The sequence below is a fragment of the Micromys minutus genome (genome assembly GCF_963924665.1).
Source record: "Micromys minutus genome assembly, chromosome: 28".
Lineage (NCBI taxonomy): Eukaryota > Metazoa > Chordata > Mammalia > Rodentia > Muridae > Micromys > Micromys minutus.
In genome coordinates this window covers 15,654,563-15,776,158 of record NC_137963.1, presented here as the reverse complement: position 1 = coordinate 15,776,158, position 121,596 = coordinate 15,654,563, and the positions used below count along the sequence as shown (strand labels likewise).

The 121,596-nt window shown below is 50.7% G+C and overlaps 1 protein-coding gene across 5 annotated transcripts; it reads right to left on the bottom strand.

The window, feature by feature from the left end:
• Window positions 1-16,474: 16,474 nt before the first annotated feature.
• Window positions 16,475-99,715, bottom strand: WHRN (whirlin). 5 transcript variants are annotated; one of them, XM_080940254.1, is made up of 13 exons: window positions 98,687-99,715; window positions 73,590-73,802; window positions 63,260-63,385; window positions 35,765-35,967; window positions 34,543-34,579; window positions 33,134-33,346; window positions 32,360-32,569; window positions 29,634-29,684; window positions 20,738-20,809; window positions 19,425-19,962; window positions 17,882-18,063; window positions 17,429-17,551; window positions 16,475-17,141 (listed from the first exon to the last, which is right to left on the bottom strand). In XM_080940254.1, exons 1-13 carry the CDS (start codon window positions 99,296-99,298, stop codon window positions 16,959-16,961), a joined length of 2,763 nt encoding a protein of 920 aa, XP_080796380.1. In that variant the 5' UTR covers window positions 99,299-99,715; the 3' UTR covers window positions 16,475-16,958. The 5 variants fall into 5 exon arrangements, with proteins under 5 accessions (XP_080796380.1, XP_080796382.1, XP_080796383.1 ...); XM_080940256.1 differs by having other exon boundaries at window positions 29,652-29,684; XM_080940257.1 differs by lacking the exon at window positions 29,634-29,684 and having other exon boundaries at window positions 35,753-35,967.
• Window positions 99,716-121,596: the final 21,881 nt, after the last annotated feature.

Here is a 121,596-nt window from a genome sequence, read left to right as displayed (position 1 = left end):
AATGCCAGATCCTGTCACTGCATGCCTAGCTGTCTGTAGGCACTGGTCACGGGCCCTGTCCCACCCCTGACTGCCCAAGGGGGGGCATGCACAGATTAGCTGGCAGCCACCATCCAGGTGAAAAGGGAAAAGCATTTCCTTGGTGGCAGAGTTACCCCAAGCCCAGGAAGTCAGGGAAGGCACCACATGGTTTCCTCCGGGCACGGGACACGACTTCAGATTGAAATCAGGGAATGGTGAGCCACTTCCAATGCCTAAACTAATTGAAAGCAGGTCTCGTAAACAAACACAGCTCCACGCATGTCCCACCCAGTCATCCATCCATCTGCATGGAGAAGCGATTTGCAGTCTCTACACACAACAGAAAGGAATGGGATGGATTACAGCCAAAGAAGGAATGAAATCCTGGCATGTGTGATGTTGTGGATAAACCACTGAAGTGCTAGGCTAATGGTGAAAAAAACAGACACAAGAATCCTGTGAGTCTGAGAGTCCAAGGGTTGCAGTGTGCAGAGGGTGAGTCCAGGGAGGGATGGGGGGGGGGCAGTGATGGCTACCACAGTGATACAGGGGTGGGGAGAAGGTCCCTGGCTGCTCAATAGGCAGAGGATATTTTTAAGGGGTGGGGAAAATGTTCTGAAAGTGGAAGAGACATGATGTAACCATGTGATTATGCTAAGTGCTGCTGAGTGCCTTAGTTTCATGTTATATGAATTTTTGCCTCAAAAAAAAAAAAAAAAAAAAAGGAGAAATTACAACACAGTAGTCCAGGGGTCCTGAGAGTACAGAAGATGGGTGAGTGACAGCAGGAAGTGCTGGGGGTTGGGGAGGCCAAACCCAGCGAGCTTCTCATGACATCCTGGGCAGCTGTTTGTGAATCTCAGGCAGAGAGCCCAGCCAAGGGGCAATGGGGAGAGCCCTCCATATTGCTCATCGGACACTGAGCCAGAGAGCCCGGCCACGGGGGACTGTGGTGGGAGCCCCACCCCCACGCAGCAGGGGAGGTGGCCCGAGGAGGGCTCCCTCAACCCTCCTCGCCCCTCATTCCTTGTTCTCCCTTCAACTCTGCTTCTGGCACTTCGCTGGTATCTCCTGTGCCAATCACTGCAGTAAGCCCAGTAAGTCCAGCCTTGGGATAAAGGCACAGGACCTAGGAGCTGCCAGCCACTCCTTGTCAAAGAACTGTGGCTGTCCGCACTTAGTTTCCACAAAGGTCAGACAATGGAGGCCCAGAGGGAGTCTTCCCAGAGTAGCACAGGAAATGAAGACCAGACTGGGTAGAAGCCAGGTTCTTGGTACCAGTGTAAGCTCTCCTATCAAGGCTGATATGGGGCCCGAACCTCTAAGGTTGAGCAGCTGGAGTTGTCCTTGAGCCTCCGGGGCTCTTGGTCCCTGCTCTCAAAATGTAGTTGGCAAAAGTCATACGTCATTTTCTATTTCTAGACTCTGCTCCTCAGAGACAGGGACTGCTCAGGAAGGCCTGGCTTCACAAAGACTAGGCAGCAACATGGGCTAACTATCCTTTAGCTGTGACTCTGGCCCTGGAGAAAGGGGCTCCAGGGCTTCCCTCCTGCCCCCAGCCAGTCCTCTGGCCCCAGTCTCTGTAGAACCCCACACTGCCCCCACTCTGGTAGGCTAGCAGAAAGCTTGACAGATATCTGCCTTCCCATCACAGTAGCAAGACCAAGGCTCAGAGAGAACAGTGACTAGCTAGGCCAGGATCCCTTGACCAGTAAGTACTATGGCTAGAGGTCAGCCCTGGCCCATTTGTTTAGTAATCAAGCATCCCCAACAGTAAAAATCTGCATACCTATACCTCTATGCATACTTCTAACTGCATAGCCACAAATTCAAAGGCTACATATACTGGAAAGAGAATCTTAAAATGAAGCAAAAGAGTGCTGGTGAGATGGTTCAGCAGCTAAAGGCACTTGCTGCCAAGCCTGAGGATCTGAGTTCGATCCCTCGGACCCACATGATAGGAAAGAACCGACTCTCTCAAACGTGCCATGACCTCTACCTATGTACGTGCCGTAACCCGTACACAAACACATTCCAATAATTACATGCAATTTTTTTTTAAAGGATGAATGGAAAAGTTCATGAGTTGGGGCTGGAGAGATGGCTCAGCAGGTAAAATGCTGGCCTCACAACCCTAATGACCCGAGTTCGAGTCTCCATAACGCACATAAAAACTGAATTCGAGCATGTGTAATTCCAGCATGCCCCGTACCAGGAGACGGGAACGGACAGTATTATCAGCTAACCTGGCGCATGTAAGCCGTGACTGCCTAAAACAAGTTGGAAAGTGAGACTCACATCCCAGGTTACCTTCTGACCGCTGATGTGTACAGTGGCACACATCCGGCCCCGAACCCCACAAAGTATCGTAAATCTAAGTTCAGGACCTACACCCCTACTTCAAATCCCAGTGATAGGGGATCCTGGCCTTGAATGTGCGTGAGAATTCTCTAAGCACCCGGGTCTATGTCCGCGGCCCTGGGACAAGGCTTCAGAATCTTTTTCAAGCAAGGACCTCAGCAGGGCCTCTCCCAGCTTCTGGCTCCCAGTGTGGAGGCGTGGGCAGGTAGAGGGGTGCAACCATGCCTCCTGACATCTCTGCTGAGGAAGGGCTGTGGCATGTGGCTTTCTGACTTTTGAAATGTTACTTTTTTTCCCCTAGCCCACCGCAGAGCAGCCTGCCCCATCACGGAGGCCTCAATGTGCAAAAAAGAGGAACGGCCGGTTTTCTGCAATGACTCAGCCGCCAAAATCTCACTGTTCTCAGGAGAGCCCACACACGACAGGCAGCAACAGTCAGTGACAACAGTTCTGCACCCATTTCTCAAGTGCCTCAGCTTGTGAGCTTCTCCTGAGAAAGAACTTACTCTTCTGTGCAAGCCACAGCCCCCAGTGCCACGGGTGTAAGGAAAAGTCACAGGGCACCAAGGTTGTTAAAAGATGACGTCCCGGGTTTCAGCACCAATGTTAGGAAAAGGATGAAGAGAATGTGTGTGTGCGGGGGGGGGGGGGGGGGGACATGGCCCATGGAGGTGTGGCGAGGCCTGGGGGCAAGGGAGATGCCTCTGGGAGGCCCATGTTGGGCATCCCTTCCCCCTGAGGGACCAGCCACACGATAGTATAGTACAGAATAGAGTTTATTCAAGTCATGGGAGAGTTAAGAGGGTAGTAGAGGCAGAGAGAGAGAGAGAGAGAAGAGGAATAGAGGAGTAGAGGCCGGCCATCAGCGCGTGGCGGGAGAGGGGGGGAAGGGAAGGGGAGGGGTAAGGGGGAGAGAGTGAGAGGCAAGAGAGAGGAGGGGGCAAGCAGCCCCTTTTATAGTGTCAGGTCCCTGGGGCAGAGCATACCTGGTTACTGCCAGGTAACTGAGGGGTGGGGTTTACAGAATCCCAACAACAGGGTCTGGAACTGCCTAGACAGGGCGCTCAACAAACACACGGCAGTGCCAAATATGTACCAACCTCAGGCAGAGATGAAGTCGCAATAGAGGAGCAGGCTGAGCACCAGGCAAACAGATCCCAGATAATCAGCCACCCGAGGCATGTGGCTGACTGACCGAAAGAGGACTGGTGGCCACCTAGGCCTGCTACGGCTGCACCCATTACTCTATCTGGTGAGCACCCTAGCCTGAGATGTGCCAATGAACTTGGAGGTTCTCAGGCCCCTAGGATACAGAAACAACTGAGCTCGCTACAATCCCACCCTCTGTGGAGGACGTGATCCAGAAAAGCTGGTGAAGAAGGAAGTTTGGTGGCAGCTGTCATAGAGCAAGCAAATCTAGGGGAGAAAGAGGAAGAAGGGCTTTCGGGACAGAGGAACAGCACAGACAGGGGCGCAGAGGTCTGAAAATACAAGCTGAACTTTAAGGAGGGCTAAGGGCCTGGCTTCCTGAGTGCCACAAACAGGCAGGGAGGTCCGGACAGCTGTCAAGAGTATCAGTAGAAAGCTGGGGACAGAAACTGTCATGTCCTGAGCCAGGAGGTCCGGCCCCTCTACAACTAAGTGCTGCTAATGGTCGGGCCACTGGGCTAAGGGTTCCCACCTGCCCAGAGAAACTGCACTCCACCCCCAGTGTGTGTGTGTGTGTGTGTGTGTGTATGTGTGGGTGTGTGTATGTGTGGGTGAGTGTATGTGTGTGTGAGTGTATGTGTGTGTGTGTGAGTGTATGTGTGTGTGAGTGTATGTGTGTATGTGTAATGGTCCTGCCCTGGCCATTACAAAGCCTATGGGCACTCCCCTTTATACCACTCAACACACTAGGCTCCAGGAATGCTCCTAACCCACTGAAGCTACATAACATTCCACTGCCTTGGCATCCGAAAGCTTCACACTATCCAGCCAAGGATAGCCGGGGCATCCCCACCTTAACATCATTTCCAGTGAGAAGACAGAGGCAGGACCCTAATGAGAACAACCAGGAAGTTTAAAAGAACACTGTGGCTATTAAGCCAAGGCCATGAGATGTGTCGGAGGCAGGGGGATGGCAGGGGAAGACCGATATCTATCGATAGGAGGAATGGCCTTTGGCCTGCAGCAAGGGGAGATACCCAGACTATCCCTGACTCACCCAAGCAGCCCAGGAGGAACTAAAAAGGGGCCAGGCTATAGCTGACTGTCACCTTGCCCTACTTTAGGTCTAGGCTGACCTCCTGGCCCCTAGAACATTGACTTTGTCCCTGCCCTTAAGTGTAGGTAGGAGAATGCCATCTCCTGGGCTGCTCCCCACTTCTGTACATCTCTTGAGACCCTCAGCAACCCAAGCACTAACTGACTTCGAGATGAGCCCAGCCTGGGCACCAACACCGGTCCAAGTTCACCGGTGGAAGCAAATCAGAGCTGGAACTGGAAACTGGCATCTTGGAGTCCACTCTGGCCTGGAGGCCGGACTCTCAGAACTGGGCAGGAGTGGCGACAGCTGCGTAGCTGTGATTTCCTGTGCTGGGCTGACGGCCAAGGTTGTCCAGAGAGTCTGTGACTGGTCCATCCTGAGGGAAGGCGGCCTTCCCTCTGGCCCTCCTCCTGGCTCCTCAGCTCCTTACCTCACTTGGACTACACCGCCATCCTGCCGGCCTGGGCTCAGGGGAGCTGCCCACAAGGTCTTTGTTTCAAACCTGGGGAGCCCCTTGCTCCCTGGACCGCCTCCAGACCGCTCTGCCAGCCAGAACCGCCCCAGCTCACAGACAAGCATCGCTCCCCACTTCTCCCCGCCCCTGCAGCTGAGGCCTTGCCTCCTCCTCCTCCTGCTGCTCGCAGGAAGCGCCCAGCCTGATTTCCTACAAGTGTTTGTGAAAAGGAGGGGGTTTGCCTACAGAGCTGGCGCCAAGTGCTTAACCCTTTGCTGGGCAAAGTGTGGGGCTATGTTGATGGGAAGAGTTCACAGGAACTTCTGAGGCCTTGAGTTTGGGACTACCCCAGGATGCCCAGAGAAGGCCAGACACTTGGCTAAGGTCGCATTGCATGCTGGACCCAGTAAGAGGAGCCTGCCGCTCCTCCACGACCCCCCCCCACCCTGCACCTCCTCAAAATGGGTTTCTTCTGCTTATGTCCTTCCTGCTTTGACTCTGTGTCATCATCTCAGGGAGGATTTGGGGATTTCTGCCCTTCCATGCCAGGAGCTAGATGGAATTCTCTAGACAACAAGAACTAGAGATCAGACGCATGTCTCCTCTTGTAGTTTCCTCCTCAGAGGCCCGGGAGACGAAGGAACAGAATTATCTAGATGGCTAACCTGTGGCTCCTCAGGTCCTTTCACATCCGTGAGAGGTTCAGTCAGTGCTAGAAGCATGGCAGGGCACGGACCACCACACATGGATCTTCCCTCTAGAGTGACGTGTGTAAGATTTTAGGTGTGCCTGAAGCACAGTATGACCAATGTCCCCCCCGCCCCCCGCTGCTTCCGGTATTTCTGAGGCCTGAGGGTTTACAGACCCCAGGGGAGCACTTTCTAAGCACCAGTGGTTTCAGGTCCCAGATGCTGGACGCGCCCTGGCTGAAGACACCCGGCCTGAGAGTAACAAGCCGGGGAAGGTGAGGCAGAACCACCCGGAAGGTCTGGGCGGGGCGGCCGCAGTCACACAAGCGACCGGAAGGACAGAGGCAGAAGCAAGCCACAGGCATGCCTGGTGAGGCTTTGCAGAGAGGCAGTTGCAAAGACCTCAGAGCAGCAGGAGGGGCCCTGGAAACAACAGGATGTGCTGTGCAAGACTCAGGTGCCAGGGGAGTGGGTACAGAATTTGACCTTCAGGGTACCGGGCTGAAGTAGAGCAGCCTCCAGGACGCCGGAGCCAGGTATAAGGTAGCTACTGCAGGAGCCCCAAGTACGCTCCTGGATCCCTACTCTGCCCCCGCTGACCCAGAGAGTCAGGAAACTGAAGAGACGGTGATGAGATCAACCCTCTGACATCCAGGGGGACCTCAAGGGACCTCAAGGGAGCAACCAGGCTAGGGACCAGCCAAGTGTGATGGAGAACATTCCAGAAGCCAGGGAGTTCAATGTCAGCCTCACCTCCTGCTGGCTCTGTGTCCTCAAGGCCTCCACCACCTAGAGACACGGTTTCCCTTTGTGTGGAGAGAGTGGCCACTGCTCGGTACCAGTAGAGGACCCTAGGACCGATTTCCATCACCATAGTTTCTACCCCCTGGTCTCCTCTGGTGGGAGTGTCTGGTCTCCTCCAAGGGCTGGTAGCTGATGGATGAATGGATGCAATGAATGGATGCTCTTAAGGGCCAGTTGCCAGTATCTGGCTAAGTCTGAGCTAGCACCAAGCCCTTTCAAATGAGTAACCAGCCTCCCAACTCCTGCGTCCCTGTCTCTGCCTTGTATCCACATCTGGAGGCTGGGGCTCCCCCTGCCATCCCCCTGGGGGACTATGGAACAGAGCCAGATCTTACCAGGACCCTGCCGACTGCTCTGGCGACCATGTGGCCCATTATGTGGGAGGCAGGCTCCCCTGACACCCTGTCACTCACCCGCCCACCATCCCTGATCATTAACCCATCAACACCAGGTGGCTGCCGCAGCTGGCACACCCTCCGCCTTGCTGAAAGACAGCAGCCAGTGTTTACTGTCCTTCACTGTCACTGGGCCTTTTCCTCCCCCAACCCCCACCCTTACCCACACTATTCCCTTCTGGAACGCCATCCCTCAAGTTTACTCCACCAAAGCTACAGACAAACTGAGCTTGGACACAGCTTTCTCCCAGCTCCTGTCCCCACCTGGGCCCATCCTTAATTTGGATTCACAAGCCAGACTGGGTGGTCCACCCGGCCACTCCTTCATGTAATTCCTCTACTGTTGAGTCCTGTTTGATGAATTTCCGGAACCTCACCGAACTCTGGCCCTGTCTGCCCCCAGGAATCTTTCAGAACCTTTCTGTTCTGGAGAGACACTCCACAACAGCCTCACGGGAATCTTCTCAGACACAAGCTTTCAAAACCCAGCCGTAAGTACGTACGTAGGTTTGCCACTTGGGATGTTCTCCGCCCAGTGCTGGGACAAACAGAGGTGGCCGCCTGGCCCTGCTCCAGCCTCCCTCACTTTCTCTATGCTTGCCTGCTTCGGTCCCCAGCTCCCCACTAACCACCTATACTCCCTGTTGACTCTGAGCTGCAGGTAGACTTGGCTCTTGAACAACCTCCTTGGGGCCTGCCATTTGTTCTGACACCCACCTGTGGCCAGTGTTGTCCCTTGTCCCCAGCATGGGCTGACATGACAGAAACACCACAAATGCATTTGGGATCATCCGCTGCACTTAGCCCCAGGTAGGTAATTGCCTGTAGCCCCCAATAGTTATCAAGACTTGTGCCCATTTCACAGATGAGTACACAAGGTCCCCAGAGCCCACACAACTTGCCCAAGTCCACAAAGCTAGTGAACATGGTAGAGGACCTGACCAAGACTAGTGTTCACCCCACCCAAGCTGTGGGGATCCTAAGGCCTGTGCACAGGGGAGCCCTGAGTGGAGCCTAAGGCCTAGGCTACAGCTCCTCCTATGCAAAGGGGAGCCCTGCTTTCCCTTGAGGGCCTCCCATTGCTTCCTCATCCTTTGCCTCAGATTTGTCAGAAGTGTGTGTTTTCCCACAGCTCAAGGGGGTAAACTGAGGCACAGAAGGGAGATATTAGTTCTCAGCCACCCAGACAAGAAAACAAAAATAAGGCCCAGCACCCTGGCCACCAGCCACTGGAGCGCAGCAAGTCTACTGCTAATTGTCCCCCCATCTTGGGTCCAGAAATGCCCCTGGGCCTGCCTCTCCCTCGATTCTTCTGGAGGCCTGGAGCCAGGGGCCAGGAGCAGCCCAGTCATCTTAGGTGATCAGACTGAGACACCATAGGAGTGAGGCTGTCATTTCATCGTGACTCTCTTTTCCTGGGAAGGGTCACTCTCTCTTCCTGCCCAGAAGGCTGACCTTCCAGGTCTAAGTACATAGTGCATCCGGGCAGGGGCAGATGTCACAGGGGGACTAAGAAGAGTAATGAAGCCTGGTCTGACACCCAGGTCACCTGGGACACGGGTGTTCCTCTCTCTGAGCTTTGAACATGTGGCATCAAGAGATGGCCACCAAAAGGCTGGACAGACAGCTCAGTAGTCAAGAGCACTTGCTGCTGTCCTGTTCCAGGGGATCCAATGCCATCGTCTATCCTACGTAAGCACCAGATACACACAGAACACATACAGGCATGCAGACAAAGTACTTTCAAAATAAAAAATCTGGACAGGGAGAGGGGAAGAGGGAGGAGAGGGGGAGAGGGAGGGGGAAGAAGGAGAGAGACAGAGACACTATATCTGAGGTACCCAGAGGTCCACTGAGCCTCGTGGATTCTATTCCATCTGCCCACCCAGGCCCTGGGGTTTCATCTCTGCCACCACAGAAACACAAGTATACAAACACACACACACACACACACACACACAGAGAGAGAGAGACAGAGAGAGACAGAGAGAGACAGACAGACACAGATATATAGAAACACAGAGACAGACAGACACACAGATATACAGAAATGCACACAGAGAGAGACAGACAGACAGACAGACAAATAAACAGGCACACAAATATACAAAAACACATACAGAGAGACAGACAAATAGACACAGATATACAGAAACACAGAGATAGAGATAGAGACACACACACAGGCACACAGATAGAGATATATAGACATACACAGATAAACAGACACAGACAAAAAGCAAGATAGATGCACAAAGAGAAACACACACATACACACACACACACACACACACACACACACACACACACACACACACACACACCTGCATAGCAACACTCAGACAAGCCCGGCTTCAGTTTTCCCTTCTCAGAGTTAATGGAGTGGCTAACCCTGAGTATGTGCAGCTCTGACCCTCTTTGATGCAACAGTTCCCACACCTCCTCTTTTTGCTTACCTGATGCCTTGAGCTGTTTCTTGCTCCTCTGGCTACTGCACAACATTTGAAAACAACACAATGAAGAGGAGGCTCCTGGCTCCCAGCCTTGGCAACTCAGCCTGACTTGACAGAAGCAAACCAGCATTTACCAGACAAGGAAAGACTCAGAGAGGTCACACACCTTGCCCAAGACCACACAGCATATTAAAGACATTCATGAATAGAGTGCTTCCTCACCAGATGAGGCCCTTACTTGGGGGGCTTACATCACCTTCCCTCAAGTTTTTGGTCCTTGGCTGTAGTCCTAGGACCCCAAGTTGGGCATGCTAGCTGTCTTTGATCTCAGCTCCTTTCTGGAATAGGCTCTGGGGTGCAGGGTGGCTGGGTGCTGGGGCAGGGGCTAGGGATGGGTGGGGGAGGTCCTGGCAGGAGGGTCTGGCTTAGCAGTCCAGCTGGTTTGGCTGACATTTGGCAGTAAGGACCAGAGCCAAGATGGAACTGCAGGCTGCATGAATAAGAGACTAATGAGGCTGGAGGGCGGGAAACCTTGGCTGTTCTGTTCTGGAACCTCTCTGCCACCCTCCCCCACTGCCAGGGACCCTGGGTAGGCTGCAGAGTGCCACCCCAGACGGTATTCTGGACACACCAACTGTGTTCTATCCAGGCTTCCCCGGACACCGCCTCCCCAAGAGCCCATGTCATCCCCAAGAGCCCACGTCACCCTCCAATACTCCAAAGCTCTGCACAGGCTGCTGGGTGAATCTAAGGGCCCAGCCCCCCACACACACACCACCCCCGCAGACAGACAGCAGTAGGGACAGGAGCTTCACATGAATGGCTTAATCTCTCTGTACCCTACACTGCACCACAGGGACATTAGCGTCCACCTAGTGGCAATGCAAGGAAATGAAGTGACCAAATCTAGCAGGGCTCTGTACTGGGCAGGGGGATGACAGCCCCAGCCCACCACGGGTACCTTTATCTACAGCAAGAGTGGCTACAGTGGCCTGAACTCGGTGCACTAGCCACTGTCACCAGTGTCCATTGCTGTTGCTCTGTCCTTCCTCTGACATCAACTCCTCTCCAAACTTAGTCGGGGATTTTCAACAAAAGCGTCCTAAAGATGCCACCCACCTGGACTTGAGGATGGTACCGGAGGGAATAACACCCTGCCCATTTTCTAGAGGGGTAAACTGAGGTGCCCTCTAGGTCTGCCCAGGGAGGAGGTGAGCTGAGGCTCTGACTCACACAGTGTCTGTGGATTCTCTGAAATATGGCTCTGCCCACAGGGGTCGGCTGACTAACACAATACAGTGCAGTTTCCCAATGCAGCGGGTTGTGACTGTAGAGCCCCAGGCCTCTGGAAAGCCCGGCTCTAGCAGCTGATGAAATCCCCTCTCAAGAGAACCACGATCACATGGTTCCAATGCAAACCAGCTGGCCTCTGGGAGGAAATACCCGCGTGGGTACTTGTCCCTCCTGCGGAACACGGGGACAGCCAAGGGACAAAGCCTACTGCCTGCAACACCCGCAGACTGCTCCGCACATCAGCAGGTCAAACACACTCTGGACCCATTTAACACAATACAACTCTCCTGTTTCCTCAACAAAACAGCCCCAGCGTCAACCCCTACAGCTCCAGAAGAGGAACCTGGGGGATTCTTCGGGCAGCCTGTGTGTATCTAGCTTTGACCTTCATGCTTCAGATTCAGGCTATTTCTTCTCTTTTTAGAGGACAGAAACAATGCCTCTTTTCACTATAGCCGGCTCGGCTTCTTTTCTCTAAAACAGCTCGCGTTTGTTTTCAGGAACTTTCCTTTCCAACTTTCTCAAACGCAGAAGTGCTTTTGATTCTCTTCGTCCTGTCCTTTCAACTAAAGCCCGGGGAAGGAGCATCAGAAGTCTCGTCCAAGATCTCACAGCAAGCGGACGCTGACTGCCTCCCAGCACAGGGCAGAGATTGGCTTCGCGCCTCCCTGCTGTGCGCCTCTGGCTTAGCCGCGCCACCTCTCTGTGCCTCAGTCGCCTGTTGTGTACCAAGGGACTGGCCCTATTTTGACAGCTCCTCCTGGGCCCCTCCCACTGTGGAGTAGCCCACCCACCCCCAACCACCCCCGCTAGACAAAATAAAAAAAGGAGGAAAAAACTTGCGTTAGGCATCCGGGGACAGCGAGACTCTGAAGCTGCCTGGTCGCGAGTTGTTGCTGGGTGACCCAGCCTCACACAAATCCTAGAACAGCAGCGCCCCACCTCCCGGGTCACCAAGCAACAGGGCCACGCCTGCTACCCAAACACCGCCCGCAGCCCCGCCAATGACCACCCCCAGTCCCCCGGGACCCTTGCCTGGTAGGCGATGTACTGGGGCTGGAGAACAGAAGCCCACGCCCCCACTGCACGGAGGTGGAGACTGAGGCCGGAGAGGCGGGCCTAGGGCGCCCAAGGGTTCCGACGTCCCAGGGTGCGGCTGGGTCTGTGGTCTCTCGCTCCAGACTCCCAGAGCCACGATCCGTCCCCGCGCGCGGGTGTGGCGCTCTCACGTGGAGATATCTGAAGCCTCGTGGGTCCTATAGGGCCCAGTCCCGCAGCGCTGTCCGCTCTCGTCCCCACCCTCCCGAAGGGGAAACTGAGTCCCCAAAGGCTGAGTTGCACGCCCGCCTCGAGCCGGATGGGAGTCTGAGTCTCACCTGCTGCTGGCACCCGCGCGCCCTGGTTTCCTGGAATTGAGCGGCAGACAAAGGCCTCCAATCCGCGCGCGAGGCGGGGCGTGCCTGCTTTGCATAATGACCGCAGCCCGTCAAATACGGCAGAGGGGCGGGTCCCTGGAGGCGGAGCTTCTGTGAAATCCACCAATCATTGAGAGATTGGAGGCTCCGTCTGTCTCCAAGACTTTGGCGATCGCCAAAAGGTTGAAACAGGTTCCGAGGCTAAATGGGCTGAAATCTCAAATCTATTGGGCTGCATCTCCCTGTGCGAGCCTTACCTAACTTAGAAAGGGAAACTGAGGGCCGGAAGGGAAGATATCTATGTGAGATCCACCGTGAGGAAGGAATCACCAAGTTTGAGGACAGAGATCCGCTGCTTAATAACTGTAGCAATAAACTGTGCGATCACTTTGTGGTTCTAAGCTCCTGAGGAATAGTTAGGGTTACCACCGTTCTTCTGGCTACCGGGTGCTAGAAATGGACCCGGAAATGCAATCAGAGAGGGACGAGGTAGGAATCGTCAGGCTGGCCTGGACCCCTGCTCCAGTTAGTTACGCTTGTGATTTACCAATGCAGAACGGCAAAGATTCCAATTCAACGGCTGCGACTTTTGAGGGGTGCAGAGGGGATGTAGACAAATGGCTCCAGCTCTTCCAGGACACGTATCTATTTAACAACAGTCCTACTGCCAGATGTGTATTCCCGTGCAGATGGCTCCCTATTGCCGAACTACCAGATGCTCCCCACACAGCCAGCAGCAGCTAGCACAGCACTGGTTGGCCTCAGTCACCAAAGAACTACTTGGGTGTAATGGGCCTCCAAATTGTGTCAGCAATGTGCTCTGCATGTAAAGATGGCAAACGGTTCAGAGAGGTTACGTGGACTGCCCAAGGCTACGCAGCTGAGGAGCAAGAGAGTAGAATTTGAGGAAATACAGATTCCTAATCGACCCTTGAGCTCCTTACACCCAGCTACCTCACTGCACACCCTGCTTTCTTCCACTGAGAGCTGCAAGTAGTTTACAGGTGAACTTGGCGCTCCTTTAGGCAGGTCCACATTGCAAGAACCCCAAATTCTCCCTCTGCTAGAATTCTTCATGCTGTGGCAGAGAAGGGTAGGAAAGGCCTGTGTGCACATCCCCATGGAAGTGAGCTGTTCTGGTCAGTTTTTATTGTCAATTTGACACAACCTTGGGCTGCCTGAGAAGGAGTCTTTCTTGGAGAATTGTCTCCAAGATTGGCTTATGGACATTCTATAAAGATTGTCTTGAGAGGGCCAGCCCACTGTGGGTGGCACCATTCCTAGGCAAGTGAACCTGGTTGTACTTGACCAAGCTGGCATGAATGGCTCTTGCATCAGGATTTCTGCATTGAGTTTCTGCTTTGGCCTTCCTTAATAACAGGCTGTAACTTGTGAGGTTAAATAAATCCTTTCCCCGATAAGTTGGTTTTGGTCAAGGTATTTAACAGAGAAATACAAATTACAATGTGAGCTACTCTCCTGGTGGGGAGCAACATTCCCCTCTGAAAGGTTCTGGGACAGAGGGAACAATGACAGATACTTGGTGTCATCATCAGAGTTCCTGAGCAGGGATGAGGAGACTCCAGCCATCCACTCATCATCTGTGATAACACACACACACACACACATACACAAAGATACACACACACATACATACACAAAGATGCACACACACATACATACACAAAGATACACCCACATAAACACAGATACACACATAAATACACACACATACATACACACAGATACACATACACACATACACACAGATACACATACACACATACATATACACATACACACAATACATACATACATACACACAGATACACACATACATACACATACACACATGCATACACACAGATACACACATACATACACACATACATACACACACATACATACACACAGATACACATACACACACATACACATATACACACAATACACACATACACACACACACACGGTCAGGGAACACACATACATAACCAAGGTGGACACCTGACTCCACCCCCACCATATTGACACTCTCCCAAAGCAGTGGTATAGATGTCTATCCTGGGGCTCAGGCTGCTGAGGTTCTCAACTTGTTTTTCCAAGGAGTTTGGAGGTTTAAATTACACTGGAAACTGGACCCGGCTGCAGGTACAGCAGGATTACAAATCCAAGGCCAGCCTGGGCTACAGCGTTCTCAAAATAAAAATTCTAAAGGCCTGGGGATAGAACTCAGCTCTAGTGTTACCTAGCCCTGGGCTCGGTCTCGGGTACTTAAAAACTGGGTGAATGCAATCCCCTTGGAATTTAGGAGTAAAAACCCATTACGAATACACCAGTGAACCCCTTCATCAGAGCCAGGCTCAGGAATCCTGGAATCATTCTTGTCCTACCCTTTCACAGAGCAGTCCTGGGGGCTTGGGAGCTCTATCCCCAAGGGGTTGGACCAAGTAGGAAGCTGGTAAATTAGGGCCAGTAAAGCACATCTATCCTGTAGGTCAGACAGCAGCCCAGTGGATAGACCATGAGCTCTTGGCCAGCCAGTGACAGCTTGGACACTGTGTGTTTAGGACAAACTACAAGTCCCTGAACTGGAGAAGGCAAGGTATTCCTCTGTTATGTCATACAGAATCCCATGGTCAGGGCATCCCTGGGCCTGTGGCTGTCACTCCATGGCCTGTCCTTGTCACTTACTGTGCAATTCTGGATTCCAGGTGTGTGACTCTGATCACCTTGGGGTGGGGGTTGTTGGGCAGAGACCCTAAGCACAGGATGAGTCACCCGCCACGCTTCCTCAGACATCACACTGATGATGTCAGGAGCCCTGAACCCACCAAAGCCCTCTATAGTTGGATAGGGGCTATTCTCTCATAGAAGTGGCAGACCTTACAGGGCAGGGAAGGAGCAGCCATGACCCTAAGAGGGGCTGAAGCCTTGGACAGATGAAGGTGGCTACCAGCTGTCTTGGGAGAACCAAGGCTTTGGCTTCCTGGTGGTCTGCCTGGGATTGAAAGAAGGACAGTCACTAAGGCTTGAACTGAAACCATTGCTGGAGACTTAGAAGGCAGAACCCTGCCATATAAATGCTTTACCACTGAATTTCAATCCCAGCCCCAGAGCAGGAGCTTGTGCAAGTCAATGGAACTGACGACCCCTGCCTACCTTGAAGCCCTGGGCCTTCTGGTAAAGGGATGGGCACACCTTTTCCACCAGACATCCTGTCAGGAGGAAAGTGGCCCTGAGGCTGCCCTCGGGCAACAGGCCAACTCAAGTTTTGCCACCTTTTGTACCTGACCCCCCTCCCTCACGTCTACTTCCAACCCCCACTGACCTTGGATACTGCGGATGGGTCCTGTTGGGAGGGAGAGCAGGAAGAGCCCAGGACCTCACCACCTTGGCTGTGGGCCTTGCCCACATAGACAGGCAGGTATGTCCAAATCTAGCCCTGAGAGGAAACCTCTCTCCAAGCAACTCTCCCAGGACCCTGTGGGACAAGGCTGTAGGTGCAGTCTAGGAAGCATCCTGTGTGGTGGGCCCTCTCTCCTTCCCGAATGAGTCACTTGCCTATAAATCAGGGTTTCAGAGCTGGCTTTCTGCATTGTGCACAAGAAGGCCAGTCTGGCATGTGTGTGTGTGTGTACAGGTGTGTGCTTGTGCCCACGTGTGCACACTCACATGGAAGTCAGAGATCAAACACAAAAGTCATTCCTAAGGAGCTATTCCTTGTCTAGACAAAGTCTCTCACATCGGGATTGCTGATGGGGCAGTGCTGACTGCTCAGTGAACCCCAGGGGTCACCCTGGTTGTACCTCCCCAGACTCTGAATTACAAATGTACGCATGCCTCTGTGTCTGTCGTTTTATACTGGCTTTGGGGACTGAACTCAGGACCTCATGATTTTATGCCAGTTACTTTACTGACAAAGTCATTTCTCCAGCCCCAGTGTGTGTTTTTGAACATGATGCCCACAGTATACTCTATCTGGAAGCATGCCTGTGTGCCTTAAGTTGAAAATGTTAACTTCACTTTTTTTTTTAAGTAAATTTAACCCTCACAGCTTTAGTGAGGTCCTCCAATGGGCAGGTGAGGCAAACTCCCTGTCTCCTCTGCCTCTGTGTATCTCCAACACCAACAGCTGGTGTTCAGGATTCAGTTGGTCATGTAAGGATGCTCTGGGTACCCCACCTGTCAACCCCATCACATCTCCCCACGCAGGGCAATCTAAACCCCAGCCCACAGGCAACTCCATAGAACACTGCCCACCCCAACCTTGTTCAGATTTCTTTATTGAAAAAATTAAAGTCATAAGCTCTGTATATAAATACGCTGACACTGCTGGTAACCTGCAAGGCCTCTGGGATAGGCTGGGGGTGCAAAGGGAAGCTGGGCCTGGGGTCCCCTGAAGCACAGGAAGGGAAATAAATAAATAAATAAATACCATAGGGGCACAGAGCCAGGAGGAAGGGGACCGGTGCGAACAGACGTGCTGGCAGCTCATTTGTGGCACTGAAGGTGCCCCTGGCAGGACGCAGTCTGTGAACTCTCCTGTGTCCTCACAGCCAAAGACTGGGGTAGCATCTGGGGTAGCAGCACCCCTGTGCAGCCTAGAGAAACACGGTCTGCCTTCCTTCCGTTCACCTAGTGTAGTTTTATTGAGCTCCTACTGTTTCTGGCACACAGGTTTTGACCTGACTTTCTGCTTGCCTCATCTGGCTCTCTTTTTCTCCTAGTCTGGGCCAGGGGACCAGGCAGGGTGTGTGTGTCAGGGTGGGGTCGGGGACTCTGCCTGTGACCCTGGCTCATAGCCCTGACCTTGGCCCCACCCCTAGAGCATCACATTGAACTCAGTGACCAGAAAGTCGATGTAGTCTCTCTCCTTGGTCTTGAAGGCCTCAGCGATGATCCGGGCGGCCTCTCTGTGCTCCTTACCCCGAAGTGTCTGCCCGTTCACTTCCAGAATCACGTGGCCCACCTTGAGCTGCCCACAGTTATGGGCAGAACCTCCCCTCTGCATAAGGAGACACAAGCATGGGTCATGTGGTTTACTTGTCTTTCACCGCCTGCTAAAGCGACCGGATGATGCCAGTTTCTAGTCTACAGTCCTGGCAAAGCTCTGGCTGCGAAGAGGAAGAGGAAGCAGGGAAACCATTTGTGTTAGCCTATCCAGGCAGCATGACACATCAAGGAGCTTGCCATTCGTGAGGGTCCCTGTGCCTTTCTCCAGGATCTGCGTCACCTCTGGGAAGGCAAATCTTAAGGATGAGGAGGAAGGGAGACATATGCAAGGGGGCATACCTGAATTGTGACGATCCTGGGCAGAGGCTGGCGTGTGTTAGCACCACCCTCAATGGCGATACCCAGTGTGGCTGCACTTTTCCTCACACGGACCAGGGTGGACGTTGGCTCCAGCAGGCCAGGCTGCGGGTGGGAGAAGGGTGGCTTTGGTGCTTCTCGGTAGAGGGCAGGTGAAGCCTCTAATATGACGCCTGGTGTCCTTGTCTCTTTAATAATGCTCAAGACCCAGATGGCCTGGTGTAGCAGAGACTTGAACCCCAGGTCTGACCTCAGACTGCCTGAGCTACCATGGTACACTAGAGAACAGCTGCTAGTCCCTACCACCCAGGACTCCATGAGTCCTAGCACAGGGACCCTTCTGAATGGGTCCTTCCAGAAATGCATCCATCCCAAGGGTCACATGCCACGTGTCTCCTGATTCCCAGGCCCTTCCGTCCTCCACTCCCGACTCACAGGTTTGTTGGCACCCTCAGTGGTCCTCTCCGTCCGGGGCAGCTCCTTGCCGTTCTTGGTCTTAGTGGCTGCTGTCTGTCTGCCTCGGCCTGAGGTGCTGGCCTCCGTCTCCCCAGTATCCACGCCACTGTCCTCACTTAGAGTTTGCCCGCTGTCTGAGAGCTGAGAGAGAGTGGAGGCTGCTGGGGACACACAAGGGGACAACAGCTGTCGTGGAGGGCAACTTGGCAGAGCTGGGGATAAATAGCTATGAAAACTGACCACGCAAAGATGGAGGGATACAGGGACTGTGGCAGGCAGGGGCTATCCCTGCCACCTTCCCCAGGCCCGAGAGGCACTGCTTCTAGGACTCCAGCCCAGAACACCAGGCACTGGCATAAAAATAAAAATAGAGGTTAACGGGCTGGCTCCGCTCGCAGGAATGGGCTGCTGCTTTTGTTGTTCAAACTCACGTGATGTCACAGTTTAATCAAAGTTGTTTTGAATTAGGAGATTTTTCTTTCAAAGAGGTTATAATTTCCCAAGCAAACCACGAAAGGTGTGCCACCCTTTCCGAGACTGCCTTGGTGTGAGCGGAGTGGTGGACACACGTGTCCCGTCCCCTCATTCAGTAAGTGGCCACTGGACCCTGGGCTGGAGGCTCTGGCTTAAGAACATGAGCCGAGAACCCTGGTGTGTTGGGTAGCGACGCTGTGTGTCTGCGTGAGAGGCCTGTTCTCCCGAGCTGCCTGCCCTAGTTCCAATCCCAGGGAGTGATGTCAGCACCGGGTGTGCAGGGAGGAGCGGTGGGGGGGGGGGGGCGGGCCAAAGGAAGAGTGGCAGAATGCTGGCCTGGGGCTGATGGCGGGACTCCACCAGTTAAGTGTCATTGCTGGTTCCCGGCATCCCCTGCCTGATACATCTACAGAGGTCTGCTTGATCTTCTCACGCATACCAGTTTTTCCTTGGGGTGGGGACACAGTGTTCAGCATCTTTGAGTATGGCCTCAGGTCCCTGCTTGCCCTTTTCTCGGCTTCTTAGACTGCCTAACATCAGGTAATCACATCAGCCACAAGATGGCAGCAGAGCCTAGCTAACTTGCTGGACCACCAGCCCTTCCTCCACAACCTCATTGGGCGTCCCTTGGAAATACAGGGGGCCCCAGCCTGGGGCTTTGTTGAACTCTGAACTCTACACACCATTCAGAGGCCCAGAGACGAGGATCGCCACACCCCTGGAATCCAGCGCATGCTCTCTGCCAGACTGGGTGCTCGGGCAACAATGGCCTCCCCGGGGCACAACCTTCCAGGAGGCTGAGGGGTCCATCCCCACACAAACCCTCACTCAGTGACCGGCCTGGCAGTAACGCCCCCGTCTATTCCACATTATCAGGGAAGGTGTCACTCCTTCCGCCAACAAATGATTAGTCAGAGGCAGTGGTGAGCTTCAAATTCAAGTCTTGACTCCAGGCCATCGTTCCGGCCCTGAGCTAGACATGGGTTAGCAGACCACTCTGCGGCACCGAGCCATTCCCTGTGTCCCAGAGCTGGGTAACCTTACTCACTGCGAGTCTGGGGGAGAGCCCGCACTTCATTCACATCGGGTTCACTATCCGGACGGTGCACCTCCACCAGGACAAAGTGCTGGTTTGCACCCACGGCGGCGTCAGGGTGTTCAGAGGGTGATGGTGGTGGAAGGCAGGCCCCAGCTCCTGGGGTCTCTGCAGGAGGGCTCTTCAGGTGTGGTGGGGACTGGACCCGAGGGAAGGGGCCGATGGGGTGCTGGTTAACCAGGGCCAGGTGGGTGTCCAGCGGCTTTCTGGAGCTGGGGTTGGCATGGGAGATGGAGGCATAAATGGGGGAAGAGGGAGAGTTCTGTGCTGAGGAGGGTCCTGGGGTGGGTGCAGTGCCGGGCGGCGGGCTGCGATTCCGCGGAGCTGAGAAGCCGATGCCTGAGTGAGCAGCGGAAGACAGGGGTGCAGAGCCCTCCCTGCCTGGCTTCCGTGTCTGGCCGAGCAGGCGGTCGTGACCTTGAGCCAGAGGTGGTGGGGGAGGGGGTGGCTTGGCGCCAGGCAGATCCTCTGAGGGAGATTTGACATTGTCCTGCCAAAAGACCCAACAGGAGTAGAAGTCGGAGCCCATGGTGGCTGTGCTGGACCTGGCAAGGACTGGGTCCCCTGCTCCTCAGCTCCTGCCCACACTGCTTTGAATAATGCAAAGCTCAGTGGAAAACTGTTCCCTACATCTCGGCAGCTGAGGAGCGCCAGGATCTCGGCAGGTGTCTCTGGGGACCCACTCCATTCCTTTGGGAACTGAAGTTCTTGGCATCGGCAGGGGTTTATCACAAGTGACAAGACTTAATTAGCCACAGGGTGGGACAGGAGGCACCTGGGGGTCTGCAGGGTGGTAGGACTACCATGAACAGGGTAAAGCGCATCTCTGAGCTTAGTACACCTACGAGAAGTTTAATCGGGGTTGAGGTCAGGTGTCTGAGTCTTGTGAGCAGAAATGGACCAGGGCAGGCCACCACCTCCCGGGAGCTACTTAGGCAGTCTGCACTTGGAAAGCACGGACAGCCTCCTAGGGACTGTCTCAATGCTTTGAGCAAACCATCTGACTTTTTCTGGCCCCCAACTGTGAGCAAGGCACCCTGTTTTCATGTCACGGATGAGAAAACACCGGCACAGAGGGGCTAAGGAGTTTGCTCAAGGCCCCACGGGCAACAGAGAAGTGGGGCCTAGAATAGGCAATCAGCTGGGTTGGTGGGTTCTCGGCAGAGACTCTAACCTCCCCTCCCCCGTGCCCACCCCTCTGCAGCTATCCCAAGATCCCAGAGGTCCGTGAGCAAAGGGGGCAGTGTAACTGGGCAGGGCCTTACCACAGACACATCCGGGAGAGTATTGGCGCTGCCTTCGGTCGTCTCGCCGGTTCCCTCCAGGTCTAAAGTGTTCTGGAAATGGGTGGACAAGAGAGAAGCTGCGTGGACTAGAGCTGAGAGGAGAGCTCGCCTGTTTTCCAGGACCCAGAACCTATGACCTTACGGCACTTTCCAGTGGCTGAGGAAATCCTGGCACGCCCCAGTCTATGGCTAGTCACCTTATTCCTTCAAAGCAATGGCTTTTTCTGTTGGCCACTTTGAGGCAATTTATTATTATTATTATTATTATTATTATTATTATTATCATTATCATTATTATTATTTTGAGGCAGGACCTTATGTAGTTCATGCTGATCTCGCATTAAACTTGCTATGCAACCTAGGACAACCGTGAACTGACTCTGTCTACCTTCCAGAGTGCTGGGATTCGAGGTGTGTGGCAATACATTCAGTGTGTGATGCTGGGAATTGCACACAAGTCTTTACATACAACAACAACAATAACAACAACAGCCTACCAACTGAGCTACATTCCAAGCCAGGAAATCCATGTTTTTCTTTGGGACTTCCTGATCGAGTTCTGTTGCGCTACCTGGAGATGCTGGGGCCATCTTAGGCTTGAGCTTTAAGCAGTGTGCTCAGCAGATGCTGCGCTCTCTAGCCCAGTGGCAGACAGAATGCTGGGTGGGGGTGGGGCATGCAGAACAAATGAGGTGTGTATTAGGCTGCTGTGCCTGATAAGTGGCTTCAACCCCAAAGCGGTTAGCTTAGTGTAAAAGTGGGTCCCATCTTACAAAACTATCCTCGTCTTCCTGCCATTGGTCTGCGTTAGAGGGGGGGGGGCACATAGAGATTATTTAGACCTCGGAGGGCACCCCATGGCTAAGAGCATACAATACGCTGGGGGAGCAGAAGCAAGGAAGGCTTCCAAGACGGGGACAGGGCTGGAACTGGGCGTGACTGTGAGCAAGGAGCCATGTCTCAGACACTGGACTGTGTGTGTGCATAACCAGGGAAGAGCACGAAGAATGCTTGAGGGTTTTCTGTCAGCTCTTGGTCGTGCGTGGACTTGAACCTGAGGGCAGTGGGCTGCCTCGGGAGACGAGTTCAACTTTGCTTTCCACAAAGAAAAGTCATTTGCTCACGTCCCCTCCTGCCAAATGCGAGCGCTGTAGGCACCTTCTCACTAGCCTTTGCTGTGGCTTGACTGTAGACGGATTCTGCTGGCTTCCAGGTTACCTCCTGCATGGGTGGGTCTGTCTTATCTGAGCAGCCCACCCCTCCCCTTGCTCCTCTCTCCTTCCTCATTCCTCACTGTTCCCCATCCAGCACCCAGTCCTTAGAAAAGAAATCAAGTAGTGCTCATCCCCAGCCCACACAAAGCCCAAACTCACTGTTGCCTATGCAATAGCTGGCCCTTTCTTGCTTCCGTGCCTACTGCCCCAGTGCCTTTGCACTGGCTGTCCTAGCACCTACACCATTAGTGACTCACTTTCTCCTTTAGTTCTCGATGCCCGAGGCTTCACAGACCAGCTCTGTCTACATGGGCACCATACATGCCATCGGCTGTCTATCCTGACCCCTGTTCCACTTTTCTGCACTCAGGTCACACAATGTGGCTTTATTGCCTCTTATTCCTACTGGATATAAACTCACACAGGACTTGGACTACTAGGCCTTCTGTGCTCAGAGCCTTGGCTGCTGGGTCAGTATCTACAGGGTAAATGACCGAGTCTCCATGAATGAAAGGATCGCTTGCTTTAGCTGTCTGGGGGCAGGGGCTGAGTGAGCTGGGCCTGGAGGAGGGAGGTGCTGTGTTCTGGAACCAGCAGGAAGCATGGAGTTGCAGGCAGAGGGCCCAGACTCTATTGCCCTGAGGCAGAGCTTCCTGTGTATGGATTCCTTTCTCAGAAGCTTGGGCAACAGAGGACTTAGCGATGAAGCCACATGCAGGTCTCTGGGTCCACGTCTCAGGCCACCCCTGAGTTTCTTGAGCTCACATTCTTGCTACTTCTCCAGCATGATGACACCCTACCTGCCACAGGGCCTTTGCACAAGCTCTTGAGCCCTGTCTCCAATGGCTGTGTGACACTAGGCAAGTCACAGAACCTCTCTGCAAAGTGGGTAGCACATAATGTCATACTGCTGATCTAGTAACCCTGGGTGGCTCTTCCCACAGGTTCGGGAACTGTATTTTAGAAGCCTAGGGAGCCCCTGGGTGATGAGTTTCTGGGACAGAAAAAAAAAAATGGAGTCTTCCCATAATCCCTTGCCAATTGCCATCAGCCCAGTGCTCCCTGGAAATATCCAAAGTGGGTGGGCATCAGAGACTCCATCCTAGCTGAGGTGACTGGCAAGGCCAGTTTGTCCATGCAGGTCCTTTTTAGGGTCCTGTCAAGCTCTGACCTCAGCAGAAAATACAGAATCTCCATGGTGTCTACTGCTGCAGGAGATACTGGGGGGGTAGGGGGAGGCTCAGATGACTGCGATTAGGTGAACCCACCCTGTTCTGGGACACTAGGAAGCTGGAGCACCATTCAGCAAACACTGACCACGGTTTGGCAGAGGTGAGAAGGGTTGGAGAGTCATGGAAGACCAGGTGAGAACTAGGTGCCTGGCTCTTCTCCTTATCTTAGCGTTGGCACTTTCCCATGGGCTAAATCATCATCTGTCACCTCCCCTGTGACTACAGATCTTAGTCATGACAGGTCCAAGGCTGCACGGCCCTTGTTCTGGCTAATTTTATGTCAGCTTGACACAGGCTGGCGTCATCTGAGAGGAGGAAGCCTCAATTGAGAAAATGCCTCCATAAGAAGGGGCTGTAGGCAAGTCTGTAGGGTGTTTTCTTAATAAGGGATTGATGTGGGGAGGGCCCAGCCCGTTGTGGGTGGTGCCGTGGGTTCTATACGAAAGCAGGCTATGAACAAGCCAGGCCCCAACACACACACACACAACCTCTGTAACAGCTCTTGCCTTCATAGTCCTGCCCTGTTTGACTGAGTTCCTGTTCTGACTTCCTTCAGTGATGTGGAAGCGCAAGCCAAGTAAACCCTTTCCTTCCTTTTGGTCACTGGTGTTTCATCACAGTTAACAGTGCCTCAAACCGAGAGAGCCATTCTACAGTCACTTGGGCAACTAAGCCAAGTCTGTGTCATAGCGCCCTGGAGTTGGACAGAGCCCTGGCGTTTCAGATGGGAGAAAGGACAGAAGTGGGGGTGTATAGGAGGCAGCTGGTCAGAGCGCGGTGCAGGCTCCATCTGCCAGATCCAGACACTTGGGAGCCCCAAGTCCCCAAGTCACATTCCCTGTACATCTGAGACAGCGGCAGACAGCCTGGCCAAGAACTAGGTAGTGCCAGCAGAACTCCAAGGCTTTGAGGCCTGAGGCCATAGTGCACACCTGCCTGTCCTGGATACTGCATCCCAGCCCCTGTTGCCTGCAGCTTTCCCCAAGCCCCTCAAGGGCTCACACATAGCTACTCCCTTCAGTTGTACAGCCTAGCCTGAGGCTCAGAGGGGGTAGGTCACTTGTCCAAGGTCACCCTTCAGGGTTGGGTGCTTCCCATTCCAGACAAGAGGACCACTTTCTCATGCGTCTAGCTTGGGGTAATGGACAAGGGGAGGAGGGAAAGGGAAATGAACATTTTTCCGCGCTGACACCCACTCCGGTACTGAGGGCAGGTAATGTCTGGTTTGAAAATTATCAAAGGCCAGGTGTAGCTCAGGTGCCCAGAGCCACCTCAGCAAAGTAAGGCTCCTTTCCCACACAGCTCTGCCCTCCCCCAAGCCGTTCCTGGTTCTGCCTCCTGCTCCTTGCTTACATAAAGGTGCTATTTTCAGCTTTGTTCTCTCAGCTTTGTTAAGTCAGGCCACTCCCTCCCCCTCCCCCATCACAAAATGCGCCCAAGGTTTGAAGCTGGATGGATGGCCCATTTCCCATTCTGACTGTATATGGGGGAAACTGAGGCACTGAGTTTGAAAGCTTCCAGAAGGCCACTTCGAGGTGTGTGTATGTGTGTGTGTGTGTGTGTGTGTGTTGCAATTAGATTTCTGTTTGATAGAAGAAGAAAGGGGAAGAGACAGGGAAGGGAAGGTTCCAAAGAAGAGGCAGAGTTGGGGGAAAGCAGACAGCTCAGCTGAGCAAAGAGAAAAGCAGAGGCACAGAGAGAAAAAAAAAAAAGCAAGACTGTAGCATGAACAGTGGCTTGAGAAGAGCTTGTCACCTCGGGAGAGGAGGCTGGTGGGGTGAGTGGGGAGACAGAAGACCTGCCATTGTTGGGACAGTGCTTCCTTCGATCAAAGCTAGTGACTGGCACCCAGATGAGGAGAGCAAAGGGCTCTCCAGGAAGGAAGGGCACGGTTTTGGTAGAGTCATATTACAACCCAGCAGGGACGTGGCTGACCAGACCAGCCTTCCTTCTGCTGAGCTGACACCTGTCCCCCAGCCTCCCTCCCTTGTCCTGGGGGAAAGGATGTCACTGAGTGGAAAGAAAGCATGACCTACAGTGGCCAGGTCAGGAAGAGCCCTTAGGATAAAGGGAATTGGGGCTCTGGAGAGAGAACTTTGGGGCAGAGAGAGTGGCTTAGAGCCTCCTTCCACCAGGAGTGAGGGCAGCCAAAGCTCTCCGATCAGCCACTGTGACCCACGGAAGTCCCTGATTGATCTTTCCTGTCACACGGGTCCTGATCCAGGGCCCCACTTCCTTAGTAGGAGAAAGCAAACAGCCCAGGTGCCATTTTGCGCCTATGGTTTGAGACTCAGCTGCACGTCACCTTAAAAACGTTTTGTCAGCCTCTATGAGATTCCTAAACAAAGCTGCTCCACCAGCCTCCGAAAGGGCCCGGGGCTCAGACAGTGGAGCACACTGCCCAGTTTCCCCATGCTTCAACCACAAAGCACTTTCTCGGGACCGCAGAGCTCAGCTACATTCAGAGAGGAGCTGAGCTCATGGGCTTGGTTGGCAGTTGCTGCTGGAAACAGCTCCCAGTGCCCCAAGTCCTCACACGGGCAGACAGACCAAGCTAACTTGGCATGGTGAGTCAGCTCACTGGGACCTATACAGAGCCGACCACTTCTCTGGCTCTTCGCACACGCAGGCGTCTCCTGCCCCATAGCCCACCATTCCCAACACACTCTCCCTGTGTCCTTCAGCTGAAGTCAATAAACTGTCGTATCTCATTTAGTGTCTGACTTGGATGCCGAACTCCAGCTTTTAATTTAATCTCTCTGCGATGCCCGGGACATGGAGCCTGGGTCTGTCCTCTCTTAAGCACTGAATCGGTAGATGGTTTGCACGGGGTGCTACAGAGAGAACCCAGCGCCCGGCACAAGCTAGCATTACTGAGCTACAGCCTCAAGCCTTACGTAGGTCTTTTTTTAAGTAAAAATCTTCCTCCATTGGGCTTGTGAGCTCCTGGTTGGGAGAGCTTCCTCAACAAACACTGCACAGCAAGGGCAGGCTGAACAAAGTCGTAAACAAATGAGGGGGTTCCTCCTGAAGGAGTCTTTAAACCCAGCAGGTCATTGCTAAGTCAGAGGGAGCAAGCCCTGTTTCCTTGTCCCCTGGTTCTGACCGAGGAGCAGCTTTGAGTCTCTATCTTTCACAGTGGGAAGGGAGGCTCAGGCCAAGGAAGGAATGGCCACAGCAACGCTGGGAGCCCCTCTTTTGCTTCCCTGTGGGAAGGAAGAGGACAGAGTGACCTTCGAGGTGGGTACCATCCTAACACCCTCGGCAGCCACAGGGCCTCACTCCAGACACAAGAGAGGTGTTTTGATCCAAGCGGAGAAATCTGTGGGAGAGTCAGATTTTGGCCGTTGTTCTGAGACAAAACAGGAGAAGGCTTGACCTCTAATCCCTTTTCTGTCCGACCTTAGAGTAGCAACATGGTCAGCCGGCTTATAGGCTCGACCACACAGGACCACACGGGACCATCCGGTTTCCCTGGGCAACCCAGAAATACCAGGTGTTTCCAATCCAATGCACAGAGGTAGAAACTGAAGACCTGGAAAGCTTGTCCACCCCATCAAGACTGTGAGTCGGGAGAGCCAAACCCATCGGGTAGAATTCATGCCTGGGCAATGGAGCAACGGCCCTGGTCACGCTAAAGCTCAGAAATGTTGGCAGGGATCCCATCCATCGCCCACTCTGCAGGCCAGCGGTTTCTACAGAAGACTTGATGCTGGTCAGAGGCTGGGAAAAAAAAATTTAAAGCTCCAGACTGAGTGGTGGACAAGCTGTATGTGCCTGTGGGTGGGGTGGGGCAGGGCATTTTCTTGATTGATGGCTTCTGCTCGGGCTCGGAAAGGACGGTGATCGCTGTGGGCTGTGTGTAACCTGGGATGGGTCGCTGTGTTATGTGACCCAGGGAGTCTGAGTGTAATGGAATCTGTCTCCGTCTGGGATGTCGAGGCCCCTGGGTCACTGGCAGCCAGACACCAGGACAAGGTGCATTTCCCTCAGACACAGAGGAAAATCTTGGAAGACAATCCCATGGGTGGTTGAAGGTGCTCCTGTAATTCTGCTGGTAGTATATAGTTCTTGTCCCCAACTGAACTCTCTGCTCCTAGGGGAATATGCTCACGAGAGGGGACAGAACAGTAACACTGATGTTTCTGAGGAGGTAGGTGTGTCTCAGCTCGCAAGGAAAAGGAAGGAATTGGTGCATGGGGCTGTTTGTTAATTTGCATGACCGTAGTGGAAACTGCATTCCAGGCTCTGGTGCCTGGCTGAGGTAAATTTTTCTATTCCACCTCTTTCTGCTATAACTCTTATTTAGATGCTGAGCTGGGGGGTGGGGGGGGGACAGGACTGCCACCATCCCATGACATGCCCTCCTGAATACGTTTTAGCACCTGTAGCAGTTTGAGTAAAAGTGGCTCTTGGTCTAATAGGGAGTGGCGCAGTTAGGAGATGTGGCTTTGCTGGAGTCAGCGTGTCACTGGGGGTGGGCTTTGTGGCTTCTAGGTGCTCAAGCCAGGCTCAGCGTCATAATCTGTTCCTGCTGCCTGTGGATTCAGAGGAAACTCTCAGCTCCCTCTCCAGCACCACTGCTTCCTGGGTGTCCTCTTGCCTCCAGCCATGCTGACACCGGAGGGAACCTCTGAACGGTAAGCCACACCCAATTAAATGTTTTCCTTTGTAAGAGTTGCTGTGGACAGGGCGTTTCTTCACAGCAATGGAACCCTAACTATGAACGGTTGTTTAGAATCTGAGGAGCCATGGGGGTCTGTCTTGGTCTTATAGAAGAAGAAACTAAGGCAAGAGCGGGGAAGGGGCTTCCTCAGAGGCACAAGGCACCTGAGGGACAAAGTGATGTCACAATTCCCAGTAAGAGATACTTCTGGGTGGGGCAGTGGGCTGCCTTGCCCCTCAGCCCAGGTGGCCAGGTGTGCAGGGTCTGAGGTTGCTAGGTACATCAAGAGATTGCAGGCCAGGGATGCTCGGGTGCAGGAAGAGCTCACTGCTGTATCTCTTAGCAACTGGCTTCACGGTCCCCACAGAGCCGCTGGTAATTTCTGGGAATGTGTCTGTGTGCTCCTTGTTTCCTCTCAATAATCGGGGATCCAATAATCAGGTAAGCCAGGCTGTACCCTCCATCACCTTGCTCCTAGGAAACTCTTCAGCACTTGGCCTTCTGCTCTCTGTACTTGCCCTGTTCTGGCTCCACTTCCCTCCAGGACAGTGTGGAGACAGAGGAGGAGTTATGCTGGAACCCCAGGGCCTTTGCATATGCTGTTCCTGCTGTCTTCCTCAACTGTGCCTTGCCAATCTTCCCCAGCCCCAGGTGCTCTGCCCCCCACCTCCCTTTGCTATTTTATTTAGCTCCCATCGCTTATTGGGCCTGCCACTCATCTCGGTCCTCCGTTATTCCTGCTGGCCCCTCAGTTCCAGCTGAGGAAAGCATCTTCATTATTCTCCGACGCCCTGTTGCACCTGGGTTGCACACAGCACACGGCATGCACCCATAAAGATTAACAGGAAGGGAGGAAGACGAGGGAGGGGGAAGACAGATGGCATATAGACCAACAGACAGACTGACTGCTAGGTGATGCTCAGCAAACAAGTTCAGGAAGAGCCAGAGTCAAGAGGACAGGCTTCACAACACCACACAGAAGCAAGCAGGCCAGGGCCCTCGTCCTGACTTGTCTCTCGCCAGCAAGCTGTGTGACTTGGAGTGAGCTGTTCTTCCTCTCTGAGCTTCAATGTCCTCTGTAACACAAGGGCCTCAGTGGTCAGGGCCACTGGGAAGGCCACAGAAGACTTGTGTAAGAAATGCTGGGACTGAATCTTAGAGAATCTTAGCTCCATGGTCGCGGCTCTTAGTAACGACAATGGCTGCGGTATCCACATGGGCTGAAGGGTGTGCTAAACTCCTAGGGTCCAGCAGTGGCTGAGAGATAGTCATTTCTGTAAACCACAGGCGACCACGTGTGGGGTCACTGATTATACCCCTCCTGATCATGAAAGTACCATGAGCCAAGAGCCGAAGTCCTTCCTTCAAGAGGGTCAGTGAAGGCTTCCTGTGAGAACTGCCCTCCGAGCCATGGGAAGTGGGAAGGAGAACATTCCAGACGGGCAGAGGCTGTGCATATGCAAAGGCTGACTGTGCTCTCTACTGCACAGCGCAGAAAGGACCACCCTCCTTTTATGGGTCTTACATCTAAACTCAGAGAGGCTGAGATGCTCTTGGGGACACACAGCAACTGACCGGACAAAGCCAGGATCTGAATAGAGAGCCCGTTCTCCAGAGCCGGAGGCCACTTAGAAGGTGGTGACCCGGAGACAGACTGAGCCTCAAGAACACCCAGTCCCAGCCAGAACAAGTGCGGAGGTCAGGGTTGAGAGGAAGGGCTCGGGCCCCCACCTCTGCCCTGCCTAAGGGACTCCCAGCCTCCCCCTGCAGAAGGACGGTACCTCCATCAGGTCTATAAGCCACAGCAGCCGCTCCTGAGGAGGGTGAATGTGCAAGAGGCAAAAAAGAAAGATACAGGAAATGAGTGTCAGGAAGTCACCTCAGCATAGCACCCACAACCCCTGCTGCACACGTATACACCAATTGAGGGGAGCAGCGGGGGTCCTCAGAGGAAGCTGGAAGGCCTTGCTGCTCGGAGGAGCCAACTTTATCCTTGGGGCTTGGGTGGGGGGGTCTCCATAGGTCAGCAACTTGGGGCAGGCTTGGTGCCAGCATTTCCATTCACAGATGGAAGAGCAGGCTGGAAGGGAGGGAGCAGGCTGTCCAAGGTCACACCTGCTGAGGACCCGCAGTGATTTAGGGGGGACTCTGCTTGGAGACTTTAATCCAGCCGGAAAGGCCCTCAGGGACCTTTTGCAGACCTAAGGCTGAGCCTCAAATGGTGCTGGGGGGGGAGTCCCTGGGAAGGGGAGTCCCTGGGAAGGGGCAGAAGGGAGGGAGAACAGTCCCCAGCCCACTGCTTTCCATTGCCTTTGAGTATTTATAGGCTCAGTGATTAAATCTCTAAGGAGATTGCCCAAGCAGGAAGGGCAGCTGTGGAGGGGAGAAGGTCTTCAGCTGCCCCAGGGGTGTGGCCACATTCCACAGGGGCCCTAGAGGGTTTTCTTTTTCTGCTCTCCCTATGCACTGGGGACTTGGCAAAAATAATTCCCCTATAAGGCAGGAAACTGAGCTGAGGCACGGAGAGGGAAGGGGACTTCCCTGTCTGTGAGACTAGGTCAGACTCCTCCCCAGGAGCTCCTCTTTGCCTGGGGAGTGTGTGTTTCCTATGCTGGCATTCCTGGGTACCCTGCTTGGTCACAGATTCTGAATGGGGTGGGGGACTTCAGGGTCCCATCTGCCCTGAAGCTGCTTGACCAGAACCACTCTTGATGTGAGCTCTGCTGTGTAGCCCCTGGGTACACCATGTGCAATGGGTCTTTGCTGGTGCAGTAGCTAACCGGAGGAAAGGCTTCTCAGGGATGGGAAGGTCATTGCTGGGCTGGAGCCAGGATCCCTGCTCTCTGCAAAGATCTCCTCAAGTGCAATAAGCTCTCAGCTCCTCTTGTCCTACACCCGGTTCTGTCCTTTGGGTCCTTAGGCTGCTTCAGCCTGAGCTGGCAGGACCTCGTACAGTTTATGCATGGGGAAGCCGAGTCACAAAGAGACCAGGACTCAGAAGACACTCTTCACTGTGGTCCTGACTTCCCAAGAGCTGCCGCCTGAATCTAACTCTCTGGGTTTTTAGAGCTGTGCTCTGCGATTCTTGAAGCTGAACACAGACATTTTAAGGCCGAGGTCATACGAGTCAGACTCGGAGAGAAGTAGAATGCAGACCAGGGCCCACAGCCTAAAAATCACCTTACTGGGGAGGGGGAGGTGCGTCAAAGCCTGTGGTTGGAGCAAACCCAGCAAAACGGGGGTGGGGCTTCTGCCTTGGCCTGGAAGGGACCTGCCCTTCTGGGGACCAGAAAAAACAGCTGCTGGCACATCCAGAGCCCTGGGGAGGCATGGCAGTCTCTCTGGGGACACCTCTGGGAGAGTAAAAGACCTTTAAAGATGGAGGAGATGGGGTTAAGGTCCTCCAGACCCCAGAGTACTAGTGTTAAAGTCACTTGAGAAGCCAAAATTTGTAGGAATGAGGACAGCTCTCAATGGGCCACCAACACCCAACAGGTAGCTCATTCCTTGGGCAGCCCCAGCCTTGCCACAGCACTTGTTGAGTTCTGGCTCCAGGGCCACAGATATGTCCCCCCCCCATCCAAGGGTGACGACACCACCTGTGGGCCTCCAGCCCACCCACCCGACTCTTCTCACAGGCTACTTGGCTGTCCCCTAAGATAAGAAACAAGGCATTGTTGTCCCATGTGGTGGCACACGCCTTTACTCTCAGCACTCAGGAGGCAGAGGCAGGTGGATCTCTGTAAGTTGGAGGCCAGGCCAGTCTACATAGCAAGTTCCCAGGGCTGCCTGGGTTGCATATGTCTCAAAACAAAAGAAAAGACAATCAAAAACAAAAAAAAAAAAAACAAAACCTTGCCGTTGAGAATCCAGGGAGCAGAATCACACATTCCAGTGTAGATTGGATGCTATTCTGGGAGTTGTTGAGTTGGCAAGAAAGCTCCACAGACAACAGGCGGTAACCCGGTGAAAAACCCAGCCAGAGCCATAGTTCAAACCACCAAGACTGACATTGTGTTAATGCTGACCCCGGGCTGACCACGATGCTTTCCCTGTTTGATCTCCCTGTGAACTGCAATTATGTAGTTCTAACTATCCTTCACATCTTTATTACATTCTTAGCATGTGTGTGTGTGTGTGTGTGTGTGTGTGTGTGTGTGTGTGTGTGTGTGCTCTCTCGAATATGCTGTGCAGGAATCAGAGGACAACAACTTACATTAGGTTTTTTTCCCACCATGTGGGTCCCAGGGACTGAACTGGGTTGGTTGTAACCACCCTGAGACATCTTGTTGGCTCCTAACCATCCCTTAAAAAAAATAGCCCTTAGAAAACCTTCCCCTTGGACCCCCACACTGAGAGCCCCCAGAAGGTCTATCCGGCACACAACAACCAGGCTCTCACGAATGAGGAACCTGAGGCTTATGAGGGAGAGGTAACATCTTAACCGTGCCCTGACCTTCTCACCAAGGATAGGGCAGGGGCGGCTCACCCTGGCCGAGCTGACGGTTGTAGAGGTACCGTGACTGCCTGTGGATGAGCCGGTGTCACTGTAGGATACCACGGAATAGGTGTCTCCGACACCGGGGCCTGGGGGCTGCCGCGCCTTCATGGACTCGATCTCACGCCTCAGCACCAGATGGTCAAAGCGGTCCAGGTCTTGGGGTGAGATGAGGCCTCTCACCTCAGACAGGAGTGAGAACTGCAGGGGAGGGCGTGACAAATCTGACACTCAGACACTCAGCAGAGAACTCTGCCGGCAGGTGGGACTGGTACCTCTACCTCCAACTGATCTGTATGCAAGCCTGCTCTGCAGCCCCAAACCTTCCACGGCTCTGGCCCAGCATCACCTGCCTCCTTCCTCTCTGTAGCTCTTCCTTCTCAGCATGCACAGGTGACAAGGAGTCTGAGCAAACTATCATATTCCACGTCACAAAGCCCTTAGTCATTCCTTCTTCTTAGAGTGGTCCTCCGGATCATGTTTGTTTGCAAACTGTATTTCCTCTTTCCTGCCTGAATTTACCCCAAACTATACTAGATTAAGCTACTTCTTCCTTTCAGCAGTTTCTGACCCACAAGCAGACTGAGCTGGCTCCTCTGACCAGCCCATTTACCCTGGTCCCTGCCTGTGAAGAATATTCTTTGATGATAACCACTGGATTCTGTTCCTGTCCCCAGAAGTCTTGAGTTTGGAGGATGGGGCTGCTTAGGGTTCCGTTGAGCTGAGGACCTTGGTAACGGGGTAGGAACAGAAGGAACAGGTCACCTTGGCGTGTGTGTTGAGCAGCTCAAACAGTGCCATGACCAGGGCCTCCACAGAGATGGCGCCACCGCGGTACTGGTCCAGGTAGTACATCATGGTGGAGCGCTCCTGCTCCGTCAGCAGGTGCCGGGCTTGGTCATCCAGCAGTGCGCGCGACTGATTCCCCAGGCTGCTTAGGGTCACTTGGGAGCCGGCTGGGCCCTTGTAAAATCCTGGCTGAAAGACAGAAGGACACAGGCCAGAGGACTTGAGGCTGTTGGAGAACCAGAGGACCTGGCAGTGCCAACAGCACTGACGGTGTCACACACACAGGGACCGCTCCACCCAACCCTGGGATGATGGTGCTATGTGGTCTTCTCCGTGGCACCTTCCTATCTGACTCTTGTCCTTCTGCCCACCTGTTCACACTCTACGCGATCCTCGGGACTTCCACATCTCTCTTAGGAAGCTGTTGGGATAAGAGCCCCAGCGTTTTCTAGGTCACAATTCCGACCTATACCCCTAACGCGTGCCAGATTATACAGGTGGCCCTCGCCTCTGACCAGCCGACACCACCCAGCCTCCCTTCGGGTTCCCTGGCCCACCCTGTCACCTTGCCAAGAATATGGAACATGATCTTAGAAACGCAGACTTTCTGTTTGCCTACGAGGTGCTCGCTGCCCCCACCTCATCCACGGTCCCAAAGCCTTGTGAGGTCAGCCTGGGCCGTCGCTCTGTTCCTAACCCTGCTCACTCTCCTATTCTTCCACTAGCCCTGGCGCAAGTCACACTCCTCCCTGATGCCACCTTGCCTCCGTGCTTCCTGGTGGGCTTTCTAGTCCGATACTTGTTTGAATGTTTGCACTGTCTTTGTGAGTCTTCTACTGGGTGTGACCCCCCCCCCCCCGAGGGCAGGGACCTGGTAACTTCTCTTCACTGCCCTTATCCCTCCGGCCGGCACAGTGGCTGGAGGCCAGCAAGCATCTGGACAGTTGGGTGGCACGGCTGAAGCTCCCTACAACGTATAGGCCCCTGTGCATACTCTGCCCCAAACAGAGGGGAGAAGAAGATGCTGGTGATGTCCTGCAATGGTTTGTATATGCTTGGCCCATTAGGAGGAGTGGCAGCATCTGGAGGTGTGGCCTTATTGGAGTAGGTGTGTCGCTGTAGGTCTGGGCTTTATTATCCTCGTCCTAGATGTCTGGCAGCCAGTCTTCTGCTAGCTAGCTGCCTTTGGGACAAGAGGTGGAACGCTCAGCTCCTCCAGCCCCATGTCTGCCTGGTCGCTGCCATGTTCTTGTCTTCACGAACTGAACCTCTGAACCTGGAAGCCAGCCCCAATTAAATGCTGCCCTTATACGACTTGCCTTGGTCATGGTATCTGGTCACAGCAGTAAAACCCTAACCAAGACATGTCCCACAAAGAGACCTACCTTGTTTGTCCCTTCTTCTGTGTGGTCCCCTGGAAACCTATGGAGAGATACAAGCCCCCTCAGCACATGCTAGCACATGGAGTGAGGCACACATGGGGAAGGCTCAGTTGGAGCAGGAAAGCTAGGCTCTGTGTCTGGCATGTTGGCACATGCCTGTGGTCTCAGCATTTGGAAGGCTCTGGAGGTCCAGACTAGCCTGGACTGCTCCGTGGCAAGTTTCCAGCTAGCCAGCTTAGGATATATGAACCTTGTCAAAAATTCTCCCCACCCCAAAGCAGAGCAAAAGTGTGAGAAACCACATATCCAAGTACCATGGTCACTGCTTAGGGGCTGCTGAGGGGCATGTGACCCCCCAAGACCTACAGATGGTTTTGAGTCTTCCCCATTAGCAACATATCCAGCACTGCCACACCAAGGGAGGTGGCCTCTTGGGTACTTCCTGTCCAGATGGGACCCAGAGTCCTCTGGTTGGTATGAGAGCAAAACAGAGTGGGGACTCACGGGGTGAGGGGGAGAATAAAGGACCTTTGACAGGTGATCCAGGTCAGCCATCCCCTAGGATGGTGGGGAAACCGGAAACCCTCAGGGGAAACTTGTAAGGACACCTTAGCTCTGGCTCCTATCTTCAATCAGAAAAGGTCGTATTATGCTGTAAGAGTTTGGAATTTTAAGAAACAACCAGAAACCAAGTTTTTTTTCTTAAAGTGGGAAATCCAAATTTTTTCTAAAAAAAAAAATGTGTTGGAAATTAACCTTTTAGAAACATATAACACTGTGCAGGAATAAAGGAGAGAAATGTGATACTGTTGGGGGGTGTCTGACCAGGAGTCACCAGCCACCAGGGGGAGTTGTCTGATGGGGACCACAGGTGACACAGGTTACATTACTCACAGGCATATGGCCACCTGGCCCCTGTGCCTGGTTCTGAGATCCCTTCATCCCAAGTATCTCGTGGGGTCCTCTCTGGTAGTATGGGATAGGGAGAGGAGAGTCCACATTTAGATGCTCCCCGGCTGCACTAAGCACCCAGTCGAGAGATTTGCCTGATGGCAGAGAAGGGGGCTCTAAGTCTTTTACTTCAACTTTCCACGAGGACACAGGGGTAGAGGAGGAGGGGAAGAGCCCATGAGTGGAGTGGATCTCAGGGTGAGGACACCAGACTAGGAGCCCTGATTCTCAGAAGTCGCCCGAGGATCCCGGAACCCCGTGCCCCGGGCCAGACCCTGCTGAGTTGGTGACGTTTTCCCCGATCCGGGAACTGGCGATCCACTTGGTCTGGTCCACGGTGGTCCGTGCGTGGGGCAGCCTTCCGACGTCCTTTACCGTCAAGATGAGGTGCTGGGATGACTTGAGCAGCTTCACTGCCTCGTCATGCAGGATGCTGAGAAAGCTCCGCCCATTCGCCTCCAGAATCTGGTCCCCAACCTGCCAAGACCCAGCACCGTCACATGGGGCTGACCTCATCCCAGCTCTCCTCTCCCCAGACTCAGATGAGGTCAGTGAGGTTCAGGGAGGCTGTGGATGCCTGAGGGCCACATAAGAAAATGACAACTCGCTTCCAATCCCAACCCTGAGTCCAGCTCTTGTTACTTAGAGAGTAGGTCTGCTATGACATTCCCCGAAGTGCCCCCCATCAGAGGCAAGCCAGCTCGGAGATTGGGATCAGATGAGCTAACTGTAGGATGGGGGGAGGGGCATGAAGGGAGAAGCCTGTGATTTCTACATATGATTCCATACTGTTGAGATTTCTCATCTAGCACACACTCTTTTTTTTTTATTATTATTCTATGTGCATATATGAGTGGGCTGCATGCATGTGTGCCTGGTGCCCACGGAGGCCAGAAGATGGGGTGGGATCCCCTAGAACTAGAATTGCAGGTGGGAACTGAACCTGGGTCCTCTGCAAGAGCAGCGAGTCCTGCTATCTACAGAGTGGTCTCTATCTGGAGTTCACATTCTCTGTCTCTCTAGCAAGCCAGTGACACTTTGACTTACTAAAGGAAGTTTAAAAAAAAAAAACCACACTAATGAGACACCCAGCCTCCCACTGAAGGAGTACGCGGTGCTGGAAGTCCTACGACAGCAAGCAGTCTTATTTTGTGATAGAAAACAACAGACAGATGAGACAAAACCAGTTGCCTTCCAATGATAACAAATCCGAAGCAGAGCCAGGAGAAGCGGAGGAAGGTGCTGTGGTACAGAGAGGGTCACTGGACCACCCGAGGGGTGGGGACTCAATGGACTGTCTCTTCCAGAAGGTTCTCAAGCCTGAGGATAGAACAACACCATGCCTGCTGTAACCTAGAGGGTAGCTGCACCCCTCCTCCATTCTGTTCTCAGCTGTGTGTCTCTTGCTCCTGAGCCCACAGTACCAACAACGGAGGACTGACCCTCCCACGGCCTGAGCCAGTGTGTGTGTATGTGTGTGTGTGTGTGTGTGTGTGTGTATGTGTGTGTGTATGTGTGTGTGTATGTGTGTGTGTGTATGTGTGTGTATGTGTATGTGTGTATGTGTGTGTGTATGTGTGTGTGTGTATGTGTGTGTGTTTATGTGTGTGTATGTGTGTGTATGTATGTGTGTGTATGTGTGTGTATGTATGTGTGTATGTGTGTGTGTATGTGTGTGTGTGTTTATGTGTGTGTGTGTGTGTGTGTGTGTGTGCGCGCGCTTTTGGTGATGCTGCTCCCTCAGACCTGGACAGAATCTTTTTGATTTGTCACTAACGTGGGGAGAAGAGACGTTTGTTTAGTCCTCCTCAGGAAAATAGAGTCTCCTAGACAACAAGGATGCCCACCCTCAGTTTGGGATCACAGCACTAGTGAGGGGAAACCTGGCTCAGTGCGGCCCAAGGTCTATCTGCTTTCTCTTCCTGCAGTCAGTTGCTGCTAGGGGACTACACGGCTTTGCTTCAGATCCAGCCTCTCCCAAAGCCTCCTTCCTTAGCCCTGCCTGCAACATCTGGACCTGTATTTCTCCTGTTAGCTCTTCAGCAAACCCCATCCAATCTTCCCCTTCCTCCTGGCTTCCTCTCTCCTGGACCCCGAACTGCTCATCTGGTAGTTCCTGAGTCAACACTTCATCTCTGTGGGTTTACATCCAAACATCCACAGTCATTGTGCAGGCGTCTGCTAACATGTGGTTAAGAGCTTTGGAGACCATCCGACCTAGGTTCGAGTCCCCTCTGCCCCTGCTATTCTTATACCATGGGACATGACCCCACCACCTGCCTCCCTCTAAGCGGCTTCCATGCCTCGCTTTCCCCTGGTGGCTGTGAACTGGGGCCTTAGTCAAAGATTCCCCCTCCAAATGTCTAGCTACCGGTGCCTGGTTGGTACTGCCCACAAGGACAAGTCTCTGTCCCTTTCCACTGGTCTCCCTGTTAACATCTGAGAGCGTAGACATCCCACTGAGCTCCCGAGCATGTCCGGGCAGCGCCTCCAGGTGTCAGGGCGCTGTTGTAAAATTACCACTGCAGAAGCCACAGCCAAGGCCGCGCCTCTCACATTCCCGCCTCTCACATTCCCGTGTTTTGTCCCTCTGCAGCTGCGGCTTGTCATCTTCCTGTCCACGCACTTGATTTCAGCGTGCGGTTTAATTAAAGGCGCCTGCGTCTGGGAGAGCAGCCGTGTCCAGCCAGACACGCTTCTGAGAGCCAGGCGCTGGATCCTTCTGGGGAATGGCCCGCAAAGCCCATCGGCTTGGACTGGAAGCCAGATAAAACATAGGTCAGCTTGTTCAGTGGGAACTTCAGACAGTGGCCCGTGCTCAGAATGATGGATATCCAGGGCCACTGCACAAAGTCCTCTCAGTGGCACGCCTTGCTTATGTGAAACTCCCATAGCCATGGGCTCCCTCCCTGATGCCTACGGCTTAGGCCTAGCATGTCCAAGAGAGGCCGCAAGTCACCTGTGGGGACCAGGCTGATGGGCTACTGTGGTTCTGAATGTCAGTCTTCCTCCTGGCTTGGATCCAGCAGCATCTATCATTTCTACAATGTGTGTGGTCCAGCACAGGGCAGGCTTCAGCAGCACACTGGGTATCTACATGTTGACTGGCTAAGCACCTCTCCCTCTGGCCTGATGAACAAGCCTATCCCGGTAGGAGGAGACAGAGGTGGCAGGGCTTCCCTGCCACCCATCCAACCAGAGAGCTGGAGGTCATGGGAGCGGGACACAGGTCACCTAGATGTCCTGGCATCTGTGAGCTCGATTCCCGTTTTGGCCTCCTTCCTTCAGGGTTGAGCTGAAAACTACCACGTTTGAGAGCTGGGATGAGGCCCTCCATAATGCCCACCCCAGCATCTCTGATCCGGTCCAAGTCACTCCTCTATCTATAGGTTCCTTACTTCCTCCCGCCCTCTCCTTGTAGGATGGTGTAGTAGTTTCATGAGAATGGAGCTACACAGGTTCGTTTTTGAATGCTTGGTTTCCAGTGAGTGGAACTGTTTGGGAAGAAGCAGGGAGTGGGTGTGGCTTTGTTGAAGGAGGTGTGTCACTAGGGGTGGCCTTTTAGGTTTAAAAGCTCACACCAGGCCTGCAACTAATACATCAGATGTGAGCTCTTGGCTACTGCTTCTGTGTGGTGCCTGCCTGCTGCCACACCCCCAGCCATGATGAAAATGGACTAACCCTCTGAAACTATGGGCAAGCCCCCAGTTAAATGCTTCCTTTTCAAAGCTGCCTTGGTCATGGTGTCTCTTCACAGCAGGAGAACCGTGACTGAGACCAAAGGCTTCACACGCCCCAACAGCTGTCAGGACGGATGCTCACCCCCGACTCTTCGGCTGACAAATCACTCTCAAAAAAGGCCAGTGTGTCTCACTCAGTGTGTTCCACGGGGTGGGGAATCGTGTCTCCACACTGTAGCCCTTCTTTAGAGGGCAGACAATTATGACACAGTGAAGCAGTGTGCCCACGCGGCTCCCTCAAGTTATGCCCCAAGTCTCAAGTGTTCTCATCTGTGGGATGGGTATGGTGTTCTGGCCAGTCCCAGGTCACTGTGAGAACCAACAGAAATACCCAGCATCAAGACAGGGGCACAAGGCTCTCCGCGTGCTTCCCTCCAAACAGAAGCGACAAGTTCGAGGACACCAGAGTCACACAGGAAATGAGTGAATGAACAGCACCAAGCCTGTGCTCTTGGGCTGCGCCCTCGGCCTGCGCCGCCTTCATCACCCCAGTGTAGGAAGCAGGGGAGGGTTCAGTGATGGGCAGACGGGCAGATTCATCACCTCTGCATTGCTTCCTCTTGCCCTTGGCTTGTGCCATGAAGCTGGAGTAGATTAAACTCACCCTCTCAACGAAAAGCCAGGAGCTCTGGTCGTGGAGATGTGACTTTTTTCTTCCCAGCCCAGAGTGAGATGTTGTGCGTATAGACGAGGTGAGAAATAAAGGGGCCAAGATACCATGTCCATCGGACCTTTTCTGGGGCCTCCTACACGTGGAGAAACTCAGGCACCATAAGACCATGTGGCGGCAATGGAAAAGCCCGGCCCTGGAGCCAAGGCAAGGGAACGCTCAACCCTGGTTCGCGGGCAGTGTGATGGACCATCTAATAAATATTGCTCTGCTTGCTGTGGTGCTGATGGGAGCATGGGGGGGGGGGGATGAATGAGAGATGGCAGCTTATTTTATTGGTCACCACAGCCACCGTTTTTGGCTGGTGACAGAGGAGGAGAGCTGGACCATGGGGAGGCCCTTCATTTCAAGGCAGAACAAAGCCTGCTCCATCAACCCCAAGCCACCCAGTACCGGGTTCATGTTCTAGCGCTCTGAGAAAGTGAGACACACAGGCATAGGGAGGACACTGCTTTCCTCTGAACTTGGCCACCAGGAGGCAGGATCCGCACCCTATGCTGTGGGGCCCACACACACACAAACACCAAGGAGACAGCCCTCAGAGGCAGACGAGAAATACATTTCCATGGTTCTACACATGGAGCAACACCCTGATGAGTGGGGTCCCCTCTCTGTGATCAACCATCGGGAACCTGGTTCTTTGAAGGGGACCTCAGAGTCTGGACCCAATTTCAGATCCTGCTGCGTACACTCCATGTGTATAGGTCTCCTTGGTTTCCAGATACTTCCTGGGAAAACTCAGAAAATATCAGTTGCTTCCCAAATGGGTTAGCACACCCTCTCTATTGAGTCTCACACACTTCAGACAGTACATATGAGGCGCTCAACGCTTTCAGGATGAACGGAGAGCTCAGGACACTGTCTGCATGCATGTTGCAAGTGCTTAGTATGTGTTGGCTGCCTTCTGAAAACTCCTGCTTACGTGGTGTACCGGCTTGTTCTGTGTCAACTTGACACAAGCTGGAGTTATCACAGAGAAAGGAGCCTCAGTTGAGGAAAAGCCTCCATGAGATCCAGCTGTAAGGCATTTTCTCAACTAGTGATCAAGGGGGGAGGGCCAGCCCATTGTGGGTGGAGCCATCCCTGGCCCAGCCCATTGTGGGTGAAGCCATCCCTGGCCCAGCCCACTGTGGGTGGAGCCATCCCTGGGCTGGTAGACCTGGGTTCTATAAGAAAGCAGGCTGAGCAAGCCAGGGGAAGCAAGCCAGTAAGTAATATCCCTCCATGGCCTCTGCATCAGCTCCTGCTTCCTGACCTGCTTGAGCTCCAGTCCTGACTTCCTTTGGTGATGAACAGCCATGTGGAAGTGTAAGCTGATTAACCCTTTCCTCCCCAGCTTGCTTCTTGGTCATGATGCTTGTGCAGGAAGAGAAACCCCGACTATGACATGGGGACACCCTCCTCACTCAGCAGCTTGATCCTGCCATTCCATCCTCAGAGTCCCTTCCGCCATACCTAACTCTCCCCTGCTTCCAGCGTAGGCTGACCGCCTTCCCGCATGGACCACCCTGAAGCTCCTCCCCCTGTCATCTCAGCTCCTGCAGAGCTGAATCCCGACAAGAATGAGTGTGTGGCCTTGTACCCCAGCCTCCACGGTCCCCCGATGGAGCACTGAAACCTCCTTTGAGAAAAGACACAGTATGAGGGCCTCTCACACAAAAATGTTTCTCTATCTCCACACACACACACACACAAAGCTGCCTTTATGGATTTGCCAGGTTTTAATTAGCTAGAAACTACAATGGGGGTCTATGTGCGGCCAGGTTCCAATAGAGGAAGAACGTCAGCAGCAATAACTTGAATTTCTTTCAGACAGAGCAAAATGTCACTAATGTAAATAATGTTCTCAAAGGTCTTCTAAATGATAATCATCCGATGAAGCTTTTTACTTGAAATTTAAAAGCAAAAAAGGAAAAGGAGAAAGCAGAGAGACGTGTCACACACAATGAGGCACACCTATAATCCCATTGCCTGGGAGCTGAGGCAGGAGCATCAAAACTTTCAGGCTGGGCTGGACTGCCAGCAAAGGCACCCTCACAAGGAAACAAGCAAGCCAGCCTACACTTCCCTAACCTTGCACCCTGGTGTCCCTAGGCTTCACAACATGCACACAGTAGGAACTCTATTCACACCAGTGACAGGGCTTGAAATAAAAGAGAAACAAGAAGAATGGGGCCGGGGGAGTGGCTGTGGCTCTGAGATCCCTCAGCAGAGGGTGTTGGGAAAGAAGTGTGCCAAGAACTCCATCCCTGTGCTGAGCGGAGAGAGATGGGATTGTTCTCTTGGGTGCAGGGAAAGAACCCAAGGGCTTCCTGCTTCTGGCCCCCGAAGCCTTCCCAGGGCTCCACAGAACTAAAAGCTTTCATGGAACCTTCTAGGGCTCTACGGAACCCCAGGGACCCACTGGAGGGGATTCTGGGGTCCCAGGTGAGGCCCTGCTGATTACTATGTTACCTCAGTTCGATCCCCCTTCTACTGAGGGGTTTTATTGCAATTATGAATCTTTAATAGTTTTCCATGTCAGGTATAAAACTTTAATGGCCTCCCCCACCCCTTTCACTACAAGTGAACGATGCAGTTTTAATGAGACGACAAGAGTTTTTCCCAGCAGTTCAGAAGCCGGCAAGCCTTGCCCGTATTTAAAGAAACAACAAGGAGAGATGGAGGTCAGCGAGAAGATCCAGTAGGAGTCAGGGTTCGGTGGAATCTCTACAAACTTGGATCCCTCCCCGGCAGAACCTATCAAAAAGACAGTGGAGGGTATGACACAGTCCCCTTGGGCTCAATTCCAGCAAGTGGCACCTGCCTGTTCCTCGCACACGAGGCACCTGCTCCCTTCTCGGTCCCTTGGCAGAGCTGCGGTCTCCATGGAGGCCTAATCTAAGGCTTCAGATCAACAGTGGGAAACCTGAGGTCAGACAGGGGGAAAGACCCACCCTAGGTCAGACGGAGGTGAAGGTCAAGAGGTAGGATGCCCAGCATGCCAGGGGCAGAGTAGGACGGCCCCAGATGACTTGAAGGAATCTAACCCCAACACACAGAAAGGGAGTACCACAGTGGTATGTAGCAATTGTTACATTTACATTTTTTTACGTTTAAAAAAATGTCCCTTTTATTAAACATACATTATTTTCTCGGACAACATAACCTTATAATCTTATACGATATGAACAGTTTCCTCTCCCTCTACCCATCCCAGTCTATCCCAGCATTGCATTTAAATTAATTAAAATGAAATTAATTAAACAGAGTTTAATGAAAGTCAGTTCCCCAGCACAGAATCTCCGTTTGACCACCTGTTTTTATGGTTACCTCAATACACCAAGTTCCTCTAACCCAAGGCCTTTCCTGGTATCTCCAGGTAAGCCTGCTCCTCCACCAGGTTCCCAAGCCCCTCCTCCCAACTTTCCCCGCAGTATCGGGTCCATCCCACCCCCACCCCCCCACCCCCCGCGCCAGATGCTGGAGCCCTCCAGCCACCACCGGCTGCATGCTCTGACTAGTCACAGTGTCTCCAGAGCAGCCCCCTGTGCTCCATCCTCAGCCACCTCCAATATTGTCCTTAAGTGGCAGGAAGAAACTGAAAATGACTGTGTCACTCCCTGCCCCCCCTTAACCCCGCCCCTTCCAGTGGCTTCTAAGAGTCAGCCTTTCCTGACTCTGAAGGGACCTTAATGGCATGCCGTCCCACAATTCCCTATCACTGTTTTCTTTCAGTGCAGCCCTACTTTGCTATTTCTCCATTCATCAGCACACAGACCTTCCCCTCCTCCAGACCGCACATGCTGGTCCAAAGCGGGAGTCACTGACATCCTTCTAGTGCCCTGTCACTGTCTGATCCCGCTGGTTGCTAGAACCCAAAGCCAGTGTCCTGCACCTCTGGGATGGCACCACCTAGAAAAGGTTCGGTTTTAGTTCCCTGGGGTGAGCAAAAATGCAGTTAAGTGATCTGATAAATGAGCCACTGAGCTAGACGCTGGCCTTGGGCACCTGCACAGGAGTACGGGGCAGGATGTCTCCCTGTTCTGTAAATGCTGGGTTAGGCAAGGCCTGGACTTGTGGAAGGTGCAGCCTTGGAGCCCAGCTCCACGGGGTGAAGCGGTGAAGAACAGCTGAAACATCACAAGTTTCTTTCTGCTGAAAGGAGAGAGTCCTGGGAAAGTGGGTGCGTTATAAATCCCCTGTTTGACAAGAAGGGAAACTGGAGGACTCAGTAGGTGAAAGTGCTTGTGGTCCAAGCCTGTCTGTCAACTTGAGTTCAACCCCCAGGACATGCCTCCCAGGAGATGGCGAGACAGGAATACCTTGGAAGCTCTCAGGCTATAGGTAGCTTTAAAGTACACAGCACAGTGGCAGAGGAAAGAGAGACCCTGACTCAGAGTGAAAAGGCTCCTATAAGTTGTTCTCTGACCTCCAGTTATCCTCTGGACTCCATACACAGAGGCATGTGTATGCTGTATTCATACACATGGATAGAATGAGGGAGGAAGGGAGAGGAAGGGAGGGAGGAAGAGAAGAAGGAAGAACAAAATTTGGAGTAATAAGTGGGAGGCCCTTGAACTTCCAGTCTACTGGGGCAAATGGCCAGATGTGACCTACTGACTCACTTTGGGATTCTTAATGGATCTCTCTCAGTTCTCAAGTTCGAGTCCACAGCCCTCATAAACAAACAGGAATCGGTCAGAAGACACAGTAACAAGGGAAATCCCCTTTGTGATAGAAACAGAGACAAATCCTTAGGAACAGACGAGAAGCGTACAATACCGTAGGAACCAGATTTGAAGTCATTTCATATCACAAGGAATGGATTCGAGGGCAGAGGCAGAGGCAACTCGTAGGCTGGAGGGTTGGACGCTGCCCAGTTGTAGCTCTTTGCTTACTCTTTGCAAAGGCAGCCTAGTAAAAGCTGCAGCCAGGATTTGCCAGGAGTTAGCATAGAAGTTCATGTGGAAAAATAAAATTGGATGTGAATGGCCTTCAATGTTTACTGCAGAGTAACTATTGCTTACAGCAGTCCTTGGTCCATTGAAGAAACAGCACCGGGATGCATTGCCAAGGTCCCCAGCACATTCAAGCAGATGGAAGTGTTATTCCCCAAGGCTGGTCACGGCAGGTGGTAATCCACGTGACACTGTTGTGCTGGACCGTCACAGCGGTGTAGGATGCTGTGTCTCAATAAATAGATCAGAAAAATAATTTGGCAAAGAAAAGGGCCTATCTGGAAAAGGCTCAAAAGTGTTTGTTCCCAACTCTGTGACACTGTAGACAGACAGGAACATGGAGATGGACAAAAATATAGAAATAGTGAGAGGATCAGAGGGGCTTGGGAGCTGGGAAACAGAGGGACTACCGGGTAGGGAGGGTAAGTAGGACCTGGGGATATAAAGGAGAGAAAGCTATGTGGGATGGCACTGAAATATAAGTTACATGGCATTATTCATCTAAGAAAGCCCAGAGAGCTGTGATCATGAATGTAAATTACAGGCTCCAGTGAATATGTAAACATCATTGGCTCATTAACTAAAACACAGCAGGCAGGGAGGTATGGTGCTGAAGCAGCAGCTGACAGCATACATCCTGACCCATTAGCATGAGTTAGAGAAAGATAACTGCAAATGTCATGGGCTTTTGAAACCTCACAGCTTGTTCCCTCCCAGTGATATACTTTCGCAAACAAGGCCCCACCTCCCAATCCTTCCCAAACAGTTCCACCAACTAAGGAACAATTATTTAAACATCTGAGTCTATGGGAACCATTCTCATTCAAATCACCATACAATCTAAGGTACAGTCTGCCTTGGAGGAGAAGGCACGAGGCCAGGCAGCTCCACAGGGGCAGAAGTATGCAGCCAGGACACCTTCCACCTCATAGCAGAACAGAAAGAAAGCAGAGGTGGGACCGGAAGCGGGGCTAAACATGTCACATTCAAACCGTGAAGAAAATCTAGCCTTTCCAAATGAGATCAAGCTAGGAAGGTCATAGGGTAGGGTCCTAATCCAAAAGGGCCCTGCAAGGGAGATAAAAGAGACAATAGAATCTTTTCTCAGTCAAGTGAGGACCTGGGGAGAAGCTATCCATGAAATCAGTCTCACCAGGAACCTGGCATTTACCAGCCTCCAAAACTGGAGGAAATAAATGTCAGTTGTTTAGGCCACTCTGTTTACTGTGTCACCCTGAGTTAGCTCAGAGGCAAGGCAGCAGGAATAGGAGTACCTATTATAGGAGAGGGCCAATTATTTCCAGGGCTAAAGAATGCTTCAACTCTCTCTCTCTCTCTCTCTCTCTCTGTGTGTGTGTGTGTGTGTGTGTGTGTGTGTGTGTGTGTGTACACGTGCGCGTGTGTGTGTGTGTGTGTATACACGTGCGCGTGTGTGTGTGTGTGTACACGTGCGCGTGTGTGTGTGTGTGTGTGTGTGTACACGTGCGCGTGCGTGTCCAAAACTCTAATAGCAAGAGATAAACAACTCAGGAAATGACAAAATGGCCCCTAAGCATCTGAAAATGCATACAGCTTCACTCATAATAAGAAAATTGCACAGGAAAGCCATAACAAGTTCTCACCCGTCAGCCTCGAAAATCATCGAACAAGTGACAGGACTTGTCAGAGCTGGAGAAACAGGCAGACTCTTACACACCCGGCGGGGAATTCAGCGTGGGATATCTTAGAAGCTCTTCTCTAGAAATTTCTCATGACAACATACTCCCAGAAGAAAATGCATAAATACCTGGCCATTCACTGTGGTGGCATTTGCAAAACTAATGAAAATAAGGGAGATATTCATACAGAGAAGAAAGGCCAAATAAACTAGTACAGAAGCAGACAGCTGTGAAATCAATGAAAAAGGACCAAGGTCACTGTGCATGGACACAGATGATGACCCGAGTGCGAGGCTGTGCCTTATGGCACAAGTACCTTGTCCACGAGAAATAGAGAAAAGTAGGTCTGCGAGAAGGCTCAGCAGATGAGATCACTTGCTCTCAAGCCTGAGAACTCTAGTTTAGTCCTTAGGATACATACGATGGAAATAGAGAACTGACTGCCACGTGTTTTATCTTCTGAGTTGTACCTGCAAGCTGCGGTACACGGACATGTGCAGACGGACGGACGGACTGACACACACACACACACACACACACACAGGCAACTAACTATAAAATGAAAATCTTACACTTTTCCTTTCATCCTGGGTTCTGGGGATACACTTAGGTCATTGGTCTTGGCTGCAAATGCCTTTTAACCTGCTAAGCCACCTTGCTGGACCTTGTGGGGCGGGGCAGTGGAGGAGGACACAATCTCTTGTAGCCCAGTCTAGCCGCAAACTCCCCAGGTAACTGAGGATGACTGTGAACTGAGGATGGGAGTTTCACTCCACCACGCCCAATGTAAGTGGTACTGGGAGTCGAATCTAGGGTTTCCTGGATGCTAGACAAACACTATTCCACTGAACTACAACCATGGCCCCTATTTTGTAGACACAGAGGTCAGAAATCTGACACTTATCCCACTACTCTAGAAGCAAGACACCAGAAGGGCCAAGATCCTTTCTGTACAGTTGAGACAACCTTTTTCTGAGCTTGGAGAGGCCACTCACATCCCTGGGCTGCTAGGATGTCATCCACCCACCGAGCAAGCATCATAAGGCCACGCCCTCCTCACTTCGAGGCCTCTTCCTGGTTCCTACTCCACTTCTATGATCCCTGAGTCTGAACCCAGAAGACTAATCTGGGATCATCCCATCTCAAGGGCAGATGGGTGATGGGTGGCAGATGAATTCCACCTGGACCTTAATTCCCTCTGCCACAAACACCTAACCATTCACGGGTTCAGGGCACTAGAGCTTATTTTCAGGGTCCACTGTTGTTTGAGATAGGTCTACTTTAGTTTGAGGACTGATAAAATAAGATCCACTTATATCAAAATTATTAATATTCTAATATTGTTAGCAATGTAAAACAAGCCTAATACCCACCTCAGAGGCAACAAGTTTTAAAAGATCTTTTGATACTTTTATTTTTAATCATGTGTCTAGGTCATGTGGGTAAGTGTATGGGGTCCAGGTGCCCAAGGGATCAGGTTCCCTGAAGCCAGAGTTACAGGTGGTTGTGAGCCAGCCGAAGTAGATGCAGGGAACAGAAGTTGATCATCTAGAGGAACAGGAAGCACTTAACGGATGGGCCAACTCTCCAGTTCCAAGGATCCATTATTTTACGTGCTGTACAAACGATTCAAGAACCATGATTGGCACTTACACTGGAGAACTGGACCTGGGTGTAGAGCTCTCCACCATGGTGAGGGTTAGTGAGGAAGACTGAACAGGCACTTTGCAGATGGGGGTCTCACTTTGGCAACTTGCCCCAGAACATATGACAGAATGTGATAAAACTCGTCACATAGTGTGTTCCAGGAATTCACCCCAAGCAAGCCATCACGGTGCAAAATGCAAACTTGCAAAAGGAAACGCAGTGCCTCCTAAATGCCTACAAACTCCATGATTGGTCAAAGATGGCATCATACTTCTATCTGGTGCTTGCTGCAAACTCACTAAAGACGAGGCTAGAAAGCACTGGCTAATGTATAAGTTGGTTATTTGCTCAAGGCTCTGACAGAACCCCTGGGGGAACCACCAGAAGCGAAGAAAGGTTTGTTTGGGCTCCTTGTTTCAGAGGTGTCAACCTTGTCGCAGCAGACAAGCATGGCCAAGCTGCTCCAGCTGCAATGGTGGGAGCGCAGGGACTACTGACTTCACAGTGGATCTGAAGCAGAAAGCCAGACTGCACCCAAGGGTGGGGCTTCGGGGTTTCAAATGCTCAAGCCTTGCCTAGTCTCTGTCTCTGCTGGCTGTCGGCAGATTCAGAGAATGCTTAGCTACTTCTGAAGGGATTCTGTAAACTCCACCCCACAGTTACCTGGCAATAGCCAGGTATGTTCCACTCAGTTACCTGGCACTATAAAAGGGGCTACTTACCCCTCCTCTCTCTTTTGCTCTCTTGGCCTCTTGCTCTCCCGTCTTGCCCCTCCCCCCCATTCCCTTCCCTCCTCTTTCTCCACATGCTCATGGCCTGCCTCTACTTATCTTCTCTCTCTCTCTTCCTCTTCCTCCCCCCTCTCTTTCTCTCCCTCTCCCTCTCCCTCCCTCCCTTTCTCTCTCTCTCCCTCTCTATCTCTCTTTCTCTGCCTCTACTACCCTCTTAACTCCCCCCATGACCTGAATAAACTCTATTCTCTACTATACAGTCATGTGGCTAGTCCCTCAGGGGGAAGGGATCCCCAACATGGGTCCCCCAGAGGCATCCCCCATGCACCCACACCTCGCCACACCTCCAGGGGCCATACCCCTTCTCCCTTCATCTATTTCCCAACAATGGCGCCAAAACCCGGGACATCATCTTTTCTTTTTTATATACACAACATTGGTGCCCCGTGTGAGGAGATTAGATTTCCTTATGACCGACTGGACATCTCTCTTCTTTCAACTTCTCCAGCACCACATCTGTCTGTGTGCTGCTGATTCCTGCTGTGATGACAATGGACTGAACCTCTGAGCTGTAGGCAAGTCCCAATTAAATGCTCTCCTTTATAATAGTTGCCGAGGTCATGAGTTCTTGTCAAGGCAACAGAACTACTACTAAGACTGGGACCCTTCTCATTCAAACCACATTTTACTTTTGAACTTGGATTTTTATTGCTGTCACTCTTTCCTTATCTAATGTGATCTTCAATTACAGTAAGTAAACTGGGAAGAAGCATACCCACCTAGTCTCACACAGGGCGGGTGGGTGAGTCCTGAGTTGTAAATTCTGGAAGTTCCAAGTTCACTTTCCAAAACTGTATGTCGGGTCCAAAGAAAAAGCCAGCTCCCTAATTTCTGGCAGCTAGACAAAAGCCAGCATTCCTCAGAAACTTGTGAGTCCAGTTCCCTTCTACCAAAGGAGCTGTTTCCTCTTCCATAGGCAGAAGAGACAGATGGTTATCTGTGGAGCCTATTAGCATACCAAAGTACGTGCTGACCTCCAGGCTCGATCAATATTACAAAGACCTCTTGCACATTTCAAAGCCCATATTGGCATCCTGGCCCTCCCCTCCCCCAAACTTCTTCAGCTCCTGGGATTACCCAAAGCACTCATTTCTCCTAATAACCCTGCTATTTTGCCTATGTGCTTTATAAGAGTGACTCCCCTAGGCATATGTATTTGAAAGCTTGGTCACTAGGGAATAGTGCTATTTGAAAAGATTAGGATATGTGGTTCTGTTGGAGGAAATGCATCACTGGGGTAGCCTTTAAGGTGGCAAAAGCCCATGCCAATCCAAGTCAATCTCTTCCTGCTGCCTGTAGATCTGGACGTAGCTAATTCTCCTCCACCATGCCTGCCTGTGTGCAGACATGTTTCCCAACAAGATGACAATGGATTAAATCTCTGAAACTGTAAGCCAGACCCAATGAAATGTCTTCCTTATAGAAGTTGCCATGGCCATGGTAGCTTTTCACAGGAATAGAATACTGACCGAGACAGAGGAGAAGAAATAAAAATCTTAGAAAAAAAAAAAAAGTATAAGATCTGGGGATGCATGGCTTAGCCTAGCCTAGCTGCCGTTTTCTTGTCTTTCTCAAACATTTCCCTCTGCTTTGAGGATCTGGGGAAGAGGTCCTGAGGCAAAACTGCTCTGCCTCCTACCAAGCAAGAAATACTGTCCTCATTCTGACCAGAAAGAGCCTTTTAGCAATTTGGGATAAATCCCTTCTGCTCCCCACTAGGCTCTGTAACCTGTAGGCACAGATAGGATGAGAGGTGGTTTAAGCTTCTCTGCAAAGTTTCTCTCATTTTATTGCTCTTTTGAAAACCCTTATTTCAATTAGAAACAGCCAAATGCTTGATTTCAAGGGACTAGTCAGGTCAATTGTTACAATGTAGCCATGGGATGAAAATGTTATCTTGTAACTCTTACAGAACTTACTTAAAGGTTTTTGATCACAGCACATGGGAGAAACCAGCCCGAACTCAATGCAGTCTACAGAGCTTAATAACCACACACCTAAAAAAAAAAACGTATACACAGAAAGAATAGAAGATGCTACCACATGACAACGACCCAATAGGACACCGGCTAATGAATGAACAGTGTGGTGCCAGCACATGATAGTTAGCTAGGAAAACAGCAACAAAGGAACTCACTCACACAGGCTACATTATGCTAAGTGGAAGGAGGCAGGCAGTCCACAAACCCTAATACCTTGTGATTCCTAGACATGCAGAGCCCTCAGGGGCAAAGATGGAGATAGAAGCTTATCAGAGCTCCCAGGAAGGTAGAAGCCACCGTTCTGTAGGTGCAGGGATTGGGAAGGGGGGGTTGGCAGCACTGTTGAGAATGTTCTGAAATTTGACAGTGGGTGTGGCTACAGATGTTAGATTGTGCTAATGAGAACTCCAGAGCAGGAGGGGCTTATGGCACATGAATGGCTTCAAAAGAGATTCATGATGGGGTGGGGAGATGGCTCAGGGGACAAAGCCCTGGCCACTTGAGGATGGAACTTCAGACCTCTAGTGCCCGGGGAAATGCCAGGCAGGCGTGGAAAACACAGACAGTGCAAACTGGCTAGCTGTGCTAACCAAACTGGTGTGTTTCAAGGAGAGACCCTGCCTCAATAAGATTTGATGTCAATCTCGGCTTCCACGCACGTGCACATACATGTGCGGCTACACATTTCTCATGGCACCCCAAAGTTTGACAGCCTGGTTACCTTCCAGCTCAGCTAACAGCTCCTGGGTTTACGTGTTGTGCAAGCAAGCCCAGGTGAGTCCAGCGGCTGCTAACAGACCTGAAACAGCTGTTAGAGCTGGTGTCTCCTACCCTGTGCTCTTCCCTACCTCTCCTACAGAGTTGAGGGGATATGTTCTACAAAGGTGTGGTGAGGTATGGGGGGGAGGGGGTACCTCTGGCCGGCCCATGTTGGGCATCCCTTCCCCCTGAGGGACTAGCCACAAAGTATAGTCTAGAACAGAGTTTATTCAGGGCATGGGGAAGGGAGTTAAGAGGATAGTAAGGACAGGGGGTGGAGAGAGAGGGAGGAAGGGAAGTAGGGAGGGGGAGAGGGGAGGGGAGGGGAGAGAGGAGAGGAGAGGGGAGCAGAGGAAAAGAGAGGAGAGGGGAGAGGAGGGGAGGAAAGGGGAGAGGAGAGGAGGGGAGGGGAGGGACAAAAGGGTAAGTAAGAGCAGAGTAAGAACAGTAGAGTGAGGAGTGGTCAAGCAGCCCCTTTATAGTGCCAGTTAACTGTGGGGCAGAGTTTGGAGGAATCCTAACACCCCATGTGTATGCGTACACCGTGCCCCCAAAGCTGCTCTGTTAATCTCCTCCTCCATCTCTCTACCTGTGAGTCTCAACTCCACGTCTGACCACTATCCACACCTCCCTGGGCAAAGGCTTGGTCCTGCAGCCCCTGTCTAGGCACTGGGCATGCAGACGGCTGGCTTGTATCTGTTCAGAGCAATGACTCTATAGGGTCCGGTCACACAGACACTTCCTGTGTGTGGCGCAGCGGGCTTTCTTACGGGGCCCTCGAAGGGTTCTCCTGATAATGACAAATCAGACACCCTGCCTGTGTTCAAACCTGGCTTTTCCACTTTTTAGAGGTGGAGAGAGAGGAGTGTCAGAAGTTCAAGGTCATGGTGAGACAGAGTTCAAGGTCATGGTGAGACAGAGGCCTGATTGGCCAGCACAACAGTCCATCTTTAGCTGCTCTCCCAGAGGACCCGGGTTCAATTCCCAGCACCCACTTGGCAGCTCATAACTGACTGTTACTCCAGTTCCAGGGGTTCTGACTCCCTCACGCAGACACACAAGCAGGTAGAAAACCAGTGCGCATAAAATAAAAATAAGCAATTTGAGAGATTGATTTAATAAATTTATATAAAGAAAATAAAATCAAGAACAAAAGCCAAAGCAAAACACTTGAGCCAGGCCCTGTCCTTGGAGGTACGACAGACACCTGACCATGTCTGCCTCAGGTTCCCATTCCGCTCAGGGCTGGCACTGTGCAGAGGCTAAGTGGCAAGTCAGCCTTCTTCCTTGCGGGGGCCACAGGGTACAGGGCAGGACAGTCACACTGACACAAATGTGCTGACAGATGGCCTGCTGCCATTGGGAGTGAGTCTGGATTCAGAGAAACGGGTCAATGCCACGCTCAAGGTAATAAAATGTGACCTGGAGCCTTTCCTGTGGAAGTGGGTTTCCTGTGGGCGGAGCCTCTGGGACCTGCTCCTGCTAGCCCCAGTCACTGGTTTGAAATGAGCTCAGGGCAAGCCGCTAGATCTTGTAAAATGAGGCCAGGGCCATCCTGTCCTCCTGAGAACTGCCTGAGGTCAACTGAGATGACTCAGAGGAGGCACCTGGAGGGGCGTGGCTGGTGAGGGTCACTTTTCTATCTATCACAGCCACGAAGATGCCGGTAGTCTCCCTGGGGAGACTGGAGACTGACACAGGGAAGCCTGAGGCGGAAACACCACAGACACTCCACGCGTTCATGGAGAAACAAACTCAGCCCTCTGCAATAGAAAGTCCTGCCTCCTGTTCTTCCTCTGAGAAGCACTTCAAAAAGGAACCATGGTGCATGCTGTTGGAACAACCTAGAAGGCTTGAAGAGGGAAGCAATGGGAGCCAGATTTTCAGGATTGGGTCGTGTATCCCTTCCAGTCCCAGCTCCTATACCCACTAGCTTTGTGACCTTGTAAGTCAGTGCCTCACGGGGTTAGAGGATTCGCCACAGACGGAGTAGTGCTGAGCCTTGTGTCTGGCACAAAGGAGCTCTCTCCACATGCTGGCCGTTGTTACGCGTCTGAAAAAGACAAGACTGTTCCTTCCTCACGCTGTCCTTCTTTCTGCCTTTTCCACCAGACGTTCACTGCCCGTAGTCTGAACTATTAGAAGTCTCCAGGTCCCAAACCTGAAGGGAGGCAGGCAGGAATCAGGACTAGCTGTAGGTGTGTCGAAGGCGGGGACAGGGCAGAAGGGCACAGCTGAGTGCTGGGGAGGTTTTTACTTATTGTCACCGATATGTAGGGTTCTAGGCTGGCTTGGTGGTTCCCAGCCAGATGAACAGACATCAGGGTACCACTAACACTCTCTTGTGTGACCTTGAGCCAACGCTGATCTCTCTGAGCTTCAGTTTGCTGACCTTTAATGAAGGCTGACGGGCTGGCTGTCTACCACTGAGACTGTTCAGGACTCAGCAGGGTGCCCTGCCCAGATCTGCCTCTCAGAGTATTTGGGCTGCCCTGGCTCTTCTGACCTATGTCGGGTCAGAAGGAGTGGCCAGGTAGGAAAGAAGAAAGATGGAGTCCTCTGCGGCCGTGGCTGGGACATGCTTTCTCTTCTCTACAGCTACCAAGACTATTTCTGCAACTAGAAAGCACAACCGTGTTCTGACAGTTACATCCGGCTCAGAGGGAGGTCTGTGGTCGGTGTATTTATTTCTCCTCCACGTTTCTCTCGTTGCCCACCTCCCTCAACACGCTGGTAGGAATGACCTGAAGAAACACAGCCTGGCATCTGAACTTTTTCATTCCTACTGGTGCTTCTTCCAAGAGCGGTGGTGTCTACAATGTGATGCTCTGCCATAATTTTCCACTGCACATCCCTAGGCTGTCACGGATATGACCAAGGCCCCCATCCCTGCAAGAGGACTAGAGCTGGTGACGCTTTCCTAAATGGAAGGACCCTGGCCAGGTAAACTGAAGGTTGTTATCTGGCAACCATGCCTGAAGGTTTCTGTTTAGTAGACACCCAAGATCTCTCGAGGTGGCTTCTTTTTCCCAGCATCCACTCTTCCTCCTCCAGGAACCCCCCCTTAACCTTCCCCCAACCGTCAAGAACCTCTGGCAAGGGCAGTCTGAGCAGCCTGTTTCAGCCTGGATCGTTGCCCTCGTGACTGTCATATGAATCTGCCTGCTTTTCCACTAGTAGTTAGCTCTTCACTCTGTATTCCCCACTCCCATGGCCGTGGGACTCCCCAATACACCTCTCTTTCTGCCCACAGAAAGGTTTAGATCAGTAGGTTCTCTGTACCACTGCTTATAAATGGTTAAGTGTCCCTTGGCCCTCCTGGATTTGTTTACTTAGTCTTTTCTACAGTCGCATCAGTGCAGGACCAGACCCACGAATACCCACCCCATTCTCCTGTGCACACCGACTACTTCATTTACTTACCTTAAAAAAAAATCCTCCTTTAGCATGCCTTTGCCTTCTGGCAGCTGGACAGGCTAGGGATGTAGTTTCAGATGGTAGAATGCTTATGTAGCAGACACTAAACCCTGGGCTGGATCTTCAGCAATGCCTAATGGGGGTGTGGTACAGGCCTGTGGTCCCTGCACTCAGGATTATGACAGGGCTAAAACTTTAAGGCCATCTTTCCTACATAGTAGTCTGAGGTCAACGTGGGTTACATGAGAATATCCACCTCCACCACCACCATTACTACTACCACCACCATCAACACACCACCACCACCACCATCAACACCTCCACCATCACCACCACCACCACCTCCACCACCACCACCACGATTACTACTACCACCATCATCACCACCACATCACCACCACCAACACCATTACTACTACCATCACCACCACCACCATCAACACCTCCACCATCACCACCACCATCACCTCCACCACCACCACCACCACCATTACTACTACTACCATCATCACCACATCACCACCATCATCACCACCACTATCACTACCACCACCACTATTACCACCATCACCACCTCCATCACCACCACCACCACCACCATTACTACTACCACTACCACCTCCACCACCACTTCCACCTCCATCACCACCTTCACTACCACCACCACTGTCACCACCATTACCACCACTATCACCACAGTCACCACTATAACCATAGTCACCACTACCACCATCACCATCACTACCCACACAAAGAAAAGGTTTCAGCACATAGCCAAGACTGGCTTCAAATTAGTCCTTTCCCTTATTCAGCCTCTAAAGTAACTGGGATAAAAGACATGTGTCCACACACCTGAAATAAAACCATTTAGAGAAAACTACAGACCCATCTTAGACCTTCCCCACAGTTAAGTTTCAAACCACAGAGGTGGGGGGGGGGGACACCTGCTGAGGTGACTATTTAACATATCAAAGCAGACCTGGCCTCCAGGTTTCCCCTCAGCCCCAAACTGTCACAGGGTCAACTCTCTTCTGAACTCTCTGACCCAGGGTCTGAGCTGCTGGTCCCCTAGAGGCTCCTCTTACATGATTTGATTATCCCCCCTTTTGTGCCTCTGGCCTGGTTCCCTCTCTTCCTCACCCCCACCCCCTCACATGGCTCAGGGTCCTGACCACTGTGGACTCTCCCTTTGTATGAGGCATCTCTGCCTCTAGCCCCTCTCTGAGCACAGCTAAGGGCACTGTGCCCTGCACACACATGCTGCGTGTCCTCTATGGGTCCCACTCCTCTGTGTGCACTGGAGCATCACAGGGTCCCCCCACCCCCGCCTCCACTTTTTTATGCTCCTATGACCTCTGTGACCTCCGAGCAGCCTCCTCTGCTGGAAGAGAGAACTGGAGTTATGGATTGAAGCTGCACCGCATTCCCAGGCCCAGGTCCCTGTTCCCGGCCTGCTCTCCTCCCGGCACTGTCTTGGGAGGTTGTGGGAACATTAGGAGGAACAGCCTGGCCGGAGAAAGTGTGTCTTTAGGGTCTTTATCCAGCACTGGCACCGCTCCTTCTTTTCTGGGCCAGGTTTTCCTAGCCTAAGGTTGTTCACACTTTGGCTTATGAAGGCTTCTAGAACAATGGCTCTCAATTTGCCTGATGCTTCGAACCTTCAGTAAGCCACCTCAATCTTGTGGTGACCCCCCCCCCAGACAAAAATTACTTTTGTTGCTATTTCATGACTGTAATTTTGCTCCCGTTATGAATCATACCATAATGTGTGATATACAGGAGGTCTGATGTACGACGCTTGAGAAAGTCTTTCTGCCTCTCCAGAAAGGTCTCGAGCCAGAGGCTGAAAACTACCATCGCTACGTGAGACTCCGCTAGCCTCTGTTCATTTTCTGTTGTTATCCATTTAAAGTTGATGCCCACTGGCTGCACAAAGATCCCTGACAGCTTGAGGGCCACCTATGGAGAGGACGGGAGGACCATCCTCGTGGGATTGGTGCTCAGTGCATTTTGGCAGGGGACGGGGTTATTCTATTTCGCACAGGCTGACTTGAGAACTGTTACCTCATCCAAACTAGCCTCACATTAGAGACCCTTCTGCCTCTGCCTCCACAGTGTTGGGCACGCAGGTCTGGCAGCAGCTAATTTCTGTGGGCTGACCTTGCATCCTTTCTCCCTGCTCAATCTGTCTGTTCCAGGGGCTCTTTTGTAGATTCTTTGGTACCTTCTATGTAGATGATCCTCTGAGAACAGAGCCTCATTTCTTCTTTTCTTTTTCTCAACTTACCGAACTGACTACAACTTCTAGAATGCTGCTGAACTAGGTGTTCTAGGCAGTGGTAGCTTTCTTCAGTCTTGGGTGAAGGCACGTGGGTCTTCAGTGAATGAAACTGCAAAATCCATGTCTGCTGGATGCATTATCTTAAGACGTTAAGTGTGTGTGTGTGTGTGTGTGTGTGTGTGTGTGTGTGTACATACACATATGTGTGGGTATACATGTATTCATGCACATCTGGAGATCAGAGGACACCAATGTGATTTCTCTTATGTGATTTCTCTCCACCTTAAATATTATGGCAGGATCCTTCACCTGAACCTACAGCACACTGATCTGGCTAGTCCAGATTGGCCAGTTTGCTCTGGGGACCTCTGTCTCTGCCTCCTTGATGCTAAGATTATAGGTGGCCACCACATCTGAGGCATTTATGGCATTTATGTATGTGCTGGGAATCCAGCTCCTGTCTTTACACTCATGCAAAAGCCCTTTACCCACCAGCTTGCCTTTCCAGCCTTCAAATAATAGTGAATTTGCTGCTGTTTGTTCTCTTTCCGGTGTTGGTCATGGATGCTGTGCTCTGAGAGGTGTTGGTACCTAGAGTCATGGATGCTGTGCTCTGAGAGGTTTTGGTACCTAGAGTCATGGATGCTGTGCTCTGAGAGGTGTTGGTACCTACAGTCATGGATGCTGTGCTCTGAGAGGTGTTGGTACCTAGAGTCATGGATGCTGTGCTCTGAGAGGTGTTGGTACCTACAGTCATGGATGCTGTGCTCTGAGAGGTGTTGGTACCTACAGTCATGGATGCTGTGCTCTGAGAGGTGTTGGTACCTAGAGTCATGGATGCTGTGCTCTGAGAGGTGTTGGTACCTAGAGTCATGGATGCTGTGCTCTGAGAGGTGTTGGTACCTACAGTCATGGATGCTGTGCTCTGAGAGGTGTTGATACCTACAGTCATGGATGCTGTGCTCTGAGAGGTGTTGGTACCTACAGTCATGGATGCTGTGCTCTGAGAGGTGTTGGTACCTACAGTCATGGATGCTGTGCTCTGAGGGACGTTTGTACCTTCAGTCATCTTCTTTCCTGGTACTAATTTTGCCCGGTCATAGTAGTACAACTCGTTGGCTTCAAAAAATAAGTTAGGACATATCACCTCATTTATTTTCAGGGGGAGACTATACAATACTTCTTACTCAACCTCTTGCTATCTGTCACTTGTGAGAGAGTGTAGGTTTGGGTTTTCTTTTTCTGGATGGCTTTTAGCTGCAAACTTAATTTCTTTGACACATATCTTGGGTACAGACATTGTCTATTTTTCTTTCCTAAGTGTGAATACTTCGTGTCATTGGAGAAGTCGATCCATTCATGTGAAGTTGTGGAATGGGAGACCAGTGTTTGCAAAATGTTCTTAGATGCTCAAGAGTTATATAAATATTAGAAGATTGTTTCTGTCATCTTAATTACAACTGCCACAGCACCAGCTATAATTCCTTAGCACCGCCAAGGAATTCGCCACATTATGCTCTTTTGAGCAGAGGCTTTTTCTCCCCAATCAGGAATTATACAGACGTGAAGACGGTGTTTGTGTTATTTTTACTCTGATCACAATATGATCCAATGGTATTTCTGGGGTACCAAGATGTCCTCTGCTGCATCTTTCTTTTAACACCTGGCCAAGTTCAGTCCCCAGAAGGATGTAGTACAATGTCTATCTGAAGGATTTTCACTGAACAAACATAACTACACCCTTCCCTTACCAAGGGGGAGGAGACAGCAACCACGGGGTCTGTCAGGTTCCTCTGCTCCAGCATGATTGCCCCCAACTGAGGGGATGGGACATGGGACACAGCAGGCAATGTCACAGTGAGTGGTGGGTGGGGTCTTGTGGGAGCCCAGACCTCAGGACTCCCCTCAAGCTTGCTTTTTCCCTTCTTCTTTCTCAGGTGTGAGTGAGGTTGGAGGCGGAGATCTGAGCATGAACCAGTCTCTTCCACCTGCCTTCTAGGGCAGAACCAAAGAGTAGCTGTGGAACACTCCGGGAGCGCCTGCTGTGACCAGCCTCACTGTGGTCACAGTGCAATCAGCACCGAGGAGCAGGGAACAGTAGGCTGGTTTACTATGATGGGTGATTAATCTTGTCACCTTGACTAGATTTAGAATCCCAGGAAAACATACGGCTGGGAGTCTAGAAGGGTGGTTCCAGAAAGGTTTAACTGACCTTTCACCCTAAGTGTGAGTGATGTCACTCCATGGGCTAGAGTTCAGTCACATCCCGCATGCGCAATGTGACTGGCTGCCTCACACTCCTGCTGCCACGTCCTGCCCACCATGATAAATAGACTGTATCCTCACACCGTGAGATACAATAAGCCCTTTCCTAAATTGCTTTTGCAGATATTTGGTCATAGCCACGAGAAAACATACAAATAGAGCCTCTTATACTATTTCCACCGACGTGCCAGCGCTGCCCTGTTCAAGATGGGACGCAAGGGAAGGGAGGCTCAAGATCAGAGCTTGGGCAGGTCCTGCCCTGGGCACAGTTTTTCCTTCAGTCAGGGAGCCATTGCCTGAGCACCAACTTTGTGTAGCTGCTCTGTTGTGGGTAGGGCATGAGAGAGAAGTACAACCGAGGTTCTACCACCTCGCAGCTGGGAACTAGAACACTTGGTCAGACACATACTTCTGACATGCATGGGACCAGAGGTCCCACCACGCTATGCAGAGTGGGGGGGGGTAGGTCTGAGTGAATGGTGCAAGCGGGTTTCCTGCCACCTGGTGGGTACCCAGCATAGGGTGTGGCTCTGGGAACTCTATCCAGAAAGTGCAGGTGGACAGAGCTTAGCCCAACAGAGGCTAGTCTGTAGAGGGCTCAGCCCGGCCTCACAAAGGCAACACACAGCCCAGGTTCCTGGACAGTCCTGCAAAGAGTGGGGCCATCCCCTGTCACCGAGATAGGCTTTTTACTCCAGACATACGACAAAGCCATAAGAGGCCCCACAAGTGGGACGTTCCCAGGAGCAAAGGTCCTCTTCCAAGGATCCGAGCTAGGATGGCAACCTAGTCCCCATGGTGAGAAAGCAGCGGACTGGCAGCCGGGACAGACTCAGCAGAAGCCATGCAGTTGGGTCAATCTCAAAGGGCTTTGGAGGTACAGCAATTTCTAGCAGACATCAAGACCTTTATGTCCCCCTCCCTCCCTCCCTCCCTCCCTCCCTCCCTCCCTCCTTCCTTCCTTCCTTCCTTCCTTCCTTCCTTTCTTGGTCCAGTGAGAATCATAAAACAACAGCAGAACAAAGTAGGTAGGTACGAGGGTCCGAAGGGCCAGCGCTGGGATCCTTGTGTGGCCCTTGCCAAGTTGGTGCATTTCTCTGAACTTCAGTTGCTCCCCATCCCACCCCCACGGGGCTACACAAAGGATTAAATACAGGCAGATGTATCTAAACGTTACACCGTGTCTCACTCAGAATAACCCTTAACGAATGGCGCCCGCTATTAGCTATTACGATTGCTTCTGAACGCCATTCAATATAGGCTGTCCCTAAGGGAACAAAGGAGGCTTAGCCTTGGCTCTTTGGGAGGACTGGAGACAGAATGGCTGGGTATGGGGGGGGGGCAGTGCAAAGGAATAAGAGGAACCCAAAGATAAACTGTAAAGGGGGGAGGGGCTGACCCTGCTGGGAAGGTAGGCAAATTTCAAGCTGCAAGGGACCAGCCCTGGGGTAAATGCTGGGGACCTGGCTGACCTCCCAAGAGTTTTCTTCCACTCAGGGCCCGGGCGTCCTGCCCCCTCTCTGGATTCATACTGGGTCCTGGAAGCTAAGTGGGCTGAACAGCTGGAAACCCCGTGGAAGGCGGCGTGCACCGCTGCACCGCAGCACGGAGCGCTATTTACACATAAAGCCTGTTCTGGCGCCACCGCCCACACAAGCAGGCCCTTTATTCAGTTTCAATATGCCTAATTCCACGGGAAGAGCACTGCAATAAACAGAACTAATCAGTGCTGGATGCCCAGGCGTGTGTGGGCAGGTGTCGGCACAGGCAAGGGGCCTGTGAGGAGGGAAGGAGGTGGCCACCATCAAGCGCCTCACTGCTGAGGACCTGTTAAAGGACCAAACCGAAGGTGGGCGATTTGCAAGCAAATTACCCCCAGGGCCTGCAACCACCTGACACACTCTGGAAAGGGGAACTTTTTTTTTTTTTTTTACAAGATCCGGCTTCTTTGCCTTCTTTCCAACTAAATGAACATAGTGTTGTTTGCTGCCCTTCTTCCCAACTGAGCGTAACTCCTGGAGGTCAGTGTTCACCACCCACCCCCCGTATATGTGTGTGTGTGTGTGTGTGTGTGTGTGTGTGTGTGTGTGAGACAGAGAGAGAGACCCAGTGAGTTTCATTACACGTACAGGTGCAGAGTAGATTTATTTACATATGCAACTTAGATAGTAGTTGCATCAAAACATTAGCTGCCTATAAATCCTTGGGCAGGGCTGGGGTGGACTCTGGGAGATCCCTTCTCCATAAAGCAATGGTGACAGATGCTGCACCGAAGTCCCACAGACGGGATGGCTTATGCGCAGGCTACTGCTGACGGTTCCGGAGCAGGGCAGCTCAACATCAAAACGCCAGCGGATTCTGCGCCTGTGAGGACCTTCTGGCTGGGTCACAGGTGGCATCTTACTGTTTTGTCGCCTGTCTGGGGCCTCCTTACAAGGTCACTGGTAGCACACGTGCTCCACCCCCATAATCTCCATGTTCCAAGGGTCCCACCTCCTGACCCCAACAACGAGGAGGTGAGGATGTGGAAGTGTGAGTTTTACAGGGACACCCACTGACTCTGCCTAGGTTGGCCACAAGAACTAATAATGCTGTTAGTTTTATTTTCTCTTATCCCTGCGGCAGGAAGGTTCCTAGACAGAGATAAGGTGGCTTGGGCAGGTGGAGGAGACTCCAAGGTCACAGGGTCACAAAGGAAAGGAATAGAGCTGGGAAACTGTACTGCCTTTCTCCACTGGAGCCAGAGCACTTCCCAAACACCCCACGCCTCCCCAAAGCCTATCTTTGCCTCTTCTCATTTATGACAGTCTATTTGCCATGTTAGGGTTTTGGGTCTGTGGATCTGAGATGTGTGTGTGTGTGTGTACGCACATGTGCCGCATCCCATTTCTCCCCACCTTGTTTCAACCATCTATCTCTCTGGTCCCCAAAGCTTGTCTCAAATGCCACTTGGGCCACTATCAGCACTCCACATCTCTGTGAGCCCAGCATTCATTTCTGCTCAGACACATACTGTCGTGTGTCACGGGGATCTGGGTCCTGAGCCAGGATCTCGTGTGCAGTCTCTGGCTCTCTGACAAGAAAGTTGCTGGTTCTCCCAATCGGGTGTTCAGTACCACACATTACAACCCGGGCTTTGGGATTCAGGTAAGACTCTGTGGGCAAGTGCCTTGTTCTGAGACCTACCTTCCACCACCTCACCCCACCAGGTAGCATGAAAAGATGGATTCTCAAAAGTGCGGGGCACTCCAGTCCACTTAGAATTAATTATGTCACGTCAATAACTTCAGGTCTGGATTGGATGCTAGTCCCAAAGCTGCCTCCTATAGCCACAGGCCAGCTCACAGCTGGCTTTCTTTCTCCTGCCCTCTGTATGTGTCATAACAAGCCCCAGAGGTCAGGGCCATCTCAGACAGCATCAGTGTTTGCAAAAACATCAGCCTCAAAAGAGCTGGACGGGCCTGTGTGGGAGCGTTGGAGACCCAGCAGCCAGTGAGGGGTCCCCAGGAGATCCAGTCCTTAGCTGGGACACCGCCTGCTTCGCTGAAGTAAACCGGAAACAAAGATCCTTCCTACACACATCTCCACACGTGCAGCCCAGAGCCCGTCATTCCCTCACCTTGAGGCCGCTGCTTTCTGCTTCAGAGCCGGGGTCCACACCAGTGATGTAGATGCCAAGGCCGTACTCGGCTCCACCTCGGATTGTGAGGCCCAAGGACCGGCCGTCCCCCAGCACCAGGTTCACCTATAAGAAGAGGTAAGTACGTTGACCTGGAGGAAACCAGGACGTGGTGTGGGGGGAAGGGCAGCACACCGCAAACCCCCTAAGCCCTGAAAAGCACTGGATCCTAACCAACAAAGAAGTGCAGGGGAAAGCCTTACAGAAAACCCCAGGGCCTGCCTCCTTCAGCCCTGCCCTGCCCTGTTCACCACACAACCGCAGGCAAAGCAAAGCACGGCCTGCAAAGGCCCCTTAGCACTATCAGCCCCAAGTGCATCCAGTGGTGAACACAGCCAGCCCATCCACCTAATTAGCCAAAGGTGACTTCTTGTTTCCGTGCTCAGCTCGAATGCTAATTCCTGTCTTTCCTCCACAAGATCAAGGTTGGTTTTATCTTGGGGCCACTACCATTGGGACCCAGAGGGATGCTATTTCCCTGGGGAGTCTCCCACCTCTGCAGGGTCTCCAATACAACCACTGCTCCGACAGGCCACGGCGCTTGCTGAATTCCGCTCTATTCTGCACACCCAGGGCTTACCTACCGACCCAGTATGTCTCGGTGCGGATGTGGGGACTGTAGGGGAGATGCCTGGACACTACTCTGCTCAGGAAGGGATCACAGTGAGGTGAAATGGGTCAGAGATCTTCACTTTGCAGAAGGACCAGAGCACAAGGAACAGCCATACGGCCACAGAGAGACACAGGCCCAGACAGGGAAGCAGGCGGGAGGTGGGGACTTTCTGGAGAAAGTGCTGTCTCCATGGGGCTGGAGATTCAGCACATGGTTAGGGCTGTCAGAAACATGAGCCTTGGAGGTGAGTCAGAGGGACGGAGGTGCATAGGAAAGTAAGTGGCCCAGGCATGCAAGGATTTATGGGGGAGGGAAAGGTGAGGATAGCTAGCCCAGAGAGACACTGCCTCCCACTCCCCACCAAGAGAAGATTCATGAAAAGGTAAGGGACCCAAGAGAGGACAACATAAAAACATCTTAGAAAACAGCGGACATGATCTTCAGGCATCATGGGGGCAAGCTTCGCTTAGCTCTCCCTCTCTCTTAGTGATTTCTTTTTATTTTGTCTACACCGTTTTTTTATTTATTTTTGTTTTGTTCTGTTTCTGCCTGCATGCGTTTCCCTGTGAGGGTGCCTGACCCCCAGGAATCAGAGTTACAGACAGATGTGAGCTGCCATACGGGTGCTGGGAACTGAGCCCTGGACCTCTGGAAGAGCACCCAGTGCTCCTAACCACTGAGCTAGCCCTCCAGCGCCGACTAGAAGCTGTCTTATTCTCCAAGGTCACTCGGCTAACGGTTGCAGTGTGTTCTGGCCCAGCCACCGGGAAGAGTCTTTTCCTCTTCTCCAGCACCGTATTTACTTCGGCATCCACCTGGGCCGAGGATGCAGAGGAGACGGAGCAGGGCGCGAAGTGTTCATGCCCGTACCAGCTGTATATGCCCTCGGGGCAGTCACTGAACCCCCCTGTGTCTCGGCCCCATTATCTGAACATGAGGACAAAGCCGGTATCTGCCTACTTCATACAGACCCCCGACCTGGCGTCACACAGAGTTTTGGTCCGTGTCATAGCACGCATTCAACAAACACGATCTGCTGCTGGCTGGTTCCATTCTGCATGTGCAGAAAGAAGAACTGCTGACATCGGCCAATTATATCTGGCTGTGGCCACGCCTGGTCCAGGTGCGGCCACTGGAAATTGGCACTCTTCCTGCACCCTGTATCCCTGTTCTTCAGCAAGAGGGCTGGGGGAGGGCCCAACAGTGACCCTAGCTGCTCAGGCTAGCCTTCCTCAAGCTAGAGGGGGACGCACAGGGCCATAAAGGATCAGAAAAACAGACCTGCGGTCCTGGACCCAGGGCTCTACAGACTCCCAGGAGCTGCAGTTCATACTTTAGGGTCTGCTCCACCGTTCTGCTATAGAACCCATCTGAGGCTTGGATGGGATTTGAGTTAACCCTGGTCCCAAGTCACATACAGGCTTGTGTATTTGTGGGGTGACACGTGCTGGCGCCACAGCCAGACTATCGGAGTTGATAACGCTCGGTAGGCGTGTGAGCTTCACCTTCTGTGCCTCAGTTTCTTCGCTGAGAAGCGGGGGATGGAAAGAGCTGCACTGAAAGCTGAGTCAGTCTTTGTGCGCAGAGAGCAGCCAGGCAACACAGACTACTGTTACCTGCAGGAGGGCCTCATAAGGCAAGCCACCAGCTCCGCTTCCAGAGGCAGGAACAATCAGGAACGATTTTCTTGAGCGGTGGTAACTGTGGCTGTCTCATGTCCTTCCTGGTACTGTCCCTCCACCCCAACATGTACCCCGAGAACCCCGTGTCTGCCCAAGGCCTGAGCCAGGCATAGCCAGAGGATACTGTGGCAGGCTCCCTGGAGATGCCTCTGAAAGCACAAGGCAATTAAACAGAAAAAGGAGGTGTGGGTTATGTGAGCCTCCTGGGAAGGTGCATGAATTCCCCTGGGACAAGGGCTGGGGTGCTCATCACTGAGACCTCACCTGGGAACTGTCTTACCCAAAGCCACTCTCCCTAGGAGCTGTTCCCACCTAGAGACTAGTGGGACCTGCTGTGACAGCCATGCAGGTAGGTCCCTGTTCCCTTGCTGTCCTCTCGCAATCACTGGTGCCTGGGCACTGTAGCATTGTGGAACAAACTGTCAAAAGTCAGAAGCCTGGGTGGAAAGCAGTCCTGAGAGCGGGCAGTGTGGACCGAACCATCTTCCTTCTGAGGCTCCAGGGACTTCCTGTACCTTAGCTCAGCACCTTCCCATGAGCTCCCCCTGATACTGCTGTTCCTCTCACCTGTAACTCCTCTGAGGACACTGGTGACACTGGGCTGCCCATATAAGCTAGGACAGTTCCCCATCTCAAGAACCTTCACGGAGTCACCTCTGCAAAGTCTGGTGCTGAGGCTTGAGAGGCCAGCCTTAGCAAAGCCCTGGGAAACACACCTGAGAGGTTCTGTTGAACACAGGTACAGTACAGCCACTGGGTCATATAAAGGTCCCATATGGCTGGAGCACGCTAGGGAGGAGCAGAAGGCTGGGCTAGCCTGTGACAGCATGAGGCAAACAAGCCAGAGGGGACGGCAGGCTTCTTGTATTCAGAGTGGATGGAGAGAAGCCAGGTCAGTTTCTCGAGCTCCCCATGAGATGAGTTGGAATGCTGAGATCAGTAAGGGTGAGGACCGGCCCGTGTTGTGCCCTCAGGGCGAGGCAGAGCAGAGGTCTCACGGGCAAGATGAGACTCACTGCAACTGCCTGGAGCATGAGCTACTGGAGGCCCATCCTGCCAAGTGTTGAGTCCTGAATCTGTCCTGAGAACAGGGTAGCTTCCCCTGAAGTCAACAACCATCCCTCTGGCTGCTCCACAGCTCCCTGTCAGGGAAACCTAGTCAGGTCCTGAGTCAGTTTTAGCCAAGTCATGGTTACCTGGTGGTGATTCTCAGAAAAAGCCTTGACTCTAAAAATCAGAGGAGCAGAGCTGTGATGGCAGGAGCAATGGCTGCACGCTTGTAGCCATGAAGCAACATGTGTGAAGTAAAAGTCAACTGCAAGAGGAGAGAAATGCTCACCTGCTGGCTAAGCCACCCACTTGGCTACCTGACCAATCCCGCTGAGTTGAGCAGTAACTACCCTTCATGTGTAAGTTCCTGTCATCCAGAAGTGTCTGACTCAGGCCATCCTTCAGAGCTGTGGTGAGGACTAGGATTCTGGCTCCTCCATCCCCTCAGCCTATCTTCTCGGCGGCTTGGTCGGACAGGTGGCATCGGACACGCATCCAACCCGCTTCTGTGATAAGCTCCGCCGTGGCTCTCTCCTTAAAATCTTCAGGCTCTGCAGACTACTGGTAGCTTTGGCCTCCATCCTCTTTAACTTTAAAAAGGCCTTCTACCCACAGGATGGCAACACCCACCAGCCCTATACTATTGCCTCTTGTGCTCGCCTCTAAAACCACCCTACTGTGTGCTGAGCCCCTTTTTAAAATTAATTAATTAATTAATTTTATGTAGACACACCAGAAGAGGGCATCAGATCACATTGTAGATGGTTGTGAGCCACCATGTGGTTGCTGGGAATTGAACTCAGGACCTTTGGAAGAGCCGTCGGTGCTCTTAACCACTGGGCCATCTCTCCAGCCTCATGCACGGTGCCCTGAGCTTATGTGCATGGTTCTTCTGGATACAGGCTGGCGGGACGGTCCTCAGGTCATGCTCAAGGGCACTTGAGTACTCCACTTAGGTTGAAATGGCTTCTTCAAAGTCAGTGACAGAAGGTCCCAGGAGCAGGCTTCAACCTGGTGCTGCTGAACCTGAAACCGCCGCTCCTTTCGGACCAAGCTGGTGCATGCTGCTTCTGTGTCTGAAGAGCTGTAAGCAGCTGCAGGCTAAGTGCTCATCTCATAGGAGAGGCTGTCGGGTGTGACCACAGTGGAGTGTGTCACAGATGCTGACCAAGACGCTCGCTGTCAGCCCAGTGCCTATAGCTATGTGAAAGTCAGCTCCGGGGGACAGAGCCAGGGCTTACAGAATGGGTAGAGAGGAGTCTGGAAGCAGAATTGCTCAGACGTTCACCTGCAGCGTGTCCTGGGGCAGTGCACTCACGCACCCCTGCACACCTCAGTGCATACATCAATACTCCGGGGCTCGGTCTGCGAGGACTGCACAGCACTGGCCTTTGAGCCAAGCGATTCCACAACACCCCACTGAAATCCTAAAGCTGCAGCCATGAGATAAACAGCCATTCAGCAGGCTGCTTGTCTGTCAGCAGAATGGCCTCTCTCACACACAGACTGAGACGGAAATACGACATGCGTGGAGAACCCCAGTCTCTGGGACTTGTCTGCTACAGACGAGCCAAGACTATAAGCATCACGCTTTTACACACAGAGCACCGGAACAGAGAGACCCCACTTCAGCCTGCTCCCCAAGTCAGTGAAGGGATACCTAGCCCAGAGAAAGGTCTGCAAACCTCCTGCTCTTTCCTTTTACTCAGAGAGCACCAGGAACCCTCGCTGTCAGTCCCAACCACATGCCTTCCTGCTCTGCCTGCCTCCCGTCTGGTTGCATCCCAGGCCAGGGCAACATGGCTGCTGGTTTCACTGCAAGCTGCTTCCAAGATGCAGGGGCTCTCTCAGCCTGGATGCATGCATAAGGGGGAGCAGGGTGCGCTACCCCGGCCGAGTCAGGAACTTTCCCACGGGACTGGTTCCAGTTTACCTTAACTACAACCAGCCACAGCCTCGCTGGCTCCAGGGCTCTTCTGGCTCATCCTGAGCCGATTCCTTTCCTTCCTTTAAAAGAGTCCGGTCCTTTTCCCTTCCAGGACCTTGCCAAGGCTCTCTGCAAACCTGGGACCCATTTGTTTTATTTCCCACACAGTTTGTGGGACACATGCTCACACACTGTTCTCCCAGCCTGCATCTCAGGACACGGCTGCACAACCGAACCGCAGCACTTAGGACTGGTCTTGTTCCCTCAAACCGTCTTCTTCACAGCCGCCATCACCTGCCCCTTCTGCCTACTGCTCCCCCCAAGGCCATCCCCAGTCTCTTCTAAAAATCCTATCTCAGTCCCTCTAGCTAGAGAGGCACACACCCCTCCTTACCCTTTTACACACCTCTTGGAGTGTGTCAGAACAAGCCCTTCTCTGGACCGAGGTTCTCTAGAGGCGTCCTAAGTGTGCCACCTCACAGTGGGGCGGTGGGACAAGGTGATGGTGAGACTAGAGTGCTTGGAAAGAGACAGACTGGCCTTGCTTCAACTCTGCCGTGTCCCAGCTGTGACCTCCGGCACTGTCATCACTCTGCTAAGGTGTCACATAAAGGTCCGTGGTGGAGACAGACGAGGGAGAGGCTGACCTGTGTTAGGGTGACTGATTACTCACAAATAGAGAAGAGACACTGGGTCCTTGTGGGCGATGGAGGGGATAAAACAGCACAGCTGCTGTGGAAAACTGTACAGCAGTTCCTTAAGAGGAAAAAAAAAAAAGGAGGGGAAGGAAGAGGAGGAGGAGGAAGAGGAAAAGGAGAAAAAAGAGGAAGAGGAGAAAGAAGAGGAGGAGGAAAAAGAGGAGGAAGAGGAGGAGGAAGAGAAGAAAGAGGAAGAGGAGGAAGAGGAAGAGGAGGAAGAGAGGAAGAGGAGAAAGAAGAGGAGGATGAGGAGGAAAAGAAGAAGAGGAGGAGGAAGAGGAAGAGGGAGGAAGAAGAGGAAGAGGAGGAGAAGGAGGAAGAGAAGGAAGAGGAAGAGGAGGAAGGAGGAGGAGGAAGAGAGGAAGAGGAGAAAGAAGAGGAGGAAGAGAAGGAAGAGGAGGAGGAAGAGGGAGGAAGAAGAGGAGGAGGAGGAAGAAGAGGAAGAGGAGGTCAGGTATGTGGCAAATTCCTGCAGTCCCAGTACTGGGAGGTGAAAGCCACAGCCAGCCTTGGCTACAGGAGATCCTGTTCAACTCAGAGGCTGCAGGGATGGCTTAGTGGATAAAGCACTTTCTGTGTAAGCATGAGGAACGGAGTGCTGGTACCCAGCACCCATATACAAAGCTGTGTGTGGTGGTGTGTGCCTGTGACTTCGGAGCTGCAGAGTAGCAGGGACAGAAGAATCCGGGGTGGGGGTGGGAGATCTTGCTAGCCAGTTAGCCTGACACTGAGCTGAAACAGTGAACGACGGGTGAGAGACATCGTTACAGATGACCTTCCCGAGGTAAAGCTACGGCCTCCATAGTGGGCATTCGTGGGTGGGGCTGGTTGGGAAGAGAAAAGAGACTAGTAAAAGTGGGAGGGGGCACAAGAGGGGAAGAGTTCAGGTAAATATGATCAAAGCGCATCATGCACGTGTATATGTGAAAATGTCACGGTGTCTTGGGGAGTCATAGTTCTATTGCTGTGGTGAAACACCACAACCAAAAAGCAAGCTGGAGAAGACAGGGCTTACTTGACTTACACTTCCATGGTACTGCTTATTACCAAAAGAAGCCATGGGAGGAACTCAAACAGGGAAGAAACCTGGAGAAGAAGCTGATGAAGAGGCCCTAGAGGGGTGTTGCTTACTGGCTTGCTCCCCATGGCCTGCTCACCTTGTTAAGAAAACCCAGGACCACCTGCCCAGGACCACCTACAATGGGCTGGACCCTCCTCCATCAATCACTAATTAAGAAAATGGCTTACAGCTGGATCTTATGAAGGCATTTTTCTCAATTAAAGGTCCCCTCCTTTCAGATCACTCTACTTCAAGTGACAAGATGACATGAGACCAGCCGGCACAGTAGGAAAACCCATTACTGTGCAGAATTAACATATGCTACTATAACGCTTTTTAAACCTTATAACAGAAACAAAAATCAAGAACCCAGATAGAGCGGTGCACACCTGTAATTCTAGCATTTAAGAAGTCAAGGTAGAGGGGCTGCAGGTGACTGAATGCTTGTACTTGCAGGGGGCCTGGGTTTGGTTCCTAGCACCCACATGGTGGCTTACAACCTTCCATAACTCCAAGTCTAGAGGATCCAATGCCTTTTTCTGACCTCTACAGGCATGAGGCCAGCACGTCATACACATACAAACATGCAGGAAAAACACTCAGTCTTTGCTCTCTACTCTGAATGTGGTTGGAGCAACCTCATAGGCATGCTGTTCTGTGAGCCCCCCCCCCCGCCCCCAGAGGAGAGCTCCTGGCGTCTTTAGTGGTGGCCTTTGAGATGTAGCTCTTGTGATACCCCTTGTAGGCAAAGTCAAGTCACGTGCACTCAAATCATTCTTGTCACTAACTGTTCCAGAGCTGTTCCAGACACTAAGGATGAATCAGGGCTCAAACCAGAACCTCACTACCACCAACTACCACGGAGCTTCCCCAAGGCCCAGATGGTTACACAACTCACAAGCAGCAGAACTAAGATCTGAATCATTCCTGCCACACTGATGTGGTCCCATTTAGCTCCCATGATCCACTCAGCTGAACAACCTCTGGTCGGTTGGTCCTGGGGCTAGTTCCTCCTGTGGTATTTGCATATGAAAGCTACCCCATGATTTGGAGGGGGAGCTTTATCTGACGCTCCCACCTCCATCTTCCTGCCCACTCAATAGCTCAAAGATACTGGGCTCAGTCCTATCTTAGGACCTTTGTAAAGGTTGTCCTGACTTCTTGGGGTTTCAGGTTCCAAAAACGGTACTTGGTGGTTCCTTTGTCATCTTTTAGGGTCTTCACTTCCTGTTACTCCCTAGCCCTTGAGCCCAAGGAATGCATAACTATGTCCTCCAAATTGCAGTATATAGAAAACTAACCTCCAAATTCACATGCTAATGGTTTTGGAAAACAGGCCTTGGGCGGTAACTAGGATTAGGCCACCATGGGTCTCCCAAGACTCTGTGGCACAGGTGGCTTTATGAAGGGAGGAAGAGAGACCTGAGTTGACTCTGTGTGACCATTCATGGGTCAGCACCATGGCCCCCATTAGGTGCAGGCTCCAAGCTCTGGAACTTCCCGCCAAACAAGTCTCCTGTCCTGATTAACCAGGCAGCCACCGCACTTCAGCGGCACTTTCGTTGTCGTACAGAAAGGGGAACAAGGACACAAATTTCCCTTGCTTTCTGCAGTCACCTCTCTGCTGTCTGCCCTCAGGCTCAGACTCTGGTACTTACCCTACAGGTGGCCTCAAAGACACAGGGAGGTACCCTCAAGCCAGGGAATACAGGACCAGCCAAAACTACAACCATTTCAGCTCCGGACTCAGGTTCTGCCCAGGACAGCAGCTTTAGAAATCAACAGAGGGCGTTCTCTGCCCAATGCTGCAAAGCTGGCCTTGACTGTAACCCAGGTGGCCGATAATACCCCTCAAGGTGGCCAAAAGTGGACAACCTTTGGTGGGGAGGCAGGGGGACTTGTGTACACCAACCATCCTCCTAGACACTATCGCCTTCCCACAAGCCACTGAAATCTCCCTGAGTCCTTCAGATTGATGTTTGAGCAAAGAGCACAAACCACATTAAGTAAATGTTATGGTCTTATTGACAGAAAAAGGGGGGAGGAGGGAGGGAGGGAGGGAGAGAGAGAGACAGTGAGAGAGAGACAGAGAGAGAGAGAGAGAGAGAGAGAGAGAGAGGGAGGGAGGGAGGGAGGGAGGGAGGGAGGGAGAGGGAGAGGGAGAGGGAGAGAGGGCTGAGAGAGCCTCGGGAGGAAGGTATGTGGTTTCCTAGCTGTAAGGACCAAGATTCTAAAACAGCAGAAAGACATTGGCAGGACAGGAGTGACAGTCTTTGTCCCAGAAACACCCATGTGCACAATGCAAACAGAACCCGGAGAGGTGAAGGCTTCAGGGGGGCCTTAATTATTTTCCTCATTCTTTCTAGTAGGAGATAGCCCACTTTCTGACAGCAGGAGCAGGAGGAGGAGGGTGACTCTTTAGGGGACAATTAATGACGCCTGGCCTCCTTTAGGTTCCAGAACCCCATGATGCCCTCCCCTACCAGCTACAGTACTAGTGGTCCTATTAGCCAAGGTTTAGCATCCTGTGAGCCAGAAAGGCGCTCCTCCTTCCCTGAAAGAGAAGTCTGGAGGGAAAGGACACATGGTCATTGTGGTGGTGATTCTGCTGCAGATGTACCCTGAGTTTCCCAGCTCCACTTCTGGGACTGTGCACACCCTTTTACTACACCCTCAGATTACAGACTCAGTTGAGTGTGTCTCTGCTGTTTACAGCCCAAAACCCCCACCATCTAAGGGTCTTCCAGGATCATGCCCCGTGCATAACCCACGCCTGGATCTGGACCCCTACAGAATGTAATGTGTACAAAGTTCACACGTAAAGGCACGCCCTAAACTTTCTCTCTTCCTTCCATTCCTGGGTGCTAAAGCGTGGGCCTACTATGGCCCAGGTTCAATTACCAGAAGGGACTATGTGCTAGGGGCTAGTGGATGTTGGAGATCTCCAGCCCAGAATGAGTCCTAGAGCAGAGCTGTATATCAGACCAAGGGTTCCTCCATTCTGTGTGGGAATCTCTCATTAAGTCCCAGGACTCACTAGTTTGCGACAGCAGCTTATCCTACAATGCCACACGCACCTTACAGATCACAGGAGGAAGCCAGGAGCACCAAACTCGAGGTACTCAAAAGAAGTAGCAGAACCTGGTCACGGGCCTTCACCCTTCTGTCTCGCCCTGAGAGAGCTCCTGGGAAATCCAAGGCACCCCAAAGTCCCCAAGTCTTTACCTGGCCAGATCTCACCTTTTTCTCATCCCCGCTCTGCAGGAGGTGAAGGGCACTCCTCCGGTCATCTTCACGCTGTCTCAGGGTGCTGCCGTGGGGCAGGCTGGACGGAGGGGATGTGCTTCGACCCTGTGGGTCCACCCAGGTGTAGATGTGGTTGGTGACATAGCCCCCCGGGATACGCCCAGCTGAGTATACAGACAGCACCAACTTCTTGGAGCCCTTGAGAGCCTGGAGAGAGGGGAACACACAGTTAGAGAGACGAATCCAACATGGAGGAAGGAGGATCGATCGTACGCTCATCTCCCCCGCCCCAAGCTCTTAGTGTCCAAATGCCAAAATGGAGCACCTGTCCCATCCCATCTCAAGTGCTCTAAATACAAAGTATATCATTTCTCAAGATACCTTACAGACCAGAAGGAGCACAGCAGGCCTGAGGCTGCCAGTTTTATATTTCAGTGCAGCACTGGCCCTATTCTGGTGTTGAAGACCATGGCTATGAAGTGTATCATAATCCTTGCGCACACAGTGTGCATATGCTGAATGCCTGCTTCTCTTTGGCAGTGTGAGGACCACAGAGTGCCTATGTGACAGGTTCCCAACAAACCAGGGAGGATCACGCATGACACAGTTTGACTCTGGGAGAATGAAGTACGCCCTAGGTGACTCGCCGAGGACTCCTAGAAGCTTGGGCCTCCTCTGAACTTCACTAGTAACATTCATATCTAACTCAGTATGAGCCATGGAGTTCAAGGACAGTCGGCACTCCACACCCACAGATCATACCACAAGTGTTTAGTGTGTGTGTGTGTGTGTGTGTGTGTGTGTGTGTGTGCACATGTTCGAATACATGAACACATCTGTGGTGTGTGTGTGTGTGTGTGTGTGTGTGCACATGTTCGAATACATGAACACATCTGTGGTGTGTGTGTGTGTGTGCGCGGGTGCTGGAGAAGGCTCAGGAGTTAAAAGCAGTTATTATGCAAGTGTGAGACTAAAGCCTAAGAACCCTAAAGTCAGGCTGACAGGCAACCTTCCCTAATCCTAGCAGCTGAAGTTACAGGGACAGGGTCCCCAGGCCAAGCTGGCTAACTAAACTAGCTCATCCACAAGCTCTGGAGAGAGCTGAGAGACTCTGTCTCAACAATTCAAGTGGAAGGTCATTGAGGGCGACACCAAACACCAAACTTGGGCCTCTACACGAATGCTTACATATGTGATATGTGTGCACACACATTGAAGGTTTTTATTTTTCTTTTTCTTTTTTTTTTTTTTTTTGGTCTGCCTTGAACATACAGACTGTTTCCTGTCAGTATTCCCTAAATAGTACAGCACAGCAGCTACTGCATTGGGTGTAAGTCCTCTGCGGATAATTCAAAGTCTATAGAGGATGTACTACACCACCTTAATGCTTCATCACGTTTACTTACTGTGCTGATGTGTATACACGCGTGTACCCTGGCACATGTGTGGGGGTCGGAGAACGACTCGTGTGAGTTGTTTTTCTATGTCTACATTTGGGCCCTGGGGAATCAGGTTGCCAGGCTGGGAGGCAAGCTCCTTTACCCACTGAGCCATCTCACTGGCTATTTGACAAAAGGGTCACGAGCATCGATGTGTTCTGGTGCCAAGTTGTGTTATGTGCTCTGGGGTTAAGATTCTAAGGGACAGGCGTGCACGATGAATATATGTGAGACTTTCTAGCTGAATGCTGGACCTGCAAGACAGAGGCCTTAGGACCCTAGTAAAGTACATGCCAGGTACGGGCATTTACAAAGGGCCTGTTATGTGACTAGTATTTTGCCCATACCTGGCATGTACAATCTCAAAGAATCCCTGTGGCTTTATATCATTGGAAAAGAACATCTCCCCTCCAAAAAAAAAAAAGAAAGAAAGAAAGAAAGAAAGAAAAAGAAAGAAAGAAAGAAAAAGAGAAAGAAAGAAAGAAAGAGAGAGAGAGAGAAAGAAAGAGAGAGAGAGAGAGAGAGAGAGAAAGAAAGAAAGAAAGAAAGAAAGAAAGAAAGAAAGAACGAACCCTGGTAAAGAACCCTGACCCCTACCCCCCCCCCAAAAAAAAACCCAAAGCCCTAAACTGAGCTCAGAGTTACAGGAAGCCAGCCATTTGGAGATTGCATAAGAGAAGCAGCTGCCCCCACTGCAGACACCAGGTGGTTGTAAAAGAGACATCAGACCCTGCAGTTTCAGTAACGGCTTGTTTAAGGCGGGCGGTGGGAGGGAAGCTGACTTCCCCTGTCTGCCCCTAATGCACCTCCCCACCCCCTTCCCTATTCCTTAACTACAGAACCCCCAGCATGAAGCATGTAGCCAGTGTTCTCTCCTACTCTGGCCATCGGGGCTCTGAACCCCAATCACAGTGCAGCCAGATCGTGAGACACCACCTCTCGGATAAAATACAGCGGGGTTCTAGCTGTGATGGCGTCTGAATGCTCATCCTTCATTTCTTGCTACACGTTTAATTCTTTCAATGGCCAGTAGAGAGGGATCTGCCACATCAGTAAGGAAGGGCAGGGACTCATTGCCTGAACAGACAGTAAGGGGTTCCTTCTACGGTAGAAGCTGAGGTCAGCCATATTGCTTTCCCACAATGCATCTGTAATGGAGATGAAGGTCTAGATTCTGGAAGACAGTCACTCTGTATTTGTATTGGATTAACAGCACACATACCTCATGTTTGGGGTCCCAGTATGTAGCTTCCCCCAAATTTAGACACTGAAACCCTATTTAGTGAATGTGATAGGGTCTTTGGGGCTCTGCACGAAAGGTGAGTGCACACACCAAGGCTTGCTTACACCCTTTCCCCTGCATAGGACACGGGAAGAAAAGTGGTCCTTTGCAAGCCTGGTACGTCACCTGATTACACTGGCATGCTGTCTCAGGCTCCAGCTTCAGAAAATGCAGGCAAATCAGTTCCTCTGACGTAAGCTGCCCACTGCCTGATATTCTATTATGGCAGCCCTGGCTGACACTGCACCCCACAGTCTAGCTGGTCTGACTCAGTTAAGGCCGCTTCAAGCAGCAGATGTGTATACTGCCAGAAGACCACTGTGCCACAGGCTTTGCAAGGCCTTGGGTGTGACATATTCTAATGTTAAGTGGGGCCGGCAGGCTACAAAATGTGGCTTCTAGAACAATCTTGGTTGTGTCTGGAGAAAAATCAGGCAGGAAAACCAAACACTATAGCGTGCTGGTGACCAGTGCCTCCCTGAGTGGGACCGCCGGTGACTGGTATTTTGCTTTTCCTTCTTTGCAATGGTTTCCAAGTGTTCTACAAGGAAAGCATACTGCTTTCAGTATCCAAAAACTAAGTTCACAGCACCTGAACTAGGAACACTAATCTATCACCCTCACCTGCTGCTCTGGGCTCTATGAACTCCACAATCCTCAAGGGACAACTGGGATGAGGGCTGGCTGAGGTTTCTTCCAGACAACTAGGGGCCCTGGCTCTCCCAGGAGAGTCCAGCACATGACTTCTCCCAGAGGAGGAAGGGCAAGTAGAGGGGTCTAGCTCCTGAGCCCACAGGCAAATGCCAGGCCCCAGTGGAGGGGTAAGGAGACCAGAGCAGCTCTCTGAAGTTCTCGTTTTACTAAGGATTCTTGAGAAGATGAACGGGCAAAGATTTACAGTGTTCCTGGGTATACCCTGAAGAATAGTGGGGGAAAAAAATCAAACCTTGGTTAAGCTGAATGTGCTGGAAGAAGGGGCCTGAGCTCTACCTGGTGTGTTTCTGCCCTTGGCGAAACAGAGAGTGAGAGTTGGGACGGGTAGAAGGAGCAGAAGCAAAGGCTGCCGACATCTTCTGTGCTGGTAGCTTCCTGAGCCCTCTGTCTTGCCTGCTGCTCCCTGTCCAGTGTGTTCCAACCTGGGCACAGGATGAGATTCAGCCTGTTCAGTCACCTTGCAAAGCCCAACCAAGGATCTACTGAGCGCCAGGCCTGGCCAGGGACAAATTACCACCTGGTGTACAGCAGGCTCTTAGAATATTTCTGCTTGGAAAGAAGAGGCATTGCCAAGCACACAGTAGGTCCTCACAACAACACTTGGGTCAAAGTGACAGGCTCTGTCTGTGAAGACCAAGTAGCTCCTGGTACACAGTAGGTCCTCAAGATTGTTATAGCCAATATTGTTGTAAAAAAAAAAAATAAGACATGACACCCCCCACAACTGGTCATGATGTTTGTGCTTGCTGAGGAACCAGGCATCATCAGGTAGCATGGTAGGCCTCAATGAAACCTGCAGTCTGCTGACAGGCAAGGCATCACCCAGCACACAGTAGGACTTCATGTCACCTGTGCCTGATGAGGTAAGCCATTGCCTCTGATATAAAGTACATCCCGACGACACTTGTAAACTGATGGGAGACAACGCTTGAGCTGTCGCACAGTAGGTCCAAAGAAATGATTGGCCTGACTGGGTGATCCAGGAAATAGTACCCCACAAGAAATCATAGCCACCACAATCGCCATCACGCAGTCAGGGGACAATAGTGGGAAGAGCACATAAACTGCCCAGGCTAGCAGAAAGGGTCCAAGTGCACTACTGAGAGAAGCTGGGCTGGTAGCTTGCCCTCTCAAAGAGATGTGTATGAATGGAGAGCAAGACCACACCCTGTTGGGGCGGTGTGACCAAATGGGGGTGTGGATTTAAAATCCTTTATAATCCTTTGTACACGGTAGGAGCTCAGCAGAGAGCAGAGCCTCTTTCCACCTCCCCATGGGACTCTTCACAGAGAGGGTGCCACAGAAAAGCTTTGTCTGAGAAGTCGAAGAGGAAAGCCAGCGAGCAGCAGAATGCTGCAGCAAGCATCAGCATCTGCATCATTTGTATTCTTTCTCAGGCAACTGGTCGACCCCTCCTGGTCAGTTCTATAAATAGGCGGGCAGCAACCTTGAGAAAGAGTGGAGGTTAGTGCCTTTGATGAGAGTGCCGTTGTTGGTTCTGCGGAGGTGTAGCCTGGCGTGCCGGTGCCAGAGTCCCCGTGATGCCCGCTCCTATGTTGTATAGAAGGGCTGCCTAAAAACCCGAGAGGAGAAGGGACAGAGGGATGACTGTACAAGACACCGTTGGGAACACAGGGCTGGCCCTGAGCAAGTCCCAGTCCCTGTAAACTTCAGCTTCCTCATTACAAGGCTGCGGGGCTGCCAGTCGCATCCCTCAGAGCCCTCAGTGTTTAGCTGAAGAAAGATGTGGCCAGGCCATGGAGGGCAAGAAGAGCAGCGTCCTCTGCAGCTTGCTGTACTCTTCTGGAAAACCAGAGAAACAAGATTCCTGAGTCGGAACTTGCAGGGTCCAGCGTGACTTAAACACAGCCGTGGCCCACTGGGGCTAGAGGAAACATGGCCGTCATTCTACCAACTCTTCAGTCAACTAAAAGTGCATATCTGGTAGGAAGGCTCTACTACAAAGTCAGTTGGTGACTAGGCTACACCCTGACTCATCTCAGAGGGTGTCAGCAACCAGAGGGGTACATTCTGAAGAACATCTGGGGACAGTCACTCCGGCCTTCCACACTGACTCAGTACTGTTACCTTGACTCCTGTGCTCCTGGCCATCTGGGGACAGAAAGGTCCCACTCATAGTCAGGGGTGCCAGGGCAGTCGCTGTACCTCGCTTAGGACAGTATATATACCTGGTAGCCTGCAGTCTCAAGCATCAGGGAAAACCACAAAGACCTCAGGCTGGTGACACAGTTAGGCTTGTCTCTGCCACATGCAGTCTTACTAGGGGAAATGAGGTTTCTTCTTGCCCTTGCTGGGACTCCATTTTGCCACCTGGCAATACACAGGTCGGATTTTGTGACTGGTAAGATACTACTCAAATGGAAATTCTAAATGGGTCTGATTCAGGGCCATTCAGTGTTCATCCAGGAGAGAAGAGAGGTTTGGGTCTTGGGGACATGTGAGGATAGACACCAGGCAGGGTTGTGGACAGGGCCTGTGTCTTGGTTAGGGTTTACTGCTGTGAACAGACACCATGGCCAAGGCAACTCTTATAAAAATAACATTTAATTGGGGCTGGCTTGCAGGTTCAGAGGTTCAGTCCATTATCATCAAGGCAGGAACATGGCAGTGTCCAGGCAGGCATGGTGCAGGAGAAGCTGCAAGTTCTACATCTTCATCTGAAGGCTGCTAGCAGAACACTGACTTCCAGGCAGCTAGGACTAGGGCATTAAAGACCACTGCCACAATGACACCAACAAGGCCACACCTCCAAATAGTGCCACTCTTTGGGCCAAGCATATACGAACCACCACAGCCTGGGAAACTGTCACCAGCTTTCCCCATTCTGGGACTGAACTCTCAGAATTGCTAGCTGCTGTTCTTACAACATCACTGACCCATAGCCTTGAACCTGGTATACACTCGGGACTCTGGCAGAGGAAAGAGGGGCTCAGAAAAACCAAAACCAAAGCATATAGGAAGTGCCACAGGTATACCAAGATCCCAAAGACACCTGAAAGCAATGGACCTCTCCAATGGAACTGTGTCCCTTCTCAACAGCCACGTTCAAGTGGTGAAAAGCACAGACACTTCCATAAAAGTGCCAGGTATTGCCTATGTGTGTTGCTGACCTCTGTCATCAATACTCCTCTCCTACCACAGTGACCCTGGGACCAGCCAGTCTGCCTCAATCAACTGCCTATCAGCGCTCTGCATCGAGCGACTCACCAAGCTACTCGGTCCATCTGTTTCCGTGGTACAAGGTTATTATTTCCACTCCCGCTGTAGATACAGAAGGCCATGGCAGGCGAGGGCTGTTGTCCAAGTGCTGGTGCCACCACTGTCACCACTGTCACCACCCACAACCAAAAAACTGGACCCAGGGGCTTTCCTGGGCTCTTCCAGTGCAAATCAGACCCGGCAGATGGTGTGGGGCAGATGTTCTCCATCACCAGACCCACATCATGATAATTGAAACATGAATTATGTGTACGTGTCTCCACACATGGTTCTCTCAAGAGGCAAATCACCTCCCTCTGCTCTTTGGAGCGAACTCTGACTTCCCACATCATAGCCCAGAACAACACAATTCCTAATAAAGGACAGGAATAACCTGGGAAGGCCACAGTACAGGACTAAAGAGGCAGGTGCCCACACATCGATGAGCTGTGCTCAAATGCATGCCCAGACACAAACGTGAAACAGGCCACAAGGTCACAAGACTCTCAGGGGACAATTCATGCACAAAAGAAGCTTTACCACATCCAAGGAATGACAAGGAACTTCAGGGTTCAGGTTCAGACCTTGGAGGGCCAGGCTCTCCTCTGTGGGAGCAGACTCAAACCTTGAAAGACAACGGTCTAGAAAGGGGAGGCCGGAGCAGGCTCACTCTTCCTGACCACACACTGCCCAGGGTCAGACTCGCTGGAAAGGGTTCCTGGTCTTGCTGAGAACCTGCTATGGAACACTAAGCAACCCTCTGAACTTCCCTGTGCCCGTTTCACCAGGTAAGAAGGAATTGTGGAATGGGGTTAGGAAGATAACGCATAGTCTGAACAGTAGCTGGCACTTAGTAGGCCTTACTTCCCTACTTTGTAGTTTCTGAGTCCCATCACCTCTGGAAGAGTTCCTAGGTTGTGACTGACTCTCTCTTCCAAGGGCATCCAGCGTGCTTCTGTTGTAGCTACACTCCAGGTCCTAAGTCAAGTTCAACCCGTCTTTAAGAAAAGTACCTTAGGGCACATTACAAGTTCTGCTTTCTCTAACATCTCTTGTCTTGCTTATCTCCAGCATACACAGGAAGGTTAAGAGAGAGTCTGTAGTCCCAGCACCAGGCAGGGTGGAAGGTAGGTAGTCGGAAGCAGAGACAGGCAGATGGAGGAAAGCTTGCTGAATCATGGAGTTCCAAGTACAGTGAGAGACACTGAGGGAGAATGCAACAGATCCTGACCTCTGACTTCTACATGTGCACACCCACAACACACATATCTATCCATCCACTGTTCCATCCATCCATCCATCCATCCATCCATCCACTCATCCATCCATCCATCCATCCATCCATCCATCCCACTCATCCATCCATCCATCCATCCATCCACCCACTCATTCATTCATCCATCCATCCATCCATCCATCCATCCACCCACTCATCCATCCATCCATCCATCCACCCACTCATTCATCCATCCATCCAGCCAGCCAGCCAGCCAGCCAGCCATCCTTCTGTCCGTCTATCTCTCCAGCTACCTAGCCATCCATTTAGTTAACAGTCTATATTATCAAGTGCTCCCAGGAACCTATTCAAATTAGCACAATACGTCACAGACTGACATCATTAGCCTATAGATCTCTACACCAATAGAAGCACAAACCACTTGGATTCGTGTGAAGCAAAGACACAGCCCCAGAGAGCCACACCATTGCTACTTGTAGCCTGAGCCACGTCTCCAATCTGCACTCAGCTTCCCAGGCGTGACACTGAGCAACAGTGGTACTGTATCACGAATGGTTCAGTGAGCCAATGAGAATCTGGGGGGATGTCTCAGTAGGTAAAGTACTTGCTCCACAAGACTGAGGACCTGAGTCTGCCTCTCTAGCACCCACATAAAGCCAAGAGTTTGTCTGTATTCTCAGCACTGGACAGGGAGCAGAGATAGACAGATGGAAGAACAGCTTGCTGAATCAAAAAGCTCCGAGCACAGAGACTGTCCCAAAAAATAAAGAGGACACCCCACAGATGCTAGCCTCTGCAATGTGCACATATGAGTTGTCACACACACACACACACAATAATAAAATGAAGTAAAACAACTATTTGGTGCCTGTAACAGATGTTAGGAACACAGAGGGTCAAGCGCTATTCTAATAAAGAACAGAGTTCCACTTTGTCTTCTGTTCATTTTGACTCAGTCTGGCACCTTGCAAAACCCTCTATGGATATCAATACAGCTGTCTTCTGTGCCTTGAAAGATGGCTCGGAGTCAGAGGGCTTGTCTAGCATTCTGTGAATCTTAGACAAGCACCGAAAAAGAACAAAAGGCCCAAAACCATCTTCTTGTTCATAAATGTACTCATGATGGAAATGTTATGTTCATTCATTCATTCGTTCACCCAACCACTCATTCATTCTTTATTGCTTTTGGTGTTTTGAGATGGGCTCTCATTTCACACAAGACTGGCCTCAAAGTTCTGACCCTCTTGCCTCTCTACCTGTCAGGGACTGCAACTACACACATGCACAGCCATGTGAAGCTCTACTTTCTTTAAAAGAAAATTATTTAGGGGGATATTTCATGACCAGTCCAGTGCCAATAAGCTCATCACGGGTTTCCACACTGCAGGAGAATACTCAGCCAGCATGGAGTTCTTACTCCTCTATCACTGGCTATTTAGGCTTTAGCTCCTTGCCGGTGGAGATATTTGTGACTAATATCCTTTAAGTTAAATCCCTGAGTACATAGGCATCTATTTTTCTAGAGTGGGCATCTTCATTTTTGTACACACCCACAGTCCGGGGAAGATGACCCCAGGAACCGGCTCTCTGCCTGGTGTGATTCCTATGGCAACCTGCAGGGGGCAGCAACAGCAAAATCACAATGACAGCTAGTTTTCCCGTTGCACAAATGAGAAAGGATGTGTGTTGCTCAAGGTCACAAAGAGAGTAAGAGGCAGGGCCTGGATATGAATCTAGGGCTCTCCAAACACAGCCTCGTCCCCTCGCTAGGGGTTCAGGTAGCACAAGGCCAGCAAGGCCTACTCTATACCTTGTCCCGAATAAGGGAAAGTTTTCAAAGGGAGACATGGGATTTGTAGGCTGCAAGGCCACAGCTGTGTGGACCCTGCCCCAGCAGCATATTTCAACCCAATGAGAAATGAAAACTCCAATGTGCACTGTTTCCTTTTGCGTCAAGGACCTCTAACTGCATGGACCTCCAGCCTCCTTTCCAGGCCCCGGACCAGCCCTGCAAAGTGGACAGGTCCTTTGAGAATGAAAATGGCCCGCCTCCCTTCCCTGTGGCCTCTGAGCAACCGAGCCAGCTTCCTTTTCCGGTGGCCCGCGCCAGCCCTGCCCCCTGGCAGCTGCATCCCCCTGCCGGCCACCTGAGCTTTCTCTCCGTATCAAGTGCTTGTTTTCCACTTCGGCCCTCTGCGCCTGCAAGTTCACCTGGCTACATTCTTACTACTACTACAAGCGATCATTTCATCTACCCTTGTTCCCAACAGACTGGAAGGCAGAAAACTCCTCTGGCTTCCTCTCCGGTGTATCCAGGGGTAGAAGAAACATAGGAGGAGGCAAGGGGTTCCATACAAAGTGAACAGAAAAGAATGTCTTCCTCTTGGGGTTGGCCACCAGCTGGGACATTACCTGTGACTTCTTTAGGAAAACTAAAACAATGTATTTCACAGTTTTGCTGTTGTTCTTGTGGTTGACAGTGCTAGGTATCTCAGACTGAAATCTAAATCATGGTCTTCTGCCTTCACCACATCTTGAATGCTAAGACTATAGGCGCTCAGCTACTGATCTCTTTTCCTTTTGATTCTAGAAACCTCAGCTTTCAATTTAAATGTGAAACACACACACACACACACACTTTTTAGGATTACTTTTGTTTCATTTATGTGTGTGACTTAAGTGTGTATGACACTTGTATTTAGGAGAGTGCTGGTACCCACGTGTTACCTTGTGGATGTGAGGACTGAACTCAGATGCTGGTCCTCACCTTCCCCTTTCTTTAAGAGAGACTCAGGAAATGATGGTTCAATGCTTATGAGCACTTGCAGCTCTCCCCGCCCCCCCCCGCCCCCCCCCCCCGGTTTGGTTCCCAGCACCACACAGTGGCTTACAACTGCTTATTAATCCAGCGCAAGGTGATCCCGGGCCCTTTATTGGCTCTTTGGGCACTGCGTGCACTCGGTAGACACATAGACAATGCTCACTTCTGACACTTCCTCACAGGCACCAAGCATGCACATTATGCATGTATACAGAAGCACTCAAAGCACCCCTACCCATGAAAATAAACCTTTGAAAAACAAACAAATAAACATAAGCTCTCCCTTCCCCCCATTCTCAGCCTTACACAGCAGGCTTGCTTCTGGGAAATTCTCCTGTCTCTGCTCCTCACCTTGCCTAAGGAGTTCTGCGACTACAATCCTTTTACCCTGGTTCTGGGGATTAAGCTCTCAAGTCCTCACATCTGTGCAGCAAACACTTTACCCATCAGCATTCTCCCTGACCCTCTAGTCATTAAAGTCTAATATAATCTCTAAACCCTCTGCCTTTTTTTTTCTTAAGGACAGGATCCCTCTGTATAACCCTGGCTATTCTACGTGGATCGGTATGGCCTCGAACTCCCGAATCGACACCTGCTTCTGCTTCCCGAGTGCTGGGATCAAAGGGGTGTGCCACCATGCCCAGCTCCCTCTGCCTTTTTAATGATGCACTCACTGTTAAAGTCACTCATCACTTTTTACCTATGTAGGATTATTATTAAAACATATAAAAAATAAGTAAATTAATCAGGTAGAACGTGGAGAGGGTGTTAAATCTCAAGACTGTGGTAGGTGTTTCCTGACCTCCCCCCCCCATAGAGGATGAACATGTGACCCTGGAATCTCAGCACAGGTCTAGGGCTAAGAACTTCTGTGTAGTCCAAGGCAGAATATTTCCCGCATCTCTGATGTCTCCCTCCTCTCCTGAGTTTGGTCTAAGAATACACATGAGGGTTTTTTGGGTTTTAAGATTTATTTGTTTGTTTATTTTATGTATGAGTACACTGTCTCTGTCTTCAGACACACCAGAAGAGGGCATCAGATCCCATTACAGATGGTTTTGAGCCATCATGTGGTTGCTGGGAATTGAACTCAGGACCTCTGGAAGAGCAGTTAGTGCTCTTAACCACTGAGCCATCTCTCCAGTTCTACATATGAGTTATATACTTGCCCTTGCAGAGAAGTTGCACTGTTATTTCTCTATTGTTTTGGGAAGATGGCATACTTCTCTGGTAAGAATAGACCATCAGTCACTCGCCGCTTCTCTGCGCATCACCGACAGCTGCATGCCAACTTGGAGACCGCACAATGTGTGGTCAGCTCCAGTTCTGTGTGCTTGAGCTGTTTGAACGTGGAAAAAACACTTTCTCTCAAGGAATCTATGGCAGGTTCCTGAACCACAGCTCAGTGTAAACATTCTGAAAGAACATGTCATACACAGGAAGAAAAACTTCAAGGGAACGAATGATCCCACGCACAGGAAGTGGGCTCTTGGAAATGGGAAGTGTGGCAGCACCAGGAGGAAGGCCAGAGGTGATGGACAAATAGAGTTTCTTGAGTGTTGTCTTAGTCAGGGTTTCTATTCCTTCACAAAACATCATGACCAAGAAACAAGTTGGGGAGGAAAGGGTTTATTCAGCTTACACTTCCACATGGCTGTTCATCACCAAAGGAAGTCAGGACTGGAACTCGAGCAGGTCAGGAAGCAGGAGCTGATGCAGAGGCCATGGAGGGATGTCACTTACTGGCTTGCTTCCCCTGGCTTGCTCAGCCTGCTTTCTTATAGAACCCAGGTCTACCAGCCCAGGGATGGTATCACCCACAATGGGCTGGGCCAGAGATGGCTCCGCCCACAATGGGCTGGGCCAGGGATGGCTCCACCCACAATGGGCTGGGTCCTCCCCCTTGATCACTAGTTGAGAAAATGCCTTACAGCTGGATCTCATGGAGGCATTTCCTCGAGGGAGGCTCCTTTCTCTGTGATAACTCCAGCTTGTGTCAAGTTGACACAGAACCAGCCAGTACAAACGTTATGAAATTTGCCTTTCAATGGGCTCCTGGGGCTCCATCCATCCCTGAGGAACAGTAGGTAACAGTTGCTGGGGAGGGAGCATGCATCTTCATAGAGGTCACCACTGGAGAGCTGCCCCTGATCTTGGTAATATAACCCACCAACCAAGCTCCTATTATGGAACCTCCAAGTCTCACACTCACACACACACACACACACACACACACACACACACACACACACACACAAAGACCATGAAAGTAAAAGGCAGGGGAGAATAAGAAGGGAATGAGAGGTAAATATGAACAAAATTGTACTGTGTCAACTTGACACAAGCTGGAGTTATCACAGAGAAAAGAGCCTCAGTTGGGGAAATGCCTCCGTGAGATCCAGCTGTAAGGCATTTTCTCAGCTAGTGATCAGGGGGGAGGGCCAGCCCATTGTGGGTGGAGCCACCCCTGGCCCAGCCCATTGTGGGTGGAGCCATCCCTGGCCCAGCCCACTGTGGGTGGTGCCATCCCTGGGCTGGTAGACCTGGGTTCTATAAGAAAGCAAGCTGAGCAAGCCAGAGGAAGCAAGCCAGTAAGTAACATCCCTCCATGGCCTCTGCATCAGCTCCTGCTTCCTGACCGGCTTGGGTTCCAGTCCTGACTTCCTCTGGTGATGAACAGCCATGTGGAAGTGTAAGCTGAATAAACCCTTTCCTCCCCAACTTGCTTCTTGGTGGTGATGTTTGTGCAGGAATAGAAACCCTGACTAAGACAAAAAAAAAAAAAAAAAAAAAACACTACTATGGTCATGAAGAATGAAACCCACTGCTATGCGTAATGGGTCCTAACAAAAACAGAAAGGAACTTTGCCTTTCCTAGAAGCCTCGCTAGGTTTGTTTTCTTATTGAGTTTTTCACCTTCTCCAAAGTCTTTTGGAGAGTGTCAATGGGTTTTCAGTGGAGTGTTTTATGGCCTGGGAACAAGGTCCAGAGCACAGACTGTGCTTTGTGAAAGAAGATGCCTTCAATCCTGTCCCTGGAACGTAGACCCCAGAACACAGGTTAGATATCCAGAAGCCCCCGTTCTTCATTGTCATTGCCCCTGGTAACTTAGTGGGTTGCAGCTTGTTGTTCAAAAGTAGGTAAAACACCAACGGCAGGGGGAAAATGTGCTGGGGAAGGTGACTCCCTGACCTTGGGAGGAATCTGCTGCAAGGGAGCCATGGCTGAGAGTGATCATAACTCCCATGATGGAGGCAGAGACTATTCCAGAAAGGCTTTGATTCCTTTCAGTGTGAGTCTGTAACTACTCACAAGGCAGCCTTTTAGTGCCTTCTCATTGAAATAAAATGCTTTTCAAATGTTCTTTTACTTTCTCTCTCTCTCTCTCTCTCTCTCTCTCTCTCTCTGTCTGTCTGTCTGTCTATCTCTGTCTCTGTCTCTCTCTCTCTCTCTAGTAACAATGCTCTAGCAATCACAAATATAATTGCTCAAGATGAGTCTCAATGGATTTGCAATTTATGGGCTGGGATCAATCTTCAAACCACATGTCTGTTTCTATCAATGTTAATGTCTTGGCCTAGGAGTAGACACACGGAGAGGTTGATTTTTTTCCCCTAGGCTTGTTCCAGCCTCAGCTCTACTGCTGGCTAACCTTTCTCAGCTGAAAAGACAGCAGGCTTCCAATTTAATTTAACTTCAGCCTGAGGAATCTGAATGCAAGGTGGGGGACCAGTCATTTTTTTTTTAAAGCCAACCCAGCGGGTGTCAGAAAGAAAAAAGATTGATAAAGTTGATGACTTCAAATACAAAACTTATGATTAAGTAAACAATAAGAAGTTGCATATTAAAAGCATAAATATATCCACATCCACAAACACAGAAAGTGGGACAGTGTTTGGTCTATCAGCTTGGAAAACAGAAAAGAAACAGTGTATCCAGTGTGAACACAGATGCTTAGAAATGAGGTCTCTCACATGGGTGGGAGGGGCTATCAAAACTCAAGCTCCTTCCTAAGAGCAGTTTGGCCACAGCTATCGAAGGCCTAAAATTTATGCCTCTCCGGAGCCAACACTACCCCCCCAAGAGAGATCGCCCAAGGAATTATTGCTTAAAGATGAATGTGCCCCAGTGTGGAACGAGGCAATATGGATAACACTAAAAACACAAGCTGCCCAACAAGAAGAAATTAGCCAGATAAATCACGCATCTTCCTTTTGACATATTATGTGATCATTAAAAAATCACACAGGAGAAGCATTTGTCAAGGTGGGAAGACTGTCTGGATACATTACTGAGTAAAAGCAGCGGGGTGGCAACTGCAGACAGAGAGACAGACGTGTGGAGACTCCAAAGGGTTCTCATGGGGAACCGGAAACACACAAGCCAAATTATAAACAGGAAGCACTTGCTGGTTATCTACAATCTAAGGTCTCTCTGCCTTTTTTTTTTAATATTCATTAATTTGTGAGTGTTTTACCTGCGTGTACATGGGTGTGCACACACCATATACAAGCTTAGTAGGTGCAGAGGTCAGAGAAGGGCACCGATCCCCTGAAAACTTATGTATGTGGGTGCTGGGGATGGAACCCAGGTCTCCTGCAAGAGCACAAGTGCTTTTAACTTGTCTCCAGGTTCCTCTGCCTTTTTCCTTCTGTATGTGCTTTTCTGGACCCGAGACATTATCTCATTTATTATTTCGTGTATGTATGGCTTGTGTGTAAGGTATGACGGTAAGAGATCAAAATTACAGAGTCTCTTCTTCCACCTTTATGTGGGTCTCAGGAATTGAGCCAGGCCGCTCTGTTAGAAGTCCTTCTGTTAGCTGAGGTATCTTGCCTGCCCACCATTTTTCAACTGAACCCTCGTAGTGCAGGTCATTCAAATAAAGAGAAATACACACACACTCCCCACCCCCATATACCTAGACAAACATTTTGCTTTAAAGACCCAGGCAGACTTTTCCCAGAAACACAACAAATTTGACCTTAGACTTGTCCAGTTAAATGAATGGTGGGTGACCACCCGCTTTTGATTGGGGTGAGCCCCAAGTATGCTAATCCTGCTGTGATGGCTGTGTGGATAAAGCCAGGGAATGCACCGTACATGATGATTCACCAGACACTGGTCTATGCTTATGGGGACTGGGGGACCAGGGGACTGGGTTGAGGTGATGATGGTCATATGTCAGAGAATTTTCATAAAAAGTTCACAAAATAAAACCCTAACAAAGCCAGATATAGTGGCACATGCCTTTAATACCAGCACCAAGGCAAAAGCAGGAGGATCTTTGTGAGTTCGAAGCCAGCCTGGTCTAAGTAGAGAATTCCAGCGCAGTTAGCGGTGCATAAAAGACCTGATCTCAAAGCCAAGCAAAGGCTTGGTGTGTGTGAGTTACACTTCAGGACCAGCTGGGAAAGAAAAGAAAAGAAAAAACAGCAGGGAAAAGTAGACAAGGCCAAGCACCCTGGAGGCTAAGTTAAAATGTCTGACCCTTGCCTTGAGATCTTCCAACTCAAGAGCAGGGTTCCAGAGAAGGCAAGTCCCAAACAGAATGGAAGACAGAGCAGAGGGTCACACGTCAAGGAGGGCAACGGTGATGACAAAGATGATGATGATGATAAAGATGATGATGATGATGATGATGAAGATAAGTATGTTCTGAGATGCTCTGTGAAAAATCGGGCTCACACAGTCCTATTTTGCTGGGGCTGGAGCCATCGTCCCCATAGGAGACTGGCAAAGAAAGGCAGGTCAAGGCTACTGATGGGGGACATCAGCACATACAGGACATCAGACAGCAGGACCAGAAGGTGAGGGAGGAGTAGAAAGAATCCATGTGTACTGACCATAGGTAAGCCAGGAAGAAGTCCTGGGAGAACTGGGGAGACAGCAGGGCTCCAGGGAGAGAAGTCTGGAAAGTGCTGGTATTTGTAGGGAGGACGAGAAGAAGGAAGACAAGGAGAGTAAGCCAAGTCCACACACCACAAAGAAGCCCCGCCCCCACTTGAGCCAGAAGATTAAAGGCAGAAGGAAAGCCCCTAGCCTAATGTCTGAGAGCACTCTTGCATAGCAACATGGGAGAAGAACTCATAAAAACGGGACCATATTTCTTAATCAGAAGCCTCTTAAAATGGCCTTTTGTACCATTTCAGATGTAGTTGAAATCAATTATAAGGTTTTTTTTTCCCCTTCTTCAGTACAAAAAGCCTGTGCTATCAAATCAAACTCTCACCTGCATTAATTGCCTTAATGGGCTCTGGAAATAGCAGCCTCCTCTCCTCTGGCATGGGGACCCCTAGGGAGCCCATCAGGGAAGGATGCTGAGACAAGGCTGGCCTCTCCGGGCTGCTAGGCCATGCATCTGTCTCATCAGCCGTCCATTATTTAAGGCCTCTCACAAAAATAATCAAAAGGCAGGTGAGAACACCCAGTTCCATTTATTCAGCCAGCTTTCTTGTGGCTATAAAGCAAAACTGGAGATACCAAAAGCCAGATAGGAGTCGTTGCATTTTAAAAGAAGTGGGGAGCCGCCCACTACACTGTGCCCATGACTCTGCAGTTCAAGCAGCTAGCTACAAGCAACCAACCCCACGGGCCCCAAGTCCCGCTACATCCCTTCCAATAATACTTAACAAGCAAAGCAAAACAAACAAGCAACAGATAATTAGGTAGGCATACTAAAAGGTCTTCAAAGCCACGACAGAGCCACTGACAGTATTTTCCACTGGGGTGCTTCCACAGAGACATCTATGACCAGATTTCTCCAACTTTGACTATGCAGTGATAGAAAAGCAATGGTGTGCTTGTAAGGAGTGTGAGTTGTATTCAGTATTGGGGATGCCCAAGACCACAGTTAAGGAACAGACCCATCTTCAAACTCCCCGCTACGACCACTTTCCCTTGGGCATTATCATATATCAGCTGACCTTACACAGAAGGATAAAGTTCAAAGGGGGATTGGGGTTGAGTGGGATTTATGAGGGTGGCCCGATTTGTTACCTGCTTTCCAGACAGGGTCTCCTATAGCCCAGGAATTACAGAACTCCATACATAGCCAAGATGACCTTGAATTTCTGATTCCCCTGCCTCAGTTTCTCTGATGCTGGACCTATCTAATGGCTTTGTAGCACCATGCACAGTTAGTTTACTTGGTCCTTCGGATTGAAGCCAGGCCTTCACATATATGGGGCAAGCCCTCTACCAACTGAACACATCCCCAGCACCTCTGGGTAAGCCTGTGTGTGGATAAATGTTGTTAGAGGTGGGAAAGCCTTTGCTTCAGGATTTCCCACACTTCAGTGCGAGTGGGGCTTGGGCTTGCCTGGGGAGTTTATTAGCTCCAACTCTGGCTTACAGCTAACATTTGTGAATTAACAAGTTAGCAGCAAACTCTAGATAATTAGAAACACCCCCCCTTTCCTACTAGTTTATTTACTTATTATTTGTTTATTTAGAATCTTTCCCTACGATCCAGGTTGGCCTGGCTTTACCTGTGAAACTTAGGTTGGTCTCAAATACATGATCCTGCCTTGCCCTCCTAGAGAACTGGTTCTAGGCATGTGCCATCATACCTAGCTGCAAATGCCTGTCTAACATCACTTTTCTATGTCCCTTCTTGTAGCCTGCAGCTTTCGAGCCCAGGAACAAAGGCCATCTTGGGACTGTGTGGGGAAGGCTGATATATTTGCTTGCACTCTAAGTCAAGAGGGTGCTGATATTAGCAAAGTCAGGTGGGGAGGGAAGCTGGCTGCCAACTGAAACCCAGCCACAGCCACTTTAGCAGAAGGAACATGAATTCTCAACGGAGAAGGAGGCAAAGGTGCTGGGACTGGAAAGGGAAAGAAATGGCTTCACTTCAAATACTTGAAGGATGCTGCGTTGAAGGGCAGGTGTGGTGACCAGAGAGGCCTAGCCTGGTACATGCTGGGGCTTCCCGGTGCTTAGAATCGCTTTAATAAAAGCCCCAAAGCCAAATGAACCTCACCCCAAACTGGCTCATTGATTGCACGAGAATGCATAAACGATTCTATTTTGGAGCCACAGACACAATCACACTGCTGAAATAACTCACTTCTGAGAACGTGGATTCAGAATAAAGAACAACGTGAGAAATTTACTTGCCAACAGGGTCTCACAGAGTGGATGTAGGCCACAGAAGGTGGGAGAAGCTGTTGCCTCTCCAGACTTATACTATGGCTTTTTAAAGTCTTTAAATAAAATAGAAATAGGGGGTTTTAAATGTTTTTTTCCCCCACCGGTCCTTCGACAGATATACAGAACCATCTCGGAAGGAGGTAGGTGGACGTTCTATGCCCGTTTTACCTCCAAGAATGAGGTCCAGTCAACATCATGCAAAGAACACAGGACAGAGAGTTCATGGCTTCCTTAGATGTCACACTCAGGAATGAAAGAATCCTTGCCAGCCAGGATCAGGACATGGTGTCATTCTATTTATCCAATAATTGGTCCCACTTTTATTGAAGTGCCTACAGGGAGCCACTGGATGCTGGGGCTATGGGAACAAACAGGGCACAGCCAGTGTTGGCCGTGGCAATGCTTTTTATGTGGTGGGGAGGTTAGCAAACATTAGGAACTGCCCATCTATGGTGACAGATGTGCTGGAAGGAACCAAAAGAGGATCAGGGTTAGAAAGATGGCGTGGGGTGAAGGCACTGCTTTCAAGATAGTGACCAAGATGCAAAGGCATCAGGATGTCACAGACTTGAAATGCGTGGTGACCTGTGGATGCCACTGGAACTGTGCCCTGCTACTTGACATGCTAAGGGCAGGGGTTTGGTCCTACTCCTCTGTGACTCCCAAAGCAAGCCACAGGTTTGTGGCTCAGAGGATGGATGGACAAAGGTCTGTCATGGACAATGAGATGGAAAGAAACGTGTCACTTTGCTTTGAGGTAATAACTTTTCCTTTTTTTTTTTTCAAGATTTATTTATTGATTATATATGAGTACACTGTAGCTGTCTTCAGACGCGCCAGAAGAGGGCATCAGATTTCATTACAGATGGTTGTGAGCCACCAAGTGGTTGCTGGGATTTGAACTCAGGACCTCTGGAAGAGCAGTCAGTGCTCTTCACCACTGAGCCATCTCTCCAGCCCTGAGTAACTTTCAAATGGCCCCATTGTCAGGCTCAAGTTAAGACATCCCAGTCTCTTAGATGGGTTCTGACACTGCCTTCCAGGATGCTAACTACATAACCCTCAGGCTAGTTTCCAGTCAGGAACCTCCTTGACCATGATCTTCCCTCCCCCAGGCAATGAAATGGCACAGGAGGGCCAAAACACCTGCACACTGCGTGATCTAGCAGAGCCTTGGTGGAATTGTAGAGAACGCCAGCTCAGCTCTGCAAGATGAGCCCGTGGAGAAACATAGATAGCAACTGTAACAAGTTCACCCCAGCAGAGATCCAACCTGGAAGAGGCTGTAAATGGCTGGGGGCAGGGCACGTGTAGGTCATCTTCATCTTGCTCAATTTGGCTCTAAACTCAGAAATGCTCTCAAGGGCTGGGGAAGTGGCTCGGCCAGTCCAGAGCCGGCTGCACTAACCTCAGGATCTCAGCTCAGATCCCCAGCACCTAGGTAAAAAGCCAGGTGTGGCAGTGAATATTTGCAACTGTAACAGTAGCTCTGGGCAGTGGGGGGGAGGGGGGGACGCAGAGTCCTGGAGCTCACTGGCTAGTCGGCCTGGCCAAACTACTGAGCTACAGGTTCAGTGAGAGACCCTATCTCAAAAAAGTTAAGGTAGAGCAATAGCACAGTATCAACCTTGGCAAATTAAAAGGAAAAGATAAGGAAATCAAAAGCCTGTTCTCTGCCCCAGGACCTGCTGCCTGCTGATACCCGGAACGTGAGAAAGCAGTGGAAAGGCTGCTTCCTGCTCTGCACCTGCCCAGCTGTGGGAAAAGAAAATGCTGCAGCCCAGAAACTTTTAGGAAGCACCCCCCTCTGCCCCCAGGCACAATTAGACATCTGTGTGAGCTTAGATTCCAGCTTGCATTCTCGCTTGGGGGTTTAAAGAGAAAGAGGAAAAAAAGGGGCGGGGGGTGGGGGGATGGTTGTGCAAAGATTGGTATTTCAGCCTCTAGCTCCTTCTAGCCATTTAATGTCATTTCCTCTAATCAGATTCTCTGATCCTGGCTGGGGACTGAAGTGAGGTGCCTAAGCAATGGAGACAGAAAGCCTTCAGAGCCTGGCTAGAAAGCCCTAATCCCCTCTGAATGCCAGCTTCTATGCAGGATGAGGGACAGTTAAGACTCCAAGAAGACGGGTTCACAGGAAAGCACATGGCTGACTGGCCTGGCCTGCCCTTGACAGGAACTTGTGGGGCTGTGTTACTGTGTGTGGTTGGAGGCAGGCACACACAAAAGCCTAGGAATATGGGGATGGGGGACCCCCACACTTCTCTCTGCAGCTGTACCCAAATGAGTGCCTGAGGCTAGTCATAAACAGCAGATGGGGAAGACAGAAGTAACGCAGCTGATGTCCAGCTTCCAGTCAGAAGACAAGAAATCTACCAGACCATCAATGCTTCAATACAAAGGCAGTACTGGGGGGGGGGGGGGGGGCGCTGCTTTGATTTAACAGCAAACAACCGGCTGCCAGAGGATTTGCCTGACACAAGCCTCCTTTTCTAAAGCCTCAAGTGTCAGCCTGAGCCAAATAAATCTACAAGGCTGCATGCATTAAAGACACAGACCCTCTCCTGGACCTGCACTAAACTCTCTGGACATGAGGCACCCAAGGGCTTTCTGAAGAGTGAACTTCTGCATGTCACGGCGGACAGGATTCATGAGGACCAAGAATTGTTGCAGGAAACCCATGGTTTCCATCTGGAACCCAGGAAGAGACCAGGCACAAGAAAGTAGGCTTCAGATCCAAATCGAGAAGCTAAGAGTATATAGTGGCTTCATCAACCACCTCAATGTAAAATGGCAACTGTCATTTTTGAACGTGCTGAAGCAAATATAATGACTTGTATTAATTTTGACAGATTCCTCTTGGGCTATTATGCAAAGGAAGGGGCAAAATGAGGGTTCTAATTAATTGGAAGGGCCCACAAACACTCCTTAACGTCTGGAACATTTCAGATTCTAATTTGCTACTCAGATTTACCTGTGGGAATGCTGGGATTGCGATGAAGGTTGTTTAATTTTTATGAAGCAATTCTTGCACGCGGGCACACATACACACACACACACACTCTCTCTCTAAGTGCTGCTACCAATATCAACAAGGGACTAAAAAAAGCCATTAGGTATGCAGTTGATCTCCAGTGATCCCAGGATGACATGTTTGAATTCCGATCCTACAGATGTCTACTGGAATTCCCACTCCCTTTGGGACTCACACCAGGGCTGGTGTTCTTGGGGTGAGAGACGACAGCCGGGCCCCTTCAGAACAGTGTGTAACACATGGATTTCCCGATTTAGCACCAAGTTACCCAGGAGTGCCAAGCTTCCCTTCTCCCAGACCTCAGCCAATTCTTTTTTGCCTTAATTGAAGGCAATTTCAAAAGAACAAGAACACAGAAGAGCAGGTGGTCTACATGCCTTCTGGGGAGCACATTTCAAGCAGATACAGACTTCCAGATCCGGGAAGGACCTTGGACAGCCCCAGACTCATCATCTAGCTATAGCAGATAATACCAGAGACTCATCCAAGGTCACACTTAACAAGCATGCCACAGAACTTAATGCATCAAGCAGTCTACGAACATCTTGGGCTGACTGGATTTGGCAGATCTTTGAAAGGTATACTTTTTCTTTTAAATTACTAGCTTGACTCTTATTCATTCTAAATAGCTTTTTTTCTCTCTCTCTGTCTCAAAAATCAGACATTTCAACATAATTCTAGATAGTAAGTGACTTGCTTCATCTGGACCTGTCACTGATGATTTGATAGCTGGACTTTAAGAGGGGAAGGGGAACCCTGTGGGGCGCAGGATAAAATCCTCAGCAAATTGGTTGCATGTCACTGGATGTAAGATCTATCAGGGAAAGCCGAGCAATCCTTGTTTACTTGATCCCTCTTTTTAAAAGCTGTGTTCCTCTCTGAAGCACAGGTGCTCCAGCACTTCGATTCTTCGAGTTTGTTTTAATTGGATTCTTTCTGTTGGATATGCATACATAGAGATAATCTCTCTTCTGGGAGAGTTTCTGAGAGGTTCACTTCCTTTCTGCACCATAAACAAAAAATATAGATTTTTTTTAACATTGAAATGGGGTCTTCTCCCAAATAGAACGGGGGAATTCTGGGTCAGAAACAAGGCACCTGTGAACATTCAGGGACGCTGAATGAAGCTTAGAGCCCGGCCTGCACCAGTGCCTACTGACCACGGAGCCCTCTGAGTCCCACGGCTTGTGGCTGACTCCACATACAGAATTCCCAGGTAAAGGCAACTTGTGTCTCCTGGACTAATGGGGGGGGGGGCGCTTCTGTATCTCAGAGACGGGACTGCATTTTGTACAAATATGTCAACAGTCCTCCAGGTGTTCACATGCACGTGATACAACCCTGCAGTGGTGGCTGTTCTGTATTGCCACTGTAAATTCCGTCCCCTGCGTCACTTGGGTTTTGGATCATCCAAAACTGATGTCCGATGCTTCTGAAGGGTCCTAAGATCATGTGTCTGACACTGGTGAGAAGAGCCCCCCTCACCCCCATGTCAGAAGCACATTGCACTTAGACATGTGAGTCAGCTCAGCTCACACAGGCTCCTGGGGTGCAGATGTCACAGTTTAAGGATGCTCCTGTTCTTATCCCATCCTCAACTCTGCTCGGAGAGTGGAGGTGTCCCTCTGCAAGCAGAAGGCAGGAGCTGGTGCACCCTGGGGCAGCTCAGTGGGGTTGAGGTATACAGTCCTGAAAGTGACCTCTTTGAGGCCAGGAAGTGAATGTTTCAGCCAGATCTGAGGTGGAAACTGAAGAACAAGCCTGTGTTGCTCATGTCCAGGTGGCCTTTTCAAAACCTCTCACCTAGTGGTGATGAAGTGACTAAAGGATCTGTAAGTCACCACCAAACTTGAATCCCTGCTTACAAATGACGTTTGGGTCAAGTCTCTTTAGAGCGTAAATGGATCGTTTAGGGAACTTGGACCTCTTAGGACAATACTAATGGACTGTTTCTCTTTAGATATATGGGGTGCAAGATAAAGAGGAGAAAATATGTTGGGGAAGGGGCATGAGAGAATGGGAAACCCACGAAGAGCGTTCTTTGCTGCTCCCCCCCCCCCAGAATAATTAAAAGACATCAGGCTTTCTCCAGAAACTGGAGAGAATTGTTCAGAAACCTCAGGAGCCTTCCAAAATGGGGTCTCTGAGTAGGGAAGCAAAGGAGCCAGGCCAATGTCAGAGACAGATTGTGGTATCCAAAGTGCACACACAAAGAGTCAGCCACGGAACACCATACAGGAAGCAGACTGGGACTTTGGCTGCCTAGGAGTTTCCCAGCAGGCAGTGCACCCTGTTCGGTACAGCTGTGTGAGGTGGACCAGGAGACCAGAGAATGGGATAGGAGAAGCTCACAGCACAGGCCAACCCAAACCAGGGGAAAGCATTTCTCTGTAGAGGATGGATTAAAGAGCTTCCGTTACTTTCCTTCAAACCCCTCACTTCCTGTTTAATAAGCAGTAGGGCTCAGGCTAAATACTTATGAAAGATCCTTGGACCCACCCGCAGACCAAACACTGTAGCTCATACTCCAACTGGCTGGCGTTCACTAACCCTGGGCGGTAAGATTAGCAAGCTCCAGTGCTCTTCCTGACAGCAGGGTCAACTAACAGACACATGAAAAAGAAGAAGAAGAAGAAAAAAAAAAACCGTGCACACTTTTCATGGGACTGTGGGCTCATTTCTGACGTCCAGGGTGAAGCCTAGTTCGAAATAAAGTTAGGAGCCACTTCTATGGTTTGGCTTGTTCCAGCATGCACCAGCTAGTCTACAAATATCCCCCTGGGTCACTGGCAGTGGGGCAGAACTTTTTTTCAGGGGCAAAAAGCCCACAGGATCCAGAGAACAGCACGGCAGCAATAAAGGGGGGGGGGGATATGGGGGGAGCATCAATTACTCCATGACAAGCAGGGGCTCTTTTCCAACGATTCTAAGGACCTACAGGCTTTTCGTATGTGCCTTACCCTTTAGGTCACCCAAGGCAAGAATAATCATTTCCTCTGGGCTCTGAACACCTATCTGTGCCGCAAATTAGTCGTCCCTCTCTTAAAATCAGGGCAGGGAGGCAAAAAAAAACAAAAAAAAAAAAAAAAAAAAAAACCCAAAAAACAAAAAAAAAAAACAACAACGGAGACTAGAAAGGTCACCAAACTACCTCTACTGTCCTCTAGCACTCCCATAAACCACGGCCCTACCTTGACAGCCTCCGCGTGGGTCACCCGGGCTAGAGATTTATCGTTGACGCGCAGAATCTGGTCCCCGACCCGCAACCCTTCCTTCTCTGCCAGGGAACCCGGCTCCACTAGAGACACGTAGATGCCCACGCCGTGTTCCGAGCCCCCGCGGATGCTGAAGCCCAAGCCCTCGTGGGCCTTGGCGCGCCGCAGGCTCACGAGCCGCACCTCCCCGGGCCCCGCGCCGTCGGGAGTGGCCCAGGCCGGCTGCCTGTAGGGGGTGGTGGCGGGCAGGTAGAGGCCCTCGGCCGTGTACTGGTCGAAGAGCAGCTGGTCGGAGCGCGGGATGACCAGACGCAGCATGGGCAGCAGACGCCGCTTGACCGGGCTGTCCAGCAGGACGCGCAGGGTGCGCACCAGGTCGAAGACGTTGCGGCGCGCGTGGTACGCGTTGAGGCAGTGGGTGAACTGCTCCCGCTCGGGCTCGCTCAGCAGCGCCGTGAGCGCCTGGTGCAGCTGCCGCACGTTGGCAGACAGCAGCCGCAGCCCCGCGCCCCCGCCGCCGCCCGCCGCCGAGCCCAGCGAGCCGGTGGAGGACGAGCTCACCGACAGGCCGTCCAGCTGTGCGTTCATCTCCGCGCCCGGCGCGGGGTGGCTGCTGCACCTGCGGGCCAGCGGCGCGACAGCTGGATCTCCGGGGCCGCGGAGGTCACGGCTGGAGTCTGGGTTTCGGGGGCTCGCGGGGACGGCCGGGGCTGCAGTCTAGACTGGCCGGAGAGCGGAGACGCCAGCTGTGTGTGGCTGGGATCCTGGGGTGGGTGGCAGCAACCGGCGGCGGGTGTCCCAGGGGCGCGAAGGCAGGTGAAGAAGCTGGGATTCCGAGGACGAAGAGACGGCGGCTGCAATCCCGAGGATCGCGACGGGATCCGGGTTGGGGGGGGTGGGGACAAAGAGTTGGCGCCTGGAGGCCGGAGGTCGCGGAGACTGCGGCTGGAGGCCGGGGGAAGCGGGAACAGCAGCTACATGCCGGAAGGCGCGGGGACCGCGCGTGGCCGCAGTGGGGGGGGCGCAGCCACGCCGCCCGCCCCGTCACACCATGGCCGGCCGGGGCTCCCCCAGCCGAGTTGCCCGGTCCTCTAGGGCTGGGGGACCCCAAAGTCAGAAGCAAGTTGGGGCGCCGGTCAATCTAGTCTCAGAGCCCGGAGCAGTCGCAGCCAGAGGAGCCACGCGAGCGTCCGGCGTGGGGTGGGGGGCATGTCCCGGGCCGCCCACCATGCAGCAGCCCGGGCCCCCCGCGCCCCAACGCCGCCCGGGCGCACACGGAGCCACGCGGCTGGGAGCCCGGACTTTGCGAACTGTTGAGCAGCTCTGGGCCGAGTCTTCCAGCGAGTTCCGACGCCGCCGCCGTCGCCAGCCGGGACTTGGCCCCGCCCCTCGCCCCTCCCCCTCCCCGCCCCGTCCCCACCCCCATCCCGCGGGCTCTTCAGGAAATGACGTCCCGCCTGGCGCGCCTGGCTGTTGCCTGGAGACGGGGTGAAACAGTCCGGCCCCAGGAAAGAAAGGGGTGAAAGTGGGGGTAGCAGCAGGAGGAACCCTGGGGCCCCTGCGAAGCCCTCCCACGGCCCCAGCTCAGGGGGTCTTAAAAACTGCTCTCTCCGGCGATCGCAGCTCGATTCCGGGGTCGCTTGGGAGCAATGAGCCGGTTTGCCAATTCACAATTGGGGAAAATGGCCAACTTTTTGGCCTCTAAAGTATGAGATGCTTCATGCATCGCTTTTTCTGCCCTAAAATGTTCCTGCCGCTTGCACACGCGCTGACTACAAGTTGAAGTGCGTGTGTGGACGATTGTCGGTCACCTGCTGTGCCCCACAGGTGCCAGCAGGAGCTATCTTGTGCTGGGATAGATCAACCTGGGTCCCTTCCTCCGGTAGTCCCCAGAGTGGAGGAAAGCAAGGAGCTGTTATCAGAAATGTAAAGTGTGCAAAAACACGGGTGCATTTAAAAGTAAGTCTGGAGTAGGAATGTTCCTTGTACCAACGGTTATGTGCTGCCTGTGACCTTTTCCACACTGGGGGAACCGGGTGAAGGTTACCTGGCAACTCTGTATACAGCTTTAAAAAATAAAATAAAAGAAAACCATATTTTATGTGGAAAGATGCCAAAAGACACGGTCTGAAGTCTGTCATCGGACACCCACTCTCCTTAACCTACTGACAGGAAAAACTCAGGGCATCTATTCAATAGAAGTGTTCTAAGGAAGACCCGTAGCGCTTGACCCAGTCACCACTACAAGTCACATGCGTCTCTTTAAACCTGGATTGCCTCTCCAGGGGTGTTTTGTGAAAAGCTGCTTTCCCTAAGACTGTCCTGGGTGACCATCACAGGAACGAAATGGCTGACTCTGACGTGGGAGAAATAGAAAAGGAGGAGGATTGTCTGGAGTGGCTCTGAGCTGGCTGTGGAGGGGTGGCTTGTCCCCTGGTTACCTGGTTACTTGGTTACCTGGTTACCTGTGTACTTGGTCAGTTTTCATCCAACACTTTTCAACCACTTCGTCTGCTGCAGTATATTCTTGATGCCAGAGACCCGGGATGAGGAGTTGAAATCTCTGACCTCAAGGAGATTCTGGCAAAGGAAAGATCATGGAAGTCAAGGTAAAACAAAAGATAAGCCTTAGGAGTGTCAGGATAGGCCACAGTTGAGGCAAGGCGACTAATAGGAACGGGCTTTCTGGGGTGCACAGATGTTTCAGTGGGTAAAGTTTGCCACCAAGCCTGACACCCTGACTTCCATGCCTGGAACCCACAAGATGGAAGGAGAGAACCAACTCCAACAAGCGGTCCTCTAATTGTCACCGGTGCCCGTGGCACGTGTGTGGCAGCCCTGTCGCACGTGACCCTGGAGCACATAGTAGGTGAATGAGTAGATAAGGTATTTTTAAAAGAATGATCTTTCTCTCGGAGTAATGGGAAGCCACGGGAAGCTGTGTTAACTGCAGTGAGAGCATCCCCGAAATGGAGGCGAGGAATTAAAGTGTGACTTTCCCCGAAGCTCTCCCCTTCTCTTAACACAGACTTGATTTGAACTGATGCCCAATGAATATATTTCACAGGGCGTCAAAGAATGATGTCTTAAGTAGCCAGTTGGGCGACCCTCGAACATCTGTCTTCCAGCTCTGCATGTAGTGGGTCGGGCTATGCATCCTCGTTTTTTCTTGTCAACTCTAGCTGAAGTCTTTAATGCAACCAGAACAAGATATTTAAGAAGAGAATCTGTTCCAACCCCTCCCACCATGTATTAATGACATACCTCGAAATGTCACCACACAGGGCTTAATTGCATGCAGTTCAGGTTTCCCGCATATGTACTTTATGCTCAGCGTTTAGTTAGTTTGTGTTCTAATTATAATTGCTGTGATTGGTTTGATAAATGCATCTCAGGAGCTAAGATCTCCCCCCCCAACTCCCAATATTTCCTTTCTGTGCAAAGGATGTTTTGGAGGCCCCCCCCCCCCGCAACTCCCAATATTTTCTTTCTGTGCAAAGGATGTTTTGGAGACCATTTTGCTTTAGGCAGCAGAAGCCTCTGTGCTTAAGTAAAAGGAAAGAAGGAAACACTTTCTTCTGCAAGCATAGGACACCGTCTGGGAGGCAGTGCCATTGTTTAACTTCACAGAGGTTGATCCGAGAGAGCCAAGCTGGGGAGAACGCAGGAAAGGACAAATGGGAACTTTCCCATCCGTCTTGCATAACCACCTCCGTATCAGTTTGCAACGTGTACCCCGGAGAGGCCGCGTGTAACTGTGCTCAAACCTCAAGAATCCTATTTCCATGAGTGAAGACGTGTTTGTCTTTCAAGAAATAAGCTCTTGGAAATTCAAGCTGCCGGGACTCCTGGGGGCTTGAATGAAACAGGAATTATGAGTTTCTGTTTGGCCTTGACTGCATACTGCCCTCTTCAGCACTAAAACAGTATTTCCCTGCAATTGCAGACTCCCTCACCCCCCCATCACCCCCATTTTCTAAAGCTACTTTCACTCCAGTGCCGGAAATTAGCCCCAGCAGGTACACATGCTAAACAAGATCTCACCACATAGCTCAGAGTATCCTGGAATTTGATATGTGTCTCAGGCTGACCTTGAACTCATGACCCACCTGCTTTAGCTTTCAGAGCAGCACCATATCCAGCACCAAAGCCATTTTTCATGGTTCACAGTTGACAACCCACTTGAGCCAACCCAACTTGGTCAGATGTTTCTGGACTTGGGCAGCTGGAAAGACGGGACCATGAAGAAGAATGCGTTGTGTTACATTCTGTGCTTAGCACAACTTACAGATGCTGAGGTGAGCTTGTTGTTGAGCTGGATTTCTGTTGGTTGTTTGACTCTTAGTAACTTCTGCGTTGCTGTGACCGAAATATCTGACAAAAAACAAGGTGTGTGTGTGTGTGTGTGTGTGTGTGTGAGAGACGGGGTGAGGGGGTGTGGGGGGTGTGGGGGGTGAGGGAGTGGTATTACTTTTTTGGTTCACAGTTCTACAAAGTTCAGTCCATCATGGTAGCGACACCACAGCCCAGGAATTCACATCATGGGTGGCTAGGAAACAAAGTGAGACAGGAAGTAACCAGGGGCCATATGATTCCAAGAGGCTGTCTCCAGTGGCCTGCCTCCTGCAACCGGGCCCTGCCTCCTGAGTCTCTAAACCCAGCCCCTCAGTGTAATGTCATCAGCTTGGAGCTAGCTATTCAAACCATGAGCCCACGGGATTCATTTCCAGGTTCAGGACACAACAGTTAAATGTTACACATTTCCTGTCCTATGCATCAGGTGAGGCATAGGACACATGACGGGCAGAACATTGCTGGTGACTTCCTTCTTCCTCTTTTTCTTTTTGAATTGCAATCTTTAAAAGCCCTTTTTCTATTCCACAGTTATTAGGAGCCTCTCTCCTTCCCTCTAACTCACTGAAATGTCTCCTTAGAAGGTGCTAAAGGTTAATTTAATCTGGGATGCATTTCCCATGGAACATATAGACTTATCTGTAGCTAGTGTGCTCTGTTGGTTTTTTTTGTTTTTTTGTTTTTTTTTTTTTTTTTTTTTTTTTTTTTTTGGAATGACTCTTTTAAGCAGTTCTGTGTTTTATTCACTCACTCCTTCTACCAGCCAGTACAGGAGATTTCGGCACTAATGTCATTCTCCTTCTGGTAAAACAGAGGATGTTGAGATGCCAGGAAGCAGCTATCCTCCGGATGAGAGGGATACCCACATGGAGAGTTAGGCTTTGGACCCAGAGAGTTCCACCCCAGAGCTTTGATTTTTTTCAATCTCTGTAGTGTAGAGTCCCCCAGATGTGTGGTGCAGAGATGTCAAATTGGGCTGTCATTCCTGCTGGGATCAGGCAGGGACCACATTTCTTCCGAGGGTGGGAATATTTTCTTTAGACTAGAGTTTGAGATGAGAACTCAAGAGGTTGAGAACTCCCAATCCCTGACTGGTAAGCTGACAGTTTATGCTATAAAGACAGAGTAGAGGCTTAGTAAAGAAAATACCATAGTAAGAGATTCCCCCATGGGGAGGGTTTAGGAAACCTTCGGTGTTCTCAGCTTGGACACCCGGGGCCTCAAAGCTATCTGATGCCGGGTGCCAGGAGGAGCTCATTCCAGCGTGAAGACTCCTGGAAGCAAAGATGTTAACAACCAGAGCTATCACTGGTGCTGCAGGACCATAGCCTGTCTCTTCTGCAAATGTCAGGAGGGATGGATGATGTTAGCAGAGAAAAGGGAGACAGTTCCCTCTTCGCCTGGTAGATAACGGGACAATATTGATGGAAGTGCAGGGAGATAAGAGAGGGAAAAGAGAAAAGAACGAATGAAAAACAGCAGGCAGCGGGAGAGACAGGGTATAGTCTGAAAAGAGTCTGACTCATGGTCACAGACACTCATGTGACTTGCATGTAAGGAAGGTGTCAGAGCACCGAGCTGATCGCCAACTTCAAATGTCAGTTAGTACCTTTGCGACCTTGAGCAAACCGTGGAGAACTTGCTCACTTGAATTTCCTTATCTGTCGCTGGCGTTATTGCAGGCATTGATTGTGCTGATGTATGCAAAGTCAGCTCCACCGGCCCTCGGAATCCATCTCAGTTAAAGCTCTTTCCACTTGGGAGCACAACTCTTTTATCAGCCCAAGGGCAAACACATGGAAGGCGCTCCTCCCTGCTGAGCAATTCCTTACCTCCCGCCCTCTGTAAGCCTTAGTCTTACAGATACAACCAAGTCCTTGAGATGGCCGCCATCTTGCCCACCATCCCCCACAGCTCTTTAATTAGCAGGCAAATGGACAATATCCTGAACGGGGCGCAGAAGGCTTTGTGCGGCCCGGGCATCATCCCTCTTTCTTCTTCCCCATCATTAACACCGACCCCACGGATGCGTGTCGGGGCTGAGACTGAGCTCTCTCTGAGGTCTATGGCCTCTCCCTGTGCCTCCCTGTGCTTTGTGGTAGCATGGCGGATGGAACTGGGACCAATTCCTCTTACACAGCTCTTCGAAAATAAGTCCCAGGGAGCCAGTTTGTGAGCTGGGAGGAGGCGGTGCAGGGACAGTGACCTTATCAGGCACGTTCTTCTATAATCCACTGCCACAAGGCCTATGCAAGCTCCCTTAAGCAGGGGACTATGAATTGGCTACATAGGGACACTTCCTCCCACCCAACAAGGTTCAGATTAAGGAAACCCTGAGCTCAAATGTCCTCACTTTGTCCACGATCCCAACAGGACCTTCCATGGTCTTCGGTGCCTCTGCTCCACTAGATAGTGTCCTGGGAATTCAATAGGTGGCACACCACTGTGGTCCCCATCCTCCTGGAATTGTGGACATCAGTTGTGAAGGTTCCCAGCCAGAATCCCCTTCTCCGGGCCTCAGCTCCCCCAACTCACTTCAGCACCACAGAACCACACAGCACAGTTAGTAAAGTGGCTCCCAGCCTAGGATCTTGGAGAAATCACATCTCTCCCAGCCTAGGCTTCTTTACCTGTATTAAAAAAAGAGAGAGATTGAGCTAAAAACAGGGCTATGAAAAGGGGGCAGTTAGAAAGGTAACAGAGCAAACACATGTAAAGCAGTTAGCAGAGGGCTGGCTACAGAGAAAGCCATTCCTGTGCTCGAGGCTCTAGGGAGTCAGGCTGAGGATGCAGCTGTAAGGAAAAGATGACGGGGCACCAATGAAAGGAAAAGTCACTGGAAGGAAAAGTCACAGGGCACCAATGTTGTGAAAGGATGACCATCCGAGTCACGGCACCAATGTTAGGGGAAGGATGAAGAGAGTGGGGGGCATATGGCCCATGGAGGTGCGGCGAGGCCAGGGGGCATGGGAGATGCCTCTGGGGGGGGGGTCCATGTTGGGAATCCCTTCCCCCTGAGGGACCAGCCACACAACGGTATAGTACAGAATAATAGAGTTTATTCAGGTCATGGGAGAGTTAAGAGGGTGGCAGAGGCAGAGAGAGAGAGAGAGAGAGAGAGAGAGAGAGAGAGAGAGAGAGAGAGAGAAGTAGAGGAGTAGAGGCAGGCCATGAGCACGTGGAAGAGAGGGGGGAAGGGAAAGGGGAAGAGGAGGGGTAGGGGTGGGAGAGCAAGAGAGGCCAAGAGAGGCCAAGAGAGAGAGGAGGGGGCAAGCAGCCCCTTTTATAGTGTCAGGTCACTGGGGCGGAGCATACCTGGCTACTGCTGGGTAATTGAGGGGTGGGGTTTACAGAATCCCAACAGCAGCTCCCTTGGTAGAGGGTTTGCCTGGCATGGATAAAGCCCTAGCCTTGATCGCCAGCACCATATAAACCAGGTATGGTAGAAAACCTAGAATCCCAGGCCTCAGGCCATGGAAGCTGAGGAACCTCAATTCGAGGTCATCCTTAGCTACTTTATGGGTTCAAGGCCAGCCTGGGGTGCGTGATATCCCATATTAAAAACAGAACCTCCAAGGTACCCAACTTTTTGTATAATTGTCTCCTTCCTTCACCAATGCTTTGGGAAACTTCTTGTTTCTCAAGGAGATTCTGACTGTAAGCGCTGTGCGTGCGTGGGGACAAACCAGTGCCGTTGGCCAATTCCTCGGTTTCCTCCATGCCTCAGTCTCCCCATTTATGGTGTAAGGGTCTTGGAGGTAGCGATCTGTGGGCCTTCCTGGCTCTAAGAATTGATTTTGTGTGTGTGTGTGTGTGTGTGTGTGTGTGAAAGGACAACCTGCAGGAATTAGTCCTACCCTCATTCCATGGGAGTACCGAGGATTGAACCCAGGTTGTCATCGTTGGTGGTGAATGCCTTTACTTCACTGAGCCATCTCCCAGCCCAAGAACTATCTACATTTTGTGTGGATGGCAGAGAAGGGAAGGGGTCGGGAGGAGAGGCAGATGAGGAAATGAGGGGCAAGAGATGGATCCCAGGGGTTCTCAGCTCGTGTAGATTTGAAATTCTGTCCTTGCTCCCACGGCTGACTGATGGCTTTCTCTGGCTGGTTCTGGGCTCTTAATGTCTCTTTGTCCCTGGCTTTCAAACAGCAGCTAATGATCCTAGCTGCCTTTCTGCTGGCCCTGTGATTTCTGCCTTTGCCTTTGACGATGGTCACTCAGAAGACTGTTATTACATTTACGGGGCCCGGTGTGCCCCAAGTACTCGGCAAATTGTGTCAAAGACTCTCTCGCTGTTACAGAAGAATGCTTGCTCCCTTGTACTTCTTTGTCCCTTAGAAATTTGATATTCTCATTGCCTTTCCATGAAGGTCACAGGAAATGGAGTTTCAGCATTCTAAAACCGCAGTCTTTTTTAACCCTAAAAAAAAATCATATTTCTTTTTCACCCACTAGATATTTAGTGCTTACTATGTTTTAGAAACTGTGAAGCTAAAAGAGCAGAACTCCAGCCGTTGTTCCTAGGATTCCCATCTAGTTGACTGGCGCATAAAGAATGGAGATGGCTCATTGGGTAAAATTCGTACCCCACAGGTCTGATGACCCAAGTTCAAATCTCCAGAACACATGTAAGAGCAATAAAAGCCAGATACAATAGCTCAAGCACGTCTGATCCTAGTACACACCAGTAGGGAGATGGGAGGCAGAGAGAAGAGGAGATGCTTAAGAAGTTTTGGGGGGATGGGGGGCTGGAGAGATGGTTCAGTGGTTAAGAGCACTGACTGCTCTTCCAGAGGTCCTGAGCTTAATTCCCAGCAACCATGTGGTGGCTCATGACCATCTGTAATGGGATCCGGTGTGTCTGAAGACAGCTACAGTGCACTCATATACAAAAATGAATTTTTTAAAAAGCTTTTAGGGGTATCTAGTCTGGCTCACACAGGGATAAGCAAACCCTGTCTCAAACAGTATGAAGGTGATCACTGAAGGCTGTCCTCTGACTTGTGAGGACACACATTAACCTCACCCCACTGGTAACCTTTGAGAAGAACACACTTCTTTCTCACTCCATAAATAATAACAGCCCCAGAGCTGTTGAAAGGTGCTTATTAGCTGAATAACCGTTTTTTTTTTAATGACTTATTTATTTATTATGTATAAGTACACTGCTGCTGTCTTCAGACACACCAGAAGAGGGCATCAGATTTCATTACAGATGGTTGTGAACCACCATGTGGTTGCTGGGATTTGAACTCAGGACCTTTGGAAGAACCGTCGGTGTTCTTAACCACTGAGCCATCTCTCCAGCCCCTGAATAACATTTCTTTACTGTAACCCCATGGCAGTGATTTTTCTGAAACACACCATCACAGGAGAATAGTCTGATCTCTGGGGCCTTGGGCTGCCTAATTAAAAAGCTCTAGTAGAAAGCAGACTGTGGTTACACACCTCAGAATCGCATTGTTTCTATTTTAGAGTCCAGAAGAAATACATTTTGGTTTTTTTATTGTGGTTTTCCTTGAACTGTGTGAGGATGGCCTGTGGGGACAGTGGAAATCCTTGCTGGTCTCCAGAAGGCTGGGGCCATTGCCTGTGCATTTTATCAAAGACCAAGGCCACTTAGCTGGCTGCGCGTCTACTTTCCTTGAAGGTGACAGACTGAGATGCCCATTCTGGGGGGGCTGGGGGGGGCGTGGGGAGATCTGACTCACTTCAGAATTATCTCCTTCACCAGCGCTCTCTCGGATTGTGGCCCTAGGTCCCAGTTTCCCTTCCGTTGCCCCATAAGAAGGCGGCCGTAGCAACTTAGAGAAGAAAGCTGTACTTTCAGGCCACAGGCTGTCACCGAGGGAAGACAAAGCAGAAACTGGACGGCATGTCTTCCAGCTATTCCACACAGAGTCTCCTCTGACCGAGGAACTGGGTCGCACCGCACAAAGGAATGTAGCAGGAACAATGATAGAGAATGCTGCGTGCCAGCCGGCTCAAAGGATGGCTTATACCGTGGTGGTAAATACCATTCTGGAGATTTTTACCCCTCTTAGACCATATAGTTCCCAAATAAAAGACACAAACCTTTATATTTATAATAGGCCTTAAAGCAATAGAACTGGCAGCTATCAACCCTCTGTGCTAGTTTGGCTACTTCGATATCAATAACCCTAAGATATCACTTGCTATCTCCTGCCTGGGCCGCTCCTACTCCAACAGGCGGGTCCCCAAGGCCAGGTGCTCACAATTCCTTCCTCTACCCCATGGTGGCTTCCTTCTTTTCCCTTTCCTCTTCCTGTGACCTCCAGCCAAGTAACTTAAAGCTCATTTACCTGTATCTACTGCCCAAACGCAGGATTTAGCCTTTTATTGACCAATTAATCTGAGGAACGAGGTTGCAGAGCAAAATCTGGTGTATGTAAGAATTCGTTCATCTTGGTCTTGGGGCAAGCAGATCTTGGTGCATACTAGCAGCACCAGACCAACCTCCTACAATCTTCAGCTTATACTCAAAGGCTGTCTGTATTTTTTTAGACAGGTAGGACCACCCGACTAGAAACGGTTCTCAGTGAGCTAAGCCCTCCTGCAGAAATAAACAACCTAGACAATCACGTACAGACTTTCCCACAGGCCAAATTGATCTAGGCAATTCCCCAGTTGTCCGTCTCTCCTAAGATGACTCTAGGCTGTGTCAAGTTGACAAAGCTAAGCAGGATAGTATATCAATAAAAATAATTGAAATGTCTAAATATATCTGAGTTGTAGGTTCTTACATGGAGCTGTGACCTCAGGGTCTCTATAAAGTCTCAATAAAACTTACGCACAGTGTTTTGTGCATGCATGAATTTTTATTTTTCTGATTTATAGTCCAGGACACAAAAATATTAAGCCCTTCTGGTTTTTTTTTTCTGGGTTCAAATGGGTTTTTATTTTTTCAAATATATTTCTATTGATGATTTCATAATGATAACAATATATTTTGATTGTGTTCATCCTCTATTTCTTCCCATAACTCTACCCGACAAGTTCCCACCCATCCCAACTTGCCATTCTTTTTTGTTTTGTTTTTTTTTTTTTCCTTATAATCTACCAAGTCCAATTTGTGCTGCCCATATACCCATGGGCTCAGGGTTACTCACTAGAACGTGGTTGACCCTCCATGAGCCAGACCCTTAAAAAAACAGACCCACCCTCCCCCAGAAGCCCATTGTCAATAGCTCCTCAGATAGGCCTGGGGTCTCAGGAGCCCCTCACCCACCTATACAAGAACGTTGGCTGGCTTAGTCTTACATAGATCTCATACAGGCAACTACGGTTGTTATGAGTTCTTCCTGACATGCCCAGAAGAAGACATTGTTGTCTCAATCCTCCCTGACTTCTAGATCTTGCGGTCTTTTTGCTCCCTCTTCCACAATGGTCCCTGCATCTTGTGAAGAAGGAATGTGAGATAGATGTCTCACTTGTATCTGAGCACTCCACAGATGCATACTGTGGTGCTTTGAATATGCTTGGCCCAGAGAGTGGCACTATTAGGAGGTGTGGCCTTGTCCGAGTGGTTGTGGCCTTGTTAGAGAAAGTGTGTCACTGTTGGGGAGGGCAACGAGGCCCTCCTTGTAACCACGTGGGAGCCAGACTTCTAGCAGCCTTCAGATGATGTCAAACTCTCGGCTCCTCCTGCACTATGCCTGCCTGGATGTTGCCATGCTCCTGCCTTGATGATAATGGATTGAACCTCTGAACCTGTAAGCCAGTCTCAAATTAAATGTTATCCTTAGGGCTGGAGAGATGGCTCAGCAGTTAAGGCCAAAGGTCCTGAGTTCAAATCTCAGCAACCACATGTTGGCTCACAACCATCTGTAATGAGATCCGATGCCTTCTTCTGGTGTCTGAAAACAGCTACAGTGTGCTTATATATAATAAATAAATAAATCTTTTAAAATAATGTTATGCTTATAAAAGTTGTCTTGGTCATGGTGTCTGCTCACAGCAGTAAAACCCCAACTAAGACACTATCTGTACTTTGACCAATTATGAGTTTCTGCCTTACCTGCCATCCACTTATCAAGTAAACTTCTCTGATGAGGTCTAAGAGCTTGACTATCATTGGCTATAGAGATACAAATATCAGTTTGGAAATGGTGTCCATCTAGCAAATGAAGAACAGCAAGTTCATTCTTGGGGGCCTATGAACTCCCCTGCCATGGGTTCCTGGCCAGATTTATAATACCAGGCATTTCTTTCCTCCTGTAGAAGGGTCTCCAATCCAATCATAAGCATTTGGACCACAGACAGCCATGACACTATTGCTCCTGTGGGCCTCAAAGATCCCCTTACTCAAAGTGCTGGGATGTTGGCTTTGACTATTTATCAGGTACATTGCATTTTTCTCATCATTTAACACCCACAGCAACTCTAAAGATTTCTGTTCCGTTTTCACTTCACAGACAAGAGATCTGAGGCGGGAAAGCTAAATCTCATGGGGGCACAGCATGGGTTTCATCCTTCTAGACACTCAACACTCAGGACTCTTTATTCTCTGAGGGGAGTTAGAAGATTAGGCTATAACAGGGTGGATATTCCCAGAGAGGCTGGAGTCAGAAACATCTTCCTGGAGGAAAGTTTAATCCTCTGTCTCTCTTTCTCTCTCTCCCTCTGTGTGTGTGTGCCTATGCACACACGTTCATGTTCTTACATATGGGTGTGGGTGCACAGGTAAGCATGCTGTGGATTCCCAAAGTCAGCCTCAGTTGCTGCCTTAGTTTAGTATGAGCCATATTCCCAGCTCCTAACACTCGCATCTTGAAGAACCCATGGGGGTGGGCCAGCTTAAGAAGTAGTAAGGCACATATCTGACATAAGGCCACTTCTCTCAAAAATCAATATATCCAGAACCCTTAGCCTCACCTGTCAGCAGGGGATTTCCAAGTTAAAACGACAAGATGCCTTCTCACACGTAACAGATTGGCAAGAATCAAAATATCTGACATTACCAGAGTTTGGCAAGATTGTGAGGCAGGAAAGAACTTACAGGGCTGGTAGAAGTTTAAATTGGCACGGCCACGGCTGCCTGGCAATGCCTAGCAGACATCACAAGACTCCAGCTTGACAGCCAGCGGCCCTGGCTCCTGGTATGTTTCCTGAAGGCACGCCAAGATGTTTGTATGATCAGTGTGTCCACACGACAGCCATCCACACAGTTCAGTGTATCACACATCGGCAACTGAGCTCACACTTCTGTGGTCAGCTGGGCAGTTCTGCCCAGTCCTGTTTGACTTTCCTCTGCTAGGCCTTTTGACATACATAAGGTGGACGAATGAGTCTATTGACATCCAGTGGGCTCTGGGGTGCTAGTTGTTAGAGTTTTGACTCTTGACAGGAGTTTCATGAACCACTGCACCACCTGACTCCCATCTCTACATCATGAGTAACAAACAACCTTGCTTGGGTATAAGACAGATTGTCTTATCTGGACAACTGTCATATTGGAGTAGGGGCTTACTCTACTTGCCATCTGATGTCATTTTAATCATGCTGCGTGCGACCCTTTCATACAGTTCATCATGTTGTCGTGACTCCCGGCCACAGAATTATTTTTGTTGCTACTCTATAACTGTAATTTTGCTATTGTTATGAATGGTAATGTAAGTTATCTTTGAACATAGGGGCTTGCCAAGGGGGCCGCTACCCATGGGTTGAGAACCACTGCCCTAGAGGCTGGGAAGCCCAGAAAGAACAATGAGGCAGCAGAGTCAATTGCAGGGAGCAAAGATCCCTCTGAGAATGGCCCAGTGGTTAAGAGCCTTGCAGCTCTCCCAGAGGACTGCAGTTGGAGTCCCAGAACCCCTATGGCGACTAACAACCCCTGAAAAGCCACTACCGCCACCAGGGGGAGCTGTTGCTCTCTTCTGGTCTCCAGGGACACTACTTGCATCTAAGGCACAGGCATTCACTGAAGCCAAACACCCATATAGATTAAAAACAAAAACAAACAAAAAACACCCGAGGCTTCAAAGAGCAAAAGGAAGAAGCTGTGTTCTCACAGCCTAGTGGCCTGAGGGCTAACAGCTCCCAGAACTGTAGCCGTTGCTAATCAGGGGCAGGTGCTTCATGGGAGGTATGGCTGAGTCTGGAGGACTTAAGGGCATGAAAACTGGACTGGATGAGGGGCTACTGCTGAAGACATACTAACTCAGTCAGTGGGGAAGTAGGCTTGGTTAAGAGTCTTCCGTTTCCCAACCCTGCAGCTCCGATCACCAGTAACTTCATGATCACACACCAAAGGGACCTCTGGCTAAGAAGCCACTGCAACTCCTTGCCTGACTTGATATAGCCTTTGAAGGCCTTTCTCTCGCTCTCATAAGAAGCGTGGATTTGGCTGGAGGCGGGGCTGAGTTGGGGAGGCCTGCATGTTGTGTGCACAAGGCCTTGGCTCTGTCAAGCAGAAGAGTCAAGGCGCTTACCCAGTTTGTCCTAACAAAGCTCTACAAACTCGGTGACTTATGAGGCAAATGTGTTCTCTTTCAGTCTCAGAGGCTGCAAGTCCACAATCCTGGTGTCGCTAGGGGACACTTAATCTGAAGGAGCTGGAATAACACTTCCTGACTACTCCTATCTCTGGTGGCTTCTGGAAATGATTGTTTTTTTCTTGGGGTTCCTCCCATCACCACCTCAACTTCAGGTGGCCTTTTTCTCTCTGGTTCTGTCTCCTGTCTCCCTACAAAGACACCAGTGATTAGACTTAATGCCCACCTTAAGTCTAGGTTGATTACATCAGTTGATTTTTGACTAATAATATTTGTAAAGATGGCCTTGTTTCTAGAAAGGGTCCCTTCTGCAGTTCTGTGTGTACTTGAGGAGACCTTATTCAACTCCCTGTAGGCAAATAGTGGTTTTACATACTAAAATAGGAATGACCCACAACTTACTACGAGTACAAAGTCACTTTGTTGGCTCATGGCTTTTCCATGAGATATCATGAATCCTCTGGCGTCCTATCTATGTCATGGCATATGCTGGTGACATGTGGCCACTGTCTCCCATGCTCTGGGAGTAAACTTCAAACCCCAATAACAACAGATAAATTAATGAAGAGTAAATCTCTTCGACCTGGCAACTTTCAAACCCACAGCTCTGCATCCATGACTGTAGAGAACCAATTCTTATTATTTTATTATTTATTTACTTTATGTGAGTACACGGATGCTCTCTCCAGACAAACCAGAAGAGAATTCCACTAGATATGGTTGTGAGCCGACATGTAGTTACTCGGGAATTGAACTCAGGACCTCTGGAGGAGCAGTCAGTGCTCTTAACCTTAGAGCCATCTCTCCAGGCCCTACAGGACTAATCACAATTGAAAGTGCTTTTAACACTTCATATGCTGTGGAAACCCCTCCAGGCAGTAGCCTCAGGCCACCTTGGGTAGCGAGACAGCTGGAACCGGTCATTCGAGCATTAGGGACCATTCACCTTTATCTCAGAGATGCACCTAGAGGGTCATAGTCATCTGCCTACAGAGGACTCAGGACATATGTTTTTACTAGAAGCTGGTATTTGGCAAAGACCCCATATCTCCTTTTTTTAAAATATATATACATAGAAGTTTCCAGAATACAGAAGCAACCCAATTGTCTTTGGTCAGATTTCTCTAAATGGGACCTGAAATAAAGAGATTCCAGGCCACATGGTTATCATAGACATGTTGCTGAGGAAACACGCAGAGACAGAGGAGCACAGGCAGGGAAAGAATGAGGCCACCAAGCAGGGCTAGGGCTAGGTGACTAAGATGGTGCCCGTGGTACTCATGAGCCTGAGTTACTGTTTCGTAAACTTTGAGTCTTACTGTCTTGTACTTAAAAAAGGAAAAACAATGCTATTCTTTTATTGTATGTGTATGAGTTTTAGGACACACATATGTGTGTGCACTACATGTTTGCAGTATTCTTGAAGGCCAGAAGTGGAGCCAGATCCCCAGGAACTGGCGTCACAGATGGCTGTGAGCTACCATGTAGGCACTGGGAACCCAACTCCCATCCTCTGTAAGTGTTCTTAAGTGACAAGCCATCCCTCTGACTTTCATCTTCTCTTATCCTCGTCCTTTTCATCTGGGAAAGGATGGGATTTCAGGAAAATCCCTCAAAGGCACTGGAGTGGAGATTACGCCAGTGTCCTAGTCGAGCTCAGGAACCTCAGGCTGTCTGACTCCTCTCTTGCTCAGTCCTTGAGGTGGTAGTGAGGGTCATTCCCCAAGAATGGTTCTCTTAAAAAGAGCCCCAGGTACTAGATGTGGTGACACAGACTTGTATTCCTGGCACCTAGAATCATGAGTTCCATCCATAATATATAAAGGTCCTAGTGGGCCATGCAAAAAAAAAAAAAAAAAAAAAAAAAAAAAAACAAAAAAAAAACAAAAAAACAAAAACAAAAACAAAAAAAAAAACAATAACAAAATACCCTGGCTCCTGGATGTTGCAAGAAAAGCACCCCTAAGTAGGGGAGTGTGGAGCTAGGAATCTGAGTGAGCTAGCCGAACAAAAACGTATAGAAGAAAATTAACAATTCAGCGGGTGAAGCTGGAGATTAATGTCTAGGTAGGAACACACTCCTTCCCTAAATCCATGTGATTTGTCCCAGTGTGATAGTAGTCAAGGCTCACTGGGTCATGAGGATGCTCAGCTCATTACTGGATGAGTCCATTCACCGACAGATGCGTGAATGAGGAGTCTATGCGGAGCTGGTGAAATTGCTATGGAGGTGATATCTCATTGGAATTAGCTCACTGGGCAGGGTACCTTGGAGGATGTGTTCTTCCCTACTCTCTGAGTGCTTTGAGGTAAGCAGTGTGCAGCCTCCTTGGCCATACATAGTCTCTCTTGCCTTGGGTTCGAAGCAGTAGGGTCAGAGATCTCTAAAACAGTACCCAAATAAATCCCATCCCCCTCCCCCCAGTTGAACTTCTCTAAGGTTTTAATCACGGTGACAGAAAGCAACTACTTATGAAAATCCCGATCAATATAAGCTCCCATCGCACTCAGCTGGCTGGCGTAGAGCTGATGTTTACTTAATGCCAGGCAGCAGTCCCAGAATAAACCCTCAGAACACAGTCCATTCTTCCTGCCAGGAAACTTCCCATCACTGGTGGATACACAGAATGCCGAAGGCTACAGTTTGAACGTAAATAAACACAGCCAACAAACAGCAGAACAAGGCAGAATGCTTTTCTGTCCCTGTGGAATCTCTCCTAGACAGGAAGAACAGAGGAATGAAGTCATGGTTTTCTTAGACCTTGGCTGATGAGCTCTTACCCTCCTAATCCTTCCATCCTGCCCTTTAATGAGGGTTTCTAAAAGCAGCCCGGTACATGGTGTGACCGTTTAAGTTCCCTCTCCCTGATGACTCTCATTACCTTCCAAAATATTTATTCACTTGATAGCTTAGAATAATTATTTCCCTCCCAACTTCTGAGACTGGAGATGCAGAGCAAATCAAATTCTCATCCTTGCTTGGTTCACTTGAAAGCAGCGGAGATGAAGTGGGACCAGGAGGGCAAGAGGAGCATTCAAGCACTCTGTCCCATGACCCTCAAACCCTAGAAGTTTCACCCCATCCACAGTCTGTTTTTACATTGTAGTGATCACCACTGATCTAATGACCTATGTTATGGCTCAGAGTCATCTATCAGTTTATTCAACATATACTACGTGCCTACTTTGGGTCTGGCTTTGTGATAAGATCTGATGTCGCTTTGTAGCTGTTTGATAGATGATCAGTTGTGTATTTTGAGTATTTTCCAGTGCCTGGAATAGAAGATTCTCTAAAGAAACACTCATTAGACAGACAATGATAAGGTCTATCCATGAATGGGTAGGTGGGTAGTGGATGAATGGATAGACAGGATGTGGTGGGATTTGCTGTTGCTGTTTATTCAGTACCTGTTGTGATTAGGATGTGAAAGGTCTTGGACATATGGTACCCAAACACTCGGTACCCAGCTAACAGCATTGCTTGGGAAGAGTCTGGAGCCTTTAGGAAGTGAAGCTCTGCTAGAGGGAGATGCACTATGACCAGCTAGCCTCCTGACCCTGCCTTTCCTGCCTGTTGCTGTGTCTTCTCTGCCATGACAGGTTGATTCCCTCTGTAACCATAAGCCAAAATAAAGCTGCTCTCTCTTAAGATGAATTTACCAAGACATTTTAGTATAGCAACAGGAAGCTTTTAGGAGCAGCAGGGCTCTCTTTTGTAAGGGATCCACGTTTCTTACGTAGGTTAGTCTAAGCTTGATTGAACCCTAAGCTCTCCACCCACACAGCCTATGCCCCAGGCCCTGGCAATCAGCCTATTCTGAACTTCTGGCTGGTAAACCGGTGTTGGCTAAAGGACAGGAAACATAAGCCAGATGAGAGTCCTCCCTTGGTCTCTCTAGCTGATGTGGTTAGTGGGTATCCCGTGTTTCCTGGTTGCTGAGCTCCTAGAAGATTTGCAACTGGGTGTTCTTTTGCATGCCATAAGGAGAACCTGCCCAAAGGTGGGAAGATACATACATACATACATACATACATACATACATACATACATACATACATACATATTTACATATATACATAAAGGGGAAAAGAGGAAGAGGAGGGGGTTCGGAAGGAAACGAAGGAGGGCAGAATACACTCAGAGTCACAGAGGACAGAGTGGAAGACCCAGATGCCGGATACCAGCTGACCTTCCACTTCCCAGCTACACAGACCAACAGCTCCCTTTCCTCCGAGTTCTGCTTCTTCTCCACGAAACCACGAGACTCCTGCCCGTGTAGAGTGAGGGAGTGAATAACTGAACGAAGGCAAGAATCGGTAAATGTTCTCTTCCTCGAGCGCCAGGACAGCGCATAAGGACTCAACAAGACAGTCCTGCTTCCAGCTGGGGCCTCTCTGGTGGCTTCTCTTGGGCCCCGGGGTTGACAATTCTCCCTGGAATGTAAATGAGAAGCGGAAAGCAGAAAACAGCCCACTAAAAATAACGAACTTCTGGGGGCAGACGTTTAAATCTGGGCTACACATCGAAGAGTCCAGGAGTTATAATTAAAAGAGAACCGAAGTGAGACCAATTAAAACTTAAAATTCCCCCCAAAGACCTCTGCTCACCTTGCCCGCCTGCTCTGTATCAAAATGAGCAGGAGGCGTACAGACACATATACAGGTACAGCAAGGGGCAAGGGACTTCTAAAGACACAGTTACTCAGAAAGGCAAAAGGCCAAGGCGAATCAGGTGATGGGAGTGGCGCGGCTGAAGATCGATGCAGTGGCCACTTAGAAAATCCCTTCTGGGGGCTGGAGAGATGGCTCAGTGGTTAGAGCACTGACTGCTCTTCCAAAAGTCCCGAGTTCAATTCCCAGCCACCACATGGTGGCTCACAACCATCCGCAAAGGGATCTGATGGCCTCTTATGGTGTGTCTGAAGACAGCTACAGAGTACCTAAAATAAATAAATCTTTAAAAAGGGAAAAGAAAAATTTCTTCTGAGTCAAGAACATTCACTGTAATAATCGCCTAAGTAAGTGTGCCTGGCAGAGCTCAGAGTTCATCTCTTTGTCCCCTGTGGAATGCCTGTGCTCTTCTTGGGTGCTTTACATACGGTCGGGCACAGCACCCACAGCAGGATCACTTAGGAGGGGAAGTGTTTGTAGGATGAAGGCTCTGGGTTTATATCAGATGCTCCAGGGATTTGGGTACCTGTTGAGGTATATGAGCTGCTCTGTAGGAGATGGGGGAGTCTATCCGCTGAGAGTCTCAGAAACCAGAATACAGTTCCTGTGTCAAATAAAGGTCTCTTTTCTTTACACAGCAAGAAATCTGGAGCTAGTTGGCCTTGGGTTGCAGTGACTGTCCCAGGAAGTCATTAGGCAAAGAGGCTCCTGCCAGCTTCCTGCTCCATCTACCCCATGAAGGACTTCCATTTTTCTGGTGTCAAAATGCCATTCCTTCCTCCAGGCCCAGGTCTATGCATCAGGCAGAAAGAAGGGCCAGTTGCAAAAGGTACTTTGTGTCGATTGAATTCATACATCATTGTCAGGAAACCGCAGTTTCCCAAGAAGCCTGGCCGACTCGCATCAGCCTCTTCTCACTGACCCGAATTTGGTCACATAGCTGTCAGGGAGTCTGGGAAGAGAGATGTGTGGTTTTGCAAGGTTCGGATTTTATCTAAGGAGGAGAGACTGGATATAAGGTTAATGTAAGGAACCGTGGTAAGCTTTCTGCAGAATCCAGTCATCTCAACATAGGCAAGGAAGAAGCAGAAGGCAGTGGACTCGCTGTCACTACTACCTGAGAGATCACACGGAAGCCTGGGTTTGATGGTGCACAGCGGTGAGCTGGTACTTGAAAAGTGATGTTAGGAGGATCAGAAGTTCAAGGTTTTACATGCCTGCCTACGGAGTTCAAGGCTAGCCTGTGCTACATGAGACCCTGACTCAAAATAACAACAAAAACAAGGGGGGAGGGTGGTCAAGAAAAGTAAGAAAAGAAAAACAAGACACCAGTACCCAGAACAGAGCAGTGGTATCAGAAAAGGGGAATGGGCAGGCTGGGCAGCAATGCAGGAAACGGGAGAGAAGGCAGGTGCCAAGATGCCCCTGAGGTCTGCCTTCAATCCTTAGGAAGAGGAAGAGCACATTGGACAAGCTGTCCACGAGTGTGAAAGCTGAGCACCTCAGGAGTGCCAAGTGTGACCCTGATTGTCACAGAGCAGAAAAGCTCTTTGCTCCCTTTGCCTGCAGAGCTCTGCGTGGCCCACACCGAGGCTGCTCAAGTCTCCAGCAATGGACTCCGAATGCTTTTCAATTGTCTTGAAGTTTGACCTGCAGAGATAAAAACCCAGGTACTCCAAGTTCCCAAGAGCCACCCCCCACTCTGGCTCATGCAGTCACCAAGTGCTTACCTTCCCACTCCTGAGTTCCCTGAAGATCATCTTTGATCACCTCCTCCTTAAAGTGAAGAAGCAGCCAACACTGAGGTGTCAACTCGGAGGAATGTCTGAATGCCTTCCAGATCTCTGCTGAAAACACACACACACACACACACACACACACACACACACCTGCTTTCCTTTCTCACTTTACCAAAGAGGAGAACCAGGCTCTGGGAACATGAACAAGGACATGTAACTAGACAAAGGTCAAAGCCAGCAAGCAAAGCTGGGTTGTCAGCCTTACAAGTCTTAAATATTAACTGCTGTGAGATGCTACTTCCTAGCTGGAAGCATTTTGCCGTGTATTCCAAGGATCGACATCATTATGTTATAGTCCCACTGACCTACAGCTCTTTGAGAATGGATTATCTTACAGCTTCTCTTATTAAGTCTTAAATAAAAGGATTAATGCAGGCCTAAATTATAACCCCAGGTCCAACTGCAGAAGCCCTCTTAGGTAAGCCAGGAATTTTGTTTTTGTTTTTTCATATGCCACCATGCCTAGCACACTCTTCAGGACCAGACTTTGTTCTTGTCAGGGTACAGGTGTTTGTGAGATCTCTGGTTTTGGTTGTCTTGATTTCAGAGATGAGAAGGAACAGATTTCATTGTGGTGATGAGCTGCGGGTCCCTTTTTGAAAAACCAGTGGTATCGAGTATTTGCTTCTGATCTGAGCATAGCGATTTCAGTTCTCCGTGACTACAAAACTGCTTTTCTTAAACAAGAAAAAGCAGCCGCATAAGGAGAGTGTCAGGAGCCGTCAACAGGGCTCGGAGACACAGGTCTTTACACTACCTGTCTGAGTACAGATGGGCCTCGGGAAAATGATTCTGAGTAGACAGAACATCGGGCAGGGGTAAGTCTCAAGGCTGAGTGAGCCACAGACCTTGTCTAGCACTGGGGAAGCACATTCCATTTCTTAAAGTGACACTTGGTGACCCGACGTGATGGTTAGTGTTGCCAAGTTCACAGAACCTGGGATCATCCAGGGCGTGGGTCTCTGGTCATGTCTAAGAGATTAACTGACAAATTAATTAATCATTTTTTTTAAAAAAATCATGCATATATACAACAAAAATATGATGACATAGCCCCCCACTGTCCTCTTTCCTCAATCCCTCAACACCTCTTCCCCCCTTTCAGAGAGCATTTGAGAAGAGGAAGATGGAGCTGGAAGTCGGGAGGAAGGCTATGAAACACCACCGAGGAATGGGTTGTCTACTTCACTCGTGAACTTGGGCCAACTGTGGTTAACTACACAAGACCTAGACAAGACCAGCCCAATGGAAATCCCAAGTAGATAAGGGAAGTCATCTCCAAACCCCACCCCTGCTGAGGATCTGTTGGCAGTGGATTACGGGCAGGGAATGGAAAATCATCCTTGTTTGAGAACATGGCCCCTCGTAGATTTGCTGTGTTCCGGATGATCCCCACCCCCATCCATTCATGTATAGACAACACCTGTTGGAATAAGTGGGTTGTAAAGGAAAGGGTGGGGTGGAGGGGACCCATCCCAACTGTGGCTGGACCCATTCCAGGATACAATGAGGAAAGTGAGTTGAACACTAGTATACACCTCCACCT

What these genes read in the sequence shown, in the direction of transcription:
- WHRN (XM_080940254.1), bottom strand. Translation starts at nt 99,298, where the DNA reads ATGAACGCACAGCTGGACGGCCTGTCGGTGAGCTCGTCCTCCACCGGC. An exon ending in CAACCGTCAGCTCGGCCAGG is followed by an intron (nt 29,685 to 32,359) that starts GTGAGCCGCCCC and finishes CACCCTCCTCAG; the next exon opens with GAGCGGCTGCTGTGGCTTAT. An exon ending in CTCTCCCGGATGTGTCTGTG is followed by an intron (nt 19,963 to 20,737) that starts GTAAGGCCCTGC and finishes GTCTTTTGGCAG; the next exon opens with GACAATGTCAAATCTCCCTC.